This window comes from Phyllobates terribilis, unplaced genomic scaffold (genome assembly GCF_046119375.1).
Source record: "Phyllobates terribilis strain yellow unplaced genomic scaffold, ASM4611937v1 Scaffold_1__5_contigs__length_1240528914, whole genome shotgun sequence".
NCBI classification, from domain to species: Eukaryota; Metazoa; Chordata; class Amphibia; order Anura; family Dendrobatidae; genus Phyllobates; species Phyllobates terribilis.
In genome coordinates this window covers 1,168,987,715-1,169,131,893 of record NW_027362761.1, presented here as the reverse complement: position 1 = coordinate 1,169,131,893, position 144,179 = coordinate 1,168,987,715, and the positions used below count along the sequence as shown (strand labels likewise).

Sequence of the window (144,179 nt, the reverse complement as noted above, 5' to 3'; positions counted from 1 at the left end):
GCTATTCTTATTTGTTTCTTACAGATTTTGTTTTTTTCCCTATAAGATATTAGCGCTTCCTCGCTGCCTTCTTGTTTAAGTTTACCGAAAGCCCTTTTTTTGTTTTTCATTGCCCTCTTGACTTCCTTATTTAGCCACATTGGCTTCCTCCTATTCCTAGCCCTTTTATTCCCATAAGGTATGTACCTTCTACAGTGACTATGTAGGACTGTTTTGAAAATTTCCCATTTTCTATCCGTGCTCCTATTACTAAAGATACTATCCCAGTCTATAAGGTGAAGGGCATCTCTTAGCTGATCAAACTTTGCCCTCCTGAAGTTCAATGTTTTTGTGACTCCCTTGCTGGGCACCCTACTGAAGCACATGTGGAATTGTATAATGTTGTGGTCACTATTTCCCAGGTGCCCCCCGTCCTGCACCTCAGTTATTCTGTCTGGCTTGTTAGTTAATATTAAGTCTAAAAGGGCCGTCCCTCTAGTTGGTTCCTGCACAAGTTGTGACAAATTGTCTTTGATAATTGATAGAAACCTGTTTCCTTTCTGAGATCTACAGCTTTCGGTTTCCCAGTCTATATCGGGGTAGTTGAAGTCCCCCATAATAATCACCTCGTTATTTTTTGCTACTTCGTCTATTTGTCTCATTAATAGACTTTCCGTGGCTTCTGCTATATTTGGTGGTTTATAACAGACTCCTATGATAATTTTATTATTGTTTTTTGCCCCATGTATCTCCACCCATAAGGACTCGACCTCCTCATTTCCCTCCCATACATCCTCCCGTATTGTAGGCTTTAGACACGTCTTTACATATAGACAGACTCCACCTCCTTTCCGACTTCTTCGATCCCTTCTAAACAGACTGTAACCCTGTAAGTTAACTGCCCAGTCATAGCTTTCATCTAACCATGTCTCGGTTATTCCCACTATGTCATAGTTACCTGTAGATATTTCTGCTTCCAGTTCATCCATCTTGTTTGTCAGGCTCCTGGCATTTGCTAGCACGCAGTTTACACGATTTTGTTTTGTTCCAATCTTCTCCCTGTGGATTGTATTAGAAATTTTCTTACCTCCCTTCCAAGTATCTTGTCTTGGACCTTCTTTGTCGCACTTCATATCTTTCATTAGTATGTTCTCTGGTTGCATGTTCGTGTCTGACGTTTTTCTTCCCATCCCCTCTTCTTCTAGTTTAACGCCCTCCTGATGAGTGTTGCGAGTCTCCTGGCGAATGTGTGTTTCCCGGGTTTGTTGAGGTGTAGTCCGTCTCTGGCAAGGAGTCCGTCATAGAGGTAATTCACACCGTGGTCCAGGAATCCAAATCCTTGTTGTCTGCACCATCGTCTCAGCCAGTTGTTCACCTTAAGGATCCTGTTCCATCTCCTGACGCCATGCCCGTCTACTGGAAGGATAGAAGAAAAAAACTACCTGCGCATCCAGTTCTTTTACTTTCTTCCCCAATGCTTCAAAGTCCTTGCAGATTGTCGGTAGGTCCTTCTTTGCCGTGTCATTGGTGCCAACATGTATCAGAAGAAATGGGTGGACATCCTTGGAGCTGATGAGCTTCGGTATCCTATCAGTAACATCCTTGATCTTCGCCCCTGGGAGGCAGCATACTTCTCTTGCGGTTATATCCGGTCTGCAGATAGCTGCTTCTGTTCCTCTCAGTACTGAGTCTCCCACCACCACCACTCTTCTTCCCTTCTTGGCTGTCCTTTTTCTTGTCGCTTCTGGGTGTTTCTGGGTGCCCTTTCCTTTTTTGCTTGCTGGTAGTTCCTCATCCTTAGGTGTGCCATCTTCGTCCTCCACAAGTCCTTGGAATCTGTTTCTCAGTTGTGTGGTTGGTGGTGTCTCCATGGTCTTCTTGCTTCTTTTGGTCACTTGCCTCCACTTGTCTGCCTCTGGAGGTTCTCTGATGCTTCCTTGACTTTCCGTGACCAGTAGTGATGCTTCTGTTCTGTCCAGGAAGTCTTCATTTTCCTTGATGAGTTTTAATGTCGCAATTCTCTCTTCCAGTCCCCGCACCTTTTCTTCTAAAAGAGCCAGTAGTCTACACTTCTGGCAGGTGAAGTTGGTTTCAGCTTCTGGTCGATCTGTGAACATGTAGCACATGTTGCAGCTCACCATGTAGGTTGTCACATCTGCCATGCTGCTCCTTGTCCCTGCTGACTTGATGTCTGTCTTCTTTCTTGCGATACCCTAGGATAAACAAATTAAACAAATTTGCTCGCCTACAGGCGCGCGGTTTGGCGATGCTTTCCAAGCAGCTGGTCCCGGCTGTACCCAACGATCTTCTAGCTGAAGGAGACTCTTCGCTTTTCCCAGAAGGCACCTGGAATATGCAAATTGTCCTCTTCAAGCTTCAATCCCTGGTTTGGCGATGCTTTCCAAGCAGCTGGTCCCAGCTGTACCCAACGATCTTCTAGCTGAAGGAGACTCTTCGCTTTTCCCAGAAGGCACCTGGAATATGCAAATTGTCCTCTTCAAGCTTCAATCCCTGGTTTGGCGATGCTTTCCAAGCAGCTGGTCCCGGCTGTACCCAACGATCTTCTAGCTGAAGGAGACTCTTCGCTTTTCCCAGAAGGCACCTGGAATATGCAAATTGTCCTCTTCAAGCTTCAATCCCTGGTTTGGCGATGCTTTCCAAGCAGCTGGTCCCGGCTGTACGCAACGATCTTCTAGCTGAAGGAGACTCTTCGCTTTTCCCAGAAGGCACCTGGAATATGCAAATTGTCCTCTTCAAGCTTCAATCCCTTATTTGGCGATGCTTTCCAAGCAGCTGGTCCCGGCTGTACCCAACGATCTTCTAGCTGAAGGAGACTCTTCGCTTTTCCCAGAAGGCACCTGGAATATGCAAATTGTCCTCTTCAAGCTTCAATCCCTGGTTTCTCCTACTACTCTTATGAAAATGCAAAATTGGGGGCTGAAAAACATTTTTGTGGGCAAAATGTGAAAATTGTATTTTTACGGCTCAATGTTGTAAACTTCTGTGAAGCACCTGGGGGTTCAAGGTGTTCACCACACATCTAGATAAGTTCCCTAAGGGGTCTAGTTTCCAAAATAGTGTCACTTGTGGAGAGTTTCCACTGTTTAGGCACATCAGGGGCTCCCCAAATGCATCATGGCGTCCGCTAATTATTCAAGCAAATTTTACATTCAAAAAGTCAAATGGTGCTCCTACCCTTCCGAACCCTGCCGTGCGCCCAAACAGTGGTTTTCCCCCACATATGGGATATCGGCATGATCAGGAGAAATTGCACAACAAATTTTGTGGTGCATTTTCTCTCGTTACTCTTGTGAAAATAAAAAAATTGGGTCTGAAGTAAACATTTTGTGGAAAAAAGTTAAATGTTCATTTTTTCCTTTCACGTTGCTTCAGTTCCTATGAAGCTTGTGAAGGGTTAATAAACTTCTTGAACGTGGTTTTGAGCACCTTGAGGGGTGCAGTTTTTAGAATGGTGTCACTTTAGTGGAATTTTCTGTCACATAGATCCTGTTAGAACTCTCCTGTTAGGTTTTTTCTAGTTTGCTGGTCACATGACCATTTTTGCCTATTTTTCCGGCTCCGCCCTCCTGGCCTTGCTGGACTTCATTGTATTTACTACTCTTGAGCTAGCTTGGTGCTCTGTTACCGTTCTCTGTTAGTTTTGCTAGGTCTTCGGACCTCTATGTTCTTTGTTATGTGTTTGTCTTTGACTGCTACAATTTCTGCTAGGAGGTGTCCAACTTTATCCCAGTCCCTAGTTCTTGTAGGGATCCCTCCCTTGTATCTATAGGTCTTCGTACAGTCTAGCCGAGGACTTTAGCGGGTCTGATCGCAGGATCAGGTTCCCCGTTACATCGTAGGGATCCAGTTTAGTTCTATTGTAGGGACAGATCTCCTGTCTTTTCTTAGTGCTTGTAGCAGATCATAACAGTAAGTCCAGCCCAAAAAATTTCTCTAAGGAAAGACCTCCAGTTTCCATCATGGTCTCGGTTCAAGATTTGGCTCAACGCTTGCAGGGACTCTCTCTGGAGGTGGCCGAGCTCCAACAACACGTGAGTAGCTGTTCTGGAGCACATTTGGTAGAGCCAAAGGTACGTCTGCCTGATCTATTTTTTGGTGAACAACAAGATTTTTTTTCTTATAAAAATGCTTGTTTATTATATTTTCGTTTAAGACCCGGATCCTCTGGTGATGAATCACAGCGCATAGGGTTCATAATGTCACTTTTGCGCAAGGATCCTCAGGGATGGGCTTTTTCTCTCCAACCTAGTGATCCGTGCTTTAGATCAGTGGATAGCTTTTTTTCTGCTTTGGGTTTGTTGTACGATGATCCTGATCGTGTCTCATCTGCTGAGTCTGAATTGAGATGTTTGAGGCAGGGATCAGGTAATGTGGAAAAGTATTGTTCTCACTTCCGTCGGTGGTCTGCCCAGGTGGGGTGGAACGATTCAGCTTTGAAAAGTTTGTTTCTTGCGGGGCTAGGTGAAAGGGTTAAAGATTTGCTGATTGCTTATCCCACACCTGGAAACTTGCAGGAGGCTATGCAAATAGCTATACGGGTGGACAGGAGACTGCGTGCAAGGGTTAATGAGAGCAAATCCTCTGCTATGTCAGCTCCGAGTCTTGAGAAGGTCTGTGCTGACAAAGGAGAGCCGATGGAAATTGGGGCGATGACACCCCGCTCTCAGGAAAAAGACCGCAGGCTTTCTGAAGGTTTGTGTTTCTATTGCGGAAATTCTGGTGATTTTATTAAGAACTGTGTGCTTCGTATGAACAAAGAAAAAAAAATGGTCAGTTATGCACGTATAGCCTGTTTAAATACAAAAGGAGTATTCCTATCTGCTACTACCGCTGCTCAGGAAGAATTAATTGAATTTTGGGTATTTGTGGATTGTGGTTCTACTCTGAATGTGATTGATGGGGGATTCTTGGAAAAACTTACATTAAAACCTAAACCTTTGTCATCCCCTATTGCTGTGGTTTCTGTTGATGGCTCTCCCTTGAAGAGTGTTACTCACAAGGTCTGTGAGTTTCCCCTCACTATTAATGGTGTTCATCAAGAGAATTTGGATTTGGTAGTATTGAATAATTTGCATTCTCCAGTAATATTGGGGTTGCCCTGGTTAAAATTGCATAATCCTGTACTGGATTGGTCTACCAATGAAATTAACTCCTGGAGCCCTAAATGTTATGACAAGTGTTGTAACGGACGTATTGCTGCGGTGGATAAAGGGGAATTGTCTGTACCTATTCAGGATTTTTGGAGAGTTTTTTCTGAGGAGGAGTCACAAATTTTGCCTCCGCATAGAGACTATGATTGTACCATTGAATTTGTCCCTGGAGCGACTCTTCCTAAAAGTCGTTTATTTAATCTTACTATTCCTGAGAGAAAGGCTTTGGAGGAATACATACAGACAAGCTTGGCCGCCGGTCACATTAGGCCTTCCAAGTCTCCTGTGGCTGTTGGATTTTTTTTTGTTAAAAAAAAAAATGGCGGTTTACGTCCTTGTCTGGATTTTCGTGAGATTAATAAAATTACTGTACGCAATCCTTACCCACTGCCATTGATTCCTGATTTGTTTAACCAGTTAGGGGGGGCCAAGTGGTTCTCTAAAATTGATCTCCGGGGGGCATACAATTTGTTGCGCATGAAGGAGGGTGATGAATGGAAGACTGCTTTTAACACTCCTGTGGGTCATTTTGAGAATCTGGTTATGCCTTTTGGTCTTACCAATGCTCCAGCATTTTTTCAGAATCTTATTAATGACATCCTTAGACCTTTGATCGGCAAAAATGTGGTTGTGTATTTGGATGACATTCTGATTTATTCGCCTGATCTGGAGTCTCATTGGCGGAGCGTACGTGAGGTTTTACAGTTATTAATGGACAATTCGCTTTTTGCTAAGCTAGAGAAATGTGAGTTCGCTGTACAGAGAATTAGTTTTTTGGGTTACATTATCTCCAGTGAAGGTTTTGAGATGGACCCGGTTAAAGTTCAAGCTGTGCAGGAATGGCCTAGGCCTATTGGTTTGAAATCGATACAGAGGTTTTTGGGTTTCGCCAATTATTACAGAAAATTCATAAAAAAAATTTCTATTATTGTCAAACCGCTGACCGATCTCACTAGGAAAGGTGCTAATGCGGTTCAGTGGACTTCTGAGGCCATTGAAGCTTTTGTGTTTCTAAAGGAGAGGTTCACCTCTGCTCCCATCCTTATGCAGCCTGATGTGACTAAGCCGTTTTTGGTTGAGGTTGATGCTTCTTCTGTGGGGGTTGGTGCGGTGTTGTCTCAGGAAAGCAAGGATGGAGTACATCCCTGTGCCTTTTTTTCAAAAAAATTTTCTGAGACTGAACTTAATTACGATATTGGTAATCGGGAATTGCTGGCTATTAAACTCGCATTTGAACTCTGGCGTCATCTCTTGGAAGGTGCTGAATTTCCCATTCAAGTTTTCACTGATCATAAAAATCTGATCTATCTTGATGCTGCCAAGCGCTTGAATGCCCGTCAGGCTAGGTGGGCACTTTTTTTTCTTGCGGTTTAATTTTTCCGTTACTTACATCCCGGGTACCAAGAATGTTAAAGCGGATGCTTTGTCTCGCAGCTTTTCTCCCATGGTCAGTGCTGAGGAGGAGGAGGAGAGCATTTTACAAGAAGGTGTTGTGATTGCTGCTTTGGACTCCGTTTTGGAGGATGAGATTCTTAAAGCTCAGGAGAATGCCCCATCTAACACTCCCCATGGGAGGTTGTTTGTGCCTAGGACCTTTAGGAGAGATTTGTTTGTTGAGTGTCATGAGTCTCGGTTGGCAGGTCATCCAGAAATTTCTGAGACCAAGAGACTTGTGGGTCGCAGTTTTTGGTGGCCTGGATGGCAGAAGGAAGTCATTAAGTGGGTGCGTCAATGTACTGTGTGTGCTAGATCTAAGTCTTCGCATGCTCCTGCTCCGGGGTTGCTTTGCCCTCTGGAGGTTCCTAGTGCACCTTGGACACATCTGGCTATGGACTTTATTACTGACCTTCCCCCCTCTGAAGGTTTCACGGTCATCTGGGTGGTCGTGGACCGTTTTAGCAAGATGTGTCACTTGGTTCCCTTCATCAAACTGCCTTGCGCTAAGACACTCGGTAAGGCCTTTGTCAAGGAAATTGTCAGACTACATGGCGTTCCTACTGTCATTGTTTCTGATAGGGGACCTCAGTTCGTGGCTCGTTTTTGGCGTGCCTTTTGTGACAGGTTGGGAGTTCATTTGTCGTTTTCATCCGGATATCATCCTGAGTCTAATGGCCAGACAGAAAGAAAGAACCAGGATGTTGAGCAGTTCTTGCATTGCTTTGTGGCAGACAATCAGGAGCGGTGGTCTGAGTTTCTGCCACTTGCTGAATTTGCTCTTAACAACCATACATCCTCTTCTGCTGGGTGACATCCGTCTTTTGGGTCATTCTCCAAATTGGTATCGGCTGTGCCGGAGGAGGAGAGTTTTTCCGGTGATTTGGAGAGAGTTTGGACGGATGTGCGTGATAATCTTCAGGAGGCTAACAAAAAATCTAAGAGGTACTTTGATAGGAAACGGCAAGAGGTTTCGTTTGCTATTGGTGACATGGTTTGGTTGTCCTCTAAGAATCTGCGATTGAGGATTCCTTCGAAAAAATTGGGTCCCAAGTTCGTAGGGCCCTTTAAGGTGCTTCAGATAGTTAACCAATCTGCTGTTAGGTTGGAGGTTCCTACCTCCTGGAAGATTAATCCGGTGTTTCATGTTTCTCTGTTGATAAAAGCTGATGTGTCGGTTGGTGACGCCTCTGCCACTGTTCCTCCGGTAGTGGAGGACGGGGAATATGAAATTTCCCGCATCCTAAATTCTAGACGGTATAGAGGGAGTTTGCAGTATCTCGTCGCTTGGAAGGGTTTCGGACCCGAGGATAACTCATGGGTGAGGGCGGATGATGTTTCTGCTTCCAGACTTGTCAGAGCGTTTCACAGGAGGTTTCCTGATAAGCCCGGTCCTAGGGGATCCGGAGGATCCTCTTAGAAGAGGGGGTACTGTTAGAACTCTCCTGTTTAGGTTTTTTCTAGTTTGCTGGTCACATGACCATTTTTGCCTATTTTATCCGGCTCCGCCCTCTTGGCCTTGCTGGACTTCATTGTATTTACTACTCTTTAGCTAGCTTGGTGCTCTGTTACCGTTCTCTGTTAGTTTTGCTAGGTCTTCGGACCTCTATGTTCTTTGTTGTGTGTTTGTCTTTGACTGCTACAATTTCTGCTAGGAGGTGTCCAACTTTATCCCAGTCCCTAGTTCTTGTAGGGATCCCTCCCTTGCATCTATAGGTCTTCGTACAGACTAGCCGAGGACTTTAGCGGGTCTGATCGCAGGATCAGGTTCCCCTTTACATCGTAGGGATCCAGTTTAGTTCTATTGTAGGGACAGATCTCCTGTCTTTCCTTAGTGCTTGTAGCAGATCATAACAGATCCCTCAATGTCACTTCAAATGTGATGTGGTCCTAAAGAAATGTTTTGTAAATTTTGTTGGGAAAATGAGAAATCGCTGGTCAACTTTTAACCCTTATAACTTCTGAACAAAAAAAAATTTTGGTTCCAAAATTGTTCTGATATAAAGTAGACATGTGGAAAATGTTATGTATTAACTATTTTGCGTGACATATTTCTCTGATTTAAGGGCATGAAAATTCAAAGTTTGAAAACTGCAAAATTTTCCAAATTTTAGTTTTTTCACAAGTAAACGCAAGTTTTATCGAAGAAATTTTACCACTTTAATGAAGTATAATATGTCACGAAATAGCAAACTCAGAATTAGGGGGATCCGTTGAAGTGTTCCAGAGTTATAGCCTCATAAAGTGACAGTGGTCAGAATTGTAAAATTTGGCCCGGTCATTAAGTATATAATTGGCTCCGTCCTTAGTTTAACCCCTTATCTCTTCTTTTTCAATTGGTGAACATCATTCGGCTACCTCAAGCATTTCCAGTTTCTTCCCCTGTTGAGGTTGGCACCATTTTCCGAGAAGGATTGGAGCCTCGGCAGTGTTCTTCCTTTTGATATATGCTACTCAATAAAGTTGTGCCTATACAGCTCAACCAAACAAGCGCCTACATCTTTCCCCTCTATTTGTTTTTTTTCCATGTCATACTAATCTCAGCATAATACCGATGGTAGAATAGTTGAGCCTGCAGCTTTTTACTATTTTGTTAGAAAGTTCATCCACACTGATAGATTATTGATGATCAGCCGCCGATCTGCAACCGCTGATTGGTTACATTGCTCACGTGATGTCATGCGAGAACCGGGAGACCAAGCGTTGACATTGTTGGAACTGCACCAGTGCAGAAGGTGTGAGTATAAGCTTTTTTTTTCTTAACTTTTACTAGGGGACATTTTAAGAAGGGGTTGTCCAAGTAGTGGAAAATCCCTTTAATTGCAGTGGATGCTCTATGCATCCATATGCAAGGAGCTCCTTCTAATGGTGGCTGCAAGTCAATGTTATTACATTGTTACAGCAAGCATTGGGAAGTTCTGTTAGGCTCACTTGGTGAGGTGGATCCACTGAGCCTCAGGTCCAGGAGGGTACATAGACCCCGGGCTTTGGTACAGCTTTCTAGAGGGCACCATGAGGACTTGGACAATAAGAAATCTCAGGAGCAGTAGGGCAGATGAAGTGAAACCCAGCTGGGATGAATGCAAGTTGATTCGCAATATGCATAGATGGTGGAGCACACCAAACATCAGACTCTGGATTCTCAATGCTAAGATACAAGTGTGTGTCTTAATGGGCCTTAAATGGGAGGTGATGTTATTGAGTCTCACCGGGCAATTGATGTGGAGCACAACAGAAGGCAACAGACTAGAGAAGGAAGCAAAGCCAAGGGAAACTATTTACCGTAGACCTCACAACCGTCGTGCCTTTTGCCTCTGGGCTGGGTAAACCAATATCCATCCTACTGACAATATTGCCACTATAATCAGGCCTCTTATTACTTGTTATAAATAGCACAACTGTAGATGATTTACTGAGCCAGATATCCAGCTGTAAACAGTCGTAACTTGTCCAGAAGCGCTGGGACATGTACAGAGCATTTTATCCTGCATACAGCGAGGCTGATCTACTTGCCAACACCACATAGAAATACACACAGTCTTACAATAAACATGTGCAAATAGTTCACTCACTCCCTGAAGATCCTTAGGTACTTGGCCTTTACAATGAGATTCTGAGACGCTGTTTGCGGTCAACAACACATGGAAATCAGTGCTCCGCTCTCCGCCTCTGTACACTAACATAATGTATTCTGCTGCCATAATAATATTTATAATACACGCTCAGCAATTAAACTCCAAATAAGGCAGAGAGACACAGATTTTACTGGACTTACCAAATATGACATTACACAGGCACAGCAATATTTTTAGTGTTCATGTTTTTTGGCACTTACAATGCCCTTTTTTCTTTTCTTTTTCTCAATAAATGCTAGTAACACATTGCTTATGGTTTGATACATATTGTATGGATAGTACAGCTATTTTAATATGTATATGAGAACATTATATTATGTTTATGTATATGACGCGCCCCCTGGGCCAGTGCTGTAGGGGATACCCGGAGCCGGATCTCGATGGGGGTAGTAGTCCTTGTGGCGGTGACATGGTCCGTGCCCAGGGTGTCAAACTAAGTGGCAGTCTATGGCAGTAGATGTTAACTTGATTGTCGACTACGCCACCCGTTGAGTGCGGCTTTGAAGCCGCCGCTGCAGAGCAGTCCACTGAGGCCGGTGGTATATGTGCAGCAGTGATGGTATAACCCCCAACGGGAGGGGTATGGCCTCAGGGCAGCAGGTGTAGATGATGGGGGTTGTGCTGATGCAGAAAGAAGATTCAGAGTCAGGAGATGCAGTTCAGGGTTTTTACTTACTGGTGTTCTCTTGGTCACTCTGGCCTTGAGTGACCACCCGAGCCGTGCTGCGTCCACCAGGTCCTGGACTCGGCTAACCCCCAGGCAGTTCTGAAGCGTGGTCCTGAGCTCCTTTCTGACTCTCCCTTCCTCTGGCCGTTCCCACCAGGGATCCACTTTTGGCCGGCTCCCTCGGGTCTCTTGGTGGTCAAGCCTCCTCTGGGCTCCCTGACCCTATACTCGGTGTGCCTTTCTAGTGGATTTGGTGAGGGTCGTGGCAGATCCTGACCACGACCTCCGGTTCCTGGCTAAGGTTCGTTTTGGGCCTCCGCCAGCTTGGGATCCGGTACCCTTGTCCGCCAACCCTTCACCCTTCTGTCCTTATTCTGGGATCTTGGGGTTCCTTCTTGTTTCCTCTCTGGATCCTTCTCACTCCTCTCTCTCTCTCTGCAGGCTCTGCTCTGGAGCTGGGCCCAGCCGGAGCCACAGCTCCCTGTCAGCCCTCCTGGCTGAGCTCCTCTGCTCTGCTCCTCAGGCTAAACTCTCTCCCTGTTCTAAGATGGTGCCCACCTTATATACTCCCTCTATGTGTGAGCTCAGGTGACCAGCACCCAATGAGCTCCTATCTTTACCCAGACTACTCCCCCTATCTGCCCCTACACTACTGGGATGTTCCACCCCCCTCCCACTCCAGCCAGGGACAGACGCTGTCGTACCTGCACATATACTGGTGGGAGTACCGTTGATCTGTCCCCCGGAAATGGGATGTATGTAGTGCATGCAGCCTACTGAGCTCAGTTCCACACTCCATCCTTACCCGGGAGTAGAATACCACACCTCTGGCTTGAGGTGTAATACCCCTGTAGCAGCAGAATCCTCAGGGTGCTACATATACCTTTCCATTGAATTTATATATGCCGTATATGTCTCTGTTACTGCACCTGCTGGGTGTGGGGTACAATAACACCACTCCTCTTACTGCCTCACATAATAATGCCCCTTACAAATTAAAATGCCTCCTTTATGCCCTCAATATCTTATAATTGCTGCTATAAACTATTAATGCCCTATGCAAGTTACCTAGAAAACAGTGTCCATATTGTGCCTCATGTAAAGTAATAATACCCCCTGGGTGCTGCTTTGAAGATCACAATACTCTGAGTGCACCCCTATACAGTATGATGTACCCACAGCTCCCCTATACACAGTATAATGCCTCCCACAGCTCCCCTATACACAGTATGATATTCACACAGCTCTCTGTATACAGTATGTTATCCCTCAAAGCCCCTATACACAACATAATGCACACGTATAAACAGTATATTGTCCCCCACAGTGTACGATGGCCCCAACAGTAGTCCTCACACAAAATAATGCCCTCAATGCCATCTGTGATGAAAGCCGGCCGGTGGGTGCAGCTCTCTGGCACCCCCTTACCTCTCAGGTCAGTCAAGGTACTGCACCTAGAGAAAGTAGTGCCAGGAAGCTGCAACCAGCGCAGGGAACACGGTAGAGTGTTCCCCTTCAACGTCACTAAACCGTAACGTCACTACACAGCACAACTCGCTAGCGCCCTCTTAGCCTCAGGTCAGTCAAGGAACTGCACCTAGGATAAGCGGTCGCCAGAGAGACTGTCCTGTAACCTACTGGGTATCGGGGCCCTCTGTAGTGAGGGCGGTATATATATCTTCCTTGGCCGCGCCAGGAATATATATATCTGAACCTCCGACCGTCACTACCAGCCTTCCCCAATCCCCAATTGGTATGCTGCCACCAGTCCCTATTTTAGATATACGCCCAGTTCGTGAATGGGCCTATATCGGGTCAGGAACCAACCCTGGGTAGCGTTTTTGGCTTGAGCCGAGCTCACACGGACGTGCGTTCGTTATGCAGAATAAAAGGCAGGCCCACAATTACTTGAGGTAATTGATTAGAATAATACACTAGATACACGATATACAACTAAATATACACAGGTATAAGGTCAGGCTAAACTATACAACAATGGAATACAACACACAGAATCACCACAGCATATCAGTTACCGGTTTCTTGATTTTCTTGTGACGCAAGGAGAGGATTCTGCGGTCGCAGGCACGGTTCTTTGTTACAGGCTGAGGCCTACCACCGCATGGTCAGACTGCTCCTCCCCTTGGTGGCCTCAGCTGGTGCTCAGATGTTCAGCACACCACTCTTGGGTCAAGACTGACTTATCTCTTGTCTGTCCTGCTATCTTACCTGCCCCGTCCCGCCCACTGCTGGTGAGGTCAGCTGGCTCAGTCTCCACCCTCAGGTCTAACTTCGATCAGAAGCCCAAATTCTATGGAACCCAATAACTTCTTCTGGGATGGTCTCATGATACCCCCAGGGGTTCCCATGGATTCGGGCCGCCGTAACCGACCTTTTGATATCAATTATGATACCATACGGTCCTCAGGAATGGCTCCGCGCTATATCTTGGCTTCCAGAGCACGTACAAACGTCTACCGCGGAGACTTGTGTGCGCAATGGCTCCGGGACGCCGTGATATTTTTTTATTGGCCCATCCCACGCAACATGCGTGTACTATTCATGTTTCTATATCTTATGCCTCCATGCTTGTGACAGACAAAGAAACTAGTCCTATGGGACAAATGGTCAGTTACAGATGGACGAAGCACCCCTTCCCCTGCTGGCTGTGTTTCCTCTCGAAGCCTTTGAAGCTCCTAGCATTCAAGTGTTAAGTAGGCCCTGGCTCTTCTTATCTCACAGGAGCCTGGATGGGGGAAACTATCTAGTTGACTTTTTAACAGAAGGTCCCAAGGGTGGGGGCTGCTGAAGTGTGGCCATCCCTGGATATGATTTATCTTTACCAAGATGGCGGCTACGGGTTCATCACACCTCCCCCTATACGAGGGCGCGAGGGGGTAGCACATTCCTGTGTTCCCCCGTGCGTCCTTCTGCACCCTCCCCTTGCCGGGATAACCCGTCAGCGTTACCGTGGTCACGGCCTTTTCTGTGGCGAATGGAGAAGTGGTACTGCTGGAGAGCGAGGCTCCAGCGTAGCAACCTGCCATTCGACCCAGAGACCGTGTGTAACCAGCTGAGGGGGTTGTGGTCCGTCTCCACGGTGAAATGGCTCCCGTACAAGTAGGGCTGCAGACGCTGCAGGGCCCATACAATTGCCAGGCATTCTTTTTCCACCGTGGAGTAAGCCACCTCCCGGGACAGTAGCTTCCTGCTCAGGTACAAGACAGGATGTTCCTGGCCTGTCGTGTTGACCTGACTTAGCACAGCACCGAGGCCAAAGTCACTGGCGTCGGTCTGTACCACAAACGGCCGGTCGAAGTCGGCAGCTTGCAGTACAGGGGAGCTACTTAGGGCGGCTTTGAGTGCCCCGAAAGCTGTCTCGCAGGCGACTGTCCAGTCGACTGCGACGGGCAGCTTCTTCTTGGTGAGGTCCGTCAGGGGCTTGGCCAGGGTGCTATAGTGTGGGACGAACCTCCTATAGTACCCAGCGGTCCCCAAGAAGGACATCACCTGCTTTTTGGTCCTAGGAGTGGGCCAGGATGCGATGACATCCACTTTCCCAGGTTCTGGCTTCAGAACCCCCCCGCCTACCCGGTGACCCAGGTAGAGGACCTCACTCATGCCCAGCTGGCACTTTTCCGGCTTGATGGTCAAGCCTGCCCGGTGGATCCGACCGAGCACCTGCCGCAGGTGCTCTAGGTGATCCTCCCAAGTGGGACTGAAGACTGCAATATCGTCCAAGTACGCAGCCGCGTACCCTTCAAGTCCCTCAAGCAGCGTATTGACCATCCGTTGAAAAGTGGCAGGGGCATTCTTCATGCCGAATGGCATCACTGTGGACTCGTACAGTCCAAAAGGGGTGATAAAGGCAGAGCGTTCCCTTGCCGCGGGGGTCAGAGGAATCTGCCAGTACCCCCGGCTCAGATCCATGATGGTCAGGTACTTAGCCCCGGCCATCCGATCGAGCAGGTCATCGATGCGTGGTATGGGGAACGCATCGGTGGCCGTTACAGCGTTGAGCCCCCGGTAGTCCACGCAGAACCGTGTAGTTCGGTCCTTCTTTGGTACGAGGACTACAGGCGAGGCCCACGCGCTGCTGGATGCCTGGATCACCCCCAGCTTCAGCATCTCGTCTATCTCTTGGCGCATGTTTCCCTGCACCTCGAAAGAGACCCGATATGCTGAACGCCGGATCGGCGGGTGATCGCCAGTGTCCACGTCGTGGACAGCCATCTCAGTCCTTCCGGGCAGGCTGCTGAACAGCCCCCGGAAGGGGTGCAGGGTGGTCCCCAGCTGGGACCGTTGGTCCTCCGTGAGCTGGTGGCCAACCCCCACATCCTCGATGGACCCACCCGCCTTGGCTTGGGTGAGCAGATCCAGGAGGGTTTCTACCTCTCCTTCCTCGGGAAGGTTGCACACTGGGTGGGCAGTCGCTTCCCGCTCATGATGAGCCTTCATCATGTTCACGTGGAAGGTCTTCCTCCTTCCACGGGCGTGATCCAGGGTGACCAGATAGGTGACGGCGTTGAGTTTCTGGTGCACGAAGTAGGGACCTTCCCAGGCTGCCTGAAGCTTGTTCTGTGGTACGGGGACCAGTACCCACACCTTTTGACCCACCTGGTAGGTCCTCTCACAAGCATTCTGGTCGTACCACCGCTTCTGGTCGGCCTGGGCCTGGGCCATATTGTCCTGCACCAGCTTTGCCAAGGCCATCATCCTGTCCCGGTGGCGCACGACATACTCGATGACCGACACCTCGGGGGTGGCCAAATCCCCTTCCCATGCTTCCTTCACCAGAGCCAGGGGGCCCCGTACCCGTCGCCCGTACAGGAGCTCAAAGGGGGAGAACCCCGTTGAGGCCTGCGGAACCTCCCGGTAAGCAAATAGGAGGTGTGGGAGGTAACGCTCCCAGTCTCTCCCGTGGGAGTCGACCAACATCTTAAGCATCTGCTTTAAGGTGCCATTGAACCGCTCACACAGGCCATTAGTCTGTGGGTGATACGGGCTGGCCACCAGATGTTGCACCTGCATTTGCTTACAGAGGGACTCCATCAGCCGCGACATGAACTGGGTCCCTCGGTCGGTGAGCATTTCCTGGGGGAAACCCACTGTGGAGAAGATCTCCAGTAAGGCAGTAGCCACCTTGTCGGCCCGAATGGACGACAAAGCTACCGCTTCCGGGTACCGGGTGGCATAGTCCACTACCGTGAGTATGAAGCATTTCCCGGAGTGGCTGGGTGTGGACAGAGGTCCAATAAGATCCACAGCGACCCTCGAGAAAGGCTCTTCGATGATTGGCAGAGTTACCAGTGGGGCTTTGGGGAGCGGCCCCGCCTTCCCCACCCTCTGACAGGTGTCACACGAACGGCAGTAGGCACCCACCGCGGCTCCCATCCCAGGCCAGTAGAAATGCTGAGCTATCCTGGCCTTGGTTTTAGCGATCCCTAGGTGTCCGGCCATCGGAATCTCGTGTGCGATCCGCAACAATTCTGCCCTGAACGGATAGGGTACCACTAACTGTCGGTCCCTGGGCCAAGCCTCTGGTGAACCCTGCTGGACCGTTACCCGGTACAGCCGTCCCTGGTCCCAGACCACACGCTCGCAGTCTGACTCAATGGGAGGCTGTGCCGCCTGTTCCTTGAGAGCTTTCAGGCTGTCGTCTGCTTCTAACGCAGCCTGAAATTCCTGACTTGATGTGGCCAGAATCGACGAAACTGCCACATCCTCCGTCAGCCCCTCCGGGCATGTCACCTGGCCGCTGTCTGACCCGGCAGACACTTGGTCAGAAGTGGGGAAGCCGTCGGACCTCTGCAAGGCTCCTTGGGCTCCGGCGCTCCCACTCCTGGTGACAGCGGCTATGACCGCTGTGACCGTGGGTAGTGCCCGCTTCCCCTCTGTTTCTGACCAAGCCGCCCGATCAGGCAGGCTTCCTAGGCCTTTGGACATCTCGGATGTGGGGAACTCCTGCCCTGGGGTCTTACCTGGCGGCTCCTCTCTTGGGACACCCCCACCCCCCATGGCCTGTTCCTCCCCCTGCAGTGGGCCTATACTCAGCTGCCTGGATACCCCTGGGAGCCCTACACTGCCGGTAGCTGCCCCCCTCTCCATCCCTGAGCTTCCCTCTACAGAATCCTGCCCGCCCCCTCCCTCACCGGAGGACAAGAGGTCACGGCACGCCGGCTGAGCACCTCTGCGGGCATCCCCACACTCCCCACCTGCTTTCACTAACCCTGTTTGTGTTGTGTCTGTGCAGGTGTTACCCTCAGGTTTCACTCCCTCCTCCTCAGCAGGACACACACTACATACAACATGGTTGGCATTAGCAGCAGACAAATCAATACACTCTTGGGGGGCCGAACTTGGGGGTTCAGAGGGTACATACTGCGATACTAGACGCCCCAAGTCGGTCCCTAATAAAACATTTGCGGGAATATTTGGCGTTACTCCCACCTCCCCCTTCCGGCACCCCAGTCCAAATACACCATGGCAACGGGAAGTGCCGGCTCCACGCCTCCAACCCCGGAGACGGAAAGAGTCTTTCCTGGTACCAAGTCCTGGGGGGACACCACCTCAGGCCGTACCAGTGTTCGTTCAGCGCCAGTGTCCCGCAGTCCCATGACCGCAGAACGGCCTATGGTGACGGGTTGGATGTTGTCCAGGGACCTACCACCACCCCCTCCCACACACAAAACATTGGGCGCTCTCTGGGACTGGGATGGGGTCTTTTGGCGCTGGGGACACTCAGCCCTAAAGTGTCCTGGTTTGTTGCATAGATGACAACGTCTTACGTCTGGTCATTGCCTGGAGAGGGCAACAGGGGGATACACCCCTTGTGTTCTAGGGGCCGGGGAAACGGGCATGATTGGGCTTACCCCCTCTCCAGGTGCTGCTGGCAGACTTCTTCAGCTCAGGCGCCCTGTTATTGGCATACTCGTCTGCCAGGGCGGCTGTAGCAGAAGCCCCTGTTGGTTTTCGGTCACGGAGGAACTGTCGGAGGTCCTCTGGGCAGTTCCACAAGAACTGCTCCGTGACGAACAGTTCCTGGACCTCCTGGCGGGTAGTAAGCGCTAGACCCGAGGTCCAGTGCTCTGCGGCTCTCAACAGCGCCCGCATATGATCGGTCCAGGTGTCCTTGGGGCCACGCAGCAGGCTCCGGAACTTCTGGCGGTACGACTCGGGAGTGAGGTTGTACTGCCGGATCAGGGCCCGCTTGATGCAGTCGTAGTTCTGTACCTCCCCGGCAGGTAAGTCCCCCAAGGCATCCAGGGACTTACCCCTCAAACGGGGGGTCAGGTATCTGGCCCACTGATCCCGGGCCAGATGGTGCTGAAGACAGGTCCGTTCAAATGCCACCAGAAAGGAGTCCAGGTCCCCATCCTTCTCCAGTAGAGGGAAGTCCTCAGCTCGGACTTTGGACGACTTGGTCTCCTGATGGGTTGGTTGCTCTAGCGGAAGCCCCCGCTGGGCCAGGTCCAGTTGGTGCTGGCGCTCCGCAGCTCGCTCTGCACGCTCCGCAGCCTCCCGGCGCTCTGCAGCTTCACGCTCCGCAGCCCGCTCCGCAACCCGCTCCGCAGCCCGCTCTGCACGCTCCTCCTCCGCTGCCTTCTCTGATGCTGCCAGGAGGGTTTTGTAGACGGCATCGCCATGAGACTGGAGACTTGCCATAGCCGCTTGTAAAAGGGCTTGTGATCTGGACAGGCTGGGCTGGGTAGGTGGTGGGCAGCCCACTGCGGGACCGTATACTGGGGACTGGCTCCCTGAGGTGCCCGGGCTGGACTCCTCCTCGCCATGAGTAACAATGTCCTCCCCTCCTGCCACACGGACCGTAGCATTAGCCTCCTGCAGGGTCTTGCTCCTGGTGCCGTCTGCCATCTTGGTAACTGACACCGCTGCAACCCTGAGTTTGCACACACCTTGTTATACTTTTAGCCTGACCGTCTAACGTTGGGCTGACCTTAAGACTCCAGCAGTGGAAGTTACCACTGGCAGTCTTTAGTGCCTGGGAGTAGGGGTCCCACAACACTATTATTCTGCAATCCTACCGCTCTGCCACCAATGTGATGAAAGCCGGCCGGTGGGTGCAGCTCTCTGGCGCCCCCTTACCTCTCAGGTCAGTCAAGGTACTGCACCTAGAGAAAGTAGTGCCAGGAAGCTGCAACCAGCGCAGGGAACACGGTAGAGTGTTCCCCTTCAACGTCACTAAACCGTAACGTCACTACACAGCACAACTCGCTAGCGCCCTCTTAGCCTCAGGTCAGTCAAGGAACTGCACCTAGGATAAGCGGTCGCCAGAGAGACTGTCCTGTAACCTACTGGGTATCGGGGCCCTCTGTAGTGAGGGCGGTATATATATCTTCCTTGGCCGCGCCAGGAATATATATATCTGAACCTCCGACCGTCACTACCAGCCTTCCCCAATCCCCAATTGGTATGCTGCCACCAGTCCCTATTTTAGATATACGCCCAGTTCGTGAATGGGCCTATATCGGGTCAGGAACCAACCCTGGGTAGCGTTTTTGGCTTGAGCCGAGCTCACACGGACGTGCGTTCGTTATGCAGAATAAAAGGCAGGCCCACAATTACTTGAGGTAATTGATTAGAATAATACACTAGATACACGATATACAACTAAATATACACAGGTATAAGGTCAGGCTAAACTATACAACAATGGAATACAACACACAGAATCACCACAGCATATCAGTTACCGGTTTCTTGATTTTCTTGTGACGCAGGGAGAGGATTCTGCGGTCGCAGGCACGGTTCTTTGTTACAGGCTGAGGCCTACCACCGCATGGTCAGACTGCTCCTCCCCTTGGTGGCCTCAGCTGGTGCTCAGATGTTCAGCACACCACTCTTGGGTCAAGACTGACTTATCTCTTGTCTGTCCTGCTATCTTACCTGCCCCGTCCCGCCCACTGCTGGTGAGGTCAGCTGGCTCAGTCTCCACCCTCAGGTCTAACTTCGATCAGAAGCCCAAATTCTATGGAACCCAATAACTTCTTCTGGGATGGTCTCATGATACCCCCAGGGGTTCCCATGGATTCGGGCCGCCGTAACCGACCTTTTGATATCAATTATGATACCATACGGTCCTCAGGAATGGCTCCGCGCTATATCTTGGCTTCCAGAGCACGTACAAACGTCTACCGCGGAGGCTTGTGTGCGCAATGGCTCCGGGACGCCGTGATATTTTTTTATTGGCCCATCCCACGCAACATGCGTGTACTATTCATGTTTCTATATCTTATGCCTCCATGCTTGTGACAGACAAAGAAACTAGTCCTATGGGACAAATGGTCAGTTACAGATGGACGAAGCACCCCCCCCCCTGCTGGCTGTGTTTCCTCTCGAAGCCTTTGAAGCTCCTAGCATTCAAGTGTTAAGTAGGCCCTGGCTCTTCTTATCTCACAGGAGCCTGGATGGGGGAAACTATCTAGTTGACTTTTTAACAGAAGGTCCCAAGGGTGGGGGCTGCTGAAGTGTGGCCATCCCTGGATATGATTTATCTTTACCAAGATGGCGGCTACGGGTTCATCACACCATCTATACACAGTATAATACCCAGAAGCCCACTATACACAATATAATGCCCCAATAGTAGTCCTCACACAGTATAATGCCCTCCAAAAACCTATACACAGTATAATGCCCCCATAGCTCCCTATACACAGTATAATTCTGCCCCCACATTGTATGATGCCCCCACAGTAGTTCTTGCACAGTATAATGCCTCCCATACTGTATGATGCCCTCCACAGATAATTATACACAGTATAATGCCCCCTACACTGTGTGATGGCCCCCACAGTAGTCCCCACAATGTTTTCCCTCTGTGCATTAAGAGCCTAAGCACTTTCTCTTTTGTGTGCGCTCACTTTTTCTCCCTCCCCTCTCCATAGGCTTTTGATGGCACTGCACACAAAAAAAGACTGATACTCTGAGAAAGAAGCATATTTTTCCAATAAAATTTTTTGTTTTCACTTGTACTATTGGTACTATTTAGTTTTTAAATTGTTCCTTTCATTTAGCAGCTGCAGAGTGTGTAGAGCTGGCCATACACGTGTGATTCAGCTGACCACTATCTCTCCTGACTCCCCCATACACATGTACCCTCTGTTCGGCCGAGCATTCATGTGCCTTCAATAGGGAGCCTGGAGAACGCTGCTACCAGTCACCTTTGGCAGTGGCTTATCTTTCCGGAGAACAAAAGGGACAGGCGTTTACATTCAAAAGCCCAATCCTTTCATACTTTGTTTTTATCTGTCAGGAGAGAATCTTAAGGCCTCCCCCATAGACATTAGATTTGTTAGCAGGTACTGCCAACTTTAAAGAGTTTGTCCACTACTTTAACTTGATGTCTAATCGGTATTGGGTGCGACACCCGGCACCCCTACACCGGAACCCCCGCCAATAAGCTGTTCTCGTTGCCGGCGATGATCGGAAATGCTCAGCTGCGGAGCTGCTCAGTCTACTGATAGCGGCCAGGGCCAGGTACTGCACATCAACCTGATATTGATTTGAATAGGGGGCACATGTGCAGTACCCATCCGCATCCCCCACCGATCATTGATAGGTCATCAATGTTAAAGTAAAGGACAACTGGTGGAGAAAGGTTGAACTTGATGGACCTAGGTCTTTTTTCAATCTATGTAACTATGTAACCTCTTTAACCCCTTAACAACATCTGACGTACTAATACGCGTCTGTGCCCTGGGACTTAAGAGTCAGACCCGTATTAGTACGTCATGGCGATCGCGCGCGCACACAGGCTGTGCGGGCACGATCGCCGCCGGGGGTCAGCTGATTGTCACAGCTGACACCCGATACTATGTGCAGGGAGCGGTCCTGCACCGCTCCCAGCACATTAACCCCCGCGATGCTGCGATCGAAGTCGATCGCAGCATTGCGGGGGCAAGGGGAGGTGATCGCAGATACTCACCTCCTCTTCCGGCTTCCAGCGCTGTCTGCAAAGGCTTCCCGGGTGTTGCCATGACGACCTGATGTCGTCATGACAACATCCAGGTAACCAGACAGCAGGAAGATTGCTTGGACATGCGCAGTGCATCTTCAAACAATCTTCTCCCTGTCCAGCGCTGACAGCCTGCATGGCACAGGGATGGTGCTGCATTCCTGTGCCATGCAGGCGATCAGAGAAAAAAAAGTGAAAAGCCCAAAGTGGGACAAAGTAATAAACTATATAAGCTTCCAGAAAGTGAAAAAAAAATAAAAATAAAAAAAATAATCCACCAAAAATAAAAATATAATGTACCCATCAATAAATATTATTATTATAAAAAAAAAAAAAAAAAAAACAATAAAAGTACACATATTTGGTATCGCCGCGTCCGGAACAACCTGACCTATAAAACTGTCCCACTAGTTAACCCCTTCAGTGAACACAGTAAAAAAGAAAAACGAAGCAAAAAACAATGCTTTATCACCATACCGCCAAACAAAAAATGGAATAACACGCGATCAAAAAGACAAATATAAATAAAAATGATACCGCTGAAAACGTCATCTCGTCCCGCAAAAAAACAAGCCGACATACAGCTCCACCAGCCGAAAAATAAAAAAATTATACCTCTCAGAATAAAGCGATGCTAAAAAATATTTTTTCCTATAAAATTGCTTTTATTATGTAAAAGTGCAAAACATAGAAAAACGATATAAATGTGATACCGCTGTAAACGTACTGACCCGAAGAATAAAGCTACCTTATCAATTTTACCACACGCGGAACAGAATAAAAAAAAAACAAAAAAAAAAATTCCTGAATTGTTGGTTTTTGTTTATTCTGCCTCCCAAAAGTCGGAATAGAAAGCGATCAAAAAATGTCACGTGCCTGAAAATGGCACCAATAACAACGTCAAGTCATCCCGCAAAAAATGAGCCGTCACATGACTGTCTGCCAAAATCTGGAAAAATTATAGCTCTCAAAATATGGCGATGCAAAAACTAGATTTTACAAAAAATGCTTCATTTAGTGTGTGACAGCTGTCAGTCATAAAAAACCCATATGAATCTGGTATTGCTGTAATCACACCGACCCGAAGAATAAAGTCGTCTAATCACTTATACCGCACATGGAACGGCGTCAAAAATAAACTCTTGGGTTAGGATTGGGCTAGGGTTAGGGCTGGGTTTGGGGTTAGGGTTGTGCTAGGGTTAGGGTTGTGCTAGGGCTAGGGTTGTGCTAGGGCTAGGGTTGTGCTACGGTTAGGGCTGGGGTTGGGGTTAGGATTGGGGTTAGGGTTGTGATGGGGTTGGGATTTTTTTCAAAAGTAAGAAAAAAAGATGACGATATGGCGACTAGTGTTGAGCGCAAGTGCTCGCTACTTGAGTTTGCATCGGGTGCTCTGGTATGCATTGAGTATCGTGGGTATTTGAGTGACATGCTCGAGTCTCTGCCCCATATGCTTCGCGGCCAAAAAAATTTTACGGGGATTGCCTGCCATGCACGAGCGATCCCCGCATGTTTTTTTTTGGGTGTCTAATAACCGTGAAACATGCGGAGCAGGGACTCGTACAGCGTGTGCTCGAGTGACATGCTCATGGTGCATACCTGAGTACCCGATGCAAACTCAAGTAGCGAGCACTTGCGCTCAAGACTAATGACAACTTATTCAATATGATGACCTAACGTAAACAAATTCTGTGTCGTACCTCTGGGTTCAAAATGTTCACTATACACCTTAATAAAATCCTTGAAGGGTATAGTTTCCAAAATGGGGTCTCTTGTGGGGGAGCTCCACTGTTTAGGCACATCACGGGCTCTCCAAACGCGACATGGTGTCTGCTAACAAATTGAATGGAAAATCGGCTCAAATTGTTAGCGGACACCATGTTGCGTTTGGAGAGCCCCTGTGTGCCCAAACTTTGGAGCTCCCCACAAGTGACCCCATTTTGGAAACTAGACCCCCCAAGGCACCTATCTAGATGCATAGTGAGCACTTGGAAACCCCAGGTGCTTCACAAATTGATTCATAAAAATGAAAAAGAGTTTTTTTTTTTCACTTTTTCATTTTTACGAATCAATTTGTGAAGCACCTGGGGGTTCCAAGTGCTCACTATGCATCTAGATAGGTGCCTTGGGGGGTCTAGTTTCCAAAATGGGGTCACTTGTGGGGGAGCTCCAATGTTTGGGCACACAGGGGCTCTCCAAACACAACATGGCATCCGCTAATTATTCAAGCAAATTTTACAATCAAAAAGTCAAATGGCGCGCCTTCCCTTCCGAACCCTGCCGTGCGCCCAAACAGTGTTTTTTCCCCTAATATTGGGTATCTGCGTGCCCAGGGGAAATTGCACAACAAATTTTGGGGTCCATTTTTTCTTGTTACCCCTGTGAAAATAAAAAAAAATTGGGTCTAAAGTAACATTTTTGTGAAAAAAAGTTAAATGTTCATTTTTTTCTTCCACATTCAAAAAATTCCTGTGAAGCACCTGAAGGGTTAATAAAGTTCTTGAATGTGGTTTTGAGCACCTTGAGGGGTGCAGTTTTTAGAATGGTGTCACTTTTGGGTATTTTCTGTCAAAAAGACCTCTCAAAGTGACTTCAAATGTGATGTGGTCCCTAAAAAAATGGTTTCTTAAATTTTGTTGGAAAAATGAGAAATCACTTGTCAACTTTTAACCCTTATAGCTCCCTAACAAAAAAAAAATTTCGTTCCAAAATTGTGCTGATGTAAAGTAGACATGTGGGAAATGTTATTTATTAACTCTTTTGTGTGACATATCTCTCTGATTTAAGGGCATAAAAATTCTAATTTTGAAAATTGCAAAATTTTCAACATTTTCGCCAAATTTCCATTTTTTTTCACAAATAAACGCAAGTGATATCGAAGAAATTTTACCACAGTCATGAAGTACAATATGTCACGAAAAAACAATCTCAGAATCAGGGGGATCCGTTGAAGCGTTCCAGAGTAATTACCTCATAAAGTGACTGTGGTCAGAATTGTAAAAATTGGCCTGGTCATTAACGTGCAAACCTCCCTCGGGGCTTAAGGGGTTAACGTGTATGCTAAGTTCTCACCTAGCTGGATGGTCTTCAGAATCTGACACAAATGTGCTATGGCTCTGCACCTGGCAGAGGATGGCTTTCTCTGTTCTTCCTCTCCTTTCTTTCAGTGGTAGAGATAGCAGAAGGGAGAGTATTGTTTATATGGCAGATCAGAGTAGGAGGAGGGTATTCAATTTATTAGGGAGGCTACTTACCTAATACAAGGAGGAAACCTGATTCTTTATTAACATGTAGAAGGCAAAATCACTCTAGGAATGAAGACGTTCTGGGCCAGGAGGGCTAATGGAAGCAGAGGGGTCTCATAATAAATTAAGAATAAATATTGCAGACTAAAACTTTCTGTGACTTTTTTAACTAAAAAAACTACAAGAACTGTGTTCAGCCAGAGAAGGTACAAATATAAGTTTATTCAAGTAAATATACACAATGGATAAAAGACAAGTGTTTAAAACAGGGGAACACTAAAGGGCAACAGACACAGCAGGAGGAATTGATGACAAGTATAATGTGTGTATATATGAAGATGATAAAAATGGGAACGATAAGAGTTGACCAGAAAGCCAGAATCAAGACTAAACATGTAGTCAGACATTTTTGCATTAAAAATGTGTCTTTTGGCAGGAAAAAAGCTGCATAAAAACCTTGCATTTTTGCTGACGGTTTTGATGTGTTTTTTCCCCATTCATTAGAACGAAAAATACTGCAAAACCGCTGAAACAATTGACATGCTGCAGGTGTGAAGCTGCTAAATAAGCAACATGTGCATGAGATTTTAGAACTCACATTCACTTTGCTGAGACAGTAAAATGCTGCATTTTTCGTGGCAAAAACACAGAGTGTGAACATACCCTAAATATAGACAGCAAGTAGAGATGTAAATCTTGTGCGGAATACATACAGAAATTGTATCAGAAGAAGTCACAGAATATCTAAGCTTTGTTTACATATGACTGGACAACATGAAAGGTTTTAGCATGACCTTGACAAAAGGGAAAGTTTTGCATAGAAAACTAGCTGTATGTTCCAATGAACTTGAGAAGATAAGTTTACCAAGACTGTGCTGGTAGATGAGTGAGCTTCGGCAAGCAAGACAGAGGGGCTTAGCCTCTAAGACTGAAATTGAAAATATCCTAAAAGACGTCCGTTTTGTCATACGTGAAAAAAAAAACATTCCCATTTTCATCAGTGTTTAGCCCATGTGCCTGTTTTTACAATCAGTGATTTTCTCATATCCCCCCCCCCAAAAAAAAAAACAAAAAAAAATTTACAAAGTTTCCCTTGCTAATCCACCATGTTAAAAAAAAGACAGAATGCAGATAGTACATGGATGACATCCGCATGCTGTCTGTAATTTTTACAGACCTGTATACTGGAATGGATTATTTTGATCCGTGATTTGGATGCAAAATTGGACATGTCTCTGTGATTTTTTTACATGGTCCGCAAACAGTGGAGAGGGGACAACATAAAGTAGGAAAATTGTGAAAGTTATGAATCATAAAGGGGGACAGGTCAAAGGTCATAAGGGTTGATAGTGTGTTATCATATTTAATAAGGAAGGTCAGTTTTGAGGTTATGGTTCATAAAGGGGGATGATGTGGAGGTTATAGTTAATAAGGCTAGACGGTGTGGATGTTATAGTTCATAAGGGTAGATAGTGTGGAGGTTATAGTTCATAAGGGCAGACGGTGTAGAGGTTATAATTCATAAGGGCAGACAGTGCAAAGGTTATAGTTTGTAAGGGCAGACAATGTGGAGATTATAGTTCATAAGGCTGGATGGTGTGGAGGTTATAGTTGATAAGGGCAGATGGTATGGAAGTTATAGTTCATAAGGCTGGATTGTGTGGAGGTTATAGTTCACAAGGGTAGATGGTGTGGAGGTTATAGTTCATAAGGGTAGGCGGTGTGGAGATTATAGTTCATAAGGGCACACAGTGTGGAGGTTATAGTTCATACGGGTAGATGGTGTAGAGGTTATAATTCATAAGGTCGTAGATTGTGAGCCCTCGCGGGCAGGGTCCTCGCTCCTCCTGTACCAGTCGCTGTCACATTGTGTTCAAGATTATTGTAATTGTTCTTGTATTATACCCCTTTTTCACATGTAAAGCGCCATGGAATAAATGGCGCTATAATAATAAATAATAATAATAATAAAGGCTGACCGTGCAGAGGGTATAGTTCGTAAGGGCAGACAATGTGGAATTTATAGTTAATAAGGCTGGATGGTGTGGAGGTTATAGTTGATAAGGGCAGATGGTATGGAAGTTATAGTTCATAAGGCTGGATTGTGTGGAGGTTATAGTTCACAAGGGTAGATTGTGTGGAGGTTATAGTTCATAAGGGTAGGCGGTGTGGAGATTATAGTTCATAAGGGCACACAGTGTGGAGGTTATAGTTCATACGGGTAGATGGTGTAGAGGTTATAATTCATAAGGTCGTAGATTGTGAGCCCTCGCGGGCAGGGTCCTCGCTCCTCCTGTACCAGTCGCTGTCACATTGTGTTCAAGATTATTGTAATTGTTCTTGTATTATACCCCTTTTTCACATGTAAAGCGCCATGGAATAAATGGCGCTATAATAATAAATAATAATAATAATAAAGGCTGACAGTGCAGAGGGTATAGTTCGTAAGGGCAGACAATGTGGAATTTATAGTTCATAAGGCTGGATGGTGTGGAGGTTATAGTTGATAAGGGCAGATGGTATGGAAGTTATAGTTCATAAGGCTGGATTGTGTGGAGGTTATAGTTCACAAGGGTAGACGGTGTGGAGGTTATAGTTCATAAGGGTAGGCGGTGTGGAGATTATAGTTCATAAGGGCACACAATTTGGAGGTTATAGTTCATACGGGTAGACGATGTGGAGGTTATAGTTCATAAGAGTAGGCTGTGTGGAGATTATAGTTCATAAGGGCACACAGTGTGGAGGTTATAGTTGATAAGGGCAGATGGTGTAGAGGTTATAATTCGTAAGGGCGGACAGTGCAGAGGGTATAGTTCATAAGGGAAGATGATGTGGAGGTTATAGTTCATAAGGCTGAATGGTGTCGAGGTTATAGTTCATATAACAAACTTTCCTCGGCATCACTGAAACCTGGCTCACCCCCTCTGACACAGTCTCTCCAGCTGCACTTTCATACGGTGGATTCCACCTTTTCCACACACCCCACCCCAATGGCAAGCATAGTGGAGGAGTAGGTTTTCTCCTCTCAGACAACTGCTCCTTCACCCAAATCCCACTGCCATCCTCCTTTACTCTCCTCTCTTTTCAGGTGTACTGTGTGCGCATCTACTCCCCCTCCAACCTCCAACTGGCCGTCATCTACCTTCCCCCTGAACCTGCCACCACCTTCTAAGACCATTTCACCACCTGGCTACTTCACTTTCTTTCCGCTGACATCCCCACCATCATCATGGGTGGCTTTAACATCCCCATTGACACTTCTCTCTCAGCTGCCTCTAGGCTTCTATCTCTCACTTCCTCCTTTGGCCTTGCTCAATGGTCTTCTGCCCCCACTCACAAAGATGGCCACACACTGGACCTCATCTTCACCCGCCTCTGTTCCCTATCTAACCTCTCTAATTCACCTCTCCCACTATCTGATTACAACCTACTCAATTTCTCCTCCCTCTCATCTCCAGGGCAACAATCCCCACTCCACAAACTTGCATACCCTCGCAGAAATCTTAAACACCTTGACCTACACTCACTCTCTGAATCCCTCCTCCCTCTTACAGACATCAGTTCCTTACATGACGTGGATGTTGCTGCCGCTCTGTATAACACCACAACAGCTGCAGCTCTCAATTCGGTCGCACCCCCTCCCACATACCAAAGCTCGCACAATCAACAGGCAACCCTGGCATACCAGCCTAACCAAAGAGCTGCGATGCGCCTCCAGGGTTGCTAAGCGTAGATGGAAAAGGTCTCACTCCAATGAGCACTTCATATCATTCAAACTGTCCCTCATTACCTTCAAATCCACACTCACTGCTGCAAAACAAACATACTTCTCATCTCTCATATCCTCCCTGTCTCACAACCCTAAACAATTATTCTACACCTTCAATTCTCTCCTACGTCCCCCAGCGTCTCCCCCCTCTCCTCTCATCTCAGCCGAAGACTTTGCCTCATTCTTCAAGCTAAAGATTGACACCATCAGACAAAGCTTTTGCCTAAAGTCCCCCCAGCCCCTCCTCACACCTACTCAATCCTCCTCCTCCAAAACCAGCTTCTCCACCATTACGGAAGACCAATTTTCCTCTTTACTCTTCAAATCACACCTCACCACCTGTGAACTTGACCCAATCCTGTCCCATCTCATCCCCAACCTTACCACAGTCTTCATCCCAACCCTTACCCACCTTTTCAACCAGTCACTAACAACTGGTGTCTTCCCCTCATGATTCAAACATGCCTTGATCACACCCATCCTGAAAAAGCCCTCTCTTGACCCATCCTCTCTGACTAGCTATAGCCCCGTATCACTTCTCCATTACGCCTCAAAACTACTGGAACAACACGTCCATTCTGAACTGTCTTCCCACCTCTCCTCCTGCTCTCTCTTTGACCGCCTCCAATCTGGCTTCCGAAGACATCATTCTACTGAAACTGCCCCGACTAAAGTCACAAAAGACCTACTAACCGCCAAATCCAAGCGACACTACTCTGTCCTCCTCCTCCTAGACCTGTCATCTGCCTTCGACACAGTGGACCATTCCCTCTTACTACAGATTCTCTCATCTCTTGGCATCAAAGACTTGGCCCTATCTTGGATCTCTTCATACTTAACAGACAGGACATTCAGTGTCTCCCACTCACACATCACCACCTCACCTCTCCCCCTATCTGTCGGTGTCCCCCAAGATTCAGTTCTAGGATCCCTGCTCTTCTTCATCTACACCTTTGGCTTGGGACAACTCATAGAGTCTCATGGCTTTAAGTACCACCTCTATGCTGATGACACACAGATCTACCTCTCTGGACCCGATATCTTCTCCCTACTAACCAAAATCCCACAATGTCTGTCCGCTATCTCATCCTTATTCTCTGGCCGATTTCTAAAACTTAACATGGATAAAACAGAATTCATAGTCTTTCCACCATCTCATTCACCCCCCCCCCCCACCTGACCTATCAATGTCCATGGCTGTCCACTCTCCCCAGTCCCTCAAGCTCACTGCCTTGGGGTAACCCTGGATTCTGATCTCTCCTTCAAACCACATATCCAAGCCCTTTCTACTTCCTGCCGACTCCAACTCAAAAATATCTCCCGGATCCACACATTCCTCAACCACGAATCTGCAAAAACACTAGTGCACGCCCTCATCATCTCCCACCTCCACTATTGCAACCTCCTGCTCTGTGGTCTCCCCTCCAACACTCTCACACCCCTCCAATCTATCCTAAACTCTGCTGCCCGACTAAACCACCTGTCCCCACGCTATTCCCCGGCCTCTCCCCTCTGTCAATCCCTTCACTGGCTTCCCTTTACCCAGAGACTCCAGTTCAAAACCCTAACCATGGCATACAAAGCCATCCACAACCTGTCTCCTCCTTATATCTCTGACCTAGTCTCCCGGTACATACCTACATGCAACCTCCGATCCTCACAAGATCTCCTTCTCTACTCCCCTCTTATCTCCTCTTCCCACAATTGCATACAAGATTTCTCCCGTGCATCCCCCCCTACTCTGAAACTCTCTACCCCCAACACATCAGACTCTCACCTACCATGGAAACCTGCAAAAGGAACCTGAAGACTCACTTCTTCCGACAAGCCTACAACCTGCAGTAACCATTCCTCCACCATACTGCTGTACGACCAGCTCTGCCCTTACCTACTGTATCCTCTCCTATCCCTTGTAGATTGTGAGCCCTCGCGGGCAGGGTCCTCGCTCCTCCTGTACCAGTCGTCACGTTTTGTTAAAGATCTTTGTAATAGTTCATGTATGTATACCCCTTTTTCATGTAAAGTGCCATTGAATAAATGGCGCTATAATAATAATAAGGGTAGACGGTGTGGAGGTTATAGTTCATAAGGGTATTCGGTGGGGAGATTATAGTTCATAAGGGCACACTGTGGAGGTTATAGTTCATAGGGGTAGACGGTGTGGAGATTATAGTTCATAAGGGCACACTGTGGAGGTTATAGTTCATAGGGGTAGACGGTGTGGAGGTTATAGTTCATAAGAGTAGGCGGTGTGGAGATTATAGTTCATAAGGGAACACAGTGTGGAGGTTATAGTTCATAAGGGCAGACGGTGTAGAGGTTATAATTCATAAGGGCAGACAGTGCAGATGGTATAGTTCGTAAGGGCAGACAATGTGGAGGTTATAGTCGGTGTGGAGATTATAATTTATAAGGGCACGCAGTGTGGAGGTTATAGTTCATAAGAGTAGGCAGTGTGGAGATTATAGTTTATAAGGGTAAACCTGGAGGTTATAGTTCATAAGGGCAGACAGTGTGGAGGTTATAGTTCATAAGGCTGGATAGTGTGGAGGTTATAGTTCATAAAGGTAGACAGTGTGGAGGTTATAGTTTATAAGGGCAGACAGTGTGGAGGATATAGTTCGTACGGGCAGATGGTGTTGAGGTTATAGTTTATAAGGGCAGACGGTGTGGAGGTTATATTATAAGGGAAGATGATGTAGAGGTTATATTATAGTTCAAAACAAAAACAGGGAATAGAGTTGGAGTGACAGAGGCTTCAGCTCTACCATAGCTCATCAACCTCATGCACATAAATTCAAACGCGGAGTTCCTTTGTATGGAGGAATGGACTGGTCATGTAAAGGTGTGGCTTGTATTGTCTTTGAAAGAGCTACATGCACATATAAATAGTTTGGGGTGTGAAATCCTTCTGCCAAGTTCCCTTTAAAGGAGAATTAAAATAAAAAGTATTAATAAATACCAAATATAATAGACATGCCATCTATAGGAGACAGAAACACATATATAGACATGATCTAGATCGATTGATAGACCAGCGTACGATCGATAGATCACATAGAAACACACAATTTTGATAACTCGATAGGAGATAGATAGATATGTTACACGCACGCCGCTAGGTTCAGATAGGGTCGAGACAGGTTACATGAAGTCTTTGGAATCCTGGGGGGAACCGTTACTCAGGGCGACCATAGACCACGTGCTGCAGCTTATCTCAGGCACACAGGGGTATTGACCCTCAGGCACAGACACGTAGGTTGTTTCACTTGCTGACCAGACACACTTACAAGAGTCCTCATAAATGGTAGAACAGTAGCATTTAATAAGAAGCCGCACAGCAAGTGCAAGTTAAGTCTTATAAGCAACAAGCTCCAGTGACAAACAGTACAGTTTCCTTAGCAGCACAGCAATTCACAGTCTTCCCAGTAGTACAGGACAGCACAGTTCTAATGCAAAGGCACATTAATGAACACAGCATTCCTTACAGCATAGTGAGATGGAAGAGGGGGGAGGGTTTGCTGAGGGAGATGATCCCTGTGAGACCATTTCTTCCAGTCCTTATCTTTCTGCCTGACAATACTCTGCACTGCTAGTTCAGGAACTATACCTGACCTGTGCTTAGCTTCACTCCTGACTTGAATCCTTTTCACTTGCAGTGGTGCTTCTGTGAGATGCAGAACAAACACATCACCTTTCTCTTCGGCTCCAACCAGACAGTAAACAACTTTCCCACAATCCCCCTGGGGCTCTGCTAAAACACTCCCCTTCTCCTGTGACTGTGTTAACCCCTCTAGTTGCTGGATGCTTCTGGAGTACAACACTTCCTGTCTCCTGTACTTGTGTTACTTCTAATAGTTTCTGAATGCTTTTAAAGCAACAGCACTACTTCTGCATGTCACACTCTGCAACAGCACTACTTCTGCATGTCACACTCTGCAACAGCACTACTTCTGCATGTCACACTCTGCAACAGCACTACTTCTGCATGTCACAGATAGATATATAGATAGATTGATCTTAGCACGATGGCTCAGCGGTTAACACTGTAGCTTTGCAGCGCTGGGGTCCTGGGTTCAAATCTCACCAAGGAAATGTTTGTGTGGGTTTCCTCTGGGTTCTCCGGTTTTCTCCCACACTCAAAAGACATACTGATAGGCAGGGGGGTACATAGCAATCATGGCCCCCCCCACAAAAAATAAATAGTTGTCTGTGTCACAGAAGAGCAGATCTCACAACCTTCTAGCCTTTACATACTAATTTTTCTCCTGCTGAAGTCCTAGATTTCTCTTTTATTTCCCCTCTAAAGTATGATGCAAATAAAAGTGCCCCCCAAACACAGTATGATGCCCCCATGGCGAATTCCTCCACATTAGCCTCCACATGCACAGTATAATGACCCTACTGTGCCCCACCTTAACACCCAAGGCAAAGTATGGTGACCCCAATACGGTATGATCCCCCAACTGTGACTCCCACACAGCCCTTTATATAGTATAATGGGCCTACATACAGTATAATGGCCCCACACAAACCTTCACACCATATAATTGCTTTCATACAGTATAATGGCCCCCCACATAGCTCTCAAAATATTATAATGGCCCCACATAGCCTTCCATATAGTATAATACGCCACCCTTAATCCTCCATATAGTTAAATGCGGCCCCCATTATCCTCCATATAGTATAATGAACTTCCCATAGTCCTCCATACAGTATATTACACACCCCATAGGGTAAAATACAGCTCCCATATAGCATAATGCACCCCACAGTCCTACAGTATTATGGGCACCACGTACTCACTGATTTTAAAATACAGTATATTTTAAATAAGCCGACCCGAGTATAAGCCGAGGCCCCTAATTTTACCACAAAAAACTTGGAAAACGTATTGACTCAAGTATAAGCCTGGGAAATGCAGCAGCTACTGGTAAATTTCCCCATCCTGGTACCCATGGCTCCCTCATCACCAATCCTGGTATGTATGGCCCCCTCATCCCCCAATCCTGGTATGTATGGCCACCTCATCCCCCAATCCTGGTATGTATGGCACCCCTCATCCCCCAATCCTGGTATGCATGGCGCCCCTCTTCCTCCAATCCTGGTATGCATGGCCCCCTCATCCCCCAATCCTGGTATGCATGGCACCCCTCATCCCCAATCCTGGTATGCATGGCACCCCTCATCCCCCAATGCTAGTATGTGTGGCCCCCTCATCCCCCAATGCTGGTATGTGTGGCCCCCTCATCCCCCAATGCTGGTATGTGTGGCCCCATCATCACCCAATTCTGGTATGTGTGGCCCCCTCATCCCCCAATCCTGGTATGCATGGCACCCCTCATCCCCCAATCCTGGTATGTATGGCACCCCTCATCCCCCAATCCTCGTATGCATGGCCCCCCTCTTCCTCCTATCCTGGTATGCATGGCCCCCTCATCCCCAATCCTGGTATGCATGGCACCCCTCATCCCCCAATCCTGGTATGCATGGCACCCCTCATCCCCCAATCCTGGTATGCATGGCACCCCTCATCCCCCAATGCTGGTATGTGTGGCCCCCTCATCCCCCAATGCTGGTATGTGTGGCCCCCTCATCACCCAATCCTGGTATGTGTGGCCCCCTCATCCCCCAATCCTAGTACGCATGGCCCAATCACTGCACACATAAAACAAATAAACCCTTATACTCACCTTCCTCACCTCTGCTACAGAGCTGCGTCCTGTCTGCCAGCAGCTCATGTCAGCATCTGAGCAGCACGCGCTCTCAGACGCTGATGTGAGCTTCCGGCATATTCACTCCTCTCTACGCCAGGACTACATGCGTGGAGAAGAGTGAATATGCATTCTCTTTAGTAACCGGCACTGTCAGCAGGAGCCGCGGCTCAGCGCTCCTCCGTGCCCGCTGCTAAAGAGAATGAATATTCCCTCTTCTCCACGCCCATGGGAGTGGAGAAGAGGAAATATTCAAGTACCTTTAGCAGCGTGCACACGTGGTAGCTGCAGCAGCGGCTACTACGTGTGCCCGCTCCTTCGCCGCAACTTCCCCTCCCCCGTAAATACAATACTCACCTATCCTCCTCGTTCCCCCACTGCTTCGGGCCTCCCCGGCTCACAGGTCACATAGAAGTGGTGTGGCCTGCCGCCATTGGCGGTATGCCACTGCTGATAGGAAATGTAGATTGTGAGCCCCAATGGGGACAGTGATGATGAGGTCTGTAAAGCGCTGTGGAATTAATGGTGCTATATAAGTGAATAAGTGTTTCTCAAAGTGTGGAAGTTCTGCCTGTTTTTGCATGTTATGTTTTCGGTACCTGTGTCCATAGATCTGAAGTTTTGATACCTATGAGATAAATATTTGAGATATATACAGTACAGACCAAAAGTTTGGACACACCTCATTTAAAGATTTTTCTGTATTTTCATGACTTGAAAATTGTACATTCACACTGAAGGCATCAAAACTATGAATTACCACAAGTGGAATTATATACTTCCGGGGACTACCTCTTGAAGCTCATCAAGAGAATGCCAAGAGTGTGCAAAGCAGTCATCAAAAGCAAAAGGTGGCTACTTTGAAGAACCTAGAATATAAGACATATTTTCAGTTGTTTCACACTTTTTGGTTGAGTATATAATTCCACATGTGTTAATTCATAGTTTTGATGCCTTCAGTGTGAATGTACAATTTTCACAGTCATGAAAATACAGAAAAATCTTTAAATGAGAAGGTGTGTCCAAACTTTTGGTCTGTACTGTATGTATATCAACACTAGATGATAAATATATAGAATAGATATACTGTATAATAGATGGTAGTAGATAGATTGATAAATAGATAATGCATGGACAATAGATATTACATACAGTGGATAGATATGTGATAGATTGATAAATATATAGATGATAGATAGATACTAGATAGATAATAGATGGATAGATAATAGATAGATAATAGATATATAGATATGGATGGATAGATAATAGATGATATAAAATTATGGACTAGTGCATCTTTTATCTTATTTTTTATTATTATTATTTTTTTTTTTATAAATGACATGACCATGACCTCTCAAGGCACCATTGACAAGTGTCCCATGACCAATCAGCTGCTGCAGAACCTCTTTGATAACCATCTCCTGTCAGTAAATGCCATTCTCCAGCCCAGACAATAGGCTGCCAGCCACCACCCAGTACAGTGTCCGTGTAGACCCAGGACATGGGCTCCTGAGCAGTGGCAGGTTGGAGGGGGTGCATGAAGCATGCTGTACGTCTCCCCACCCCTATCCTTCACTCCTCCTTCCAGAATATGATCGCTGAAGGAGCCGAGCAGCTGCTTACGAATTGCTAAACCCTCACCCTCTTCCAGCCTGGGCTGTGTAAGCATTTCTATGTAGCCTGGAGAGGAGGACCTGGCCCTGACAGCAGCAGCAGCAGCACATCCTCAGCCAGTGCCCACAGCTGGATTCTGGAGCCTGTGCAGCCTCATGGATCAGAGCTGCATGTAAGACAGCAGCAGAGAACAGACCCTGCAGGAGGCAGCTCCCCAGCCATGGTGTCATGGATCATATCCAGACTTGTAGTGTGAGTATACCCTCCTTGTCTCAATGTGACACCAATGCCCAGCCTGCCTGTGTCAGTGCAAGGTGATCTGTCACACACTAAATATAGCTGTTGTCTCTCCCATGTGCTGCCCCTAGGATATAATACAAGAGCACACAATGGTGGATGTCAGCTGTGTCACCATATACATGGCATGTGGCCTTTTTTTGTTGCATTGCACCCATTTCTTTCTTCTATTAAATAACAATGTTTTTTTTTTCCTGCAAAGGTGCAAACATATTTGCTTTTGCCACCAGCAGATGGCTCTGTAATAAAAATTCCAGGTTTATTGTTATATATGTTGCATTATTTGTATTATTGTTGTCATCTGGCTGGTTACATTGTATATATACTGGAATGCCCTAGGACGGAGACAGATTGGGGGGTCTCCTGGGTGGGAGGAGAGGGGTCAGCAGCAGCGATGAATTATTCATTGCACATCTGTGACAGAAGGGAAAGTGAAATGTAATATATAGAGGGCATGATGTGATAGCAAGAGGGCTGGGAAGGGTTAAAGCTACTGAGGGGAAATATTGGGGGGTCTCCCATCATATATGGAAATACCAGTGGGTTCCTAGTGCTGGGTTCTGGTTCAGAGGCCCAGCCTTTCTTTGTTCACATGAGGTGTATCCGTATCATGTGTGGCCTCCCTTTCTGTGAATGTGTCGGATTTTGCTTTTGCTCATGAATTTATTGTATGTATGTATGTATGTATTAATAGAAAATAGATACAATACTCATATAAATAAATGTATGGAGTGACTTGCATACAAGAGCCTGTCTGTGTCTGTGTGCCGTTTGGGGTGAATATCTCCAGGGCATGGATCACACTTGCATTCGTTTTGTTCCGTCAGCTTTCCATTACTTTTTGGCCATCAGGATAGAGTGGCGTACAGCAATATATATCTATTAAAAAGTAAACCTGATGGCCCCATATATTATAAGTGAATGGACGGAAAACAAAAATTGATTATGATATTATGATGGATTTGTCATGGATCATGTAAATATAGGATCCACCATTCACAATAGGTGCTATCACAGCTCACCTCCGTCTCCTGCACAATGACTGATTACACCTCTATATAAAGTAGATAACAAAGGATTCATCCTTCACAATAGGTGATGTCACAGCTCACCTCCTCCTCCTGCACAATGACTGATAACACCTCTATATGCAGTAGATAACTCAGGATCCACCATTCACAATAGGTGATGTCACAGCTCACCTCCTCCTCCTCCTGTACAATGACTGATATCACCTCTATATAAAGTAGATAACTCAGGATCCACCATTCACAATAGGTGATGTCACAGCTCACCTCCTCCTCCTGTACAATGACTGATAACACCTCTATATGCAGTAGATAACACAGGATCCACCATTCACAATAGATGTCACAGCTCACCTCCTCACCCTCCTGTACAATGACTGATAACACCTCTATATGCAGTAGATAACTCAGGATCCACCATTCACAATAGGTGATGTCACAGCTCACCTCCTCCTCCTCTACAATGACTGATATCACCTCTGTATACAGTAGATAACACAGGATCCACCATTCACAATAGGTGATGTCACAGCTCACCTCCTCCTCCTCCTGTACAATGACTGATATCACCTCTGTATACAGTAGATAACACCAGATCCACCATTCACAATAGGTGATGTCACAGCTCACCTCCTCCTCCTGTACAATGATTGATAACACTTCTATATGCAGTAGATAACTCAGGATCCACCATTCACAATAGGTGATGTTACAGCTCACCTCCTCCTCCTCTACAATGACTGATAACACCTCTATATACAGTAGATAACTCAGGATCCACCATTCACAATAGCTGATGTCACAGCTCACCTCCTCCTCCTCCTGTACAATGACTGATATCACCTCTATATGCAGTAGATAACTCAGGATCCACCATTCACAATAGGTGATGTCACAGCTCACCTCCTCCTCCTCCTGTACAATGACTGATACCATCTCTGTATGCAGTAGATAACTCAGGATCCACCATTCACAATAGGTGATGTCACAGCTCGGCTGGTTTCTGATTAGTGAGGCTCCAGATTTTTGGCGTGCTTTATATTCTACCCATTATTTTTTCACCACAGAGAACAGTGATTTGCAAAACATTCCCACATTTAGGTTGCATGCTTGGAATATGGGCTTGGTTTTGTAGAATTGTAAACGGCATTAGAAAGGGTTTTTTTTGGGCTTTAATATTAAAGCCCTCTGCTTGGGATAGGTCACTAATATAGGATCTGACTCCTGGGTTTCCTACCGATTATCTGATTGAAGGCAGCGCTCCTCACATTGTGTAGTGGTCGTATTGGTGCTGCAGGCTGTCTCCCATACGGAACTGTGTCACTTCTGTGCACGGCCCCACGGTTTGGGCTTCCCTGAGCACGCTGATGCATTTTGCATTAATTTCAATGAGCACAATGTAATACTTAACTTCTCCAGTGGTGGAAAAATAAAGAAAATAAAACTCTTGTTCCCGTTGATTCCAAACAAGGGAAAACCCTTTAATAATTTTATTGACATTGAATCCATATAACAAAAAGGGATTTCCAAAGCAGAAACTCCCTGTAATATATTCCAGATGTTCCTTTATAATTGCAAAATGATCCTATCGTGTAATAATTGTAGTAGATGCTCCAGCCTCCTACATCTCCAGGCCACAGACATCTGCTTGGAACGGCCGATGGGTGTTTCAGTCCTGACTAATTATACAATAAGAGGATCACTTTACAGTGCAGCTGGCTCTGATTGGGATCTAGATGGATATTTTAGGGTTAAACCTTTTTAGACTCAGTGATAGGAGAGTGGGGGCATTGTTGTTCCACTGCCAAAGCTTGTAGGGCCGTCAGCCCCCGATTGCTGCCGATCCATGTGCAGTAAACATGAGGCCAGGTGTCAGACCCCCTCCAATCTGACACTGATGTCCTATCCTAAGGATATCTTACGAATATCATAAGCCATTTTAAAGGGAATCTGTCAGCGTTTTTTGCAGCATGATGTAGAGACAGAAACCCTGATTCCTGGGATGTATCACTTACTTTACTGGATGCAGCAGTTGTGGTACAATCAGTTTTCTCTGCTGCAGATCTAGCCGAGCTCGGAATGCTGAGCCCTGTATAACCCCACCCACACCACTGATTGGCCGCTTGCTGTTTACATTGTATATTAACAAAAAGCAGCCAGTCAGTGGTGGAGGCGGGGTTGGACTAGGAGGCATCAGACACCTAGTCCTGTAGTGATAATCTCCTGCTGATAAAACACTGATTGTATTGAAACAGCAAAGTACAGCCTATCGTTGGAATAAGGGTTTATGCCTCTACGTTATGCTTCTCTCAGATCACGAAACCTGCTGATAGATTCTGTTTGACATAAATTCAGCACCTGCTATCACCTCTCTTTTAGGGAGTCAGGGAATTAGACTCCCACCAATCAGACCAAGACTGCTAAAGGGCTGAAACAGTGGCTGACAGGCTGCACCATGCCCACACCCGCCCTCCGGCCACCACCCGCTGTCATCCTGGGGATGCAGACAGCTGTGAATACATTGGTGGAGGAGGGCTTCTTCCACCAATCAGCTTGTGCGACTGAGCCAGCTGACGCGATGATGTCACTTCTTAGCGTCAGCTGTGCGGAGACACTACCGGAGCAGAGCGCTGGGGGAATGGGAGCGAGGCGAGTATGTGTTGTTGTTTTTTACATATGCGGATGCGGTGTTTGCCTGTACCGTGTTTCTCCGAAAATAAGTCAGTGTTTTATATTATTTTTTGCTCCGAAAGATGCGCTAGGGCTTATTTCCAGGGGATGTGTTATATTCCATGAACAACTATCCCCAAAAGAAAATTTATTAACAAAATTGAGATAAAAAAATGTATTGAAAAATTAAAATATAAGTATGATATAAGTATATCAGTAGATGGTACTACATAGCCAATAAACATGGAAAGGTATGAACATATAAATTACTGTAGTGACCCTGAGTGGAGTATTTGTCAAATCATATGACCTACAATTTCCAAAAGGAATTTTACCTAACATGTACAGTACAGACCAAAAGTTTGGACACACCTTCTCATTTAAAGATTTTTCTGTATTTTTATGACTATGAAAATTGTACATTCACACTGAAGGCATCAAAACTATGAATTAATACATATGGAATTATATACTTAACAAAAAAGTGTGAAACCACTGAAAATATGTCTTATATTCTAGGTTCTTCAAAGTAGCCACCTTTTGCTTTGATGACTGCTTTGCACACTCTTGGCATTCTCTTGATGAGCTTCAAGAGGTAGTCACCGGAAATGGGCTTCCAACAATCTTGAAGGAGTTCCCAGAGATGCTTAGCACTTGTTGGCCCTTTTGCCTTCACTCTGCGGTCCAGCTCACCCCAAACCATCTCGATTGGGTTCAGGTCTGGTGACTGTGGAGGCCAGGTCATCTGGCGTAGCACCCCATCACTCTCCTTCTTGGTCAAATAGCCCTTACACAGCCTGGAGGTGTGTTTGGGGTCATTGTCCTGTTGAAAAATAAATGATGGTCCAACTAAACGCAAACCGGATGGAATAGCATGCTGCTGCAAGATGCTGTGGTAGCCATGCTGGTTCAGTATGCCTTCAATTTTGAATAAATCCCCAACAGTGTCACCAGCAGAGCACCCCCACACCATCACACCTCCTCCTCCATGCTTCACGGTGGGAACCAGGCATGTAGAGTCCATCCGTTCACCTTTTCTGCGTCGCACAAAGACACGGTGGTTGGAATTAAAGATCTCAAATTTGGACTCATCAGACTAAAGCACAGATTTCCACTGGTCTAATGTCCATTCCTTGTGTTCTTTAGCCCAAACAAGTCTTTTCTGCTTGTTGCCTGTCCTTAGCAGTGGTTTCCTAGCAGCTATTTTACCATGAAGGCCTGCTGCACAAAGTCTCCTCTGAACAGTTGTTGTAGAGATGTGTCTGCTGCTAGAACGCTGTGTGGCATTGACCTGGTCTCTAATCTGAGCTGCTGTTAACCTGCGATTTCTGAGGCTGGTGACTCGGATAAACTTATCCTCAGAAGCAGAGGTGACTCTTGGTCTTCCTTTCCTGGGGCGGTCCTTATGTGAGCCAGTTTCTTTGTAGCGCTTGATGTTTCTTTGCAACTGCACTTGGGGACACTTTCAAAGTTTGCACAATTTTTCTTACCGACTGACCTTCATTTCTTAAAGTAATGATGGCCACTCGTTTTTCTTTACTTAGCTGCTTTTTTCTTGCCATAATACAAATTCTAACAGTCTATTCAGTAGGATTATCAGCTGTGTATCCACCTGACTTCTGCACAACACAACTGATGGTCCTAACCCCATTTATAAGGCAAGAAATCCCACTTATTAAACCTGACAGGGCACACCTGTGAAGTGAAAACCATTTCCGGTGACTACCTCTTGAAGCTCATCAAGAGAATGCCAAGAGTGTGCAAAGCAGTCATCAAAGCAAAAGGTGGCTACTTTGAAGAACCTAGAATATAAGACATATTTTCAGTTGTTTCACACTTTTTTGTTAAGTATATAATTCCACATGTGTTAATTCATAGTTTTGATGCCTTCAGTGTGAAAGTACAATTTTCAAAGTCATGAAAATACAGAAAAATAAGGTGTGTCCAAACTTTTGGTCTGTACTGTATATGACAAATAGATGTTGTATCAATTCCTTTTGGAAACTGTAGGTCTTATCATTTGATGAATTGTTTGTTATGTGGTGTCATCTACTGGCTAATTGATACATTTATATTTTAATTTGCATTTTTTAATAAATTCTATTTTATCAACATTTTGGTAATGAATTTTGTTTTAATCCTATTACTGGTTCAGTTGCACATTTTCTTATCTGATCTGCTGTTCTCGTGATGCAGAACCATTTATACCGGTCCTATAGTGGTAGGTACATACCGCATTTACTGTGGTTTAAATTACCTACCGTATTTAAATTTACAATTATTATTCTCTATATACTTGGACTGCTAATATTGGTTTACCCCCAAATGAATCGCACTCACCAGACCCCAAACAATTACGGTAGAGTTTGCAAGTGGATGAGCTGTCACACACATATCTGCGCCACTGTCAGGTCTGGCTCCCCTGGTGATCGGAAGCAGAAAGAAAGCTCGCGCTCGGGATACTGGTACCCCATCTGCGTATGAGAGCTGCAGTGCAGCACAGCTGGAACGGCGAGGGACCTGACAGATCTCTGTGTGAGAGCCCATCCACCATCGGCACTTGCCAACTCTAATTGTTTGGGGTCTGATGAGTGCCATTCTTTTAAGGTTGTCTGCTTTCTTTGGTGAAGGGTCCTGCTGTACTATTTAACTTTGTTTTAGCTTCCTGAACACTTTCTTATTGAACCACAACTAGGGCTTATTTTTGGAGTAGGGCTTATATTTTAAGCATACTCCAAAAAGCCTGAAAAATCACTGTTCTGCGTATAGGAGGCTATGTGAAGGCTCATACTGTATATAGAGAGGCTATGTTGTGGCTGATACTGTATATAGGAGGCTATGTGTGGGCTCATTGTATATAGAGGGGCTATGTTGGGGCTCATACTTTATACAGGGGCTATGTGGGGCTCACTGTATATACAGGGGCTACGTGGGGGCTTATACTGTATTTCGGGCTATAAGAACGCTCATGCTGTATATAGGGAGGCTATGTGGAGGCTCATACTTTATATAGAGAGGCTATGTTGGGGCTCATACTTTATACAGGGGCTATGTGGGGCTCACACTGTATATACAGGGGCTACATGGGGGCTCATACTGTATTTAGGGCTACATGAAGGCTCATGCTGTATATAGGGGCTATGTGGGGGCTCATACTGTATGTAGAAGGCTATATAGGGGCTCATACTGTATATAGGAGGCTATGTGATAGCTCATACTGTATTTAGGGGCTATGTGAAGGCTCATTGTATATAGAGAGGCTATGTTGGGGCTCATACTGTGTATAGGAGGCTATGTGGGGGCTCACACTGTATATTGAGAGGCTATGTTGGGGCTCATACTGTATATAGGGGGCCATATTGTATATACAGGGGCTAAGGGGGGCTCATAGTGTATGTAGAGGTTGTGTATGGGCTCTTATGTCATATAGGTGGGGCTGTGTTTGGGCTCATAATGTATATAGGGAGATCAGCACACTTAATGCTGCGCAATATTAAGTGATAAAATTAATATTAATATTGAGCAGAATTCATTTCAGCCTATTGGTTCGGCCTCCACAACAGTCACGGTCTCTCATGTGACCCCTCGGGAAAATTAATTGCCCACCCCTCCCTTAGAGCATTGCAGCTTTCTCTTGTTACAAGATCAGTATTGGTACCTGGCTTTTGGATTTATACATGCCTGTCTCTATTCACTGAGAGAAAGCATAGATCTTGAAAATGGTGAGAAATTAAAAAAAATCTGATATTTAAAATGTTCTGGAAGTTCACAAAACACATATCACCTAAACAAAACAATTAGTGATCCATCTCCATTCCTGTCTCAGCAGATAGGATAAGCTGTTGATTATTTCCACACTTTGCCCAGATTATTTTACTCCTTCGCTCACACCCATTGTATTTTGGGTGCAGATTTGCACTGAATGTCCATACCAGTAATATAGATAAATGTCCTGCACGCAAGAGAAAAAGCTATACCGTCTATACTGTGCTCTCTAGGCTCGGGGGTTGGGAGGGGTGGGGGTCATTTTGCATAAAATGTCATAGGCTGAATATTTTTTTATTCACTGCCCATACAAGAAAAAAATGGACCGCTCTTTCATCAGTGTACGTTATCAAATTTTGGATCCTTGTGTCCAGTTTTACCAGTAATGTTGCATTAATTTTTATAATATTCAAAGAACAAAAATTGTTTGCAATCGGTCCACAAAAAAACAGACATGTAAAAAGCCCCATAAGGGTATGTGCCCACGATGCAGAAATGAAGCAGAAAATTTCTTCAGGGTTTCTGCATGTTCTTGGCAGTCAAAAACGCTTGCGGATTTTACACGCATTTTTGCAGCGTCTTTACATGCGGATTTGACTTGCGTTTTTCAAATGCATTGGGACCTCAAATCCGCATGCAGAAACGCACAAACAATGGACATGCTGCGGATTTTTCTTCTGTGGAAAATCCGCTGTGGAAAATTCCGCAGCATGGGCACAGAACATGCAGATTTTCATTGGAGATCATGGGGTACAGATTACCAAGTGTTTTGCAAGCGTTTAGGCTGCGGAAATTCCGCAGCAAAAACGCTTGAAAAATGCATAGTGGACACACAGCCTAAGGCTATGTGCCCACGTTGCATTTATGAAGCAGAAAATTTCTGCTGCATAAATGCAAGTCCTCTCCCGGAAAAACGCATGCGGAATTCCGCACGCGTTTATCGCGCATTTTTCGCGCGTTTAGTACGCGTTTTCCACATGCGGAATTGCCTTGCGTTTTTTATGCATTGGACAAAGGCAATTCCGCTTGCGGAAACGCAAAATTAAATGACATGCTGCGGATTTTTGAACGTGGCATAAACGCTGCGGAAAAATCCGCAGCATGTGCATAGAACTTGCGGAATCCCATTGGGGACCATGGGGTGCGGATATACATGCGTTTTTCAAGCGTTTACGCTGCGGAAATTCCGCAGCATATACGCTTGAAAAATGCTACGTGGGCACACAGCCTAAGTGTTTGATCCGTGAAAAATAGAAATTTAACACATACATGGGGTTTAATATTGATGTATACATCTCTTATGATGCCATTATATAGTGAGCAAATAATATGAGATGTTAAAAGAATACTACCTTAATGGGCCAATGTATAATACCATCTGGTTTCTGCATAATTCCATCATACACCATTAAGGCTGCGTGCCCACTATGCATTTTTCAAGCGTTTTTGCTGTGAAATTTCCGCTGCGGAAACGCTTGGTAATACGTGCCCCATGGTCCCCAATGACAATCCACATGTTCTGTGCACATGCTGTGAAATTTTCCGCAGCGGATTTTCTGTGTGGAAAAATCCGCAGCATGTCCATTATTTGTGCGTTTCCGCATGCGGATTTGCCTACTCAATGCATTTGAAAAACACATGGCAAATCCGCATGTAAAAAAACGCTTCAAAAACGCGTGTTAAAATCCGCATGCGTTTTTACTGGCAAGGACATGCAGAAATGCGGAAATTTTCTGATTCACTTCTGCATCGTGGGCACATAGCCTAAAGGTAAGTTGTCACCAGGTTTTAGATCTGAGAACGGCATAATATAGAGACATAGACCCTGATTCCAGCGATGTATCACTTACCGGGCTGCTTGCTGTGGTTTTTATAAAATCACAGTTTTATCATCAGAAGGTTATCTCTAGAGGACTAGTAAACCTGCTGCCATGTAATCTTCCATATTCATGAGCTGATTAACCCCGCCCCCCAACACTTGATTGTCAGCTTTCTGCCTATGCACAGTGTACACAGAAATCTGACAATCACTGGTGTGGGCGGGGTTATACACAGAAATCTGCCAATCACTGGTGTGGGCGGGGTTATACAGGGCTCAGCATTCAGAGATCTACAAGATTTGCAGCAGAGAAAACAGGTATTTTATAAAAACTGCAGCAAGCAGTCCAGTAAGTGATACATCGTTCGAATTGGGGTCTCTGCCCTTACATTATGCTGCTCTCAGATGGGGGAGCAAAAACCTGCTGACATATTCCCTTTAATCAATGCTATGTTTTTTTTAGGATTCATTTTATTCTAGACTAGTCTTCGAGAACCCATATAAAGTGATGGTTCTAGGAAAAAGCCCAGTTTGCCTCCCCTAAATTTGAAACACTGCTTCTATGGAAGAATGTCTTTACATCCTGTGTTAGGTCATGCCATGATATTTTTCGTTCTTCCCTAATATTTAGGCTGTGGACACTTTGTGATCAGCTTGTTTTCAAGGGAACCTTCATACAAGCAGGGATGAACAGAGAGGCATGACATATTCTACAGTAAGAAGGTCTATAAGGACTCTATGTGATGGACTCTTAAAGGGGATGTCCAGAATTATTTTTTATTTCCCTATAGCAGACGTACAATATGACAAAATCAGTTATGATCACCTTCCCTGAGTAAAGAGCTGCCTCTCTGCCACTGCCCGGGTCATTGTTTTCAGCTTGTAGTGGTGACATCACGACTACAATGCATGTGACAGCTGCTGCCAATCACTGGGCTCAGCGGCGACATCGATGTAGATGCCCAGTGTTTGGCAGCAGCGGTCACATTCATTGTAATTGTGACTTTACCATTGCAGCTTGTCATCAAAGACCAGGGTGGCAGCGCTGGACCTGGAGAGGGAGAGTATTAGAATATGTGCAAACGTTGCAGTAAAAAATCCTGCAAATCCTGATGTGTTGGAAGGAAAACGCAACATTTTTGTTGCATATTTTTCCACACTCATTATTATGGGTGAAATCTGCAGGAAAAACACTGCAAGAATTGACATGCTGCAGATTTAAATATTCTGCAAATCTGCAAGGAAAAAATAAGTAGTGCGTGCAAGAGACTTCTGGAATCATTTTGCTGGTACTGTGAAATCCTTCAGGTTTTGTGAAGAAGCTACCGGGTACAAAAAACAAAAACACGACAAAAACACAACGTGTGCACAGACCATTAGTTTGTTTGCTTTTTTTATTTATCTGCAAGCCTATGGAGAAATAAAAATGAATCCCGTACAGTTCCTTTAAAGAGGTATTCTCATCTTAGTCCATCATGTTGCGACCAGAGGTGGTTAAGATTACAATAATTGCTAGATTGCAGTTTCACAGCGCCAGCATCTGCAGTGTAAATTGACGAGAGCTACGGGTTTGTGATATGCAGTATGTCAATGTTCAGGCATTGCAGTCCAACATTAGAAACGGGCGATACGCTTGTGTGAACCCGGCCTTATGATGGGGATAATAATCAGCTTTTTTGATAACATCAAGTTTTCGAAAACACCATGCGGTTAAAAGAAGTGAGCGGACCATTCTTCAAGCGCTTTCCACTATAACACTGCCCTCATCCTAGTCCCCTGCTGATGCTGCGATCAACACCAGCAGGTGATAATGATGAGAGTTGTAGTCTGCACCTGTAAAAATAAGAATAAAATAAAAAAATACATATACTCACCTGTCCTAAGTGTCCCACGCTGTAATCCGCTCAGCAGAGGAGTCGGGAGAATGACTCCTGCAGTGAGCGGGCCCCAGACCTCCGCTGAGCTCAGTGAGTGACAAGATGCCGCTCTCTGAGCGCAGCTCTGGGGCTCGCGCGCTGCAGAGATCATTCTCCCCTGCTCCTCTGCTGATCAGTCGCATGGATTACAGTGGGGGACACTTAGGACAGGTGAGTATATGGATTTTTTAAATTTTATTTTTACTTTTACAGGTGGAGACACGGGGAGCAAACTAAGACTCTCTTCATTGTCCCTTGCTAGTGCTGATCGCAGCGCCGGAAGGGGACTATGATGAGGGCAGCGTTCAGCACCCAACGCTTGGGAACAGCACTAATTGTACACTGATTCCCAAGCGCCGGTATGTGTCACACGGATGGCATCCGTGTGCGGTAAGTGTTTACACGGTCCGTGTGATCCGTGCGGCCGGCCAAAAACAGGCATGTCTCCGTGTAGATCACATGGACACACGGTCCGTGGAAACACACTGACATGTGCACATTTGAATGGGTCTACGTGTGTCAGTGTCTCCGGTACATATGGAAACTGTCACTACATGTGCCGGAGATACTGATGTGTGAAAGAGGCCTTAAGGGGATTTTCTCACGAGTCTTTTGCAGAGTTTTTGGAGCAGGAATCTCTCAAGTTTTTGAGGAGTATTTGGAAAGTTTCTAATCTTTTGCGTCATTTTTTTATTTTGCCACAACCGGTTTTTGAAGGTTTTACCTATGGTGTTTGTGTAGCCTTTTTTACTGCCATTTTCCAATAATTTTTTTTCAAGCAAATATAAATAGCAAAATGCTCCAAAAAAACTCCAATCGTCTTCCAAGCGTCTTTTCAGCTTTTCAATTGATTTGCCTTGTAAAGTAAAGAGTGTCTTCTGGACAGAAGACCAGTCACTTCTTTTTAACCATCTGGCTTTTTTTAGAAACTTTAAATGGTTAAAAGACGTTCAAAAGCCTGAACGTGTGCACCGCAAGTCATTTTTCCATAGAAATTCTTATGTTCACTCTTTTGCATTTTTTTCAGGCGGTTTCCGTGGCGCACTCCTCTTGAAAAAGAGGTCATGTGCATATGGTTTCTGCTCCAAAATCTTCTCGAAAAACTACATGTGCACATAACCAGTTCCTAGTACAAAAACTCCATGTGCACATACCCAATATTTCTACTACAAAAACTCCTTAAGAAACTCCTTGTGCACATACTTGATGCTTGTTGTTTTTTACTTAGCCTAAAGATGCAGGTGTACTTTAAAAATAGGAAAACTCCATATCCTCATGTGACATTGCACTTTACTGCATGTCACCCACTTGCAGTACAAGAGCAGACAGAAGAACATGCCAAGGAACATTAGGATCTTTCTTCAGCTCATTAGCTTCATAGAACGATGAATAAGACCTAGTCCTATCAGTTACAGACGGTTGTTTGTATGAAATACAATTAGGAAATCCAATCCTAAAACACTTCTGCTTCAGGAAGAAAAGTCCTTACCCCGTCCTCATCCCCTTGTCATGTGAGGTTACAATGTGCTGTGATCTGGTGGCAGAAACCAAAAACATTGTTAATTCAGCTGCACATGCGAATGGAGAAGAATCCATAATAAAAGGAAAAATCATAACAGAAGCCACAGATTTACTGTGTTGACCACGGATCTCAAACATGCGGTTCTTGAGGCTGTCGTATGCGGCCCGTAAGGCACTGAAGTTCCTGAGACATCCTTGGGACAGCAGAGAGCACCGCTTTTTCAATCCATATAATATTGGTGTTACAATATGGGACTATGCATTTTTATAGGCCACCACACGATGGATCCGTACCACAAGGATCTTTAATGTGGCCGTCTGTCTTAGGCCTATCCCAGCCTGTTGTTTTTGGACTCGGGACTCCACATGACCTTCATTCAGTCTCCTCCAGTGGATCCACGTACGTTAGATTTGAGTTTTTTGTTGGCGTCAGTCCTGATATGTCCCTCTACTCAATGGATACGGAGCACTGGGGACAGTTGCAGGCAATGAAACTCAATCCTGCCTTAGCTGAGACTTTCGTCTTGGATGAAGTTTTAAGTTTTCTCCTTTCACAAGGCCTTCACCTCTGGTGCCCTGCGTTTAGTAACCAGTATATCAGCTGTTCAGGGATCCTCGCTAATTCACAAGGCCTTCTCCGTTTACACGGGGAGAGAATTTGGCAATGATATATCTGACTGTGCAGATATCAGTGTGCTGAGATGACAACATGAGACTTCTCTTGTTAGGGTGCTTTCACACTACGCTTTCTCCTTCGTTCGGTGGTCCTGTCCGGGCTTACGTCCGGACACCTTGCAAACTGGTACTTGGGCGTATGTTTCAACGAACCATTGACTATAATGGTGCAGACGGAGTCAACGTGTGCTCTGTCGAGCATCTGTAGGAGAGCGGAGCATAGGAGACAAAGTATTGCAAAGCCGTGCGGCCTCCAGGCCTGAACAAAACAGAACTGTTCCCAGGTAGAAGAGTTAAGCCCCCGTCTCACATAGCGAGATCGCTAGTGAGATCGCTGCTGAGTCACGGTTTTGGTGACGCAACAGCGACCTCACCAGCGATGTCGCTATGTGTGACACTTTGCAGCGATCAGGCCCCTGCTGTGAGGTCGCTGATCGCTGCAAAGTGTCCTGGACCATTTTTTGGTCGTTGGCCTCCCGCTGGCCAGCACACATCGCTGTGTGTGACCAGCGGGACCAACGATCAGGCTGGTATCCATGGTAAACATCGGGTTACTAGGGGCACGCGCGCACTTAGTAACCCGCTGTTTACCATGGATACCACTCTGCTACGGTGCGCGGGAGGTTACCGTTCACCTTAGCAGAGTCGTATCCATGATAAACATCGGGTTACTAAGTGCGCGCGTGCCCCTAGTAACCCGATGTTTATCATGGATACGACTGCTAAGGTGAACGGTAACCTCCCGCTTACCGAAGCAGAGTGGTATCCATGCTAAGCAGCGGGTTACTAGGGGCACACGCGCACTTAGTAACCCGTTGTTAATCATGGTTACGAGCCTGCTCCTGCTTCAGCAGCAGGCTGGTAACCGGGAGCAGGACATCGTGGAAAGATCCTTTCCATGATGTCGCTGCTCCCCTGATCGTTGGTGAGCCTGCCTGTTTGACAGCTCACCAGCGATGTAATAGCGAAGCAGCAACGATCCCTGACAGGTCGTATCGTTGTCGGGATCGCTGCTGCATCGCTTAGTGTGATGGGGCCTTTAGGCCATGGGCCCACTATCAGTATCTGTTCAGCATTCGGTCAGTATTTTGTCTTAGGAGTGGGAGCCAAAACTAGGAGTGAGTGATAAATGAAGAATTGGTGACTTGTTTCTATTATACCTTTTCTCTGATTGTTCCTCACCTGGTTATGGCCTCCACTCCTGAGAAAAAATACTGAGCGAATACTGATAGTGGGGCCGTGGCCTTACAGAGGGGACAGAATTAGACAATGGCCCGGGTCAGGTGACAGTGACAAAACCAGCCTTCAATATGAAAGGTCAGCGCGCCAGAACTGGAGTGGATTTGGCGCCACAAGAAGTGGCAGACCCTTTCGCTTTAGCTCCAGAAGCCGAGGCAGTAGGCCTCAACCGCGACCACCAGACAGACCCAGATGCCAACGATCAAGCACCGAAGTCTAGAGCTACGCCAGTCAAGGTCCAGACTGCACCCATAGATGGTGAAGCACCGAAGACCCGAACAACGCCGGTCAAGGCCCCTGACCCAGACAACACCGGTCAACAGTCGAGGACCAGCCCCCACTGATGTGGACCAAGGAGGCACCTGTTGGCGGTCAATCACTGAAGAGGTTCTCAGAATACCTGGCCAGAGACTTCGGGGTGGGCCGGTGATCAAAGGAGGCGCGTGAGACAGGTCGTCACTTCCAGCACGGACTTACGGTACCAGGTGCGGGCAAGGAGAGGGCTGTGGACCAGACAGGGTCCGGCTGCTGCTAGAGCAGCCCAGAGAGTGTTGATAGACTTTGATTAGATTTGATTTGATTACCCCTTAGACCTCAGTCCAGAGCCTCTCATCTAGCCAAATCAGTTCTGATACTTTGCACTGACGAGGGTCAACAGCCCGAAACACCGTGTCTGCAAATTGAGATTCTGATTTGGCTATTATCCTAAGTCATATTGCACGACTTTTTAAAGGGTTGATTGTGACTTGTAGGATTGCTCTTCCAATAGACGGCGCTATAGAGTTCAAGTCCTCTTTTTCTCTGAAGAGGCAATTTGCATATTAAAGTTCCCAGAGGAGCATTGCACGGCGAATAAGCCTTACCTTGATGTGCCAGAGCTGTTATGTCACTCTCGACGAGGAGAAACGTTACCCCCTAGACCTCAGTCCAGAGCCTCTCATCTAGCCAAATCAGTTCTCATACTGATTTGCACTGACGAGGGCCAACAGCCCGAAATACTGTCTGCAAATTGAGATTCTGATTTGGCTATTAACCTTAAGTCATATTGAACGACTCGTTAAAGGGTTGGTTGTGACTTGTAGGATTGCTCTTCCAATAGGTGGCGCTATAGAGTTCAAGTCCTCTTCATCTCTGAAGAGGCAATTTGCATATTAGATTTCCCAGAGGAGCATTGCACGGCGAATAAACCACCTTACCTTGACGTGCCAGAGCCAATGTGTCACTCTCCACAAGGAGAAACGTTACCCCTTAGACTTCAGTCCAGAGCCTCTCACCTAGCCAAATCAGTTCTCATACTTTGCACTGACGAGGGCCAATAGCATGAAACACCATGTCTGCAAATTGAGATTCTGATTTGACTATTATCTTAAGTCATAATGCACGACTCGTTAAAGGGTCGATTGTGACTTGTAGGATTGCTGCTTTCAATAGCTGGCACTGTAGAGTTCAAGTCCTCTTTTTCTCAGAAGAGGCAATTTGTATATTAGACTTTGTAAGGGAGACGTAAGGCTAGTGAGAGGGAGCAGAGCAGTGGCCCTAGTCAAGGCCCAGGAAGCCACAGCAACTTCTAGAGACTGTTCCCACCAAATAATGTGCTTGCCCCTCCCCCATTGGAACTAGTTTGGACTATAGACTCGAAGCTGATTTAGGAGTTTCTTATTGTATACTAACTCATATACCTTTGTTATCTAGTTTCTTGTCAAAGACTTTGTAAATATTGTTCTTTTGTGATTTGCCATTCTCAGCCTCTTATTCCCACTGAATATTGTTAACCCAATAATGAAATTGTTGTTTCCGCCTGGTGCCTCCGCTGTTGCATTCTGTCTCCTGCTTACACATCATTTTTGAGCGTTGACGCGTACTGAAGGCGGACACCCAGACGGTTGTGTCTTTGAAACATATTTTTTTCCGTGTGGAAAACGGACCACACACGCCTATCTGCTAATGCACACGGAACGGCGTACAGATCCAATTTTCAGACATGATTGGTCTAATCGATTCAACGACTGTGTGAAGCACAAACATATGAATGCACCTTGTGGCAGAACTCATACCTTTATTTTTTAGTGTGCAGATAAAAAAAAATGTTTTCCATAAGTGTGCTGGATCGGATTTTCATCTGTTTTATGTCTACATTTATTTTCAATGTGTCATGGTCATCAGTAATTCTCATATTCAAAAAAGACTGATGGAGGTTTCTTATACATTTCCTAGGCCTTATTCAGACATCCATTTTTTTTATACGTGAAAATAAACACTTTTTTATCAGTGCACTTGATCAGATTTGTATCCATTTTTGATCCATTGTTACCATTAGGCCACCAATATTTGGTCAGTATTCTGTCAGTATTTTTTCTCAGGAGTGGGAGCCAAAACCAGGAGTGGGTGATAAATGCAGAATTGGTGACTTATTTCTATTATACCTTTTCTCTGATTGTTCCTCACCTGGTTTAGGCTCCCACTCCTGAGAAAAAATACTGACCGAATACTGAGAATGGGGACGATGCCTTAGAGTGGCATCCGATATTCTTATTAAAAAAAAAAAAAATCTAAATTTTGGCACCTATTAAAAAGTAAAAAAAATAAATAATGCACTTTATTTTTGTCTTTAACTCTTTTTTTTGTGACTTTTCAGATGTACATAAATCACTCGGAGGGGACGGGGACACTGAAGAATATTTGCAACTTTTTTTTGCAAAATTTTGCCATTGATGAATCAGCCAAAAACACTGGAAAACCAAAATCCCACCCATAATGGCAAACGTAGAAAATAAAACAGATGAACACATATCATATAAAATAGACAAAAATATACAAATTAAATGAAGAATAAGACACAAATAAAAAACAGGAAAAAAACACCCCCCCCCCAAAAAAAATAGACACAAATGTAATAATGAATTGGTTCTCAATCTGACCATAGTGTTTTTTGCCTCCCACCCAAAAATAAAATGAAAAAATAAAAATGTGTGTTAAGAAAGTGTTATAACATGCAAAATTGCTCTTACAGAGATATTTGTAAATAATTGTATTCTTTTATAGCAGCCATTTTTGCTAAAGTGACAACAGGAAGTACAGCCATGATGGTTGTCAATTCTTAATTAGTACCCCGGCCAACGTTGATTAAACTTTCATTTTACTATACATTTTGGAGGAGATTTAGACCAACTGACTATGGTAACCCATAGCAACCGATCACCACACAGCTTTCATTTTTGAAGAGCACTATAAGAACTGAAAGCTGTGCTATGATTGGTTGCTATGAGCAACTAGTACAGTTTTTCTTTCACTTTCATAAATCTCCTGGTTTGAGTGGAAATACAATTACTCTACATATTAATACATCGGGCTGTAGGACCGGCACTTGCTCTAACAGCACCGACTGGAGCTAGCTCTGACTGCTGCTGTTTAACCACTTAAATGCTGTTGTCAGTCTCTTTCTCTTTGCCATGGCAGCCATCACTGCCATCTTGGTTTTCCTGCTAAGCCCAGTTTGCAGTATTTAGTACAAGTGATAAAACAATCTCAAGTTCATTAAGGAGACTGAAAAAAAAATAAAGCAAAAAATAATAAGTAATAGGTTTTTAACCCCTTCCCGACATGGCTAGCTTCCATTTATGCATTTTTCCGTTTTTTCCTCCCCTTCTTCCAAGAGCCATAACTTTTTTAATTTTTTTCATCAACATAGCCATATGAGGGCTTGTTTTTTGCAGGACGAGTTGTACTTTTGATTGACACCATTCATTTTATCATGCAAGAAAAACATTTCAAGTGCGGCGAAATTGAGAAAAAAAAACGCAATTCCATACTTGTTTTTTTTTTTAGTTATTTACTTACAGTGTTCAGTATACTGTAAAAAATGACATGGCAATATGATTCTCCAAGTCAGTACGAGTACACAGATACCAAACATGCATAGTTATTTGTTTTTTTTTATTTTAGTGAAAAAAATTGGAGAATTTGCTAAAAAAATTTTTGTTAATGTTGTTATTTTCCGAGACTCATAACATCTTCAATTTTCAGTCGATGGAGCTGAGTGAGGGCTTGTTTTTTGCACCCTGAACTGGCGTTTTTATTGATGCAATTTTGGGGTAGATACGCCCCTCTTATTGCATTAAGAGTTTCAAACTGTAAAAGAATAAAACAAAAAAAACAACAAAACTTAAAAGTTTGAATCATCTCCTCTTGTTCGATCCAAAACTAAAGAAATAAAATAAAAAAATTAAAAATAGTTTTTGGCATATCCTTGACGGTAAAGGTCTGATTATCAAAACTTAAAAATTAATTAACCAATAAGGTAAATGCTGTACCAATAAAAAAAATTCCAGAAATGTAATTTTTTTGGTCACCATACCTCCTCCCCTTGAAAAATGCAATACAAAGCAATTAGAATATTGTATGCACCCGCAAGTGGTACCACTACAAAGTACAGTAAAAAAAAAACAAAAACCTCACATAAAGATCCACGAAAGGGAAAATAATAAAAAGTTGCGGGTCTCGAAAATTGACCGCACCAACAATTTTTTTTTCCAAGTTCAGAATTTTTGAAGCAGTTAAAATAATAATAATGATAATAATAAAAAAAAAACTATACAAGTTTGGTATCGCTGTAATCGTACTGATTTGGAGAACCATATTACCATACATAGAAACGAAACCCAAAAGCAATGAAGGAATTGTGTTTTTTTTTTTTCTTTTACCATATCAGCTCACTGTGTGATGTAGTCATTCAAAACTACAACTCGTCCCGCAAAAAAACGAAAACCTCATACAGCGATGACGATATAAAAATAAAAAAAAGTTATGGCGCTTGAAAGATGGGGATTGAAAAACAAAGGTGCATAAATGAAAATTGACTGCGACATTAAGGGGTTAAAGAGGTCATATACACAATGACTTAAAAAGCGCTCAAGTATCCATGTACCTTAGATCCGGGGGATCGGATTATAAGACTCACAGATGTTCCTCCTTACCAATGCTCTGGCTTTGCTTGAGAGACATTGATTTTATCAGGCTTTTATCACTATTGCAAGCCTTCTGTCCCTTTACCATTTTTGCTGATGTCTCTATATCTGACTGCAGACTTCTAATAATACTGTCTAGACACCATAGCTAATACATGCCAAATCTGGCCCGCAGGGTGGTTTTAGGGTCTGGCCAGCAACACCAGATCAACCACCCCTATGTGGGGCCATTATTCTGTATGGAGGACTACGTGGTGCCCATTATTCTATATGGAGGACTATGTGGGGCCCATTATTCTGTATGGAGGACTATGTGGGGCCATTATTCTGTATGGAGGACTATGTGGTGCCCATTATTCTATATGGAGGACCATGTGGGGCCCATTATTCTGTATGGAGGACTATGTGAGGCCCATTATTCTGTATCTAGGACTATGTGGGGCCATTATTCTGTATGGAGGACTATGTGGTGCCCATTATTCTGTATGGAGGACTATGTGGGGCTCATTATGCTGTATGGAGGACAATGTGGGGCTCATTATTCTGTATGGAGGACTATGTGGGGCCATTATTCTGTATGGAGGACTATGTGGGGCCATTATTCTGTATGGAGAACTACTGTATGTGGGGCCATTATTCTGTATGGAGAACTATGTGGGCCCATTATTCTGTATGGAGGACTATGTGGGGCTATTATTCTGTATTGAGGACCATGTGGGGCCCATTATTCTGTATGGAGGACTATGTGGGGCCCATTATTCTGTATGGAGGACTATGTGGGGCCATTATTCTGTATGGAGGACTATGTGGGGCCCATTATTCTGTATGGAGGACTATGTGGGGCCATTATTCTGTATGGAGGACCATGTGGGGCCCATTATTCTGTATGGAGGACTATGTGGGGCCCATTATTCTGTATGGAGGACTATGTGGGGCCATTATTCTGTATGGAGGACTATGTGGTGCCCATTATTCTATATGGAGGACCATGTGGGGCCCATTATTCTGTATGGAGGACTATGTGGGGCCCATTATTCTGTATGGAGGACTATGTGGGGCCATTATTCTGTATGGAGGACTATGTGGTGCCCATTATTCTGTATGGAGGACTATGTGGGGCTCATTATGCTGTATGGAGGACAATGTGGGGCTCATTATTCTGTATGGAGGACTATGTGGGGCCATTATTCTGTATGGAGGACTATGTGGGGCCATTATTCTGTATGGAGAACTACTGTATGTGGGGCCATTATTCTGTATGGAGAACTATGTGGGCCCATTATTCTGTATGGAGGACTATGTGGGGCTATTATTCTGTATGGAGGACTATGTGGGGCCATTATTCTGTATGGAGGACTATGTTAGGCCATTATACTGTATGGAGGATTATATGGGGCCCATTATTCTGTATGGAGGACTATGTGGGCCCATTATTCTGTATGGAGAATTATGTGGGGCCATTATTCTGTATGGAGGACTATGTGGGGCTCATTATTCTGTTTGGAGGACAATGTGGAGTTCATTATTCTGAATGGAGGACTATGTGGGCCCCATTATTCTGTATGGAGGACTATGTGGGGCCCATTATTCTGTATGGAGGACTATGTGGGGCTCATTTTTCTGTATGGAGGACTATGTGGGCCCATTATTCTGTATGGAGGACTATGTGGGGCTCATTTTTCTGTATGGAGGACTATGTGGGGCCCATTATTCTGTATATTGGTTGGCCCGCCACTTTGTCCAAGTTTTTAAATTCTAATTTTGTGCGCATCACAGATATTCCAGAATATGGCTGCTTAAAGGGGCTGTCCAGTCAAGTAAGTGCTGTAAATCAGAGTTAAGGGACCTGCTCAGTATGTAAATATGATTTTTCATAGGGGCTAAATCCCTTATATAAATATTTAATTAGTTTAATTTGCATTTTGGAGTTGACAGACTCCCTTTAAAGAGCAGCTAAACTTGCATTTTTTTTGTCCAGCATGGAAAGTTATAAAACTTTTCGCAAAGCCATTTTTCTTCATTCCTGTATGAAAATTTGCAAGGAAGTGGCTTCCAAATCCCGGCTTTTCCACAGTCTACTTGCCTGCCTTCAGCTGCATTGATATCAACACGTACTTATTTGGTGTACAGATGATGGCATTGATGGGTCTCCTCCTTTGAGTGTTTATCAGAATAATCTCCTGCAGCAGTTTACCCCCAGAGTTAGTGATGCAGGTGCTGAAGTTGACCCATCACTGCCATCATCTGTACTCCAAATGAGTACGTGCTGATATAAGTGCAGCTGAAGGCAGCAAATAGACTGGGGAAAATCAGGGGTTTGGAAACCACTTATTTGGAAAAAAATTTTTACAGGAATAGAGACAACTTCCCTTAAAAAAAAAGAATTGTAAAGTTTCATGACTTTCTACGCTGGACAAAATTATTAAAAAAATAGCAGTTTAGTTACTCTTTAAAGATAATTTTAACATATTACCCATTGTTTTATTCAGTATCTAGTCCCTATATAACATCTGCAGCAGATCTGCAGGTGTCCGGTTCTTGAGACCACAAATCACTAAATAATGCTCTTATTGTTGAGTCCATACATCCTGCAGACTCGCTGAGCAGCGTGATTTTTTGGAAGTCTTAGGACTCAGACCCTCACTGATCCTAATAGGTACCTTTTAAAGGGAGTGTATGGGAGTCCTAAGAATTGGTAGTCTATCCGACACCCGGCACCCTCACGATCTGCAGCTGTATATAGGCAGTGTACAGGGCAGAACACAGTAGTTCTTTACTTTAGTAGCCGCTGCCAAGTACTAATTTTTCGATCCCATTCAATTGTTAAGTCTAAGACAACCCCTTTAAATATATTTCTTATAATATTTTTCAAGAATATTTTTTTCTACTAAATATCCTATAAAATACAGTGGGTACGGAAAGTATTCAGACCCCTTTAAATTTTTCACTCTTTGTTTCATTGCAGCCATTTGGTAAATTCTAAAATGTTCATTTTTTTTTCTCATTAAAGTACACTCTGCACCCCATCTTGTCTGACAAAAAAAAACAGAAATGTAAAAATTTTTGCAAATTTATTAAAAAAGAAAAACTGAAATATCACATGGTCATAAGTATTCAGATCATTTGCTCAGCATTGAGTAGAAGCACCCTTTTGAGCTAGTACAGCTATGAGTCTTCTTGGGAATGATGCAACAAATTTTTCACACCTGGATTTGGGGATCCTCTGCCATTCTTCCTTGCAGATCCTCTCCAGTTCCGTCAGGTTGGATGATGAACGTTGGTGGACAGCCATTTTCAGGTCTCTCCAGAGATGCTCAATTGGGTTTAGGTCAGGGCTTTGTCTGAGCCAGTAAAGAATGGTCACAGAGTTGTTCTAAGGCCACTCCTTTGTTATTTTAGCTGTGTGCTTAGGGTCATTGTCTTGTTGGAAGGTGAACCTTCGGCCAAGTCTGAGGTCCAGAGCACTCTGGAAGAGGTTTTCATCCAGGATATCTCTGTACTTGGCTGCTTTCATGTTTCCTTCAATTGCAACCAGTCCTCCTGTCCCTGCAGCTGAAAAACATCCCCATAGCATGATGCTGCCACCACCATGTTTCACTGTTGGGATTGTATTGGGCAGGTGATGAGCAGTGCGTGGTTTTCCCCACACATACCGCTTAGAATTATCACAAAAAAGTTCTATCTTCGTCTCATCAGACCAGAGAATCTTATTTCTCATAGTCTGGGAGTCCTTCATGTGTTTTTGAGCAAACTCTATGTAACATCCCTGGCGGCGTGCTTGCATAGTGCACCACCTCCCCCTATGAAAGACCGCAATCTTACCTGTCAGTCCAGCCTACAAACCTTGCTCCTGTTCATGCTGTGTGCATGTCCCTTGACTGACTGCTTAGGGCGGCGGCCCGGTTACTTCCTGATTCTTATAGCTGCTGTGGGTGCACCCCTAATGCGTCTCCAGCCTATTGCTGTGAGTCACTGGATATTTAAACCCCCTCCACCCAGTAGGAGGTGCCTGAGCAACACCTTCACTCAGTTTGTCTTTGCAACTGTATTGCCAGGTCCTGTCCTGTTATCTCTGACTTCTAGTCTGTTTTCGCCACTCTGGGGGCTGCATTCCCAGACCTGTTATCTCTGACGTCTAGTCTGTTTCCGCTACTCTGGGGGCTGTATTCCCAGGCCTGTTACCTGTGACTTCTAGTCTGTTTCCGCCACTCTGGGGGCTGTATTCCCAGGCTCGTTCTTGTATCTCATTGCAGTAGCAGTTCCTGTCCGAACTGTATCCTAGTCTGTTACCTGTTTTTCTCTATGTCCGTACCTTCCCTTATCCTGCAGTATCTGAACCTGCACCTAACTCCAACTCGTTGTCTCTGTACTTCTGTTTGTGAGTTTTGTGTCCACTCGCTACTTCATAGGAAGTACCTTGTGTGTATCTGGTTCAGCTTGTCCCTTTTCCCTTCCTCCGTATCATCCTGTATTTTCCAGTCTGTTCCATGTCCTCTCTGCCTTGCCCACACTCCGGCGGTTTCTCTCTGCTCTGACTTGTCCACCCCTCCGGCGGCTTCCCTCTGCCCTGACTTGCCCACCGCTCCAGCGGCTTCCCTCTGCTCTGACTTACCCACCGCTCTGGCGGTTTCTCTCTGCTCTGACTTGCCCACTGCCCCGGCGGCTTCCCTCTGCTCTGCCTTACACACCGCTCCGGAGGCTTCTCTCTGCTCTGACTTGCCTACCGCTCCGGCGGCTTCTCTCTGCTCTGCCTTGCCCACCGCTCCGGCGGTTCCGCTCTGCTCTGCCTTGTCCACCGCACCTGCAGCTTCTCTCTGCTCTGCCTTGTCCACCGCTCCGGCGGTTCCGCTCTGCTCTGCCTTGCCCACCGCACCTGCGGTTTTCGCTTTACTCTGCTGGTCTACCGCATCTGCGGCTCTGTACCTGTCTCCCAGTCTGTACTGGACCCAATCCAGCCTGCGCTCCAACCTGCTAGTACCTCCCTGTCTGCACTCCAGCCGTGCTTGTCAGTATCTCCCTGTCTGCACTCCAGCCGTGCTTGTCAGTGCCCACCTGTCTGCAAACCAGCCGTGCTTGCCAGTGTCCACCTGTCTGCATATCAGCCGTGCTTGCCAGTGCCCACCTGTCTGCATACCAGCCGTACTTGCCAGTACCCACCTGTCTGCATACCAGCCGTACTTGCCAATACTCACCTGCCTGTATGCCAGTCCAAACTGCCTGTTCCTGCATTCTCCGGTGTGGGTCAACAACTGTGACCGGGGTCTGACCTGGAGTCGCACCTGGTCCCTCTGCTCGGTTCCTCCTTGGCCCACGGAGTCGACTAAGCCGCCGTGCGACCTTGGTCGGATCGGGTTGATACTTAGTTACGCCCCTCCAGGCACTCCTCGGTTCATGGTACAGTGGGATCACTAATCACGCTCACGCCAGTCAGTCCGGGCGCGAGAGTAACATTCTATGAGGGCTTTCATATGTCTTGCACCGAGGAGAGGCTTCCTACGGGCCACTCTGCCATAAAGGCCCAACTGGTGGCTTGCTGCAGTGATAGTTGACTTTGTGGAACTTTCTCCCATCTCCCTACTGCATCTCTGGAGCTAAGCCACAGTGATCTTGGGGTTCTTCTTTACCTCTCTCACCAAGGCTCTTCTCTCACGATTGCTCAGTTTGGTTGGACCGCCAGGTCTAGGAAGACTTCTGGTGGTCCCAAACTTCTTCCATTTAAGGATTATGGAGGCCACTGTGCTCTTAGGAACCTTGAGTAATGTAGAAATTCTTTTGTAACCTTGGCCAGATCTGTGCCTTGCCACAATTCTGTCTCTGAGCTCGTTGGGCAGTTCCTTTGAGCTCATGATTCTCATTTGGTCTGACATGCACTGTGAGCTGTGAGGTCTTATATAGACAGGTGTGTGCCTTTCCAAATCAAGTCCTATCAGTTTAATTAAACACAGCTGGACTCCAATGAAGGAGTAAAACCATCTCAAGGAGGATCACAAGGAAATGAACAGCATGTGACTTAAATATGAGTGTCTGAGCAAAGGGTCTGAATACTTATGGCCATGTGATATTTCATTTTTTTCTTTTTTAATACATTTGCAAAAATTTCTACATTTCTGTTTTTTTTTTCAGTCAGGATGGGGTGCAGAGTGTACTTTAACGAGAAACAAAATGAACTTTTTAGAATTTACCAAGTGGCTGCTATGAAACAAAGAGTGAAAAATTTAAAGGGGTCTGAATACTTTCCGTACCCACTGTAGGACAGATTTAATAGACTTTTATTTTAAGCCAAGCCGCGCCTTATTTCTATGCCACCCTTGTAGTAAAGCAGTTTCAATTGGCTGCTATAGTTATTGCTGCAACTCATAAACCAGAAGCTGCAGTATAAAGTATGGCGGATGTACCGAAAGCGTCTAATTTATTAAGAGGTGAATTTTTATACTTTTTTTTAAGAGCACAGATAGGAATCCAGTATGATAATTGCTTATTAATCAAGGCGCTGTGATGATAGCCAGTATATGGAGTATTCTATTCCTGTTCTCTGTGTCATGTATTGCAGTCAGTGTGTTGTGATTCAATGTCGAGTGTCTTTGTGCTGGGAAATGAATATAAAAGCGATGTTTCCAAGCACAAGGCTTTGATGTGCCAGGATGCTGCCTCGGATGAACTGCGGGGGCTGCTGCTCTAATAGGGCCCCGTGATTGTACCACTTATCTGCAGACGACATTTGCCAATTTATAGATCTCTGTTAGCCGAGTTACTAAGCAGTACGTGGGCAGAGATTATATCCTGTGCATTATATGATCGGTGGACACACTTTCATTCTTGCATTGTCCATTTGAGGGATCAAGCCTTTCCCCCAGATTAACACCATATCCCCGTTTACAGATTAATTCAAGTCCCTTCCAGCCGTACCCATCATACTTCATAATGCCTGAATGTAGAACTGTATGATGTCTTCATAGTAATCTGATGCAGAAGATGCAAATGGTCAGTGCTGCCGGGGTCATGTCGATGCTTCGGGTATCTGCAGCGAAAAATCAGGGTGTGGCAGGGCATAAAAGCATTGGCTGCGGTGTTGTAGGGGCAACGAGCTCTTATAAAAGAGCGGCTGGATCATAGCTGTTTCTTTACAGACTTAGGGCTCTTTCACACGTCCATGTTTCCAGTACGTGTGGTGACAGTTTCCACACGTACTGTAGACACTGACACATGCAGACCCATTCAAATGAATCTGAGTCTGTGCACATCAGTGTCTTTCCACGGACCGTGTGCTCCACATGCTGACATGTCCATTTTTTTGCGGATGCATGGTCCACAAAAGTGTCTCACGCTGAACACACACGAATGACATCCTTGTGTCATCAGTGTGACACGTACCGGCGCCTGGGAATCAGTGTACAGTTAGCGCTGTTCCCAAGTGTCGGGTGCTGAACGCTGCCCTCATCATGGTTCCCTGCTGGCTCTGTGATCAGCACCAGCAGGGACAATGATGAGGGTAGTAGTAGTCTTCTCTCGCAGTGTCCCCGTGTAAAAATAAGAATAAAATAATAAAGTCCATATACTCACCTGTCCTAAGTGTCCCCCCGCTGTAATCTTCTGACCGCTGACGCCCATGAGCCGGGGAGAATGAGCTGCTCCAGCGAGCTTCTCCGGAGCTGCGCTCAGTGAGTGACAGGACACCGCTCCTGAGCTCAGCAGAGGTACGGGGCCTGCACGTCAGACGCCGAAGCAGAATGATGGGGCTGGAAGCGTCTGCTGGCGCTCCTCCTCCGTTATCATTGCTCGCACTGATGGCCGGAGCCCCCCTCCGGCTGTCATCATGAGCAATGATGATGGAGGAGGAGCATCAGCAGACGCTTCCACCCCCATCATTCTGTGCAGGCAGGCACTCACGGGCAGTGGGGGGGCCCAATGCAGGCGCTGACACCGGGTCCCCCAGCTCACGGGCCCCATAGCAGTGGCGTGGCCTGCCGCCATTGGAGGTATGCAACAGGACACACGTTAAATCACTGACTTCAGGTTTTTCATCCGGCCCTTTGCCCCGGTGTATAAAATCCAGGCTGTAAAGTTGCCACCACTGGGCTCTGGAGGAGATGTATTCTGTTCAGTGACGGATTGCACTTCTCTGACATCTGATGGAGGAGTCTGGGCTTGGTGAATATTAGGAGAACGTTTCCCGTGTGACTGCATTGTGCCCGCCAGGGTCATGAGGCCACTATGGGACCCGTAAGCCAGGGATGCCCTGCACCGCTCGGCACAAGGCTCTCTCCCCGCCAGTCATCCACATCCACAGGACGCGGATACCATTGAATAGATTGGTTGATCAGGGAGCCACACAGATCCTCAACCTCAACCCCATCCAACACCTTTGGGGTGAAGTAGAACAGAGATTGTGATTCCGGCCTCTCCCCAACATCAGTGTCTGACCTCACAAATGCTCAAAAATTCCCTCCAAAACCTTGTAGAAATGTTTCCCAGAAGAGCAGGAGCCGTTATATCTGCAGAGGGGTGACTCCATATTAATGTCTATGGATGTAGAATGGGAGGTGAGAAAAGCTCCTCTAGTGGAATGTGTGGGTTTCCGAATAATATTGTATATTTAATATGCCGTTATCTACGATATGCCACAATCCTCTATTCTAAAGTTGAAGATACAATATGGTCTCTTGGAGTTAAGGTACATTTACACTGCGCCGTGAATTGATCAGGCATGTGTTTAATACCCGGCTTACACAGGCCGACTGCGTTCCAGGTGCTCATTGAACGATCTGTAGTAGATTGTTCAGTGCACATAAGCTGCCATTTGTACTTGTCAGTTCAGGTCCTGTTGAGGAGAACGATATGCTGCCAAGAACGATGATCGTTTCACCCGACGAACGAGCACTTTGCTCGTTTGTCGGATGATTGATAGCCTTTTTAGACTATACGATTATTGTGACATAAGAGTTTCTTGGAATGCCCGTTTCCCGATAATCGTGCACCTTTACAATATCGACGGGTTCGTTTGACGATCTAATCTATATGGGTGCACCAGCCGACTGATCGTCAGGGGAGATGTCTATCAGGCATGTAGGGGAGACCTCATAAACATGTATAAATACATCAGGGGGCAGTACAGAGATCTCTCCCATGACCTGTTTATACCAAGGATGGTGACAAAGACGAGGGGGCACACTATGCGTCTGGAGGAAAGGAGGTTCCTGCACCAGCATAGAAGGGGATTCTTTACGGTCAGAGCCGTGAGACTCTGGAACTCTCTGGGAGAGGAAGTGGTGATGTCCAACTCACTTAATGAGTTCAAGAGAGGCCTGGACGCCTTTCTTGAGAACAATAAAATTACATCTTATGCTTAGTGATAGTTAATTAATCCAGGGATTTAATCTGACTGTCAGATTGGTGTCGGGAAGTGAATTTTTCCTCAATGATGTAAATTGGCCTATACCACATGGTTTTTTTTTGCCTTCCCCTGGATCAACGCTGCGGAATAGCTGCAGTGCACAAGAAATAGGCTGAACTGGATGGACGCTTGTCTTTTTTCGGCCTTATAAACTATGTAACTAAATATGTACTACCAATCGCATTGTCGGCGATAAGATCGTTCGGCCAACAAGTCGTCTAATGGACGACTTTAGATTAAACAACAATTCTGGTTACAGGAGAAAAGAAGTATTTTTGTAGAATGGAAAGTTTTACAATCCTCCTTTACTTTCTTCACATCTTTCCAGATCTCTGCTTCCCATCCGTCAATAGGAACCTGCATTGTTGTCTTCCAGTGGATGAAAATCTGTCCTGATTATGTGATGGACTGACAGGTGCATGACCCAATACATCACATATCTTTTTAGACTGCGTTCACATGATACAGCCGAAATTGCGTATTTTTGCTTCAAAGTTTTTGCCATGATTTTTGAAAAAGCAGCACGACCACAGCGTGTCACCGCAGCCTTGGATTTACAGTGACCATATCCCGATTTAATCCCATCGACTGAAATTACCATTTTCATGCTACATTCATTAATAATGTGACTAGCTTGCTCACTTCTCTGCTAAAATATGCATCAAACATGAGCCCTGTACATTAAATATACATATCTGCCAATATTCTGGAGGAGGAGGTGGGAATAAATATAACATTGAGGTTCTGCTTATTCAGTCGTCCCTTTGTTATATCTGTCTGCAATTACTATATCATATTGGCTCAGGGAGTCTCTTTGTTCTATGAATGATTTACAACCCCTGCTTCCTTGGCCGACACTCTATCTTCAGATACATTGGTGAAAGGAAATGCAGGAAATGGAAAACTAGAGATGATCTACTCTACAGCCTGACTGTCCTGACACTTATCATGTTATTGTGCATCCTGCAAAGGAAGAAAGTCTGACGTTTATGTATTTGTACAGTATGCCATGCATTGTAAATGGTAATGGAATTTATAATGTATAATGGAAATGGAAATTATAATTTATAATTGTTGAAAACAATATTGAGTACCATACTGAATATTGTATATGCAAGAATACAACTAATATAATACTGCCCTCTATGTACAAGAATGTAACTACTATAATTCTGCCGCTATGTACAAGAACAGGGGTCCTCAAACTACGGCCCGCTGGGCTATGGGCGGAGGAGAGGAGAGCGTTGCCAGCGCCCACCCTTCTCCCCAGCTTGCTCAGGGCCCCGGCAGGCGGATACTTACCTCTCCCCGTGCCTCCGCAGATCCGCTGTCTTCCTGCTCTGTGCTTCCTGTGACGTCTCAGGTCAGAGGGTGCGGTGACGTCTTTACACCGCGCCCTCCCGAGTGCCATCACAGGCAGCGCAGAGCGGGACAACGCCGCCGCGACGCTGGAGTCCGGACCAGAGTAGAGCAGCGGCAGCAAGTGAGAAGTGAGGTGAGTATTGGATTTTTTTTATGTATGGAGGCATAGGTCATTATATGGGGGGGTGACATCCTGCATGGGGCATGATATGGGGGGGGGTGACATGCTGCATGGGTCATTATATGGGGGAGTGACATGCTGCATGGGGCATTATATGGGGGAGTGAAATGCTGCATGGGGCATTATATGGGGGGTGACATGCTGCATGGGGCATTATATGGGGGGGGTGACATGCTGCATGGGGCATTATATGGGGGGGGTGACATCCTGCATGGGGCATTATATGGGGGGGGGGTGACATGCTGCATGTGGCATTATATGGGGGGGTGACATGCTGCATGGGGCATTATATGGGGGGTGACATCCTGCATGGGGCATGATATGGGGGGGTGACATGCTGCTCCTATGTACAAGAATATAATTACTATAATACTGCTCCTATGTACAAGAATATAACTACTATAATACTGCCCCCTATGTACAAGAATATAACTACTATAATACTGCCCCTATGTACAAGAATATAACTACTTTAATACTGCCCCTATGTACAAGAATATAACTACTATAATACTGCTCCTATGTACAAGAATATAAATACTATAATACTGCTCCTATGTACAAGAATATAAATACTATAATACTGCCACTATGTACAATATATATAACTACTATAATACTGCCCCCTATCTACAAGAATATAACTGCTATAATACTGCCCCCTTGTACATGAATATAACTACTATAATACTGCCCCTATGTACAAGAATATAACTACTATAATACTGCTCCTATGTACAAGAATATAACTACTATAATACTGCTCCTATGTACAAGAATATAACTAGTATAATACTGCTCCTATGTACAAGAATATAACTACTATAATACTGCCCCTATGTACAAGAATATAACTACTATAATACTGTCCCTATGTACAAGAATATAACTACTATAATACTGCTCCTATGTACAAGAATATAACTACTATAATACTGTCCCTATGTACAAGAATATAGCTACTATAATACTGTCCCTATGTACAAGAATATAACTACTATAATACTGCTCCTATGTACAAGAATATAACTACTATAATACTGTCCCTATGTACAAGAATATAACTACTATAATACTGCTCCTATGTACAAGAATATAACTACTATAATACTGCTCCTATGTACAAGAATATAACTACTATAATACTGCCCCTATGTACAAGAATATAACTACTATAATACTGTCCCTATGTACAAGAATATACTATAATACTGCCCCTATGTACAAGAATATAACTACTATAATACTGTCCCTATGTACAAGAATATAACTACTATAATACTGCTCACTATGTACAAGAATATAACTACTATAATACTGCTCCTATGTACAAGAATATAATTACTATAATACTGCTCCTATGTACAAGAATATAACCACTATAATACTGCCCCTATGTACAAGAATATAACTACTATAATACTACGTGCAATAATAAAACTACTATGTTATGTATAATAATATAGCTGTTATAATACTGCCCTTATGTAAATGAATATAACGACTGTTTTACTGCCCCTTTGTACAATAATAACTATTTTAATACTGCCCTTTATGTACAGGAATATCTCAGAGCACTGTCAGCTCTGCTGTACTGCCCCTCCCTCACACCGCCTATGCGGAGATGTGTCAGTAATAACACTTATGTCTGCTGTGAGAGCAGAGCAGAGCAGGATGTCATTACCTCACACACAGGAGTAGCCCAGAACCAACTGCTCATGTGTGAGATGTAATGACAAGTTGCTTGAGCACAGCAGATAAGTGTGATTTCATCTCACACACAGAGAACTACTCTAAGCTATGATGGGGGCGTGTTCTTTTTCTGCTGTATTACTGCCTGTTTATGATTGGGCAGCTCATACAGGGAGAGGAATGACACGCCCCCAGTGAAAACACTGATAACACCCACAAGTTAACTCAGTAGGTGACAAATACTTTGATTTAACTCTGCAGTTACTATTACATCGCGTGTCCAGTTCAACATGGTAATACATACAAAAAGCACAGGCTATAGAAACTATGCACACCCACAATGTTATGTAAAAAAATCACAATATCTTTATTGAAATTTTACACAAGACCATCTACCACAGTACATAGAGTAAAAACATTTAAAAATAGGTAAAATATTGCTCTATACAATATCAAAAAAAGGGGGAGGAAGATATCAATGTGTTTATTCAAGACAATAAATCCCCTTGAACCCGCAGGTAAATAGTATATTACTTATCAAATCCAATAGTATAAGGCATGGTCATTAAATATATCGGAATAGCATGCCACATAACTTAGTTTATCAATGACAGCAAATGCATGCATGCATAATGATGAGCTCGGTAACCCTGTATAACCGTGTCAAAGGTTGAAATGTATATAGGGAATGAATTGGGATAGTTACCTGCCGGCACTGGAAACCCTACGCGTTGCACTGCTACACCGCAGCTTTGTCAGGGGTAAATTGTAAAAGAGCATGGATGCTCATAAATACTGTGGCCTATTTCAGGTGAGGGTCAGTACCCTCATGTATTTTACTGCGTCCACATGGGATGCCAAGCAGCCACTTCTTACTCCGGATGCGTTCCAGTTCAACATGAAAAATTTGGTGAAAGGTCCTTTTTAAGTCACTTATGTCGGCCATGGATTCCTATTAAAAAATGTTTTGTATAAGCATAAACCGAACCTATGAGATATTGTGGAGGATTCCTACAATAATATAGTAACATTTTTTGTCTGTTTCTTCCAGGCTAATATTTGGCACGCTGTACCCCGCATATTACTCCTACAAAGCTGTGAAATCCAAGGACATTAAGGAATATGTAAGTATTGTAATTGAAACATCTTTATGTTTACTGTAGGTCTCGCTTTGCGCACTATAATAACTATACTTCTTTTTACTAATCAATCTGTAATTAAAGAAACACTCCAAGGAAAACTGAGGCATTTCAATACCCAGTACTGGACCTGAGGGTGCATATATGACAAGGAACCTTGTGTGTTTCGCTCACCCCCTCAGGTGCTGCACCAGGCATAATGCAGTGCACTGGCCTCCTTTATATATGTTTTGAAGGTAAAAATTAATAAATGATCACATGGAGCTCTTCATTAGTTTACAATATTGAAAACAATGCCAAATGTCAAGCAAAGGACAAAAATTTGTCAAACTTGTAATTAATTACAAATTAGACTCACCCCCCCATCTTGTCAGTATTTTACATGACTTTAATTAGTTTTAAATGGTGGCTTTAATGCTTAAAAAGGCCCAGTATTATACCATGTTCCTTGTTCACAATAGCAAAAACAAGACCATTTTCTGATCAGACTAGAAATGCTATTTTCACCAAGCACAAGCGGTCTTATGTGTACATACAAGACCATCCTCACCTTGTCAGTGTTTACATGACTTTCATTAGTTTTGAATGGTGGCTTTAATGCTTATAAAGGCCCAATGTTATTCCATTTTTTTCACAATGGCAAAAGCAAGTGCATTTTATGATCAGACCAGAGATGCTATTATCACCAAGCACAAGCTGTCTTACATGCATATACAAGACCATCCGCAAAGACCGCAGCATCCCAGCTTCAGTAGTTCAAAATGTTATCAAGAAGTTTTCTACTCATTGAACAATCAAGAACCTTTCAGGAAGTGGTTGAAAGGGGAAAATAGATGAGAGAATCCTAAAAAAGTTGATTAAAAAATGTGTCCAAGAAATCAAGTGCAACATGAATAGAAGTTTCGGCTGAGCTGGAGACATCAAGCTAGATGGTTTCAACCCGCACCAAACGTGGCACACTGTGCTGTATGGGAAAAGACCTTGAACATATTACAGGAAAATTGAGAAGGGAATTGTATGTTTTTGCCAGATTGCTCACATATCTATCCTGGTGGCCATTCATAAATGCAGGAAATAGGTAAATAATTGTAATAGTTCATATCAGGGCTGTGGAGTCGGTAAACCAATCCTCCGACTCCTCAATTTCCATGCCACCGACTCCCACTCCCTCATACATGGCTCATGTTTAAGTGATAAATTTACTGTAGTACAGATTCATCTCAGCTAAAAGTCTAAACCCTTAGATCAGGAATAGGACAGACATTTATAGGACAATTCATAACTTTCCCAAATTCTTATGAAAAAATATTCCCCACAAACTGCATTGAAATCCTATTCCCAATTTATTATATGTTTTAGGAGTCGCAGTCGGTCCATTTTATACCGACTCCGACTCCATCAAAATGGGCTCCGACTCCCACTCCACAGCCCTGGTTCATATAACTCCTTTAAAGGGGTATAAGTTATTCTTATCGCACGCTGTCACTCTGTGATCATAAGAAAGTCCGGGTGGAGGGACCCTATACTGTCCCTCAATCTAGGGAGACCCTAGGCTATCCCTAACCCCGGGTTACTCCAAAAGGTGGAGATGCCTTGGTCATATGCCTCTTTGTGCTCCTACAAAATCCTTCGCAACTCCCACCCTCTCCCCAGGGAGGAAAGGGGTGTTACGGGCGTGTCAGAAGTGACAGACAGTCGCCCTGCAGTTGGTTGCAGGAGATCTCTACTTTTGGCATTACAGACATCTTCTTAAGAGGCTGTCTCTAGGACCTAGCGGCTACCTTCCTCTGGCTAATTAGCTCCCTGGTCTGGGTGTATAAATACCTGCTGTGTACTGAGGGAGGTGCCGGCGATATTCATTACTCCTTGTGAGACTTCAGCAAGAGCAGTACTTCCTCCTCACTGGCATTTGAGGACGTGCGCGCAGTTGTCTGGGGTTGTCAAAAAGCTAAGCGATTTCCCCTGTTTGTCCTTCCTTTTTGTCTTTAGAGTTCAGTGGAGATCGACTAGTGCTCATCTCCTGACACTTTCTCCTGAAACTGACACTTTGGTTTTTTTTTCTGTGTGTTTTTGGACGTGGACCTTTTTTTTTTTCCCTTGGTATGGGTCTAGTTGCAGAGCTCTCAGAGCGGCTGCACAGGCTGTCTCTGGAGATGAATAACCTCCACGGTGAGGTACAGCAGCAGCATCAGCGGCTACAGGTCACCAATGTGGGGGTCTCTGAAGCTAGGCCTGTCCAGCCTGAACCCAAAGTTGCCCTAGGGACAAGTTAAGTTTTTTGTATTCAAGGAGGCATGCAAACTGTATTTTAAACTTTGTCCTTATTCCTCAGGAAATGAGGAGCAACGGGTTGGTATTGTGATCTCCCTACTTCAGAGAGATCCTCAGTCGTGGGCATTTTCTTTACTACAGGACTCGGTTTGTCTCCAGTCTGTGGAGGTTTTTTTTCGGGGCTCTGTCACTCATCTATGATGACCCAGACCGAATCGCCTAGGCTGAGTCTAGGCTACGTCGCCTTCAGCAGGGGATTCGGTCAGTGGAAACATACAGTTCGGAATTCCGTAGATGGGCAACGGATTTCAAATGGAATGACTCAGCCCTTAGAAGTCAATTTTGTGAGGGGCTTACTGAAAGGTTGAAAGATGCCTTGGCTGTGTATGATACCCCTCAGTTCTTGGAGGCTGCCATGTCGTTGTCCATACGTCTTGATAGACACCTTCGGGATAGACAGATGAGACCTCCTTCTCCGGGGCCTTCTTGCCGGGGTTGTGTACCTCTGCCGGGGGAGCGGTCTGGGGATGAACCAGTACTGGGGGAGGTGGAGGAACCCATGCCTTTAGGGGGTATTTCCGCATCATACATCTTCCCGGAGATTCGCAAGAAAAAAGGCTTACTGTATGTTTTTTGTGGGAAAAAAGGACATTTTGTTGGGACCTGTCCTTCAATTCCTAAACAAAAGGAGACTCGATTAACTCTTGGTAGTCTGGAGTTGGATAAACAAGGGGTGCATTTGTGGCCAAACTGCAGTTCCCGCTTTGTCCTGATAGCAGAGGTGGTGCTAGAGAGAAAAAACGAGAAAATTTCTGTGTTTGTTGACAGTGGAGCCGGAGTCAGCATAGTTGATGCTGAGTTTGTGAAAACTCATGGTCTTGCTTGCTGTACTTTAGATAAATCTATTTCCATTTTTTCCATTGATTCAGCGCCACTTGCACAGAAAGCATTCACTCAGATTGTACATAATATAAAACTGAGGGTGGGGTCAGTTCATTGTGAAATAATCCCTTGCTATGTTCTGGACAATCTTCTCACACCGATTGTTTTGGGTATTCCGTGGCTTGTTAAACCCATTGGTGAATTGGCAAGCTGGGGAGATTATTGAATGGGGAGATTACTGCCATGAGAACTGTTTAGATATTTCCCTTCCTACTGTCTCTACAGAAATATTACCTGCTTTTCTGTCTGGTTTTGAGGAAGTTTTTTCTGAGAGAGGGTGTCAGGATTTGCCTCCTCATCGTGCATATGACTGTCCTATTAACCTGATCCCTGGAGCTAAACTACCGAAGTCCAGACTGTATAATCTTTCTGGCCCTGAGAGACAAGCCATGAAGGATTTCATTGCAGATAGTCTGGAGAAGGGACATATCAGACTCTCATCTTAGCCCATGGCGGCAGGGTTCTTCTTTGTGAAGAAAAAAGATGGCGGTCTACCTCCCTGTTTAGATTTCCAGGAATTAAATCAAATTACTATCCATGATCCATACCCTCTTCCTCTGATTCCTGATTTGTTCAGCCAGGTTGTGGGAGCCAAGGTATTCTCCAAGTTGGATTTAAGGGGAGCCTACAATCTGGTTAGAATCAGAGAAGGGGACGAGTGGAAAACAGCGTTCAATACCCCAGAAGGACATTTAGAGAGTTTGGTTATGCCTTTTGGTTTGACCAATGCACCTGCGGTATTCCAGCATTTCAGAAGTTATACTTTTCATCAATTGGTGGGGAGGTTTGTGGTGGTCCATCTGGACGATATTTTGATTTACTCACCTGATTTTGAGACAATCGGGGGCATGTTAAACAGGTGCTCCAGATATCAAGGGACAACAAACTTTATGCCAAACTGGAAAAATGTGTTTTTGCTGTTTAGGAGGTGCAGTTTTTGGGGTACTTGTTGTCGTCTTTGGGTTTTCGGATGGATCCGGAGAAGATCCGTGCAGTCCTTGATTGGGAACGTCCCTAGAACCTGAAGGCTCTACAATGCCTTCTGAGCTTTACTAATTTTTACCGGATATTCATCCAAAATTACTCTGTAATTGTGAAACCCCTTACTGACATGACTAAGAAGGGGTCTGATTTTTCCAAATGGTCAGATGCCTCCCTCCAGTCTTTTTCTTCCTTAAAGAATCATTTTGCCACTGCACCTATACTCAGTCAACCCGATATTTCCCAACCCCTCATTGTGGAGGCTGATGCGTCGGATGTTGGGGTTGTGGCTGTGTTGTTTCAGGGTTCGTCCCCTGGTAAATGGCGTCCATGCGCCTTCTTTTCTAAAAAATTGTCTTCGGCTGAGAGAAATTATGACATGGGTAATAGGGAACTTTTGTCCATCAAATTGCCAATTGACGAATGACGACATTGGTTGGAAGGCGCTGTCCATCCTATTACTCTTGTTACTGACCATAAGAACCTGTCATATCTCCAGTCAGCTAAACGTCTCAACCCTAGGCAAGCCAGATGGTCCCTGTTTTTTACTAGGCTCAATTTTGTTGTCACTTTTCGTCCAGGGGTCAAAAATGTCAGGCTGATGCTTTGTCCCGGAGCTTCCCTGGTGGTAGTGGCCATGAGAACCCTGCCCCGATATTGCAGAAGGGGTGGTCATTTCGGCACTTTATCCTGAACTGGACGGTGAGATGTTGGTGGCACAGGGGGATACTCCTGCCCTTCAGGAAAGTTATTTGTACCATCTAATCTGTGCCGCAAAGTAATTAAGGAATATCATAACTCTGTGCTTGCTGGGCATCCAGGTGGTTCTCTGTTCTCGACTGGGAGTGCAGCTGTCCTTTTCCTCTGCCTTCCAACCTCAATCGAATGGACAGACCGAGCGTGTCAATCAGAATTTGGAGACCTACCTCAGGTGTTTCGTCTCCGAAATTCAGGAGGATTGGGCATCCTACTTACCGCATGCAGAATTTTCCATTAATAATCATCGTCAGGAATCCACTGGCAGGTCACCGTTCTTCGGTGCATACGGTTATCACCCACAGTTTGGTACCTTTAGTGGGGGAAGAGCTTCAGGAGTTCCTGAGGAGGAACGGTTGCTTTGTCGCTCTCCTCGGTATGGCAGGGTGTGCTGAGTAATTTAAAGATCATGGGAGACAGGTATAAACGTATGGCTGACCGAAAACGCTTGCCAGGTTCGGACCTGAATGTGAATGACTTTGTGTGGTCATCTACAAGGAATATAAGATTGAAAGTTCCTTTTTGGATCCTTCTTGGAAGCTGGGACCTAGGTTTATTGGTCCCTATAAAATAACCGTCGTCATTAACCCAGCAGAGTTTCGTCTTGAACTTCCTCAGGCCCTTAAGGTCCACAACGTGTTCCACAGGGCCTTACTCAATTACTCAAAAAGTATGTGGAACCTCTTGAGCCCTCACCTTTACCACCGCCCTCTGTAATGGTTGATGGTAATCTGGAGTTACAGATTTCGAGGATTGTAGATTTTCGTCTCCAACGTCGTTCTCTACAATACTTTGTGCACTGGATAGGCTATGGTCCAGAGGAGAAGATGTGGGTTTCTGCATTAGAGGTGAACATTCCCAGGTTGGTTCATTCATTTCATGCCTCTTATCCTGAGCAATTCGATTCTCAGTGTCTGGAGGCCACTCATTGAGGGGGGATACTGTCACGGGTGTGTCAGAAGTGACAGACAGTCACCCTGCAGTTGGTTGCAGGAGATCTCTACGTTTGGCATTACAGACATCGTCTTAAGAGGCTGTCTCTCTTGCCTAGTGGCTACCTTCCTCTGGCTAATTAACTCCCTGGTCTGGGTGTATAAATACCTGCTGTGTACTGAGGGAGGTGCCAGCGATATTCATTACTCCTTGTGAGACTTCAGCAAGAGCAGTACTTCCTCCTTTTTGGTGTTTGAGGACGTGTGCGCATTTGTCTAGAGTCGTCTAAAAGCTAAGCAATTTCCCCTGTTTGACCTTCCTTTTTGTCTTTAAAGTTCAGTGGAGAAATCGACTAGTGCTCATCTCCTCCCTTCCCTAGCCTGAATCTAACACCAGGTAAAGACAGTGCGAGGAACTTGTGCGGCGATTGGTTAAGAGCCAATATAGGGTCGCTAGTTGAGACAGGGTGACACTAGACCAGACTAGGAGGTCTCCACTCCCCCCTTTCCCTAGTGTATGGAGTCCCTTTCCCTCTTCCCTCTGTGTTGCACTCAGTCTTTCCCACTAAGTGACAAGGGGTAGGAGTAAAAGGTTAACACCGGCTGGACAGTCGGGGGATACCAAGGCACAATAAAATGACAGACACACAAGAGAGGGAAAATGGGTACACAGTAAAGAGGCAGAAAAAACAACACGAAATAACTCCAGAAGGGGAAGGGTAGAGGTATTCACAACAAACCGCACTCAACAATCTCAAGACAACCAGAGCGACTCTCCAGAACACTTTCTCCAATGAAGCCAATAACAGAATGAAGATTCTATTGCTGGTATGGAGGGAGGCCAGGCACAGGTTTATATAATGGAAGGGTGTGGTTCCAATAAGCAGCACAGCCAATAGAGAACTGTATATCCTTTCCATGCCACAAGAAACCTGTTAACTCATGAATGACCATGAGGATTTAAAGAGGACCTGTGCTCTGATAAATGCGGCATATTCATGACAAGCGCTCAGCGTTCCCATTAAGGATGAATGGAGCAGCAGTGCTCATGATTGACCTACGCTTGACACACCCGGTCATCGAATTGGTGGGGATCTCAGCGGTTGGACCCCCATGAATAAGAAAGTTGTCCCCTATCCCATGGATAGGGAATGATTTACAAGCTTGAGAATGCGCCTTTAATTCTGCACCAGTAAAACCTTATAGGAGCTAGATTATAGCTGTTTATATCCCTGAGAAATAAAGATTCTTGTGTTTGCCTCTTTTAAAGGGGTTGTCAGTGCCGCCATCAGGGCATTACTGCCATTACTGGTCTATGGGGCCAGGTGAGCAGAAGCAAAGAGGGGGCCCGGACTGGGTGACACGCTGCTGCCTGCGCTGGATCAGCACAGCCGAGCCATTGTATAAATGGCCTGGCAGACTGCGTGGCACGCTGGGGCCCGCCCGGGCTAATTACTTCACTTTATTAAGCTCCGGGGCCCGAGTCACTCACAGCCGCAGCTACTTACAATATATGGCCGCAGCAGAGAGGGCCGGCCGCGTCTGACATCAGTGACACACTCGGCCCACTCTGTGTTCCTAAGCTGCCCACACGCCTCTGGCTCTTTGCGGCACATGTCCACTCGCTCATCTAACCGAGGGGTGGAGACGGAGCTGGGGTGGAGCCTGGGTGGTGTCTCAAGGCGGCCCAAAATTTTTTGCCAGTTTGGGGCCCTGAAATTCCATGTGGCAGCCCTGTTGTCACGTCTCGGACATCCTAGCAGTTTTCACCGCTTCCGTAGAAATTAGTGAACTTGAGTTTCTAGTTACAATCTTGTCCTCTTGACATCGCTGCACTCTAGTGCCTCAGCGTCTTCTTATCCCTCCAGGCTCCACCAGTTTGTTCTGTGTCGTATGTGTGTGGAGAGATAAAGCGCAGATGTGAGTTACTGATAATACGACCATTTCGTCTTCCAGAAGCCGAATTATCATAGAAGAAAATAATATTGCTGCAGCAGTTTAGGTAGAAAGTTCTGACTCTGCCCTTGGCATGGAAACTGTTAATTAACTTGCAAAGTAGTCAGCATAATGACCCACATAGCGAAACAGAAAACCACATCGAAGATGGAAAAATCCATTAAAAAGACCAAAGTAAAGAGGAGTGTATTTGCTTTAGGGGAAAAAAATCGAATGAAATTTTCATGATTTTATGTAACAATTGGAGCCACTGTTCCTGATTTTAATGTTACTTCTGATAATATATATGCTGGATCTACATAGGACAATTCTGGGGCAAGAGCCAAGACCCATCGAAAACAATTACTCAATGAAATTCTAGTGAAATCCAATAATATATGGTCATATGGTATGCAAGAGTGGGTCCAAGCTCTAACACATGACCTGACGCTAAAACAACCCCATTTAGAGATGACTTTGGAGACCGAAACTAGTAAATGGGAAGAGGATACAAATGGTGTGTTTTCCCAGGTTACAGAGGGAAGATTGACTCTGTGACTGGGGGGAAAGGAAGCTATGCCTGCCTGTAAAGAGAGGACAGTCAGCAGACCTGTAGTTACACATAGCTGAGGAAGAATAGAGGAACTGTAATGACACTGTTGTAGGATATTCTGGGGTTAGGGGCTCGTTCCATATCCCTAAAGCTAGGGAGCGCCCTACCTATTTCTCTCCCCGGATTACTTCTGATGGTGAAGACGCCGGAGTCACGTGCCTTGCTGAGCTCATAAATCAGCCCTTATCTGTCCCTTCCCCCACCCAGGGAAGTATGGCGGTTTTGTGTATAGGAATACACAAACCAGACTAACAAAGGAAGACGTGCAGGGATAAATGAAAGACGTACAGGGATATATGAAAATACCAGTCATACAAATATGCACTCACAGACAACAGAGTAGAACACTGGGAAGTAAAGGAAGGAAAATCCAAAATAGGAGAGGATGAGGCTATGCACAAAGACAGCACCAAGCAACAGTCTTCAGGACAACACTCCAAAACGCCTCCTCAAACAACCAACACCTCCAACTCTGGAACCAGGCAGTATGAAACTAACACTGGCAATCTCTGATTGCCAGAGGCGAGTATATATAGCAGAGGGGAGTGGCCAACACTGAACAGCTGAGACCATCAAAGCCGGAAAGCTCCAGAAGCTCTCAACTGAACAGATTAACCCCTGCACTGCTAGCAGAAACCTGCACTGTTTAATATGATGGTGAAGTGTTTCTAACCAGTGCAGGAGTATGTGAAATCAGACACCGCAGTCTTCTGGCCCCTCTGTCACGGTAAACCCATGACAGGAACGCTGTGATGTCTCATTGGCAGAGAGGCGGAGCTGCGAGCGAGGGTGGAAAGAATCCGACCTCTAAATAGACAGGTAGGTGCAGTCTCCAAGAGAGATTTGCCGCTTGAGGTAGCTGACGAGTCAAAGTCTAGTCCAGGAGTGACCAGGGATGAAGGCCTGAGATATAAGTGTATGGGCGTGAGTGCAAAGGCCTGCTAACGAGAGTGAGAAAAGAGATCCTTGCAGAGAGCAGAGGAGCCATTTCGGAAGGAGTTCTGTTGAGGTGAAGTAGCCAGAAGAATTGTCTAAAGGAGACCGTAAAGATGTTGTTGTTATAACTTTGACTCCAGCTTCACACATTGGTGTTTCACGATCCATGTATGGACTTGGCCGCAGGTCTCCTGACCCAAACTCGACCCCTTCTTTAGATACTTATGAGGCTAGAAACCTGCAGTCAGTCCATACATCGTGGTCTGTACACAGACTGTGAATGTCAGATGTGTGAAGCTAGCTTTAACCGAAATCTGTCACCAGCTTTTGACTACTTATCTGACAGCAGCATGATGTAGGGGCAAAGACCCTGATTCCAGTGACTTATCACTTACTGGGCTACTTGCTACAGTTTTGATACAGTCCCTGTTTTCTCTTCTGTAGATCTACCAGTTCTCTAGTGCTGAGCTCTGTATAACTCCGCCCACACCACTGATTGGCAGCTTTCTGTGTGCACTGTGTACACACCTGCCAATCAGTGGTGTGGGCGGAGTTATATAGAGCTCAGCTTTAAGAGAACTGCCAGATCTGCAGCAGATAAAACTGTGATTTTATCAAAACTGCAGTAAGTAATCCAATAAAGTGATACATCACTGGAATCAAGGTCTCTGCTCCTGTATCATACTGCACTAGGTAAAAAAAAAACTGGTGACAGATTCCCTTTAAAAAGTCTGTGTTGTGTCTAAAATGGAAATCTCTAGCCAGGAAGGTTGCGGCCTTCTATCATGTAAGTTTGGCACACCTCTTACACCATTTCTTATGGGAAGATCATAAATAACCTGTTAAATCCCATTAGTTACCTTTCCTGTGACTATTATATGGAGGCTTACAGGCAATTCTCTTTGAAAGAAAAGGGAAGAAAACCGTAATTTCAGCCAAACTAGACTCTTCTACCAAAAAACTTGTAATCACTTCCTTTCTTTTTGTCTTTCCCAGGTAAAATGGATGATGTACTGGATCATATTTGCCCTTTTCATGACATTAGAAACATTTACAGACATCTTTCTCTGCTGGTGAGTACAAAGCAAATCATATTTGTGATTTTCGTTGTGTAGAGGATCTCAATTATTTGTAATATGCAAATCCAAGGAAGAAAATCTACACTACCAGCTATGACCCCTGGTTAAGAATTCACATTCGCGGCCCTTAAAGTGTTAAAAAAGATATCAATTTAATAAAATACCAATAAGTAAATTACCAATAATAAAATTATTGCAGATGTATATGTATACTTAAAGGGAGTCTGTTACCAGGTTTTGGCCACCTAATCTGAGCGCTGCATGATGTAGAGATTAAGGCCCTGATTTCAGCAATGTGTCACTCACTGGGCTGCTTGCTGTCGTTTTGATAAAATCACAGTTTTCTCTGCTGCAGATGTAGCGGAGTGCTGAGCTGTGTATAACCCCGCCCACACCACTCATTGGCAGCTTTCTGCCTATGTACACAGAAAACTGCCAATCAGTGATGGGGGCGGGGTTGGACTACCTGGCAGCAGGATTATTAGTCCTGTGGTGATAATCTCCTGCTGATAAAACAGTGATTTTATCAAAACTCCATGAAGCCGCCCAGAAAGTGACACATTGCTGGAATCAGGGTCTCTCACCTAATCATGCTGCTCTCAGCTTAGGTGCCAAAAACCCAGTGACAGATTCCCTTTAATCTAGTTGCATGTCAAAAAGACCACCATACAGTAAATATAAGAAAAATCACATAAAATGTACATAACAAATAAAAAATAATGAATAATAAAAAATCAATATCTCAAACCTTGTTCATTTTTTTGTACTTTTTTTTTACCACTTTTTATCACTTTTTCACTTTCTACTTTAACTTTTTATTCACTTTTTTCACTTTCCACTTTCAATTTTTTTATCACTTTTTTGATCACTTTTTACTTCACATTTTCCAACCCAGGATGAACAAAGAAAGCTATTTTGGCTGTTGTTAGGAAATTCTTTACGTCTTAAATTTAGTTTTAGAAATTTAAAAGTAAAATAAAAAAAAATTACAACTAGCAATCAGTAAAAAAATGTTTTTTTTTTTCAACCATTATATTTATTGTACAAAAGTTAGTAAACATATAGAAAGCTAAATAAATTTAATATGGATGGAACAGACTCGAAAAATAAAGCGAATACTTTTTGTGTGGCATAAAATGTAAAAAAAATAATAATAATAATTGCTAATTAATAGTCACGTGTACTCCAAACTGGTACCGCTGCCAAATAAAATCCTGCAAAACAGAAAAAAAAAAGCCCTCATACGGCTGCACTGGTGAAAAAAAATATATACCTTTTTAAAATGGCACACAAAAAAAATGGAAAAAAAAAAGCTTCAGAAGAAAAGGTCTAAAATTGGCGAGTCCAAGAGGGGTTAAGATTGTGTCACACAGTGGTGGAGGCCACAGGCACAACCGAATACATAGACTTAAAGGGCTTAGTAATGAGCAAATGCACTGAAGCTAAAGTACACAGTAAGCAAAGAGAAAACAGCATCACATGTCACAGTAAAGTCGTCGCCGTCTGTTACTTCTCCTACAGAATTATTCTTCATTGCCAGGAGGAGAATTCTATCTTCAGATCTTTTGAAGACTTATCATGTTGTCTGGTTATGGTTAATTTTTGATAGAAAAAGGCCTGGAACAAAAAGTGAAATACATATGTCCTAGTTCCCATAATGTTAGAAACTACATACAGTGCACACACAAAATACCGCTATGTAGTGTCCACACAATATTGCAATTTAGTATCAGACGTATGCTATGATTCTATACCAATATATTAATTGCATAAGGGGCCCACACAATACTTCTAATACTTCTACATCAGTTCACATAATACTACCAAACTATGATAATTATTACCACCATATAGTTCCCAAATAATAATAATGCTATATAGTACTCATACAATTCTCCTTATAGCCACAGAATCCCACTAAAACTGCTATGTAACATATTTTCCAGTGGATTCTTTCTAAAGTTCACTTGGAAAAGCAGCTCAAATCCGCAACAAAAAATGAGCATAAAAACGGCATTGCTGGCACATGTTTAGACTTTTGCTACTTTTTTTTTAACCACTTCAGGGCACCGGCATTATCCTGAAGCGGCTTTGTCCTGAAAAATTAGTGCTCATACCCTAAACTCGAGTGCACATATCCTAAAGTCATTTGCTTACACCCTAAAGTCGTGTGCTTATACCATAAAGTCGTGTGCTTATACCCTAAAGTCGTGTGCTCATACCTTAAAATCGAGTGCTCACACCCTAAAGTCGTATGCTCACACCCTAAAGTCGAGTGCTTACACCCTAAATTCGTGTGCTTATAACCTAAAGTCGAGTGCACATACCTTAAAGTCGAGTGCACATACCCTGAAGTCGAGTGCACATACCCTGAAGTCGAGTGCACATACCCTGAAGTCGAGTGCACATACCCTGAAGTCGAGTGCACATACCCTGAATTCGAGTGCACATACCCTGAATTCGAGTGCACATACCCTGAAGTCGAGTGCACATACCCTGAAGTCGAGTGCACATACCCTAAAGTCGAGTGCACATACCCTAAAGTCTTGTGCTCATACCCTAAAGTCTTGTGCTCATGCCCTAAAGTCTTGTGCTCATGCCCTAAAGTCTTGTGCTCATGCCCTAAATTCGTGTGCTCATGCCCTAAATTCGTGTGCTCATACCCTAAATTCGTGTGCTCATGCCCTAAATTCGTGTGCTCATACCCTAAATTCGTGTGCTCATACCCTACAGTCGTGTGCTCATACCCTACAGTTGTGTGCTCATACCCTAAAATTGTGTGCTGATACCCTAAAGTCGTGTACTCATACCCTAAAGTCGTGTGCGCATACCCTAAAGTCGTGTGCGCATACCCTACAGTCGTGTGCTCATACCCAACAGTCGTGTGCTGATACCCTAAACTCGAGTGCTCATACCCTAAAGTCGTGTGCTCATACCTTAAAATCGAGTGCTTACACCCTAAAGTCGAGTGCTCATACCCTAAAGTCGAGTGCTCATACCCTAAAGTCGAGTTCTCATACCCTAAAATTGTGTGCTGATACCCTAAAGTCGAGTGCTGATACCCTACAGTCGTGTGCTGATACCCTACAGTCGTGTGCTGATACCCTACAGTCGTGTGCTGATACCCTACAGTCGTATGCTCATACCCTAAAGTCGTATGCTCATACCCTAAAGTCGTGTGCTCATACCCTAAAGTCGTGTGCTCATACCCTAAAGTCGTGTGCTCATACTCTGGGGTTTAAGTCTTGGATTGTCCAAAATAAGTGAAGGAAACTGACACTTTACTGTTATCACTGTAAGAGCCGACATTTATAGGATCAAACTTCCTGAAGATTATATTTCTTGAGTAATAGATGAGACGTATATCAATTATTAGGAAAGTTTTTGCTTCTTTTATTTAATAGTTTTTTGGGGGGATTTTTTTTAATTGAATGTTATGTTGTATCTTTTAGGTTTCCATTTTACTATGAGCTGAAAATTGCGTTTGTAGCTTGGCTGCTGTCTCCCTACACAAAAGGATCTAGCCTACTTTACCGAAAATTTGTACACCCCACACTCTCCTCAAAAGAGAAGGTAAAGTAATAAACTGAGATACTGCTGCAGAACCTCTTTAATAATCACCACCGACCAGTTAAACAAATAAGGTGTGCCCAAGGAGTTCAATCTAGATAAAAAACAAACAAACACATAACACGATTATAATTTTGGGAATAATTTTACATTATTACATTACGACTCAGCACTCCCTGAGCCGGGGCCCGTCTGCCTCTAGCTCTCAATATTGAAGCAGGACAGCCATGCTTGCCTGCCATAGCTGTCCGTCCCGCCCTCATGACTGCCCAGCTGCCCAGGCCCAAAATATCCTGGGTGTCTGCCTTGCAAGTAGTGCCCCACATGCAAGTTCACCATGTCTTTGCTCAATGTGATACTACCCTTACTGGGAATGCAGTGCCGCAATGTGGTCTCACACAGTGTCGGTCTGGATTGTCAAAGGCCCACCAGTAACAGTGATTCTTGGGGCCCACATGCAAAAATAGCCTGACCCTACTACACAAATTTACTTTTGCTTCTATGTAATATTAATTTGGCTAGCTTGCTTAATGAATGATAAGATGATACTTTTTTCTGCACTACTCATCAGCAATCCTTTAGAGGGGCCTACCGGAGGATTCTCCTGCTCTCCTGTGGGCCAGTCCAAGACTGGTGTCACATATCACAGGGGGTGTATGAAGCACGTTGTACATCTCCCCACTCCTATCCCTCGCTCCTTCTTACAGAATAGTGCATGATTTGATTTTCTTGGTAATAAGTGGATTCTCTTTTATTTAGGAAATTGATGAGTGCCTCATCCAAGCAAAAGATCGCAGCTACGATGCCCTGGTACACTTTGGCAAGAGAGGTCTCAATGTTGCTGCTTCAGCTGCAGTCACAGCCGCCGCCAAGGTAATGGAAGAAATACTACAGTACATGCATGGTGAAGTTAGTAGGAAAATATCATCACATTTGTAAGGAAACTTCTTCTTTTTTTAATTTCTCCATAAAAAATAGAACATTTGAGCTGTTCAGTTTAAAACTTTACCGTGTAGGCTGGGGGTAAATCAACAGAGTTTCTTCACTATCACTGGATGAAGGGATCAGGAAGGCAGATGACACATCTCATATACTGCGAGAAGACAAAAGCTGTATCCGGGTCATGTCTGGACTAAACACACTTTATATATTCTTAATAGCCGTTCACTCGCACCTGTTCTTTTTTTAATGGAAAGGAAGTTGCCGAAATGTGCCACCTCCTGGGAACCGCGCATGACAGACCGCCTCCTGGACACTGCACACAAAAGAGCTGCTTCCTGGGCACTGCACACGAAGGATCCACCTTCTGGACACTGCACAGGAAGGGACCACCTCCTGGACACTGCACACAAAGGATCCGCCTCCTGGACACTGCACACAAAAGAGCTGCTTCCTGGGCACTGCACACGATGGATCCACCTTCTGGACACTGCACAGGAAGGGACCACCTCCTAGACACTGCACACAAAGGATCCGCCTTCTGGGCACTGCACACGAAGGTGCCGCCCCCTGGGCACTGCACACAAAGGGACCACCTCCTCAGCACTGCACACAAAGGATCCGCCTTCTGGCCACTGCACATGAAGGTGCTGCCTCCTGGGCCTTGCACATGAAGGGATAACCTCCTGGGCCCTGCACATGAAGGGATAACCTCCTGGGCCCTGCACATGAAGGGACCACCTCCTGGGCACTGCACATGAAGGGACCACCTCCTGGGCACTGCACATGAAGGGACCACCTCCTGGGCACTGCACATGAAGGGTCCTCCTCCTGGGCCCTGCACACGAAGGGGCCGCCTCCTGGGCACTGCACACGAAGGTGCCGCCTCCTGGGCACTGCACACGAAGGGGCCACATTCTGGGTACTGCACACCAAGGGGCCGCCTTCTAGGCCTTGCACATGAAGGGACCACCTTTTGGGCGCTGCACACCAAGGGGCCACATTCTGGGCACTGCACACCAAGGGGCCGCCTTCTAGGCCTTGCACATGAAGGGGCAGCCTCTTGGGCACTGCACACGAAGGGTCAGCCTCTTGGGCACTGCACACGAAGGGGCTTGCATGACTTCACCCCAGATATGTTTACACTGCTCTTCCACATCTTTATAGCGCAGTTTTGAGTAACAACAAGAACATTTTCAGTTACTGACAGCAAGCAGAGATGTTAACTATGGTGATAAATTAAATCACACTATATATTGGAAAATTGCTACATTTTTCTTTGTGTTATGACTAGTGTTGAGCGATACCTTCCGATATCGGGAAATATCGGATCGGATTGGATCGGACCGATACCCCAAAAATATCGGATATCGCCGATTCAGATACCGGAAACCAATGCAAGTCAATGGGACACAAATATCAGAATAAAAATAAACCCTTTCTTTCCTTGTAGGTTAATTCTACATGAAGGAAAACAACTAACAATAATGTAGAATGTATTACATGAAAAGCCGAAAGTTCAGCAGCGGCATACACCGGTACCCGACAATTTAGAACAGAAAGAATAGAGCATCACACATAGATTAGATAGATAGAAACATGTCAGTCACATATATAATAAGTACAGTGATAGTGTTGCTTACTGTACTTGTCATTTAGTGTAAAGGATTTATTAAAAAAAAATAACAGTGTTTTCATGCACCGTCTCTTTAAAAAAGCCGGCCGGCAATTCAGCAGCGGTACCCGACAATTTAGAATAGAAAGAATAGAGAATCACACATAGATTAGATAGATAGAAACATGTCAGTCACATATATAAGAAGTACAGTGACAGTGTTGATTACTGTACTTGTCATTTAGTGTTAAAATAAAGGATTTATTAAAAAAAAAATTGGCGTGGGGTTCCCCGTAATTTTAGTTTCTAGCGGAGGTTAAGCAGATGGCTGGGGCAGATGTTTGAAGCCTGGGAAGGGGGTAATACCCACGGAGCTTCCCAGGCTACTAATATCCATAGGATGCGCCAATTCTGGCACTTAGCCTCGCTCTTCCACGCTGCCCTGTAGCGGTGGCAGCGGGGTAATAGGGCTGGGGTTGATGTCAGCTTATAATGCCAGCTGACATCAAGCCCAGGTTAGTAATGGAGAGGCGTCTATAAGACACCCCCATTACTAACCCCATAGTCAAAGTTAAAAAAAACACAAACACCCAGAATAAAGTCCTTTAATTGAAATAAAGACACAATTCTTTATTGTTCTAAATTAAACCATACTTACCATCACGCCCATTCCAGCTGAAGCCAACGATCTCCTGCAATAAAAGAAAAATAATAAAGCAACATCATCCTTACCTTTCCATGGTTCCCATGACAGCTCCAGTTCTGCTACATTCACATGACAGGCTGGATCGCAGCCGAAAGCTGCCATCCAGCTTGCCATGCCGCAGAGACTGAGAAGCGCAGGCATGCTTGTCGGGTAGCGGTGTATGCCGCTGCTGAATTGCCGGCCGGCTTTTTTAAAGAGACGGTGCATGAAAACACTATTGTTTTTTTTAATAAATCCTTTAACACTAAATGACAAGTACAGTAAGTTGAGCGCTGCCATCCAGCTTGTCATCCTTCAGAGACACTGCAGAGCGCAGGCATTATGGGAACTTCCGATTCCGGAATTCGATATTCTAAAAGTATCGGAACTCAGTATCGGAATGCTCAACACTAGTTATGACATGAAACTGGAAATCAAAGCAGATTCCCGGTATATAATTTCAGATAGTTAAAGGGGTTGCAGTCACATGTGGGCCTGATGCCGGATAGCGACCAATGACCGCTGTATTACACAGGAGGACACCAGCACTATATATGAAGGATGATGGTTGAGGAGACTCCGGTGCACATTTTGTATCAGGGCCAAAAGCCTCAAGTTACGAGGCTGGGCTGCAGATTGTAGCTATTGGACTCTGACATGAGAACAATACAGCTTATATGTGATCTGCTGCCGCAGACTGTGATCCTTAGAATAACATCGTTCAGCATCGGGCCAGGACTTGGCAGCAGAAAATACCCAGGACTGCCAAAGAACGATATAAACCCCCATCTCCGGAGTCTGCTGATTTAGTTTCTTATCTCAAACTATTCCAGCTGTATTTTATATTACTAGTAACATGTTTTGACTATGGCTCCTAGAGATGGATGTGACCTGAGTAAACGCCATGAATCTTGGAGCTAAAACAAGTGCTGTCATAAGCCCAGATACACTCCTCAACATTCATATTGCAGCACCGAGTCTACTTGTCTGCTATCAATGAGGTTATTAATGGTCGTCTGAGGAAGATTCTGCCACACTGAATGCACTTTGGCAAATCATCAAGATCCGCTGCTGGTAGATCCTGTGTGATGACCAATGATGACCCAGAGGTGGAGACAAGTCCGGAGGCGCTGCAGGCCATGGTAACACATTTAGGCCACGGAGTAGGACGAGCAACATGCGGTCTGCCATTATCATGTTGAAAAACTTCAAGTAGAACCAGTGTGACGTTCCTTCGTGAAGGCCTCTTCACGACCTTGACCACGTGGTCTCCAACTATCATCCTGTCCAAAACAGGACTCCTCGCTGAGGTCTCCAGCCTACATTGCTCCATTCCAGTCTCCATCTGGATACCATGTGGCAACGCCACAAGGAGACTTCAAGAGGAAACGTCACTCTGATCCTTCTACTGGGACATAGTGTGGTGTGGCATAATGTATGGGAGCTTGAAAAACCGATAACCTTTCATTGTTGAGTGGAGTTAAACGCCAGTAACAAAGACATAGCAATAATGTTGGGAAAACAGTGAAAATAAACTCTGGCGGTCCGAAATGTCCAAAAAAGTCCTCAGGAAACAACCAAAAGTCTATATCCTTTAGAGGAGACCAAGTGCCAGACATTGTCCAAAGGTCTGCTTGAAATCCCAAACAACTCTTCCAACTGTGCATATATGATGTTTCATAAGGGTGCCTGTAAAAAAAAATCTATGAAAAAAATATTTTCTTTTCCCCAAGGGGCAGGGAGCACTGTCAGAAAGACTAAGGAGCTTCAGCATGCAGGACCTCTCCAGCATTCGCGGTGACAGCCCCTCAGCCTCTCCTGTGCCACCAAGGACAACAAGCAAGTCCAGCAAGGCTAAGTTATCCCGAAGTGCAACGCAGGGCAGTGAACCCTCAGGTAGGTACACATGACATAACCCAGACTTACTCATGTCACCCCACCCTTCAATACCAACCCTTCATGTCAACGCCGACTTCATTATTAGCACGGTGTCTAACTTTTTCTTCCTGGACCAGTCTCAAATTGACGCGATAGTAGAACCTCCCTGGAGGTATCAGGCCTAGAAAGTAACTTCCATATCTCTGAGCTAAAGGCCAAAAGAGCATGGAGGTGCCCCTCTATGATAGGGTCCTAAGCTACAATTGCATAGGACCCCAGAACTCCATTATTGGGGACTTCCCAAAGCTTCATCTCGCTGATGGCTCTGGTGTGACGTGAATCTGCAGGACTTGACTGGATAGTGATTTTATGACGAATAGACTATAGCATATTACACTACTGGTCCATGAAATGATCCCTAAAAATGTGAAATGAGGGGGGTTATATGATAGCTGTCCTGACTGTGATAAATTCGAGCCACCTAAAGACTAGTGGTGGCCGAGGGGACTCTCTTCTAGGGCTGTTAAGTGATCATAATCTACAGTATAGTCTCCTGATCTACGGAGTTTAGAGATTAGTTCTTCCCTTTTAAAGGGAACCTGACAGCTTGTCCAAGTCCCCCCAACCGCCACCATGTACTTATTGCTATATTAATACCCTTCCTAACAAGTCCTTTTCATTTTCTAATTGATTTCAGTATATGGCAAAAAATGACTGTTGTGGCAATATGTTAATTAGTGGGTGAGTAGTCATTTCATCGGCGCATGCACGGTGGCAGCGGTGACTTAGGATGTCGAGAGTCGGCGGTAACGGTTGGCTGAGTCCTGCATCAGCGCTGCTGTCCCTGGTCATGTGCCCTGCATACTTGTGTGCTACATATGATTATAGCGCGATAGTAATGTAATTGTTACTCAGAACCTCGGACTGTAGAGTTTTTTTTTTGCAAATTGGTGAAATTCCCAAACCTGATGCTTACCGACTCTGCGCCAAGTCTGCAGTATATTGTATGCTGCCAAATACTTATCAGACCTCGCTCCCTTTACCACCTATCCAACCTCAACACACAGATATGATGGCGGCATGTATACATAGGCCGATGATGGGCAAACATGCATTCATAATTGATTGTATTGTTCAGACCTCAGTACCTGACACTCTTCAAACCTCAGTACCCGACACTCTTCAGACCCCAGCACTCAACACTCTTTAGACCCAAGCACTCAACACTCTTCTGATCCCAGCATAAAACACTCTCCATACGCCAGCACCCGACACTCTTCAAACCTCAGCACCCGACACTCTTCAAACCTCAGCACCCGACACTCTTCAAACCTCAGCACCCGACACTCTTCAAACCTCAGCACCCGAGTCTCTCCATACCCCAGCACCCGACACTCTTCAAACCTCAGCACCCGACACTCTTCAAACCTCAGCACCCGACACTCTTCAAACCTCAGCACCCGAGTCTCTTCAGACCCCAGCACCCGACACTCTTCAAACCTCAGCACCCGACACTCTTCAAACCTCAGCACCCGACACTCTTCAAACCTCAGCACCCGACACTCTTCAAACCTCAGCACCCGACACTCTTCAAACCTCAGCACCCAAGTCTCTTCAGACCCCAGCACCCGACACTCTTCAAACCTCAGCACCCGACACTCTTCAAACCTCAGCACCCGACACACTTCAAACCTCAGCACCCGAGTCTCTTCAGACCCCAGCACCCGACACTCTTCAGACCCCATCACTCAACACTCTTCCGATCCCAGCACAAAACAATCTCCACACCCCAGCACCCGACACCCTTCAGACCTCAGCACCCGACACTCTTCAGACCTCAGCACCCGACGCTCTTCAGACCTCAGCACCCGACACTCTTCAGACCTCAGCACACGACACTCTTCAGGCCTCAGCACCCGACACTCTTCAGACCTCAGCACCCGACACTCTTCAGACCTCAGCACCCGACACTCTTCAGACCTCAGCACCCGACGCTCTTCAGACCTCAGCACCCGACGCTCTTCAGACCTCAGCACACGACACTCTTCAGGCCTCAGCACCCGACACTCTTCAGACCTCAGCACCCGACGCTCTTCAGACCTCAGCACCCGACGCTCTTCAGACCTCAGCACCCGACACTCTTCAGACCTCAGCACCGGACACTCTTCAGGCCTCAGCACCCGACACTCTTCAGACCTCAGCACCCGACGCTCTTCAGACCTCAGCACCCGACGCTCTTCAGACCTCAGCACCCGACACTCTTCAGGCCTCAGCACCCGACACTCTTCAGACCCCTGCACCCGACACTCTTCAGACCCCAGCACCCGACTCTCTTCAGACCCCAGCACCCGACACTCTTCAAATCTCAGCACCCGACACTCTTCAGACCCCAGCACCCGACACTCTTCAGACCCCAGCACCCGACACTCTTCAGACCCCAGCACCCGACACTCTTCAGACCCCAGCACCCGACACTCTTCAGACCCCAGCACCCGACACTCTTCAGACCCCAGCACCCGACACTCTTCAGACCCCAGCACCCGACTCTCTTCAGACCCCAGCACCCGACACTCTTCAAATCTCAGCACCCGACACTCTTCAGACCCCAGCACCCGACACTCTTCAGACCCCAGCACCCGACACTCTTCAGACCCCAGCACCCGACTCTCTTCAGACCCCAGCACCCAACTCTCTTCAGACCCCAGCACCCGACTCTCTTCAGACCCCATCAGTCAACACGTCCGATACCAGCACAAAACAATCTCCATACCCCAGCACCGGACACGCTTCAGACCCCAGCACCCAACACTCTTCAGACCCCAGAACCTGACACTTTTCAGACCTCAGCGCTCAAAACTCTACAAGCCTCCGTACCCAACACTCTTCAGATCGCAGCACCAAGACCTCAGCAACCATCATTTACCCCTCATGCCCCTGTCCCATGGCAGAACTTGCTCACAGACACTTTACCTGTTAAGTCGTATAATATACGCATGGCCGGGGGCAGCCTATATCACAGACTGTCTGATCACTAACCTTTGGAAGGCTTTTAGAAATGCATCAGCTCAAAAGATACCTGCTACCCAGTATGACAACCTTTTACATTATGGCCCTTTTTACAGTGTGTGCGTGTTGTTCTACTGGAAAATTCGTACAAGGTGAGTTATCCCCCTGGTATCTCCTGGATGTGGCTTCTCTGGACCGATAATAATAAATTGACAACCTTCTAATAACCTGGGTGTTTGTGTGCCTGATAACTACACTATTGTCCCCATCCTCCACCAGACTGTACTATTAAAGGCAGAGTTCACACTGGTGTCTGTCTGCTGTATGTTTTTTTTCTTTTTTAATTTTTTTACTTATGCAAATTAACTAGAGAACTAATACATTAAATTATCTTACACAAAATCTTTAATGTTTGTGGATCTGCTTTTGTATTTTTGCACAGGCCTTTATTCCATCGAGTTCTGGTGGCCATTTCCTCCCTTCCAAAACTCTTTGCACAGTATATCTAGTACACAGCATCATGTTCTCCACTTATTATATATTGATTTATTTATTTCCTAGTGCATATATAGCGTCAATATATTCCACTGCAATGTACAGAAATTGGCATCACTCACATCACTCCCAAGCCTTTATTTCACCCAGGGCAAAGGTTCAGTTTGCTGCTATGGTCCTGCATCTAAGGAAAGGTGGCTTGTTGCCATCTCCCTTGACATCCAGCAGCCAGGGAACAAGCTCCTGGCTACACTCCTTCTGTCCCTGTTCCTGGCTGAGTGCAAACAATAGGGCCAAATTCTTAAAAAGCTAATTAAAGGGGCATTTCCAAGCACACAGATTATTAAAGCATTGTAAAAACTAGCAGAAAAAAAGAAACTTCATAATTTACTTGTTGTTCAAATTCTGCTCTGTTCCGGAGCTGTCACATGTGGTGATTTGAGCTCCAGCTCCTGACTTCCTCAGCCAGCAGCTCTGCAGTGTGCTCTGGGTGATGATGTAATTGGGGGCGGGGTTCAGCCAGCAGCTCTGCAGTGTGATGTCAGGGAGGGCGTGGCCAGTGATCCTCAAGATTAGAGTGACTGGGGATGTGTACTGGGAGAGGGAGAGCACTGCAGGCTCCACCCTGACCAAAAAATCTTATCAGCATGTGACTTCAGTTAGAGGGAATGGAGCCGACCGAGTGTCCCACAGTGCTATATTACACTATAACACATGACTACATTATATTTATTTTTTTATTTTACTCACTTATATAGCGCCGTTAATTCCACAGCGCTTTACAGACATTATGGGCACTGTCCCCATTGGGGCTCACAATCTAAATTCACTATCAATATTTGTCTTTGTAGTGTGGGAGGAAACCGGTGAACCCGGAGGAAACCCACACAAACACGGGGAGAACATACAAACTCCTTGCAGATGTTGTCCTTGGTGGGATTTGAAACCAGGACCCCAGCATTATGTGACTCATTACTCCCCCCTACAGTACACCGAACCTGTGTGGTGCGAGCAGTGTCGGACTGGGGTGCCAAGGGCCACCAGTAACCAACCCCAGGGCCCCACTTTTAAGCTACATGCAAATGTCACATTATCCTCAATAACAAATTTATATAACAATGAATTGGGTAGATTGTTACATGAATAAGATGCTGCTTTTGTCTGTACATAGTGATTCATGCATATTGTGCCTAGTACTGCTCATATAAGAGGGTGGTGGCCCACTCTTGCACAGGGGCCCACAGGAGGATTCTCCTGTTCTCCTGTGGGCCAGTCCAAGCCTGTGTGGTGCCAGTATCAGCAGCTGTAACATTACTCAGTGCAGGAGAGTGTCAGGATAGAAGTGGGAGGAATGTTAGGAAGGAAAAACTGTTTGGGCAGAAATTTATCCATCTTGAGACTATATAGGAGTCTCAGGATGGTACTTTGTAGGTGAAGTGAGGGTGGGAGTGTGAGAGCTGTGGAACATATACATCACGCTCTTGGGAAATGTGGTCTAAAGGCACAAAGAAAGGGCTGAAATGAAGGAGGATGGCTGCAAGGGGCTGAAGAGGAGCTAAAAAATGTAAAAAATAAAGGTAACGGGGATTTCAGGACTCATTACAGGGACAGCCAGATTGTTCATTTTATTGTGTGTCCAGAAACTACTTTTAGCTGATTAGAATATATAGAATCCATTCCCCCTGGTGTCCTTAGTGGGATTCGAACCCACGGCCCCTGCAATGTAATAGTCCTACTAGCACTGACTGGTTTTCACAGACTGTGATGGAGAGTGACTGGAGTTAGCATCACTTGTTCTGGGACATCAAATTAATTATTTATGTTGTCTTGAGTTGGAATAAAAAAGTCATTTCTAAAGCATAAAAATGGCATAAGGACAAACATTAGTGTGAACACGGCCTATCTCTGTCCCAGCACTACAGCGGTAAAATAGAGACGTCCTGTGCCCCCTCTTGCATGTGGGTTTGCTGTGTGATGTGGATGAGATTGCTGTGACTTTTGCGCATTGGGTCTTTAGTTAACCCTATAGTACATGGGAATATATAAAGCTATGTAATGTTATTAGAGGACAGCAGCATCTTCTTTACCGCAGTCTGTAATTCTGGGATCTCTGTTGCTTCATCCAAAACCGGAACTCAACTGATCTGCTTCAAACAACATTCTGCACTTAGGCTATGTTCACACATGTTGGGTTTTTCAGCGTCACAAATCTGCAGCAAAACCTAATCTCTGTCAGGAAATCAGCTGCGTCAGAAACACAGGTTTTGCTGTGTTTTTTTAATTATTTTTTTATGTGTTTTTTCAGCGTTTTTATCACTGTCCCTCTGCCTCTATGTATGCATGTACATAAAGTTCTGTAAAAAACTGCAAAACGCAGCGGAAAATTTACATAAAAATCTGCAGCAAAAAATGCTGAAAAACCCAACATGTGTGAACATAGCCTTAAAACAATTACAAATTGCCTCTCTTCTCTATGGGCTGTGTCTGGTAGTGCAGCTCAGGATTATTCAGGATTATTCAGATTAATACTGCACTACCAAACGTGGCCTTTAGACCCGAGTGGCGCTGTTTCTAAAACATTTAAAAAAAAATCCTGTTTTTGTAATCTAATGCTTCCAGTTTTCTCCTTATCGCCCACTTCTATCTCACACTGTCCTTCATCAGGTTTTCCACTCTTTTTCCAAATTGTATTTTCTAATAAGTGAAAAAAAACTCACTTGTAATTGTCCATCATAATTTATAATGAAAATCTGCAAGATTTTCTATAAGAATCAGTCAAGTCATCAAACTTAAAGCAAATCTCATTAAAAGGGTTGAGTCCTGAGTCAGCCAATACCATAAAGTAGTCAGTGGGCTGTGGTCCAGCTCATGATGTCCTGATGAAAGTCATCTACACGGCCATTACCTAGTCGATATATCCTGAGAATCTGCTAATTTCTTAAAGGGATACTCCAAATTTATGGAATATTGCTCCTTTCATCTTGCAATTTTTGTGGACGCACGCCTTTAAAGGGAATGTATCATCAGAAAATTACCTATAATTTATATAATGTTTTTGTGCTACATATATTTAAAAAAATAATACATTTTATTTTTTTAATATCACAATTTTTATAAAAAAAAAATAGTGATCTTGCAAGTTTCTCACTGGCCCTAGAGGCTATTTTAGACTTTCTGTTCTTTCAGGAAGAGTTTTCAGCAGTCTCCTTATCAGCAGAGGCAGGATTACAATGACAGATAACAACTGATGACTACAAAATCCTCCAATCATAATAGGCGATGTCAAAGCTCACCTCCTCCCACTTTCTTCTCAATGACGTTTGCACACGCTCTTTAGATACTTCAACTCAAAAGATAGGGTCAGAGTCATCAGTCTATTGCTGATAATGTGCAGGTGCATTTCCTTAAAGGGTTTTTCCACTACTTTAGCCTCCCCCCCCCCCCCCCCCCCCAATGTATCCCCCCAGGGCCCTTAAGACTTTTTGTAAATACCTTCTGTTGCAGATAATGCCTGTGAGCGACGCTATCACTGGCCGCTCACAGGCATCACGTGACCCCCAGCTGCTGCCGGCTCTGACATCCGTTGATGTCACGACAAGTGCTGGCTGCAGCCGGGGGTCTTTTTCTTCCTGGTTCCAGGTGGATGCCAGGCTGTGGGTGGGATTACCTCCCCACGTCACACCCGGCATCCACCGCGCACCCTGCCTCTCCCCATTCATTGGGAAAGCGCACGGTGGATGCTGGGTGTGACGCGTGGGGTAACCCCGCCCACAACCCAGCAGCCACCTCGGGGACGCCAGCGCTGAGTCACGCCTCACTTGTCGTGATGTCAGTGCGGGGTCACGTGATGCCTGTGAGCGGCCACCGATAGCGCCACTCACAGGCATTATCAGCAACACAAGGTATTTACAAAAATCCTTAGGGGCCCCGGGGGGATACATTGGGGGAGTAGTCTAAAGTAGTGCACAACTTCTTTAAATAACAGGAAATAGAGTCTAAAAACAAAAGCCCAAGTGTGGAAAACTGCAAGATTTCTCATTTTTATTTTTAATACAGATTGTGATATGGGAAAAAATACATTAAGAAAAGTAAAAAAAAATTATAGTTTTAACAAGAAAAAGGTAATTTTCTGATGACACATTCCCTTTAAATCGCTCAGCACTTGCCCAATAAACATGCAGAAGCCACACAATGCAACTGCAACATAAATCACACACATTTGACTCGCTACACTCTCGCTGCTCAATAAATGACTAGTTAGGGCTACTTGATGGGTTTGGAGGTATGGTCCCATCACTCATGTCATTGTCCAGCACTGGCCTTAACGGGGCTTTCCAGAACTATATCATCTTTTTACTATGTGCCTAAGAACTAATAGGCAGGTAGTTGCTACCTACCTGTTGTGCCCAGCACCTATCTCTTTCACGTCAATGGAGCAGTGGCTTCTCTTCTCTTCTGCTCTGCTCGGTTGATACGTCGTGACTGCCAACGTCATGCTGATTGACAGTCAGCTCCCCACGGCCTAACTGCAGAGAGCCGGCTAACAATCAGCATGACGCCGGCTGTCACTGTACTGATGCAGGATATCCCGGGGCAAGGGGCTTCTTTCCTATTCCTAAAGCTAGGGGGCACCCTAGTCTATCCCTGTCCCTGGATTACCCCAGATAGTGGAGATGCCCGGGTCACGTGCCTTGCTATGCTACTGTCTTACCCTTATCTGTTCCCTCTCCCACCCAGGAAGATGTGACGCCGAAGTGTATAGGATTACACTAACCAGACAGACAAGGGAAGACAGACAGTGATAAATAAGAAGTATAATCATACAAAATACATTCACCAAATAACAGTGTGAAACACAGGGGAGGGTAAGGTAGGTGAAACCAAATAGGAGAAGATGAGGATGAACACGCAAACAAACTCCACTCAGAAATCTCCAGAACTAGTTTCCAAACGCCAACTCCAAACACCAAACGCCTCCTCCAGCTCCAAACCAGGCAAGATTAACTATCACTGGCAATTCCAAAATGCCAGTGGCAAGCATATATACCAGAGGGGAGTGTCCAACACAGAACAGCTGAGACAATTCAGGATGGAGAGCTCCAGGAGATCAACAGAACTGATTAACCTTAGAAATGCCAGAGCAAAGAAAACCTGCACTGTTTAGTAGGACGGTGAAGCAGTTCTAACCAGTGCAGGAGTTCGGGTGACCAGATGCCGCAATTTTCTGATCACAGAGCAGCTCGCTGTCGACAGAGCAGCCCGGAAGAATAGCTGCTCTTGCTGAATCGCTGGCAGGAGCTGTCAGTGACCGCTCTGAGCTGGTGCTGGGTACAGGCAGGTAGTTAGCCTCTACCCACCTGTTAGTTAAGACCCATAGTAAAAAAATAAAATAGTCTTGGATAAATCCTTTAATAACAGTATCAGTCCACATCAGCAGATTTTGTTAAAGCTTTTAGTTTTCTGAGTGCCAGTAAATGGGGCATTACTAATGCTGGGCAATTCATCGTTTATGGACATGAATATAATAGAGATCGTTATCCTGCTGCTGGGACAATCTGCTGTCTGCACCAATGAAAAACACAGAGTGGTGGTTTATGGAGGTAAGATCGGGATGTGATGGCAGCCGCCAGTGACTGACTTTACCGTCTTTGTTTCATAAAGCGATTGAAGGGGTTGACTGTTAGAACCTTGCTCTTAGGTTTTTTCCTTTGCTGGTCACATGACCTTGTTGGCCTATTTAATCCTGCTCCGCCCTTCTGGCTTTGCTGGACTTCATTGTATAACTACTTTCTAGCTAGCCTGTGCTCTGTATCTAACTCTGTTAGTTTGCTTGGTCTACGGACCTCTATGTTCTATATATTTTGTTTGTTCGTCTGTCTGCTACTATTTCTGTTAGGAGGTGTCCCATTTTCCTCCCAGTCCTTAGTACTTGTAGGGATTCTTTCCCCACATCTATAGGTCTCCGTACAGACTAGTTTAGGACTTTAGCAGGTCTGATCGCAGGATCAGGTCCCCTGTTACATCGTAGGGATTAAGCTGAGTTCTATCGTAGGGACAGATCTCCTCTCTTTCCTTAGCTCTGGTAGCAGAACATAACAGTAAGTCCAGCCTGCAAATTCTCTAAGGAAAGATTTTTCTGTTCCATCATGGTGTCGGTTCAGGATTTGGCTAAACACCTGCAGGGACTCTCTCTGGAGGTGGCCGAGCTCCGTCAGCACGTGAGTAACTGTCCTGGAGCACATTTCTTGGAGCCTAAGGTATGTTTGCCGGATTTATTTTTTGGTGAACACCGAGAATTTTTTTCATTTAAAAATGCTTGCTTATTGTATTTTCGTTTGAGACCCAAGTCCTCTGGGGATGAATCCCAGTGCATAGGGTTCATAATGTCACTTTTGCGCAAAGAGCCTCAGGAGTGGGCCTTTTCTTTGCAACCTAGTGATACATGCTTCAGATCAGTGGATAGTTTTTTTTCTGCTTTGGGACTATTATATGATGATCCTGACCGTGTCTCATCAGCTGAGACTGAGTTAAGACGTTTGAGACAGGGATCAGGTAGTGTGGAAAAATATTGTACTCATTTCCGTCGTTGGTCTACTCAAACAGGGTGGAACGATTCTGCTCTGAAAAGTCTGTTTCTTGCTGGGCTCAATGAAAGGGTTAAAGACCTGCTAATTGCTTATCCTACACCTGAAGATTTGCAACAGGCTATGCAATTAGCTATACGGGTGGATAGGAGACTGCGTGCAAGGGTTAATGAGAGCAAATCCTCTGCTATGTCAGTTTCTGGTTATGAGAATGTGTGTACTAACAGTGGTGAACCGATGGAGATTGGATCGGTGGCACCTCGCTCTCAAGAAAAAGACCGTAGATTTTCTGAAGGCTTGTGTTTCTATTGCGAAAAATCTGGTCATTTGATTAAAGGCTGTGAGCTTCGTATGAAGAAAGAAAAAAAAATGGTCAGTCATGCCCGTATTGCCTGTTTAAATTCCAAGGGTGTATTTTTAGCTGCTTCCACGATTGCTCAGGAAAAATTAATGGAATTTCGGGTGTTTGTTGATTGTGGGTCTACACTGAATGTAATTGATGGGGGATTCTTGGAAAGACTCAATTTAAAACCCGAACCTTTATCATCCCCCATTGCTGTGGTTTCTGTGGATGGTTCCCCTTTGAAGAATATTACTCTCAAGGTCTGTGAATTTCCTCTCACTATTAATGGTGTTCACCATGAGAAATTGGATTTGGTAGTGTTGAATAACTTGCCTTCTCCAGTAATATTGGGATTGCCCTGGTTAAAATTTCACAATCCTGTACTGGATTGGTCTACCAGTGAAATTAAATCCTGGAGCCATAAATGTTATGACAAGTGTTGTAACGGGCGTGTTGCAGCTTTGGATAGGGGAGAATTGCCTGTTCCTATTCAGGATTTTTGGAGAGTTTTTTCTGAGAAGGAATCGCAGGTTTTGCCTCCCCATAGAGACTATGATTGTTCTATTGAATTTGTCCCTGGAGCGACTCTTCCTAAAAGTCGTTTATTTAACCTTACTATTCCTGAGAGGAAGGCTTTGGAGGAATACATACAGACAAGTTTGGCCGCCGGTCACATTAGGCCCTCTAAGTCTCCTGTGGCGGTTGGATTTTTTTTTGTAAAAAAAAAAGGACGGCGGTTTACGTCCTTGTCTGGATTTTCGTGAGATTAACAAAATTACTGTACGCAATCCTTACCCACTGCTATTGATTCCTGATCTGTTTAACCAGTTAATGGGGGCCAAGTGGTTCTCTAAAATTGACCTTAAGGGGGCATACAATCTGTTGCGCATGAAGGAGGGTGACGAATGGAAGACTGCTTTTAACACTCCTGTGGGTCATTTTGAGAATCTGGTTATGCCTTTTGGTCTTACTAATGCTCCTGCATTTTTTCAGAATCTTATTAATGACATCCTTAGACCTTTGATCGGCAAAAATGTGGTTGTGTATTTGGATGACATTTTGATTTATTCGCCGGATATGGAGTCTCATTGGCGGAGCGTACGTGAGGTTTTACAGTTATTAATGGACAATTCGCTTTTTGCTAAGCTGGAGAAATGTGAGTTCGCTGTACAGAGAATTAGTTTTTTGGGCTACATTATCTCCAGTGAAGGTTTTGAGATGGACCCAGTTAAAGTTCAAGCGGTGCAGGAATGGCCTAGGCCTATTGGTTTGAAATCGATACAGAGGTTTTTGGGTTTCGCCAATTATTACAAAAAATTCATAAAAATTTTTTCTAGTATTGCCAAACCTCTGACCGATCTCACCAGGAAAGGTGCTGATGCGGTTCAGTGGTCTTCTGAGGCCATTGAAGCTTTTGTGTATCTCAAGGAGAGGTTCACCTCTGCTCCCATCCTTATGCAGCCTGATGTGACTAAGCCGTTTTTGGTTGAGGTTGATGCTTCCTCTGTGGGGGTTGGCGCAGTATTGTCTCAGGATAACGGGGATGGATTACATCCCTGTGCCTTTTTTTCAAAAAAATTTTCGGAGACTGAACTGAATTACGATATTGGTAATCGGGAATTATTGGCTGTTAAACTCGCATTTGAACACTGGCGCCACTTCTTGGAAGGTGCGGAATTTCCCGTTCAGGTTCTTACGGATCATAAAAATCTGATATATCTTGATGCTGCCAAGCGCCTGAATGCCCGTCAGGCTAGGTGGGCACTGCTTTGTCCTTTGGAGGTTCCCAGTGCTCCTTGGACACATTTGGCTATGGACTTTATAACTGACCTTCCCCCCTCTGAGGGTTTTACTGTTATCTGGGTGGTCGTGGACCGTTTTAGCAAGATGTGTCACTTGGTTCCCTTCGTCAAACTGCCCTGCGCTAAAACTCTCGCTAAGGCCTTTGTCAAGGAAATTGTCAGACTTCATGGCGTTCCTACTGACATTGTTTCTGATAGGGGTCCTCAGTTCGTGGCTCGTTTTTGGCGTGCCTTTTGTGACAGGTTGGGAGTTCATTTGTCGTTCTCATCCGGATATCATCCTGAATCTAATGGCCAGACAGAAAGGAAAAACCAGGATGTTGAGCAGTTCTTGCGTTGTTTTGTGGCAGACAATCAAGAGGGGTGGTCTGAGTTTCTGCCACTTGCTGAATTTGCTCTTAACAACCATACATCTTCTTCTGCTGGTTGTTCGCCTTTTTTTTGTTGTTCTGGGAGACATCCGTCGTTTGGGTCGTTCTCCAAGTTGGGATCTGCCGTGCCTGAGGAGGAGAATTTTTCCGGTGATTTGGAGAGAGTTTGGACGGATGTGCGTGGTAATCTTCAGGAGGCCAACAGAAAATCTAAAGACTACTTTGATAGGAAACGACAGGAGGTTTTGTTCGCTGTTGGTGACATGGTTTGGTTGTCCTCTAGGAATCTGCGGTTGAGGATTCCTTCTAAGAAATTGGGTCCCAAGTTTGTAGGGCCCTTTAAGGTGCTTCAGGTTGTTAACCAATCTGCTGTTAGGTTGGAGGTTCCTACCTCCTGGAGAATTAATCCGGTGTTTCATGTCTCTCTGTTGAAAAAAGCGGTTGTATCGGATTGTGACGCCTCTGCCTCTGTTCCTCCGGTGGTGGAGGACAGGGAATATGAAATTTCTCGCATCCTTAACTCTAGACGGTATAGAGGTAGTTTGCAGTATCTTGTGGCCTGGAAAGGTTTCGGACCCGAGGATAACTCTTGGGTGAGGTCGGATGATGTTTCCGCGTCCAGACTTATCAGAGCGTTTCACAGGAGATTTCCTGATAAGCCTGGTCCTAGGGGATCCGGAGGATCCTCTTAGAAGGGGGGGTACTGTTAGAACCTTGCTCTTAGGTTTTTTCCTTTGCTGGTCACATGACCTTGTTGGCCTATTTAATCCTGCTCCGCCCTTCTGGCTTTGCTGGACTTCATTGTATAACTACTTTCTAGCTAGCCTGTGCTCTGTATCTAACTCTGTTAGTTTGCTTGGTCTACGGACCTCTATGTTCTATATATTTTGTTTGTTCGTCTGTCTGCTACTATTTCTGTTAGGAGGTGTCCCATTTTCCTCCCAGTCCTTAGTACTTGTAGGGATTCCTTCCCCACATCTATAGGTCTCCGTACAGACTAGCTTAGGACTTTAGCAGGTCTGATCGCAGGATCAGGTCCCCTGTTACATCGTAGGGATTAAGCTGAGTTCTATTGTAGGGACAGATCTCCTCTCTTTCCTTAGCTCTGGTAGCAGAACATAACATTGACAACCCTTCTCCGCACATTGTGTTGTGGCATAGGGGGTGCCCAGAACATAGCGGGCATCGTAAAGACTGTTCCCTAGAATGGAAAGACACTTTAGAATCATCTGTCGATCATATAAAAAGCTGACATATACTGCTACATCATCCGGCAGCTGATCAATGGGGATGACAAGAGTCACAATAGCTTCTTCTAAAAATTGAAGTTTTGTCCATTGAATGGACTTTTCATGGGTAATATTTTTTATTTTGTCAACCTCATACAAAGTGGAAGTTAAAAAGGGAATCTGACAAGTTGGGTTTATTTATCAATATAAGGTAATAGGCAAAATTGTCAATAATGGCAACAAATTTATCAAAGCATAGTTCGCTCCTCGGAGGCTGGTGCACGTTCACACCAATATGGTGCACAAATATTTGCAATTTTTTCTAAACACTTTTCAAAACTTTCAAAGCAGAACTACCATTTCCCTATTTAGTGTTCTCCAGAACAGAGGGAGTTCAGAGGGTCCTTCTCTCCAATTCTTGGGGGTCTCAGAAGCAGCACTCCGACCTTTCAGACAACCCTATAGTCTTCTAGAGCTTTCATGTATTCTGCTCTCCTTAGGCTATGCGCACACAACGTCTTTTTCAGGCAGATTACGTTTGTAATCTGCCTGAAAAACCGTTGAAAAAGCGCCACTAAAAATGAACATAGTGCACAGCAATGCAAAAAAGACATTGCTGTGCACATGTTCGGTCTGTTGTGACTTCTTTTAACCGCTTCAGCGTTTGGAAACCATCAAGCAGTTAAAAAAAAGTAACATGTTCATTCATCCACTATGATGGAAAGCAGAAAGAAAAGATGCCAAAGATGAAGCCAATGCAAAAAACAACGACGAACATGCCAGCAAAGCCGCTTCTGGAAAAAGACCACCGTCGATTTCCTGAATCGGCTGTGCCTAGAAAAAGTCGTTGGGTCCACCGCTGGAAAAAGACATTGTGTGCTAGGAAGGCCATTTATCAAGGTGTTTGCACCAGTTAAAAAGTTGCACATTTTTAAAAAATAAAATAATCGTGAAGTGTGGATGGGAAAACGCGATGAAAAGAGATATGTCAGAGTTTTCAAAAAGTCGAAAAAAAGTTGCGGAAGAATGAAGTAAAAATTGGAGAAAAAGCCCAAGACAGAAGTGTTATTTCTAAAGCTGTGCCAAATGTATGAAACATCCTACGACACTTAGAAAAATAAAGTCATTGCAGCCATAAAATAATAAAAAAAATGACTTAAAAAATTCTTCTTATAATAAATTCCCTCCTAGACTGTCCAAAGAAATATACAGTATGAGTAGACTAAAAATTTCAACATACTTCGGTCCAGCGATTTCTTTTATTTTTTTATTATTACGTTCAGATTTTGGAGCAGAACTGTCGATACTTTTTTTTTTCCGCCATAAGTAATCTAAAAATTGTTTGAAAATTTCCTACAAATCGTTTGATAGTGTTTGGTTTACCGAAAACAACAAAAACAACAAAAGTCTAAAGTCTTCCTACAAGAAGTCCTGGTGTAGCCTCAGCTATAGGGTCATGACAGTCACAGTTTTTGGACCACCAGCAATCGTATAGATAGGCAATGACGATAAAACTAGGTACAAACTGTTTAATGTTCCAGCGCTTTCTATAGATCAGCGTCTATACGTACTCTTAAAGGGGTTGTCTGACATGTAAACATTTTCCATAAAATAAGGCAAACGTGATTTGCTTTCCTTTGTTGATGTGACTTTATGGAGGCGACGGACTTAATATTTTCTTTTTCTTTTTTTCCCTATGTGCCAATGTTCTGGGGCTGTTATGTAAGTGTCACAGATCTGCATGATAGTGTTAAGACCTTTACCCATCTTGTTGCTTATTAAAGGGAATCTACCATGACCAGCACTTAAAGGATATGTCCACTTCGGATACCATTTTACAGTTTATACAATGACATAAGGGTGCGTTTACACAGTCCGACCCATGGCCGTTAAACGTCCACCGATCGGGTACCTCTAAGCCAACCGGTGTTTCTTTAACAGCTTGTTTACACCATCCGAGAACATTTCCATGTGCACAGAACGACATTAATACGATCGTTCTGTGCGCATAGAATAGCATTGTTCTCTGCAGCGCATCACCTGTTTACACAGGATAATGCGCTGCTTAAAACAATGATTTTGATGTAAGCTTCAAAATCATTTCACCCGACGAACAAGCTTCAAAATCATTTCACCCGACGATCAATCTTAAAAATCATTTGACCTGACGAATAAACTTCAAAATAATTTCACCCGACGAACAAGCTTCAAAATCATTTCACCCGATGAACAAGTTTCAAAATCATTTCACCCGACGAACAAGTTTCAAAGTCATTTCACCCAACGAACAAGTTTCAAAGTCATTTCACCCAACGATCAATCTTAAAAATCATTTGACCTGACAAATAAGCTTCAAAATAATTTCACCCGACGAACAAGCTTCAAAATCATTTCACCCGACAAACAAGTTTCAAAGTCATTTCACCCGACGAACAAGTTTCAAAGTCATTTCACCCAAAGAACAAGCTTTTTGCTCATTCAGCGCCTGATCGGCAGCCTGTTTAGACAGGTCCATAATCAGGAACGAGCCCCTAAAAAGCACCCTTAATTTTCAAATACATTGGGTCATTCCAGTCTTAGCGGAGGGCACGCCAGAGTATGATACACCAAATTTATTAACAGGTGCTGGCGTGATCCTCAATAGAAGTAAAAAATGCCATTACCTTTGGAGCATTTCCCAGCTCCTCCCCAGCTCTGCCCATTTTGGCTTCAAACTATTGTGAGAACCCAAAAAGGCGCAAAAACTTTGCTCCACTCCACGTTGCACAAAACTTTTGCGACTATTCAAAGCTTTGTATGACGACATTCTGGCATAAAAGCTTTAATGAATTGCTCCCCATGGTATTTCTTGTCTTGTACAGAACCTGGAGCTGCTGCCTGTATTATTCTCCAGAGCTGCGCTCATTATTCTGTTGGTTGTTAAGTCCAGTGGCTCCCTGCTGTAACAGGACCCAGGCAGCGAACCCCACTCTGTCATATCCATAAAAACGAATGAGATATATGAAAGCAATTATCCATTATTTAATTATATAAATTGTAAAATGGTGGATATATAAATTAATGTATTTTATTAAATGTATTTTTTTAAATGTCTCATGATGTTGTTTTTCATGTCGTTATCATCATTATCTATATTTAAAAAAAAAAAAAAAAAATCTTGCAATTTTCACATTGGACTCATTTAGCCTAATAGACTCCTACTTCCTGTTCCTTATATGAAGATTACTAGCAGTAGACTCAGACCCTATTTGTTGTATACAAGTATAAACTTCAGGGGGAGGAGGTGAGCTGTGACATCACTCATTGTGTATGATGGATCCTGTGTTATCTACTGTATATAGAGGTGTTATCACTCAGTGTGCAGGAGGAAGAGGTGAGCTGTGACATCACTCATTGTGTATGATGGATCCTGTGTTATCTACTGTATATAGAGGTGTTATCAGTCATTGTACAGGAGGAGGAGGAGGTGAGCTGTGACATCCCCTATTGTGTATGGTGGATCCTGTGTTATGTACTGTATATAGAGGTGTTATCAGTCATTGTACAGGAGGAGGAGGAGGTGAGCTGTGACATCTCCTATTGTGAATGGCGGATCCTGTGTTATCTACTGTATATAGAGGTGTTATCAGTCATTGTACAGGAGGAGGAGGAGGTGAGCTGTGACATCCCCTATTGTGTATGGTGGATCCTGTGTTATGTACTGTATATAGAGGTGTTATCAGTCATTGTACAGGAGGAGGAGGAGGTGAGCTGTGACATCCCCTATTGTGAATGGTGGATCCTATGTTATCTACTGTATATAGAGGTGTTATCAGTCATTGTACAGGAGGAGGAGGTGAGCTGTGATATCACCTATTGTGAATGGTGGATCCTGTGTTATCTACTGTATATAGAGGTGTTATCAGTCATTGTACAGGAGGAGGAGGAGGTGAGCTGTGATATCACCTATTGTGAATGGTGGAGCCTGTGCTATCTACTGTATATAGAGGTGTTATCAGTCATTGTACAGGAGGAGGAGGTGAGCTGTGATATCACCTATTGTGAATAGTGGATCCTGTGTTATCTACTGTTTATAGAAGTGTTATCAGTCATTGTACAGGAGGAGGAGGTGAGCTTTGATATCACCTATTGTGAATAGTGGATCCTGTGTTATCTACTGTATATAGAGGTGTTATCAGTCATTGTACAGGAGGGGGAGGAGATGAGCTGTGACTTCACTCATTGTGAATGGTGTCTCCTGTGTTATCTACTGTATATAGAGGTGTTATCAGTCATTGTACAGGAGGAGGGGGTGAGCTGTGACATCACTAAGGGCGGCACGGTGGCGCAGTGGTTAGCATTTCAGCCTTGCAGCGCTGGGGTCCTGGGTTCAAATCCCACCAAGGACAACATCTGCAAGGAGTTTGTATGTTCTCCCCGTGTTTGCGTGGGTTTCCTCCGGGTATGTAAAGCGCTGCAGAATATGTTAGCGCTATATAAAAATAAAGATTATTATTATTATCACCTATTGTGAATGGTGGATCCTCTGTTATCTACTGTATATAGAGGTGTTATCAGTCATTGTACAGGAGGTGGAGGAGGTGAGCTGTGATATCACCTATTGTGAATGGTGGGTCCTCTGTTATCTACTGTATATAGAGGTGTTATCAGTCATTTTACAGAAGAAAGAGGAGGTGAGCTGTGACATCAGCTATTGTGAATGGTGGATCCAGTGGTGGGTACAGACAGAAGTCGGTCCGTGTGCAAGAACAATACATGGGCCCTTTGCAGTCTAATAGCTCATCATGTTGCACAATTTCACCTGCTTTAGAGGTGGATGTTGTGCCTCTTACCTCCCTGCACCAATGGTAGATCTGCCATGGTTGAATCCTGTGTTATCTACGGCAGGGTTCCCCAACTCCAGTCCTCAAGGCCCACCAAACGCCATGTTTTCAGGATTTCCTTAGTATTGCTCAGATGATAATTCCATCACCTGCACAGTCAACAATCCCACCACCTATGTAATAGTAAGGAAATCCCGAAAACATGACCTGTTGGTGGGCCTTGAGGACTGGAGTTGGGGAACACTGATCTACGGTATGTAGAGGAGTACCTCTGATTGTAATTCTGTCTGTGGTGATAATGAAACTGCTGAAAAGTCTTCAGTACAGAACAGGAAGTATAAGTCTAATATAATGGCTTATATAAATGGTTGAACATGTAAATATTTATATTTTTTAATATAGGTAGTGATATGTAAAATTGGAAAAAAAAAATCAAATTTAAAAATATAAATTTACCATCAAAAATACAAAAAAGTGATTTTTCTGATGATACATTCCCTTTAATGACTGACCTGTGTGATTCACACTAACAGCTAGTCCTGTTCCTGTCATAAATCAGATCAATCATAATGGCTATCTAATCAGTCTGTTATTCCTGTTTGCGCGCTGATGTGCTAGTCCGGCTCTCGTGCTTCGTGGTCCCTTCGCCATCAAGCTACATGACTGCTGAATCCAGTGACTGCCTGTTTTTTTTATGGCCGAACAAGTTTTTTAAAATATTAAATATGCAATGTACAGGACCTTTCATCACAGACAGAGCAGCACACAGAGCCCCAAGTCCACAATAAAGCGATTTTTGTCATCCAATATAATGTTGCACCTATGCACATCCATGGTACACAGACGTGATCCTACTTGTGGATTACACCTTATTTCTATCTGAAGTAAATGTTCAATCCGCACCATTTTTTGGCTGTGTGTTGTCACATGGGACCGATTGGGACTCTGAATTTAAAGGCTATGGACACCTTTGACATGCAAATAATGATTTTTAGCATTTGTTATTTTTACCTTTTTTAGTTAAAAAAAAAAGTTTCCACATTAATTTCCAGACCCCCTGATATGCAGTTTACTTTCTAATCAAAGTTTCAGATTTTTCTTTTGAGTGTCCCTTCCTGTAATACAGGCAGGATATGACCCCTGTGCTTTCATTTATCAGCACAGCTTCTATCCTGCACTTATTTTCTCTCCATGTGATTTTTTTTCCTTTTCTATAGTCTATTTTCTCTGCCATCCCAGAGACAGTACGTTTTCTTCCCTCTCCATGGTGTGGAAATCTGTGTACAACCTCCTTCTCCTCCCTGCTGCTATGTCTAACACTGAGAGAAGGGAGGGGAAAGAAGAGAGCCATCAGGTGCAGGAGCACTGACCTAAAGTGTACTAGCTAATGTACAGACAGTCTGCAGCAGCAAAATAGTAGAATATTTTTAATAAAACTATTTAGAAAGTTGCCTAACTTTTCAAACTAAGAAGCAAATAAACAGTAAAAATAATTCTGCGCGGCGGTGTACTTATCTTTTAACGAATGTCGATCAGTGCGACATATTCTTTGACAAAAAATAATTTAATCAGCTATTCTCCTTCTTTCTGTTTTTGTAAAATGTTTGGTTTTGACAGAAGCTTTTACTACCCCTTGTTGTACCCATTATTTCTACAGTAACTGCTCCTTCTTGTTGCACAAACTAATTTTCTTTCTTCGAGAATCTGGTTGACCTGAAGTAGCGTTGACTAACATTAGATCCCCGATAATCTGCTCGTTGTGTAGCACATTGATGTTTGACAATATACGTATTTATTTAATGCATAGCTTGATGTGGACATAGTTGTTGAGTTGGATCAGTGTGAGACGGCCAGTAACTCATCCTATGAGACACAGGAAACTATTTCAGATGAAGATGATGATGATGGTGGAATAGTCATACTGGAGAAGACCGCTTTACACAAACCACCTCGGAAGAAGGACCGACCTGTTGAGGTATGGGACATGGATTAGGCTCTTTGGGTTCCTGTGTTATCATTTCAACCATAGACATCTAGAAGGTGGTGATGTGCCATGTGTCAAGAGTCTGACGGGTAGGGAACCCAGATTCTGAACCCCCTGGCAATGTGACTCTGATTAGGCTCCATAACTCTCACTGATTTCAGTGGAAATGTGCCCACTCCATAAAAAAAATAGTTATAGGACGAATTTATTCTACGGATCAGTATCGCTGGGTGTGTAGGTTGGTCATGGGCAAAAAGAAAAATACAATCGAAGTCCCTCTCTTCTCAAGCTGCTGCTGGTTTGACGAAAGGAAGGTGCTCTCCACCACCACTTTACCTACTTGACCAAGAAGAGTCTGAAGGCAGTTTTGCCAGTGGTGTACATAGAGGATGGCAAATATACAAGTTAGGACCCTTTCAAGTACCACTTGGCATCACAACACCCCCTACTCAAGAACAACAGAAATTCTTGGTGCCACCATCCTATTTTCATGACTTGAGAATATTTTTATTAGTGTAGACCAAACTGAAGGTTCTCACCAACCATTACTTTGGGAATGAGACCTTCGTGAGCCTCACAGCAGCCACAAGGGCTGCAACTACAGTATGAAAGCCCTTCATTTTCATTTTAAAGGTAAAGTTGCTAGATGATGCAACAAGCAACACCTTCTTGAGATGGTGATTTTGTTGGCTGAGATCTTCTGACCAAGTCCATGGCTTATTAAGACGTAAGGGTAGTGGCCATGCAACATAGGATCTCAATTTCTCATTTCCGAAATCACAAGTAATGATAGTTGGTCTAGCTTTTTGATTTTTGGTTCACAACAAGAACCTCATTCACGATCATAACTTGCCATATAGTCGCGCGGCTTTGAGATATTATGCCATGCAGCAACATGTCACCATGTAGCCTTAGCCTAAAGTGCCAAAAGTTAGGTGATCCTTCCTGATCTATCAGCAGAGAGGGGTACGTTGTGTTACATAAAGAATATACTTCCTTCCATCTGAGTTAGTTCTTTGGAACGTTCACTAGGTCATTGAACCCTTTCGCGTAGCGTTATTAGGGCTTCCTATTGTAAAAAGACCTGTCCAGGAAAAGGTTGAGTTTCCCAGTAATATATCAATTAGGCATGCTGCATAGCTTTACAGCTCCCACCTATTTTTCTTTTTTGCTACATTTTCTTGGGGATGCCATATTATGCTCAGTTCAACCGGCCAGTTGTCCATGTGCCTCAGTTGGATGGGCAGTGATAAGGGCGATTTCACATCTCAAAAAAAGTTAGTTTTGGTTGGAATTTTTAGAAATCTTTGACCTTGCCATTCCAACCCTCACTGGAGACCTCTCACTGCAATGGGAGCGGTGCTTCCTGGGGAATTTTTCCTAGAAGTACCAGCTAAGTGAACGTGAATTAGGTTATCAAATTGCAAGGCGAGAACCTTGAACGTCTCTACTTTTCTGTTTTTTGTTAGTCCTTCAGTGAAGAGAACGACAATCCTAAAGTTCGTTATTTCATTTGCTTTTTGTTAATTTAATCAGGGCATAAAGAGTGGAGACCACTGATGCCGTGAGCTCCAGAATAATCACAAGGACTAGGTGATGTACAGTGACGGAGCCGTGCATGGTGCCTGCAGGGGTTATGTCCTACTTTACTGTAGTGGTATTATGCATGGAGCTAAGGATATATTCACATGATTCATGGGTCAACTAGTGGATATTCACTTCAAAAACGTTAAAGGGAGTTTGGCAACTCATGTTCTGTAGTAGTGACCTCCAACCTGTAGTTCTCCTACTGCAAAAGTACAATTTCCATACTGCCTTGAACCCAACCCTTTAGATCTTGGGGTCATTGGTTTCCATCAAAATATTCATATCAATCTGCTTGGGTGACTTTTCTAGGATGGATAATATTAAGGGAACAGTAACCCTGAAGTATTTTCCCCCTTTTGACTCTTGACAGCTCTCATGATAAATCAATGCACTTCTGGAGCAAATTACGTGAAAAAGAAAAGGTCCTGTTGCAAGCTTTTCCATTGGTCTACTAGGTACCAGTGTCCATTATGGCCCACCCTTACAGTGAGAATAGACCTAGTTGTGATATCTAATCTGGTAACATTTGCAAGACACAATCATTTATATATACAGTTGAAACCAGAAGAAAAAATGCACATGTACTCTGTGCTGAAAAATAAGCCCTTTTTGGAACTGTAAAACTCCGCAACATGCTTTATCTTGCAGAAAATCCACTTTCACACTGCAGATTTGCACAATCCGTGGTGGAATTTCTCTTATGCGTCTTACACTAAGAAGTTATCACACGACAATGCACAAATAATGGGCGCATATATCACTTTGCCTTGCTATTGTTCCCTTCATAATATGGCATGTGATGAAATCTATCCAATTCCTTTCTTAACACTTCTATAGAATTATTGGCACCTGGAAGTTCTGTACATCATGAACTGATAGGATTACACTGGTACAATAGAATAGATCTGTGTGTACAAGGCCAAAGACGTCAGCGGAAAAACATTAGTGCCGTGTTTTATTTGTAAGACTGTGGGTGAGCCATACTTTGCCCTCTTCAGATAGATCTAGTTTCCATATTTTCTCTTCAATCCGGGGTGGTAGTAAAAAGCTTAGGGGAAACTGGTGCCTGATCTGATCGGGATCCTTATCATTCATCAGGCCCATCAGTTCTTGCACACCTGCTGCCGTAGGATGAAGAGCAGAGGGTGCACCACCTGCTGCCATAGGATGAAGAGCAGAGAGTGCACCACTTCCTGCCGTAGGATGAAGAGCAGAGAGTGCACCACTTCCTGCCGTAGGATGAAGAGCAGAGAGTGCACCACTTACTACCGTAGGATGAAGAGCAGAGTGTGCACCACCTGCTGCCGTAGGATGAAGAGCAGAGGGTGCACCACCTGCTGCCATAGGATGAAGAGCAGAGGGTGCACCACCTGCTGCTGTAGGATGAAGAGCAGAGAGTGCACCACTTACTACCGTAGGATGAAGAGCAGAGTGTGCACCACCTACTGTCGTAGGATGAAGAACAGAAGGTGCACCACCTGCTGGTGTAGAATGAAGAGCAAAGGGTGCACCACCTGCTGCCATAGGATGAAGAGCAGAGGGTGCACCACCTGCTGCTGTAGGATGAAGAGCAGAGGGTGCACCACCTGCTGCCGTAGGATGAAGAGCAGAGGGTGCACCACCTGCTGCTGTAGGATGAAGAGCATAGAGTGCACCACTTACTACCGTAGGATGAAGAGCAGAGTGTGCACCACCTACTGTCGTAGGATGAAGAGCAAAGGGTGCACCACCTGCTGCCGTAGGATGAAGGGCAGAGGGTGCACCACCTGCTGCCATAGGATGAAGAGCAGAGGGTGCACCACCTGCTGCCATAGGATGAAGAGCAGAGGGTGCACCACCTGCTGCCGTAGGATGAAGGGCAGAGGGTGCACCACCTGCTGCTGTAGGATGAAGAGCAGAAGGTGCACCACCTGCTGCCGTAGGATGAAGAGCAGAGTGTGCACCACCTGCTGCCGTAGGATGAAGAGCAGAGTGTGCACCACCTGCTGCTGTAGGATGAAGAGCAGAGAGTGCACCACTTACTACCGTAGGATGAAGAGCAGAGTGTGCACCACTTACTGTCGTAGGATGAAGGGCAGAGGGTGCACCACCTGCTGCCATAGGATGAAGGGCAGAGGGTGCACCACCTGCTGCTGTAGGATGAAGAGCAGAGAGTGCACCACTTACTACCGTAGGATGAAGAGCAGAGTGTGCACCACCTGCTGCCGTAGGATGAAGAGCAGAGGGTGCACCACCTGCTGCCATAGGATGAAGAGCAGAGGGTGCACCACCTGCTGCTGTAGGATGAAGAGCAGAGAGTGCACCACTTACTACCATAGGATGAAGAGCAGAGGGTGCACCACCTGCTGCCGTAGGATGAAGAGCAGAGGGTGCACCACCTGCTGCCGTAGGATGAAGAGCAGAGTGTGCACCACCTGCTGCTGTAGGATGAAGAGCAGAGAGTGCACCACTTATTACCGTAGGATGAAGAGCAGAGAGTGCACCACTTCCTGCCGTAGGATGAAGAGCAGAGGGTGCACCACCTGCTGCCGTAGGATGAAGGGCAGAGGGTGCACCACCTGCTGCTGTAGGATGAAGAGCAGAGGGTGCACCACCTGCTGCCGTAGGATGAAGGGCAGAGGGTGCACCACCTGCTGCTGTAGGATGAAGAGCAGAGGGTGCACCACCTGCTGCCGCAGGATGAAGGGCAGAGGGTGCACCACCTGCTGCTGTAGGATGAAGAGCAGAGGGTGCACCACCTGCTGGTGTAGGATGAAGAGCAGAGCGTGCACCACCTGCTGCCGTAGGATGAAGAGCAGAGGGTGCACCACCTGCTGGTGTAGGTTGAAGAGCAGAGGGTGCACCTCCTGCTGGTGTAGGATGAAGAGCAGAGCGTGCAAAATCTGCTGCCGTAGAATAAAGAGCGGGGGGTGCACCACCTGCTGGTGTAGGATGAAGAGCAGAGGGTGCACCACCTGCTGGTGTAGGATGAAGAGCAGAGGGTGCACCACCTGCTGCTGTAGGATGAAGAGCAGAGAGTGCACCACTTACTACCGTAGGATGAAGAGCAGAGTGTGCACCACCTACTGTCGTAGGATGAAGAACAGAAGGTGCACCACCTGCTGGTGTAGAATGAAGAGCAAAGGGTGCACCACCTGCTGCCATAGGATGAAGAGCAGAGGGTGCACCACCTGCTGCCGTAGGATGAAGAGCAGAGGGTGCACCACCTGCTGCCGTAGGATGAAGAGCAGAGGGTGCACCACCTGCTGCTGTAGGATGAAGAGCAGAGAGTGCACCACTTACTACCGTAGGATGAAGAGCAGAGTGTGCACCACCTACTACCGTAGGATGAAGAGCAGAAGGTGCACCACCTGCTGCCGTAGGATGAAGAGCAGAGGGTGCACCACCTGCTGCTGTAGGATGAAGAGCAGAGAGTGCACCACTTACTACCATAGGATGAAGAGCAGAGTGTGCACCACTTACTGTCGTAGGATGAAGAACAGAAGGTGCACCACCTGCTGGTGTAGAATGAAGAGCAAAGGGTGCACCACCTGCTGCCGTAGGATGAAGGGCAGAGGGTGCACCACCTGCTGCCATAGGATGAAGAGCAGAGGGTGCACCACCTGCTGCCGTAGGATGAAGAGCAGAGGGTGCACCATCTGCTGCCATAGCATGAAGAGCAGAGGGTGTACCACCTGCTGCCATAGGATGAAGAGCAGAGGGTGCACCACCTGCTGCCTTAGGATGAAGAGCAGAGGGTGCACCACCTGCTGCCGTAGGATGAAGAGCAGAGGGTGCACCACCTGCTGCCATAGGATGAAGAGCAGAGGGTGCACCACCTGCTGCCATAGGATGAAGAGCAGAGGGTGCACCACCTGCTGCCTTAGGATGAAGAGCAGAGGGTGCACCACCTGCTGCCATAGGGTGAAGAGCAATGGGTGCACAACCAGCGACCCAGGGGGTCACACATGGCCCATGATGTCATTCTGTGCTCTTCAACCATCAGGTCATAGACATGTTTCTCACTGTCTATTGGCTGCTCACATATATTTCCCATATCATGGAGCAGAGGTGTAGGTAGCACAAAGGCATGGGTAAGCGTCAGTTGTAATATTGGTATTCTTAAGAATAAATTGTAAAATATATATATTTTTTTTTTATCCATCTCTAAGTCTCTAATTAGCATTCTACCTCATTTTCTGATTCTCATGATGAAAACCACTTTCCATAGGTAACATTTGGGAATGTGAACACCATAAAGTGGCCCTTTAACGATCTTGACTGTGAAAGTAAGTAAGGACCATTGCTATTAGTTCTGCTGTAGGAGACTGACAGTAGGTGTGACTTATTGTACCAAGCTGTATAGAAGGGACACTGTTGTCTCCAGTAATCTTTGTGATCCACCAGTACGTGTCAGTTTACGATTATCCGAGCTCATTACATCCATTTCCATGTATGTGTCTGTGTGGTGAAGAATTGAGATGAAGATCACCTCCTGCACCCTCTCCATTCTCTCCCTTCCTCCCTTTTCCTTGGTTGATGTCTTCAGACACAGGGGAGGCCGAACAGAAGGTGGCTCAACCAAAAGCAGCTGCCGTGAAGCGATCCGAAGACTCCAGGAGCAGAACAAGCTTAAAAAAGGCGCAGTAAGACTCCATTAACCATGGCACTGCTGGTTAATGTGAGTATAACACCTGCTAATTCTGTGTATCAGGAGGTGACAGATGGTTAATCATTTACTTGTTTTCTTAAAGGGAATTTGCCAGTAGGATCTGCCCTCATAAGCCGTCTATATGGGCATGCGGGTCATAGGAAGCTGAATAAAAAGATACCTTGATATCTGATGTTTTATTCCAGAGAAATCCATCTTTTCTTAATATGTAAATGAGCTGTTAAGATCTATGGGAGGGACAAAGATCTTCATAATAATCAGCTTATTTTAAACGAAAGCAGGCATTACCAGTGAGACATGTAGATCAGGAGAGAGCAGATTGTCAGTCATTACATGTCTCACACTGATAACACGCCCTTTCTTTATAATAAGCTCTGGAGGTAGATTCTCAGGGAGATCTATCTCCGGCCCATAGATCTTAACAGCTCATTTACATATTAAGAAAAATGTGGATTTCTCTGGAATAAAACATCGGATCGCGGATATCAAGGTATCATTTTATTCAACTTTCTATGCCCATATAGACGGATTAGGATGGTTTGTCCTACGGACAGATTCCATTTAACCACTTTGCAGCCCTTTAAAGGTGTTGTCCACTTGAAAATATAGATATTTAAAATATAAATATACATAATTTCAGTTATGTATATTAGTAAGTTAAGAATGGTGCCCCAATCTCCAGATACCAAGTGTCCCATGTCTCTGCTGCTCCACTTTTGACTTGGGTTGAACATAGGAGAGAGTATGTGAAGGAGCCTGGCTCACTGGATCATTTCGATAGCTAAGCCAGTCCCTTTCTCTGTCTTTTTATTGGCTGTGATAGAGAAGGGGGCTGGCCTGTCTATTGAAATAAGCCAGTCACCCAACCGCTTTTTCTTTCTATGTGATTGCTGTGATACAAGAGAAGAACTGATGTAGCTCCTGAAATAAACTGTGTCCTGTGTCAAAAGTGGAGCTGCCAGGAACGTCACTGATATCTGGAGATATCCTTCTTATTTTAATCTTACTCATAAATTGTATATATTTCTATTTTTAACACATAAGAGATAATTTTTCAACTGCAAAAACCCCCTTTAATATTTACTTTGTAGACCTTTCATACATGACTATACACCCTATTACTACAGAGACAAATCCCACCCACGCGGAACTGAATAAAAATCAGAAAAAGTATTAAAAAAAAGTCTTTGTCACAAATATCAGACAGTAGCAAATCAATTAAAATCGTGGCAGAGATAACAATACTAAAATAAAAGCAAAAGAAAATACTATATACACAAACCATAGTTTTTCACAAAATAATGAACCGGGCTGTCCGACATCACTCCTCTTGAAAAAACTTTTATTGACTTTACAAAAAGTTTTTAGAATTTAAATAACACCCAAAACCAACGTCTTACCATGCCAGACCTGGCATGTCACTCTCTTAGATCCTATGATTTTGCTTTTATCCTAAGTCATATTGCAAGGCTCGTTAAACGGTCGATAATGACTTGTAGGATTGCTACTTCCAATAGGTGGCACTAGAGTTCAACTCCTCTTCCTCTCTGAAGAGACAATTTGTATATTTCATTTCCCAGAGGAGCATTGCAAGGCGTTTAAGTCTCCTCATACTGGCGTGCCAGGCCTGGCATGTCACTCTCCACAATGAAAAACCTTACCCCTTAGATAGCATATCTGTAAAAGTACAAGAACCAAGAGCTTCTCATCTTGGTTCTTGACGGCACCGTGGAATGAAAAAGAGGAGAATTTTAGAAGCTATCGGAATGCAAATAGTCTCTTCTTCACAGAGAAAGAGAACCAGGTCTATAATTCCACCTATTGGAAGTAGAAATCTTAGAAGTCTATATTGACCCTTGCCAGAGCCTTGTCTCATGAATTAGGATAAAAAGTCAAATCAGAATCTCCCCAAAAGGACTCAATTTACAGACAGCTATTTTTCGGGGTTCTTGCCCCTGATGGTGTTGGGTTCGGTTGGGTTTACTACAACTCTCTGGTGCCTGGGACAAGGTTGTGTCCCATCCGGTGAGATCTAGTACACCATTGGGAAAGGCTGTCCTGATCTCACTGGGTGGCATCAGATCCCATTCTTGCTTCCAAATAGGAAGCTCCTCCAGGAAGACATAATTTGTTTCTGAGATACCAGCCATACTCTGTTTACTAGAAATATGAATTATGCATTGACCTACTTACTGTCTTACTTTGTCCCAGTATATCAGTTCTTTGTAGTGTTATGGCCTCCATTCACATTAGCACAATGTCAGCTAAGCCAGCCGATTTCAGCCAACTTTATGTATGGTGGTGTCCTAAATCTTCACCGATCGATGATAGAGGGATCGGACAATTTAAATTTAAACCTTTAGATCCTTTTGTATTCACTGACTCGCCTTTCCCATTGAAAACAAATGCATGCCCAGCTGAATGAGCATTCATGTGTATGGGTGACTGGGCCCAAACGACCTGAAAGCTACTGAAGGTGTATGGGCACCTAGTGGGGTATTCCAGTATAAAAAAAATTATCACCTATCCACCAGACAAGTGATAACTTTTGGATCAATACTGGTGCCACCTCTAGAACTCATGTTCCCCACTCTCCCCTCATTCCCTGGGGCCAGGATATGTTGAATTGACCTCAGCACTCAGCTATCTTCATTAGTACCATAGGCTGTGAGATTCATAAACTCCACCCAATAGGTGATATTTCTTGCAAACTGGAATACCCCTTAAACTCTGGGGGGAAAAAAAAGTTTCAATTCCGTTTTTTCTCTGTATTAGGACCCACCTCAACCCCTAAAGCTTTTCTTAATACAAGACCACCATTTCTGAAACCAAAGCTGCTCTTTGACAAGGGTATCAAAATCTTGAGGCTGACCGAAAAAAAAGGAGGAGTTCCTTAGATGAATCTCAAGTTGAAGATCTTGGACAACTTGGAGGTGGAGTAGCAAAGTCCTCCTCCATCGGCCCCTGTACTATGTAAAGGAGTGCAGAAGGGCCCATCTTAACAGCTAAATGTTTTTTGTCTATGGTTTCAAAAGAGGACGAAAGCATCTACAGCAGCAGAACAGCAAATATATCTCAGCTATGTCAACCTTCGAAAAGAACTCCCATCCGATGTGTATCGTCAACGATAGGGCAGGATGGGTCCCCGATGCGTTTTGCTCCACTTGTGTAATAAGATCCCATATGGAAAGTCAATAATAATTCATATTTATGTCAAAACTTAAGCTGAGAGGTTGGGATGGTTCTTCTGCCTCATGGGTCATGTGAATATGAAATACGGCAATCACAGAAAATTGGGCAAAATTTCTGCAAATGCAAATATTCCTTACCGCCTCGCTGCAGGTTGTGATTGTATGTGGATGCTGCCGATGCTAGGCACTGCTATGGAATTGCTATTATCCTTGGTTATGACAGCTAATAAGGTCCATGTGTTCTATAGTTATAATATAAATAAATTAGGGTCCATTGGCTAGAGTAGGGGGGTCCCAGCACATGTAGTTCTGGAGAAACCAAGAGCTACACTCCCTAAATAAAATAACGTACATGTAGCTTTAGAAAACTTCAACCTGTCACGATGATATGTCAGAAGTCTTGTTAGGTGGGGTCCAATGACTTAGACCCTCAATATTTGTTGAAATCATGGTGCTTCAGAGAAGCATTTATAGGGGTCTATGGGCTCATACAAAGTATATGGTCCAAGCACCGATCTATTTGGGCCTCCAAGGCGAGCAAAGCTGATAAGAGCCTAAAGGCAACAGCGCCTAGATTCTGTCCCCTTTGTTGCAGTCTTCTGTTGGGGTCTTACCACCTGGGCTCCCACTGATCAAAGCTAGAGACATAATAGGAAACATGTCACCATCCTGTGGGTGCTGCTAAAAGAGATATGGAATTAGAAAATATCTTGTTTAATGGAAAGAAAAGTAAAAAAAGTTTCACACTGGCCACTAGGCAAAATATTAGACTCCTAGGAGGAGAAGGTGAGCTGTGACATCACCTATTGTGCATGGTGGATCCTGTATTATCTACTGATTTAGAAAGGCGTTATTGTAATTCTGTCTGTAATGATAATGAGACTGCTGAAAAGTCTGAAAAGTCTTCTGTACAGAACAGGAAGAATTATATTAGGCCTAATAGCCAATGTGAAAATTGCAAGATTTCTGATTTTTTTTCCATAAAGATATTGATATAGAAATGTGAAAAAAAAACAAAACAAACCCATGATCATTATCGATATTCTTTTTATAAATACATTCAACATAAAAACTTGATTTAAACAATAGGTTATTTTTGATGACACATTCATTTTAACCAAAAGATAAACGTTGGATGTGCATGGAGTCCAAGTTATGTCATCACTCAGCCTCATTTGAAGATGATTAGAAGGGGTTTTAAACAAAATTTACTTTTTTTTATAACATGGAAGCTAAAGGAATATTCCCATTTCCAATATCCTATCCTAATATGTAGTAGGTTTAATAATAATAATAATAATAATAATAATAATATTAGCAGATACTTTCAATTGGAAATGTAGTATAGTTCTACTGATTAGCTATGTTGCTTACCCCATGTGCAGGACATTGCAGTAAATTAGATATCCATGGTTACAATCACTAACAGCTAACTAACTGTTACTATAATGGTAATGGTTATAACCATGGATACCTAAGCTACTGCAATGCCCTGCACATGGGGTAAGCAACACAGCTAATCAGGAGAACTATGCTAAGTTTCCAATTGGAGGTATTTGCTAGTATTATTATTATTACACCTACTACATATTGGGGTAGGATCTTGGAGATGGGAATACTCCTTTAAACCTTTTATAAAAATCTGACCCATCAAGGATCGATCATTTATTCCCTAGGGGCATGTGAAAATAATTGGATGGTAGATTTGAAAAAAAAAAAAAGGTTATTCATTAGTGGTCACTTTCCAATAAAATGAATGAGAGTTTTGTAAGCCTCGTGGGTGGGCGATGATCCAATGCTCTTTACTCTTGAGTCGCTTTAGTATTATGAGGTCCACCCTCTTTCCATACAGAAAATGATTACATGATTATCTCTCTTATCACTGCATCAATAGGATCTAAAACTTTATCTGCCAGTAATCCCTTAAGAAATTGACTCTTGTGGAAAGTGATTGGCCATAAAGTCATCAGCAAATGAGGTTGTCTTCTGCTGGACTTTCAGGGACCATTCTTGGGTCTGAGCTCTAAAGCCTCTGTTACTCTGATGGCCCAATATAACCCTGCCAGGCTGTAATTGACCCTTAGTTGTATACATACCGCAGAACTGGATCAAATCTGGGACCCAGAACCCCCCGGACCACCTACTACAGTCACATGTAGGAGAAGTGGCTGGGCTGTGCCAAAAGAGACTCAACTTGACTTCTAAATAAAGTGGCCACCTTATCTGATTTGGCTGGAAAGGATCACCAAACGGTCAGCAGGGAAGATGGCTGGTGGATCCTCCTAGGTCTTCAATTGAGTGGAGGCTCAAGGGAATTTGCCAAATTTGACATCTTATAATCCCACTGTGTACCTCGAACGTACAGACTTTTTAGTACAGATAAGGCTGGGGCTACTGGGTGACTTTGGCTACGGCACAGGTCACGTGGCGAAAGTTCTCTAGGTGTCACAATGTAAGTGAAATACCCCTGAGGGTACTGGGATCGCAACAGGCAAGTCACAAAAAATACAACATGGTTGGGCTTTTTGCACTTGATTATCGGGGTCACACTGCCCACGGGTTTGCAATGCGACCCAATTCATTTGTATGACGCGGAGATGTAGCAACGACATCTAGGAAACCTGTGTCGTGGCCCAAGTCGCCATGTAGCCCCTGCCTTACAGTCTACTGAGATGAGTATGAGACAGAAGAATATTTCTACAACCAAACTCTTTATTGTATCAGGCGTAAATGATTCACTCTGCTGATAAAAGAATGATGGGATAGTCAATAGTCTGACTGCCTAATGCACCAAGCAAGGTAACCACAACAATAGTAATAATCTGTGAAATGTAAGATGAAATGCAATGCAGGAATCTGACAATTCTTAAAAAAAATATATTATTTGCAAGAATTCAGTCAAGTATGTAACAGAAGTTTTGTCAATCCTAATTAAAGGGGAATTCAGTCTGCAACTGAACGAGCTACAAAGAAGCAGGAAAAAAATACCAGAGAGTAAAACTGTCTGACAGAATGCTGGCAGAGGCCATCTTTTCTTCTCAGAGTTGATCTTTTCTTCTCAGAGTCAATCTTTTCTTCTCGGAGTCCATCTTTTCTTCTGATTCCATCTTTTCCTCTCAGAGGCCATCTTAGTTAGTGTGCAGGGCTTAGCTTCCTAGTTTTCCAAACACACACAAAGCTCTGGAGAAGGTTATAGGCCTATTCCAATCTCAGTAAATTATGGAATATCACTAGGATATGGCACCACAAATGATCGCTGGGGGTCCGACCTCTGGGACCTGCCATTTATCCTGAGAATGAAGAGGACGCAACTCTGCTTTAGTTCTGCATCCCATCTCCAGTCCTTCTGCTCAGTACCGCTCCTTGCTACTCGATGCATAGTGAATGGGGCTGGCTGCAGTTCCATGCACAGCCTGGTGGCTGGGAGCGGCACTGTGGAGGGAGAAATTGTGAAGGCAACTACCTTATATGATATCTATGGAAGGTGTATGGCTGGAGGCTTTAACTTATCAACTGATGTAGCTAAATGTAGCCAAACCCACTAATTAGAATAGAGGTTCACATACTTTTGGCCATGCCACCCTATTCATTAGGATGCAAATGCAAGGCAATGTATTTTGGGTTCTAACCTAAATGCTAAATGTGGAAGATGAAATAAAATAAAGCTTGATTTGGGGACGGGGATCTCAGCGAGTATCGGCATTTTATAATTATAAACATATCTCGCTTCTCCAGAATCCTCCCCGGGATTTAGAGATTTTCATTGGGAATTGGCTTCACCGAGTCTGTTGCCACGAAACACTGTGATGCCTTTATCCCTGCAACACAACGGCTTCATAATCTTTTCACTTCCATTGTTATAACAAGGAGATCACAGATTACTGTCAATCAGGTGGAAATTTCCCCAGAAATTCTCAGAGAAGGGATAAAACAGATACAAATATATTGGGTAGGCTCTGCTACAAAGTACATCTGTGCAATAGAAAACTAGCCAAAAAAATAGTTTGTACCCAGATCTGCCCTTTAGGCTGGGATTACACGTGAAGTTTTTGCTGTATTTTTTTTGTCATAACCAGGAGTGGATTAGAAAAGAATTGGATATTGTAAGGCAGCGCTAGTCATCATACTGGGGGATACTCGCTGCACCGGGTCAATTAAAGCACACATGAAATGTCTTTCCGGTATTTCACAATACAGCAGTTTATTACTCTTCATAAACGGCTTATCACACAGTCCATCTTAGTATATCACCGGCATGTTTACACACATAATGTCCGGGAGTCTCTCAAGTAGCAGACAGGCCCAATTGGCCCAAGTTACAGCCTTCAGCAAGGTAATAGCAAAAATGTCCACATTAAGCGGTCTTTTTACCTTTGCCGGGTTTTGGCTGCTTCAGTCCGTTTGGTTTGCCACCACTGTGGCTTTGCAGCTTCCCAGATGGGGGTCTCTAGCCGTCGTCCCGTCCATTGCTACTGGTATGTTTTCTCACCTACAACATCCAGCCTTCGCCTTCCGGGACTCTTGCCTTCCAAGCCGGCTTTCCCTCTAAGGCCACTGGCATCTACACAAGATCCAGCCTCGACCTTTCAGGCTACGCCAAGCATCACCAGGCCTCACTAGGCCTCACTCTAGCGGTGTCCCACACAGGAACAGGCCTCACGCCTAACACACCCTGTCTCAAGACTACCAGGGTTTTTATATCCTCCAATACACACACACACACACACACACAGGACCTGAGCTGATGTGACAGTCAAGTGTTCAGACCTTCTGTGTGCAGAAGGACCTGTGTGATGTCACAGTCATGTGACCAGTCAGCTGAGGGGGAGGTACCTGTTCGGCCAAAACATACCCTGGACCATACAGTAATGCCAAGCAAGGCGCTGCATTACATATCCCCCCCCCTCTGTTCAAACTTGTGGGGTTGAACACATAACATACACAAACCACTATAACCCACAGTTCACACCGAGACCATGTACTTGACATTTGCGTTGTCCAGCCCCTGGAACATTAGTCATTGACATTAGCCCATTCCTTAGGGACCTACCATCTGTCAATGTCACTGACTTCGTCAGGTCACCTTTCCAGGTCGTAACCTTGTCCGAGCTCCCCCGCTCTCAGCGGTCATTCGTAACCTTGTCAGGTCTCCCCTGCTCCCAGCGGTCAGTCGTAACCTTGTCAGGTCTCCCCCGCTCCCAGCGGTCAGTCATACAGCAGTGTGACTCACATGCCCTGGTATCTAAGGTCCGGTTAGACTCCGTACTGTCCTGTACTCTATTGGGTCGTTTGTATGGGCCTCTCAAACCTGAGTTACTGGAGGTCTCACTACCTCTACACCCACGCCCACTACCCTCAGGACATCTTGGAAGGTCTCTACCTTCTACTGTAGCCGTTCTATTATTTGAAGGGCCCTTTCTCTGTCTGGTCTTACAATTTCTAGACGGCTGCCATCTTCTGCTGCTCAGGCGATGCTGTCTTTCCACTCGCAGTCTGGCGAGATTCAACTGTTCTACCTCTCGCAGGTAGGTCACTCGGTATTCTATCAGCATGCTCATATATGCAAGACTTTCTTCCGTTCCTACAGCGGAGAATGACACCATGCCGTCCTCGTCTGGTATCCAGTCCTGACGATCACGTGGACTGCTTACTTTCACCACACCAGACTTCTTGACCATCATCTGCATGGCTCGACCATTTCTCCCAACGAGCTTTCTCACCAGAACATGAGGCACCCGGATGACCTCTTCCCGCAGACTGTGAGCTTTTCTCATAAGCTCCAGTTGTCTAACGGCTTGTTCCGTCTTCAACCGGAGAAACCGCTTCGTGCGAATACATCGCCAGTGCATGTCACTTAGGATAGCCACCCTCTTCACTGTGACTTCGGTCGTGGACAGGACCACCAGCTGTTTAGCTTCTGAGGTTAAGTACACCTTACAGGCTCCCACGGCCTTCTTAAACTCCTCATGCACGGACTCACTGGTGCATTCTTCCTTCAAATCCTCGGGTACATCTACGAGGCACTTGTACCGAGACGTTTCGGTCTCACCAGTGGTTTCGAGACGATCAACCAGCTCAGGTTTCAGGGACAACTGACTTCCAGCTTCTTCACCCTGTATGCTTCCCCTGAGCTGACTCACAGTTACAAATTCACGAATTTTCGTCCTGACTACTTCCATTTCATATTTATCTTCCGTTAACACTCTCTTAGCTCTCCTCAGGTCCACCTTCTCATGGTATAAGGGAGTGAGTGCAACGTGTTTGCCCTTTTCCTTCTCCAAGGAGGTCTCGTTCACTGAGTGATACTTTGTCAGGCGACTTTTGAGCCCGGAAACTTCTTCCTCTAGCTCCGCCAATCGCCTCTCAGCGGCCCGTCTCTGAAGCTCTTCCTGCTTCAACTGTTCCTTTAACAGTAGTGTTCTCTCAGACCTCTCTGTCTCCAATGCGCCCACTCGGCTCTCAACAGCCAGTCTCTCAAGCTTCTCTTGCTTCCAATGGGTTTGTAGCGACTCCTTGAGCTCCTTGATCTCGGCTCCTACATCCACCGAATCATCCGAGCTCACATCACTCGAGGAGATATCTGCTTCATACCTCCCATCAACAGCGGCCAACTCCTGGCCCTGGTCTGTGGCTTCTCCGATGGACTCCTCCATCTTTTTCCGCTCAGCTTCCACCTTGCTGAGCCTTTCCTTAAGGCACGTCTCTGCCCTCTGGAGATTATCACGGAACATCTGCAGCTCCTTCACCTGAGCTTCCAGACCTAAGGTCTTTCTGCGGAGATCACCATTTTCATCACGGGTGTCTTGCAGAGTGGTCTCAACCACTTGGCGCACTTGCTCTGCATCCGCCTTACCCTCCTCTAGTTTTTCTTTAACCTTGAGGAGATCCTCATGATCTCTCTTAATCTGTTGCAGTTCCTCACTGAACTTTTCATGCCTCTTTTCTGCCTCATGGTCGTGACCAGACACTTCAACTTTTATTGCCTCTTTCAGGGTGGATAGCTCCCGGTCTCGCTGGTGCAGAGAGTCCTCCAGCCGCTCCTTCTCCTGCATTAGAGGCTTTACTTGGTTCTGGAATTGCTGCAGCTCCCTCATGAGTTCACCATACTCCTTTTTGGATTCACACAGCTCCTGGTTGAACTGTGTGCGCTGTCGTTCTAGTACCTGATCACATCCAGAAACTCCATCCTGCCGCGTCTCCTTCTCAAGCTTCAACTGCAAAACCTCTCCCTTGATTTTGCGGCGGTCCTCCTTAATTTCGTAGAACATTTCCTTCCACTGGTTAATTTCCTCGTTGCTTCCCTTCAGGTCTCGCTGTAAATTCCTCACAATCTGGTATAATTTCTGCCTTTCAGACTCCAGGCTCTGCTGGTCTGAGGACACGACCTCCAGGTTTCCACATAGTTGCTGCACGTCACTCTGACACTGCTGCCTGATAGGCTCCAGCTCTTGGTCACGACTGGCCGCCTCCTCTTTCAGGGCTGTCAGATCCTTCTGACTCGGTACTGTACCGTAGGTTGCTACTGGCAACGTCACCTCCTCTACTGCCTCGGAAGGAGGATCCACCCTTGAAACAACGGCACACAGCATTACATTTTTTTTATTTTCTCTTTCAGCGAAGACTACAGGAGCAACCTTTTTGTGGCCCTTGCGCCGTCTACGAGATGGGGACTTTCTCACCTCGTCTAGCCCCTCCTGACTGACCTCTCCTTCTACTTTCGTAGTGTCACCGTCAGCCACGGGGTCTGTGTCACTCCCCATGGTGTTGTGGACTAACAGGTCACCTCCCACTTTGACGTCACCCCCTTCTACTGGAGCTACCCCGTTATCAACGGTCACATTGTCATTTTTAGGAGGTACCAACCCAGAACCAGTAACAATTTTCAGTTTTCTACCCTCCTCACCTTTGTGAAAATCCGCCCCTTTTTTAGACTCCATCCCCTTTTTAACAACCACACCGGCAGAGTAATTTTTACAAAAAAAATCAGCACTAGTCTTAGGACTCAGTTCACAACATCTCTTACCACCTCCCCGGGCACTCTGGGACAATACTGGCACCCCCGGAGAGTTCATAGAATGGTCCACTGCCGCCATTCTATATGGTGCCCATAGCTCCTGCGGTTCCTGCACCATGTCCTGTAAAAGTTTCTCAAATACCTGCTCCGGCCCTTTAATTGCTCAATAGCTTCAGACACATCTGCTGCTACGTTCACAGCCATCGCGGTACGCTGTTCACACTAGAACTTCACCGCTCTCCCTGGAAAATTTTCGTGGCCCCGCCGAGCCACAGCAAACCAGGTTTGAGTGCGAGGACAATTTTCCTAATCCCCGCTGAGGTACAGCAAAACCGGATTTGAGTGCGACGACAATCTTCGCAACCCCACCGAGTTGCAGCCAGATGCTTTGATCTTTGTGACTTCTCTGAGCCACAGCAAGATGCTTTATCCACACTCGTCGTCCTGTGCCGTTGCCCCTAGCAACCGGGCTGCAGTTGCCCCTAGCAACCGGACTGCAGTTGCCCCTAGCAACCGGACTGCAGTTGCCCGCATTCTCGAACCACATGTAAGGCAGCGCTAGTCATCATACTGGGGGATACTCGCTGCACCGGGTCAATTAAAGCACACATGAAATGTCTTTCCGGTATTTCACAATACAGCAGTTTATTACTCTTCATAAACGGCTTATCACACAGTCCATCTTAGTATATCACCGGCATGTTTACACACATAACGTCCGGGAGTCTCTCAAGTAGCAGACAGGCCCAATTGGCCCAAGTTACAGCCTTCAGCAAGGTAATAGCAAAAATGTCCACATTAAGCAGTGTTTTTAACTTTGCCGAGTTTTGGCTGCTTCAGTCCGTTTGGTTTGCCACCACTGTGGCTTTGCGGCTTCCCAGATAGGGGTCTCTAGCCGTCGTCCCATCCAAGGCTACTGGTATGTTTTCTCACCTACAACATCCAGTCTTCGCCTTCCGGGACTCTTGCCTTCCAAGCCGGCTTTCCCTCCAAGGCCACTGGCATCTACACAAGATCCAGCCTCGACCTTTCAGGCTACGCCAAGCATCACCAGGCCTCACTAGGCCTCACTCTAGCGGTGTCCCACACAGGAACAGGCCTCACGCCTAACACACCCTGTCTCAAGACTACCAGGGTTTTTATATCCTCCAACACACACACACACACACACACACACACACACACACACACACACACACACACACACACACACACACACACACACACACATACACACACACACACACACACACACACACACACACAGGACCTGAGCTGATGTCACAGTCAAGTGTTCAGACCTTCTGTGTGCAGAAGGACCTGTGTGATGTCACAGTCATGTGACCAGTCTGCTGAGGGGGAGGTACCTGGTCGGCCAAAACATACCCTGGACCATACTGTAATGCCAAGCAAGGCGCTGGATTACAATATATCTAAAAAAAATTACTTCTACGTCTCCTTCGTGCTGTGTCCACTTCTTATTTTGGCTCAAAACCGCCATCCAAAACTACATGTGTTTCCCGGTATCTACTGTAAGGTGAGAGAAGAAATTGGAAGCACAGTCAGACATGTTGGAACCAATGGGCATCTGTCTTTGGTCACCTGGTCACCAGACAAACATACAAGTATTTATGTTCTGTTCTGTCTTGTCTCCTTGCCCTCACACAACAGAGTTACACATACCTCTCCATTACTAACCCCAGGGCTTGATGGCAGCTGTGATTTTTGACAATTCACAGCTGTCATCAACCCCAACTACCATTACCCCAATTGCCATCGCACCAGGGCAATCGGGAAGAGCCAGGCAGAGCGCCAAAATTGGCACATGTAATGTGATTCGTCAATTCTGGTGCGGCTGCGGGTTGGTATTTTTGGGCAGGGAAAGGCCCAATAACCAGAGATCTTCCCAGCCTGATAATATCAGCTTTCTGCTTTACCTTGGCTGGTTATCAAAAATAGGAGGGGGACCCCACTTAATTTTTTAAATTATTTGCTTATTAAATTAAACAGGCAAAACACCCTTTAGTGCCACATGAAAGGCACTAAATGAGTGCAAGTTTATTATACTTATGTAGGGTCTTGTGAAATGATATATCTACAGAACATCTATTCTGTTCTGACGATTTGGGCTGCGAATTTACTGTACTTGGCTGATGAAATTTTGGATTTCCTTTGAGATGTGTGGGTAAAAATCGAGCAACATACGCATGGTTCGTGTGCCGTCTGATTTTTTTCTTGCACCCATAGACTTGCATTGGCGAGTCTTGTCCGATATACGCGGCCACTCACAGCATGCTGCAATTTTTTTTCCTTAGTACGATTACAGCTGAGGAAAAGCTCGCAGATCAGCACTGACTCATTGATTAACATTAGTGCGAGTGCAATCTGATGTTTTCTCGCATTGCACTCCTCCGTATTATACGCCAGCGTGAGTCCTAAAAGGGATGGAGACTGATTACAATGGGTCCAGTTTTTCTAAAAGGGAATGTGTCATCAGAAAATGACCTATTGTCTCAATCAAGTTTTTGTGTTACATTTATTTTAAAAAAATGGCAATTTTTTTTTTTCATATCATGATCTACATAAAAAAATAGCAATCTTGCAATTTTCACTCTGAACGCCAATAGTCAGTCTGCCTAATGCACCAAGCAAAATAACCACATCAATTGTATTAATGATAAATTATCTATTATATTGTTTTTATGTTATTTTTTTTCTTCTTTTAACGACTTCGCACCAGAGCCTGTTTTTGCCTTCGTGACCACGCCAATTTTTTCAATTCTGACCACTGTCACTTTATGAGGTAATTACTCTGGAACGCTTCAACGGATTCCCCTCATTCTGAGAATGTTTTTTCGTGACATATTGTACGTCATGATAATGGTAAAATTTCTTTGATATCACTTGCGTTTATTTGTGAAAAAATCGGAAATTTGGCAAAAATTTTGCAATTTTCAAACTTTGAATTTTCATGCCCTTAAATCAGAGAGGTATGTCACACAAAATAGTTAATAAATAACATTTCCCACATGTCTACTTTACATCAGCACAATTTTGGAACCAAAATTTTTTTTTGTTAGGAAGCTATAAGGGTTAAAAGTTGACCAGCGATTTCTCATTTTTCCAACAAAATTTACAAAAACATTTTTTTAGGGACCACATCTTATTTGAAGTGACTTTGAGGGGCCTTTATGACAGAAAATACCCAAAAGTGACACCATTCTAAAAACTGCACCCCTCAAGGTGCTCAAAACCACATTCAAGAACTTTATTAACCCTTCAGGTGTTTCACGGGAATTTTTGGAATGTGGAAGAAAACAATGAACATTTAACTTTTTTTCACAAAAATGTTACTTTAGACCCAATTTTTTTTATTTTCACAGGGGTAACAGGAAAAAATGGACCCCAAATTTTTTTGTGCAAACCACAATTTTTTTGTGCTGATACCCCATATGTGAGGGAAAACCACTGTTTGGGCGCACTGCAGGGTTCGGAAGGGAAGGAGCGCCATTAGAGTTTTTGAATGTAAAATTTGTTTGCATAATTAGCCGACGCCATGTTGCGTTTGGGGAGCCCCTGATGTGCCTAAACAGTGGAAACCCCCCACAAGTGACCCCATTTTGGAAACTAGACCCCTTAGGGAACTTATCTAGATGTGTGGTGAGCACTTTGAACCCCAAGGTACTTCACAGAAGTTTATAATATTGAGCTGTAAAAATAAAATGTTCACATTTTTCCCACAAAAACGTTTTTCATCCCTTAATTTTGCATTATCGTAAGGGTAATAGGATAAATTGCACCATGATATTTGTTGAGCAATTTCTCCTGAACACGCCGATACCCCATATGTGGAGGCAAACCACTGTTTGGGCGCACGGCAGGGTTTGGAAGGGAAGGAGCGCCATTAGACTTTTTGAATGTAAAATTTGTTTGAATAATTAGTGGACGCCATGTCGCATTTGGGGAGCCCCTGATGTGCCTAAACAGTGGAAACCCCCCACAAGTGCCACCATTTTGGAAACTAGACCCCTTAGGGAACTTATCTAGATGTGTGGTGAGCACCTTGCACCCCCAGGTGCTTCACAGAAGTTTATAATATTGAGCCGTAAAAATAAAATTTTCACATTTTTCCCACAAAATATGTTGTTCATTCCCTAATTTTGCATTATCATAAGGGTAACAGGATAAATTGCACCATGAAATTTGTTGTGCAATTTCTCCTGAGTACGCCGATACCCCATATGTGGGGGAAAACCACTGCTTTGGTGTACGGCAGGGTTCGGAAGAGAAAGGAGCGCTATGTTGGCTGGGATAGGTTGCAGACACCATGCCACATTTGAAGAGTCGCTGACATGCCGAAACAGCAGAAATCCCCACAACTGACCCCATTTTGTAAACTACACCTCTCAAGGAATTCATCTAGGGAAGTAGTGAGTATTTTTTAATTTTTAAATTTATACCATTGGGCAGTGAAGAAAACATAATTGTATTTTTACCACAAAAAAATGTTTTACCCTCAGATTTTACATTTTCACACAGGGCAATGGGTAAAAATGGTGCCGAAATGTGTCACACAATTTCTTCTAAAAGTGGCAATACCCCATATGTGGCTGTATCGTACCGCTCAGCCATACGGCGAGATCTGGGGGGGGACGGAGCGCTATTTGACAATTGGAGAACAAATTATTGTAGAATAGGCATTTGGATTTGGGAGCACAACATTTTCTGAATTTCTTTTGGGGGGCAAGGGCCATTTCGCTTTTCCAGAGCCTTTCTGCTACCAGTAACTTGGAAGTCCCTTATATTTTTAACAGATAACGGACCTGAGTGGGGACTAGCTTTTTTTGAGGACCGAGTTGAAGCTTTTATTGGGAACATTTTAAGTAACATTTATCCGGCGCTCTAGGCTGAGCACTTACATCGGGGTTTCCATCTAAATTTCCAAGTGATGTAATTCAGATGAAACCCCTGCAGGATTCATTCACTATAATGAGGCAGCAGAGTTACTCTGGACTCCGTCTGGCCTCTGTTTAGCGGTGTCCTTTTTTTCTGAAGTGCACAAAACTGTGGCCAACCGCACTTTTATGCACGCCTAAAACAAATGACACCGTGGGATCACAGGCCAGACGGCATCCACAGTGCCTATATCTGCCTCATTACAGGTAATCTTCCGTCATGGGTTCCGGCTGAATCACGTATTTCAGAGATTTACACGGAAACTCTGGTGTAAGTGCTCAGCGCAGAGCGCAGGATAAATGTGAGCAGAGCCTTACTGCGATCTTTGGGAGACATAATAAACAAATCAGTAGCAGGTGAAGAATTGGTTTTATTTATTTTTTACGCCGTTCCTCGTGTGGTATAAGTGATGAGATTACTTTATTCTTCGGGTCGGTGCGATTACAGAGATACCAGATTTATATCGGGTTTTTATGACTGACAGCTGTCACACACTAAGAGACGCTTTTTTTGCAAAATCTAGTTTTTGCATCGCCATATTTTGAGAGCTATAACTTTTCCATATTTCGGCCGACAGAGAAACGCTTGTTTTTTGCGGGACGAGTTGACATTTTTATTGGTACCATTTTTGGGTACGTGACATTTTTTGATCGCTTTCTATTCCGTAAAATTAACAAAACCCAACAATTCAGGAATTTTTTTTTAGTTTTTTTTTATGCCGTTCTGCGTGTGGTAAAAGTGATCAGGCAGCGTTATTCTTCGGGTCAGTACGTTTACAGCGATACTACACTTACTGTATATTTTTCTATGTTTTGGCGCTTTTACACAATAAAACAATTTTATAGAAAAAATATTTTTTTTGCATTGCTTTATTCTGAGCACTATAACTTTTATTTTTCGGCTGATGGAGCTGTATGGCGGCTTTTTTTTTGCGGAACAAGATGACGTTTTCAGCGGTACCATTTTTATTTCCATTTTGCTTTTTGATCGCATTTTTTCCACTTTTTGTTTGGCGATATGAAAAAGCATCGTTTTTTGCTCCGTTTTTTATTTATTTTTATTACGGTGTGCACAGAAGGAGTTAATTAGTGTGACAGTTTTATAGATTGGGTTGTTTCGGACGCGGCGATACCAAATATGTGTACTCTTTTTGTTTTTGCATAAATATATGGATTTATTGGTTTAATATTTTATTTATTTATTTTTATTTATTTTGTGATTTTTTTTTAACAGTTTGAAAACATTTTTTAGACTTTTTTTTTACATTTTTACTTAGTCCCTGTTGGGACATTAATTTTTATTTTTCTAATCACTGTTCTCATGCAATGTAATAGACATGTATTACATTGCATGAGAAGTTTGCTGACAGTTTCACACTGTCTGTCTCCTGCTGGACTTCAGTTGCAGCCTGAGCTCAGCAGGACACCATATATGGCAGATCTGGAGGCGTTCATCTGACCTCCAGCTGCCATAACAACGCCAGGTCCTGGAAGGCATCAGGGGGCCGTCAGAGAGGTAAGTGGACAACCCCTTCTCCTCTCACTATCTTCTATATGCCGCGATCACTATAGATCGCGGCATATAGAAGATAGCAAAGAGTTAACATCATTGGGACCTGATCCAATCAGGTCCCGATGATGTCCCCTGTCAGAGCTGTCGCTCTGAACCGCAACCGCAGCACTTGCAGGACCCTGGGGGTCCTGAGTGCTGCGGGACCACCGACCGTTCATAAACGTCGGCGCTGCACAGAGCCCAGGCAGCGCCGACGTTTATGTACAGTGGGTGGTCGGGAAGCGGTAAATACATTATAATCTTTAGTTAAAAAAAAACAGCAAAATTAATAATCTTTTAATATTCATTTTTTTAGACAACGGCCCCACTATCAGTAATTGGTCAGTATTTTTTCTCAGGAGTGGGAGCCAAAACCAGGAGTGGGTGATAAATGCAGAATTGGTGACTTGTTTCTATTATACCTTTTCTCTGATTGTTCCTCACCTGGTTTTGGCTCCCACTCCTGAGAAAAAATACTGACCAAATACTGATAGTGGGGCCGTGGCCTAAGACTTATTTCCTGTTCTTTCAGGAACAGTTTTCAGCAGGCTCATTATCATCAGAGGCAGGATTACAATGACACAACTGATAACACAGGATCCATCCATCACAATAGGCAATGTCACGGCTCCCTCTGCTTCCTCTCTCTTCACCATGACCTATTGCACACACTCATTAGATGCTTCACTACAAAAGATCGGGTCGGAATCATTCGATTGCTGCTAATGTATATGTGAATATCCTGAAATTACTGGAAGTAGGAGTAAAAAAAAAACCTCCAGTGGCCGGTGTAAAAATTACAAGATTTCTAATTTTTATTTTGTAATAAAGAAATAAAGATTGTAAGATGAGGAGAAAAAAAAACATTTAAAAAATACATAACACAAAACACGTAATATGTAACACAAAAACCTATAGGTCATTTTCTGATGACACATTCCCATTAAGGCACCCGTACACATTAGATGAAAGTCTGTTCCTGCCCAGGTCCGGGTGACTACCTAATGCATACGGGAGCCTCCGAACTCTTCCCCAATGTCGGGAACGGAAGGATTTTGTTTTCGTGGGAGGCGTCTCTTAGCGGCTTTCTCCTCTCTCCCGGCTGAGCTGAGTGCAGGTCGTCTGATTTTTATTTTCTTAGATTGTTCATATAAAATTTTCCATCTTTGTTAGTTTTCTCTATTTCTTTTTTACTTGTTTTACTATATGATGTACAGTAAAAAAATGCAACCTGGAAGTCATCAAAAAGTTAGTTAACTGCATGTCACATTCCATCCAGATAATCTTCTTCTTAAAGCGGTTGGCTGATTAGGAAAACTCCTGTCCATAGGGACTACCAAGACAAATGGACATTATAGAGGGGATTCCTGCTCTGGTCCTCTTAAATTATGGAGAATGGAGAGCTCTCACGCACCCATGAGTAAGATCAGTGTCAGACTGATGAACATTGGGCCCACCGGAGGACTTGATTCTGAGGGCCCACCTTTCATGTATACAAAACCAATACATCATTAAAGTGCGTTTCAGACCTAGACCAATTTTTATCAGGCACTGTTTCAAGGGGTGTAGCCATAAGATACACAATGTTAGGATTCGGCTCTTTTTGCTGATTCGATCGGTTATCATGTGATTGTTCAGATACTGTTGAAATCCAGATGGTGGCACCAGGTTCTTCCCCACTCAAGGGCCCCATAGCAGCTGCAAGGTTTGCACTATAAACTCTCCTGAAGGAGAAGCCAGGGCCCACCGGAGGATTGTTTGCTTCTCTGGTGGGCCAGTCCAACCCTGAGTACCAGTACTAATACCATAATGGCTGTACTGTGAGTTTGGTATGTAAAAGCGACAACACAAAAAATAAATTACATGGAGGTTAAGTGTTTTATCTAGGTAAGTGTTTTCCAAAAAAGTTAAAAATCCATCAAGACTCCTGCTCCTGGTTCTGACTGCTCTCACTCTCCTGAAGGAGAAGTTATGGCCCACCGGAGGATTCCCTCCTTCTCTGGTGGGCCAGTCCAAGCCTGAGTACCAGTACTATTACGATAATGGCTAGTCCTCATGTAGTGTAAAAATGACAACACAAAAAATAAATTACATGGAGGTTAAGTGTTTTATCTAGGTGTTTTCCAAAAATGTTAAAAATCCATCACAACTCTTTCTCCTGGTTCTGACAGCTCTCACTTATAAGATCGATAGATATAAGAAAGATAGATCTATAAAATTGACAGATAGATAGATAATAGATAGGGTCTGAATATTGCATTATTGTATGAGTAATGCCGCTTTCCCCTTGTTTTCCAGCCTCCTCCCAGAGTCCATAAGCCTCGATTCAGGAAGAAAAGTACCTCTGCCTCTAACACGGAAACTGCATGAATGCAGCCACCATCAAGAACCACAGAATGTCTCTTCACTGCCTTAAAAAGAGCAATTAATACCCACGTGACAAGGTGGCGTCATAGTTCGGATAAAAAAAAATGATAAAAATCAGGCGTGACTTTTCCCAGAATCCTTCACTTCCTCCGCCATATCTGTCAGTGTTCGGCTTTCCGTACGTAGCTGCCTTGAAACTGCTCCAAGGACGTATGAAGACATTCACATCTTGACTGTGAGCCCTGCTTGGAAGTTGCAGTCCCCTAATCCTACGATGTGGAAGCTGCCCTCGTCCTGAGCAGTCACGGCGCCCGTCCTCCTCCTCCTGACGGCGATATTAAGTATTGGTTTACTGATGACATTGATTAGCCATGTGCGCTGGGAGATTTTTCTCTGTACCTGCTACATGTTTTTTTTTTTTGTTTGTATAAATTATGATTGTCTTTCTATGTTTCTGCTTCTCTTGTGATCTTTAGGCAGAGGCGGCTGTATTTACCTTAGCGGATTAATCCGAAATTAGTAGTCAGATGGGATGGACAGATGTCTTCAAGATAGTAGCTACCATACTTTGTAATCATGAGAGTAGAAAAAAGGGTCTGCTTTTTTTTTTTTGTCCAGAAACAGCGCCACTTTTGTCCAGTGGCTAGGTCTGGTATTGCAACTCAGCCCCATTTATTAGGAAAAGTGCTCAGAGATCTCTCCACTTCTACAATCCAGTCCTTATAGCATTGATGTGTAGTTGAATGGACCGTAATTAGCCATCTTATTTATCATTCTAAATGGACTAATTAGCATAGCAAACATTCTGAACCAATGGAGGCTTTTCTGGATACATTGGGTAGATAAATGGGGTGGGAGTTATGAGTTTAAAGGTGATGGACATGATCGTATAATATTACACACTTGTAATTTATATAATATTTAAAAAACGTCCTTCATGGTTAAAAGGTAAAATTACATTTTTAGGGTAAATTTTCCATAACTTTTTTGTCGTTTTTACAGTACCACTTGCAGTACCTCTTTTCACCATTATAGCAAGAAACAATATTCCATAGACATCTGTGCAACAGCGCCCCCAAGTCTAATACAATGAAACATCATTAGAGTTATTGGTCTTTTTTTTAAAAGTGCGGTCTATAAAATAGATTTGTTCATAGGAAAACAAATTGCAATTAATAAAAATGTCTCTGAGGCAGAAAAATCAAACTATTATTAGTTAACTCAATTTTTTAGATCTCCTCGTATCTTCTGTCAAACTGCTTTCCCTTTGCTTTTCCACTTCTGTGGCTCGGACTCAATCTGAAGATTTTTCACATACAGCATTCAAATAGCCCTTTCGGAAATTATGGAAGCGAAGACTTAAAGGTTAATTCCCATCTCCAAGATCCTATCCCAATATGTAGTAGGTGTAATAATAATAATAATATTAGCAAATATCTCCAATTATAAATGTAGTATAGTTCTTCTGATTAGCTATGTCGCCTTCCCAATGTGTAGGGCATTGCAGCACCTGAGGTATTCATGGTTACGACCACTCATACAGTGACAGTTCGTTGTTAGTGGTCGTAACCATGGATAGCTAAGCTACAACAATGCCCTGCGCATGGGGTAAGTGGCATAGCGAATCGGAAGAACTATTCTACATTTCTAATTGGAGATATTTGATAATATTATTATTATTTCACCTACTACATATTGGGATAGGCTCTTGGAGATGGGAATAACCTTTGAAGAGTTTGTGCAGTTTAGAAAACCTATTTTATACGCCCCATTGTGAAATTTGGAGTTAGTAGAGGGGGGATTCCCTTGTTCAGGATCCTCATCTCTTGGCCATAGTGGATATAGTTTTACAAGATGTATCACTCACTCTAAGGCACTGTGTAATTCCTCATTTCTCCAGTGGGGGCGCTGTAGGATAATTAGCTTATTAGGTTCCCCACTGATCGCACAGGATTCTATGATCTGAATATTGTTGATGGACCCTTCTAACAAATAGGGGTTGTCCAAAGCCGATAGTCCCTTTAAATAGATAGAGCTCCCTTGTAGAAAAGGTTGTCAGGACCCCGTCCAGCGGCCACGTCAGGGGTCTCTTGTTGCCGGACGGGAGCTCTGAGAACCACATCCTATCTGACGGCATCTGCAGCTCTTCTTTTGATTAGCCGGCCTGGCGAGACGTCATCACTTGTGATATCACGCCAGGCTGGCGAGTCGAAAGAGGAGCCGCGGACGCTGGGAGGTGGGGTGCATTTTGCTGGGTTTCTGCTTTTCAATCACAAGTCTGAACAGATATTTAATAGGGATCCACTTCACGCCTCTTTTTAATAAGTGGAATAATACAGATCGCCAAAAAGAGCCGGACCGCCCATCGCGGTACTTATTAAACCAAACCCATTTCATATCAAACCACACCCCCTTACCCGAAGCCACACCCCCATTCCAATCAACGATCAGGGCTCGATTAAGCATCCTAATGGCAATAACGCGGCTCGTGACGGTAATACGGTAGATTGTAAGAAGTTGTAAGAAGTGTAAATACATCCTGTCTGTAATATTTATTTCATTATTATTTAAGGAAACAAATAATAAAAAAATTATAATTTCTTTCAAATATATAAAAAAAAATATTATGATCTTTTTTTTTTTTCGAAAGCTCGAAAATGCATGGAAAACAAGGACTGGTATATAGAGGTATCGTTACATGCCTGTACTACATGGATATACTACTATATGCCTACATAACACAAGACCCGTAGAAACTAACTATAGTAGATTCTGATGTCATTTTTGTTTTCTAGGGTAGTGGAGGGTAAGTCAAGCTGATTTACTAAGTCTAAAGCCTCTGTTTTTTTTCTGGGTACAGAATGAGTTAACTGAGAGTCCATCAGTGAGCTCATTCTGACGGAATAGTTTATGATTCTCGTCTTCTTCCTTCTGAGCGCCTTTCAGTTGATATAAGACCGCAAATTTCATGAGGCCATATATCAAGCTGAGAAGATCTTTGAAGAAGGCAGATAGGAGTTATAAGCTCACTGATGGATTTCGAGTATATTCACTTTATAGTCAGAAAAAAAAAAATTGCAAAATTGTTAATGAAAACTTGATTCAAAATTAATCTAAACTTGGAGGAGCTAAGAAGAAGGAAGTTAAGAGTTCTAAACACTCCCGCTTGAATGAGCTCACTGATGGACCCTCAGTTAACTCATTTCACAGTCAGTTCTTGACAGTGCAAAGCAGAGTTTAAAGAAGGCAAACTGAGCAAAATTTTCTAATGAAAGCCAATTGCAAAAATGATTTTTAGCCAAAAATACATGCATTTAGCTTAAAAAAAATTGCCCCTCGAGGCGACCATATACTGCAGTTTTTGAGCTTTAGTTAGAAGAGGATTTAGCAAGATGGAGAATTATAACTTTTTTCCTTTACACTTCCAATTTTTAGTCCATTTCTGGCTCAAAAAGACTAAATGGAAAATAGACACAAAAATAGAAAAGAAAAATTAATTTTGCTGACGCTGTAATTCGTTGAAGATTTTCGTACTTCAAATTTGGACAGAAAATCCACAGCAAATCCGCAAGGTGTGACCAAGCCCTTACACTCGCGTACGTTGGAGCCTCCTAATATTTTGGGTATCTGTGCCAAAAAAAAAGTAAATAGATGCTTCATAAAAAATGAAAATCAAGACACCATCAGAACCCCCAATATATTTAGTGAGCAAGCAAAGATGTAACTACCAAAGTTGTCATCTGGTACATTGTCAATAAAGTTTATTTAAAGAAGAATAGTTAGTGGTGACATTTTCTAATATGCTTATTATTATTTTTTATTTTTTTATGTCCATATTCAAATCTTGAATCCTATAATTACGGTTTATAGATCAGTCCAAGGGGGCCACTCAAAGACAAAATGTGACTGATAAAAAAAAAACAAAAAACGACCAATTATATTTTAGTTTTTTTTGTCTATTCCAAGAATAAAGCAGTGATCTGATTGGTGCTCCTTAATTTTGCTTTTGGACCCATTTAAGGGGAGACATAGACAAATTAATTGGATTCCACAAAATGAAAAAGGGTTTGTTTTTGTTTTAGAAAAATCTGATTAATAAGGCAGTGAGAGGTAGAAAGAGGTATGATGGAATCTCCTACCCCCTTATATGCCCCCATATTCAGGGTCAGATCTAAATCTGGAGTGATTTACTGATATCCTGATGTAGAGGATGAGAAAGACATGACCCTTTTCCATTTATGTTTCGGGTCTAAGGAGTAACGTTAAGAGAGTGACAAGCCAAGCCTGGTATGTCAGAGTGAGGAGACTTAAAGGCCATGCATGCTCCTCTGGGAAATTAAATATGCAGAGAGAAAGAGGACTAGAACTCTCGCTGCTTCTATAGGTGACTCTAGAGTTCTAGTCCTCTTCCTCTCTGAAGAGACAATTTGCATACACCTATGTTTGGTATTTGACCCTTACGCCTCCCTGCATATCACTGATTGGCACCGGGATGGCACAGCCTTACACCATGGCATTCCCCGTCTGAGCCGGCATTAGTAATCAGATTTTTTTCGATTTGTAAAGCCCATCGGTGTAGTTTATCGATGTCTGTCCATCACCCGTCACACACTGAGTGCCTCGTTCTTTTACTGTAGCGTAATATCGTGTCACTGTGACGTCTACTGTAACGGCCAAAATGTGTCCCTTTGGCTGAGACCCGCACTAATAGTTGAGTGGAGCAACATCAGGCATTCAAAAAAGGGAGTAGAAACATGGCTGCTTCATTCCAGAAACAGCGCCATACCTGTCTATAGGCGGTAACTGGTATAGCAGCTTAGCTGGTGAATGGAGTTGATCTGCAATACCACTTACAACCTGTGGACAGGGGTGGCGCTGTTTTTTTTTTAGATGAAATCAGACCTTGTACAACTCCTTTTGTATCACATTCTTAGGATTAGCTCTGATCTCACAATATTTATCATTAAACTTTTTTTTTTCTCACTGATTTTAGTGCCCAGGTGTTTGTGAGTTTCACCTTCGAGGAAAAAAAAATCAAGAATGCATCTTGTAATTTGTGTCAATGTATCTGGCAGGCCAGAGGAACTTTCTTTACAGGTGTTAATGTTTATTTTGGGTGTATTATTGCATTGTCTGTGCTGCATGTACATTTTTATTTTACTTTATTTTTATTTAAAGAGCCGTACGTACTTAAAAATAAATACAGACGCTGAGCTCATGACCAAAAAGTGTTGGTGTTTTCCTTTAAAAAAAAAATTTAACTTAACCTTAAAGACGTGTCTGGTTTAGAAAAAATAAAACTTATTTAAAGGAGTTGTCCAGTACCGGAGAACCCCAAAAATAAGATAAAAACATACTTACCTCCCGGATGAGCGCCGCTCCAAGCTCTGTGTCCCCTCAGAAATTTCTGTATATTATTAATCTACAATGAATGCTGCAGCCAATCAGGGGGCATTGATTGGCTGCAGCGGTCGCATGGCATAAACAATGTCACAAAGTCACTGGAGAACACACCGTTCAGAGCAGAGAAGCGGCGTTGGTCCAGGAGGAAAACTATATCTGGGGTCCTGTTGAGGTCACTATTTGGGGGCACTTCGGCTATTACTGTGGCTTGATAGCTGTCACCATATTTAGGGACAATATGGCTATCCCTATATCTGGGGCATCATGGCCGACACTGTATTACGGGGAAATAGTGACTATCACTGTATTTTAGGGTACTGTGGCTATCCCTATATATTGGGGCACCATAGCCATCACTGTATTTGGGGAAACTGTGGCTGCACTGCTTGCTGGGGTTCTGTGTCTGTCACTGTATCTGGGGCACTGTGGTTGTCAATGTATTTGGGGGTAACTTCGTTATGTCCTATGTAGCCTGTAGTCTTTTTTTTTTATATTCATTTTCAGATCTGCCTTTAAGTGAATGATCTTTACTCCTGAGGGTGCAGATTACAGCTCACTGCCTAGGGGCTAACAGCAGCAGGGTGCCCAATGATCAGCTTATGATCAGGGGGATCTTCTGAGCAGACAACTTCTTAAAAAATAAAAACACATTTTTTTTTCAAGCTTCAATAGGACGATCGGAATGGACACCAGGTGGCGCTCTTTCATAAAAAAAAAAAAGTTTTTAAGTTATCACTTATGGATAAGATAGGGGGAAAGCTTAAAGGGATCGTCTCGAGTTTTTCAATGGTTAAAATTAGAAAGTTCTTCTGCTCATTGCCTGTGTTACCCTGAGGTTGTAGAGTGGCTGGGCACCTAGGCAAGGCTCTGCTGCTCTGAAGCCGGACAGATGGCTGCACCCGATCAGGTTCAGTCCCCTGCGCTGCTTTTATGTTAAATAAAAGATGATCCTCCCTCAGTTTGCAGCATGAGACAACGCACAGTTCAGGCCAGTGCTGCAGCCGTGCTGCTAGTCTGACCTGTCAATCTTCAGTTATGCTCCGCCCCCGAAACTGAGAAGGCGAGAGGCCAGGGAGCTGTGCGCTTCTGAAGACAGTAAATTACAGCTTTCCTTTACTGAATGCAGCGGAGGTGTGCATGCCCAGTCTATGTCTCATTTATACTATGCAGCGCCCCATTCTTAGGAGAGGCGAAACTAGAGTCCGATGGGACCCAGCCCCCCCTCCCGCATGTTGGTCCGATGTATGGGACCTTTTGGCATTCTAAATCCTATAAGGATATACAAGTGGGCAGCACAGTGGCTCAGTGGTTAGCACTGCAGTCCTGCAGCGCTGGGGTCCTGGGCTCAATCCCACCAAGGACAACATCTGCAAGGAGTTTGTATGTTCTCTGTGGGTTTCCTCTGGGTTCTCCAGCTTTCTCCCACACTCCAAAGACATACTGATAGGAAATGTAGATTGTGAGTCCCAATGGGGACAGTGATGATAGTGTCTGTAAAGCACTGTAGAATTAATGGTGCTATATAAGTGAGTAAAATAAATAAATAAATAATGTCCCCCACCCTGGGCCCATCCTGATATATACAGGTGCATCTCACTAAATTAGAATATCATCAAAAAGTTAATTTATTTCTGTTCTTCAATCCAAAAAGTGAAACTCCTATATTATATAGAGTCATTACACACAGAGGGATCTATTTCACGTGTTTATTTCTGTTAATGTTGATGATTATGGCTTACAGCCAATGAAAACACAAAAGTCAATATCTCAGTAAATTAGAATACTTTATAACAACAGCTTCAAAAATTATTTTAAAATCGGAAATGTTGTCCGACTGAAATGTATGTTCAGTAAATGCACTCAATACTTGGTCAGGGCTCCTTTTGCATCAATTACTGCATCAATGCGGCGTGGCATGGAGGCGATTAGCCTGTGGGGGGCACAGCCCGCATGGGGTATTATGTGGTGGGCACAGCCTGCATGGAGCATTATATGGGGGCCAGTATTCTGTATGGAGTGTTATATGGGGGCCAGTATCCTGTATGGAATGTTATATGGGGGCCAGTATCCTGTATAGAGCGTTATAAGGGGGCCAGTATCCTGTATGGAGCATTATATGCGGGCCAGTATCCTGTACAGAGCATTTTGTGGGGGTCAGTATCCTGTATGGAGCATTTTATGAGGGCCAGTATTCTGTATGGAGCATTATATGGGGGCTAGTATCCTGTATAGAGCATTATATGGGGGGCTGTATTCTGTATGGAGCATTATATGGGGGGCTGTATTCTGTATGGAGCATTATATGGGGGACAGTATTCTGTATGGAGCATTATATGGGGGGCTGTATTCTATATGGAGCATTATATGGGTCCATTATTCTGTATGGAGGACTATGTGGTGCCCATAATACTGTATGGAGGACTTAGTGGTGCCCATAATACTGTATGGAGGACTATACTGTCCGGTCTGCACTGTGCGCTGCGAGGATTCGCCGGTTTCTGAGCTATTGTAGATTTTACAATAGATATCACTCATGTAATGTAAGAAGTGAAATCTTTGCATTGTACTATACATATATATATTTCTCTGCGGTATCTCTGCATCATGAATCGTGGTATGTGTTAAAGGGGCCCACTGAGACTCTTTCGGCAAGGTCCCACAAAAACCTGGAGCCGGCCCTGCACCTGTATATCACCCATTCTGGTATATATATATACTGTATATATATATATATATATATATATATATATATATATATATATATACACACTGCTCAGAAAAATAAAGGGAACACTTAAATAACACATCCTAGATCTGAATGA

At 44.5% G+C, this 144,179-nt stretch overlaps 1 protein-coding gene across 4 annotated transcripts; it reads left to right on the top strand.

The window, feature by feature from the left end:
• Window positions 1-36,060: 36,060 nt before the first annotated feature.
• Window positions 36,061-136,403, top strand: REEP1 (receptor accessory protein 1). Of its 4 annotated transcripts, none has more exons than XM_073649133.1 (9): window positions 36,061-36,461; window positions 69,781-69,853; window positions 80,231-80,307; window positions 83,766-83,886; window positions 84,643-84,756; window positions 88,856-89,018; window positions 92,123-92,158; window positions 109,477-109,628; window positions 135,886-136,403. In XM_073649133.1, the coding sequence occupies exons 1-9, from the start codon at window positions 36,430-36,432 to the stop codon at window positions 135,955-135,957; spliced, it is 840 nt and encodes a 279-aa protein (XP_073505234.1). In that variant the 5' UTR covers window positions 36,061-36,429; the 3' UTR covers window positions 135,958-136,403. The 4 variants fall into 4 exon arrangements, with proteins under 4 accessions (XP_073505234.1, XP_073505235.1, XP_073505236.1 ...); XM_073649134.1 differs by lacking the exon at window positions 135,886-136,403 and adding an exon at window positions 111,174-111,230; XM_073649135.1 differs by lacking the exons at window positions 92,123-92,158; window positions 109,477-109,628 and adding an exon at window positions 115,753-115,884 and having other exon boundaries at window positions 36,067-36,461.
• The last annotated feature ends 7,776 nt before the right edge of the window (window positions 136,404-144,179 follow it).

Bases quoted from the DNA above. Each gene is read 5' to 3' on its own strand.
- REEP1 (XM_073649133.1), top strand. From the start codon at position 36,430: ATGGTGTCATGGATCATATCCAGACTTGTAGT. The intron at 84,757-88,855 runs GTAATGGAAGAA...CTTTTCCCCAAG, and splicing joins CAGTCACAGCCGCCGCCAAG to GGGCAGGGAGCACTGTCAGA. The intron at 109,629-135,885 runs GTATGGGACATG...CTTGTTTTCCAG, and splicing joins AGAAGGACCGACCTGTTGAG to CCTCCTCCCAGAGTCCATAA.